General features: G+C 47.4%; 1 protein-coding gene across 1 annotated transcript; it reads right to left on the reverse strand.

The window, feature by feature from the left end:
- Positions 1-828: 828 nt before the first annotated feature.
- On the reverse strand, positions 829-111507 carry TMEM151B (transmembrane protein 151B). Its single transcript, XM_063918811.1, has 2 exons — positions 110815-111507; positions 829-8994 (listed from the first exon to the last, which is right to left on the reverse strand). Exons 1-2 carry the CDS (start codon positions 110893-110895, stop codon positions 7561-7563), a joined length of 1515 nt encoding a protein of 504 aa, XP_063774881.1. The 5' UTR covers positions 110896-111507; the 3' UTR covers positions 829-7560.
- Positions 111508-144179: the final 32672 nt, after the last annotated feature.

The raw sequence follows: 144179 nt of genomic DNA on the forward strand, positions 1-144179 counted from the left end.
AATAAATTCACATGATGTCTTATATTGGAATGAATGTAATTGGATGTCTTTGATTAGGAAAATGTGTGAACAGGTTTCTGCATTCCTTCCCTGAACGGTGCCAGCCACCTACAAACAATCAGTCCGTCTGGCACTACTCCTGTCTTCTACACTTGGCCTGTCAGCTTCAGTCTCTCATGGGTCCACTACGTGATGCCGGCGCTTAGGATCCCAGCGCCCAGCATACCGGCGCCGGGATCCCAACCGTCCGCATGCCAGCAGCGGGGTGATAACAAAAGAGCCCCTTGCAGGCTCGCTGAGCTAGCCACACAGCAGGTAGGGTGGTGCGTTACGCGCGCCGCGCTATTTATTCTCCCTCAAGGGGTGTCGTGGACCCCCGAAAAGGGAGAATAGTTGTCGGTATATATCACCTGTCCACCTGTGACTACTCCTGCCTCCCATACACCGCCCGTCAGCTTCTGTCTCTAATAGAGTATATTACCTGTCCACCTGTTACTACTCCTGCCTCCCATACACCGCCCGTCAGCTTCTGTCTCTAAGAGTATATTACCTGTCCACCTGTTACTACTCCTGCCTCCCATACACCGCCTGTCAGCTTCTGTCTCTAATAGAGTATATCACCTGTCCACCTGTGACTACTCCTGCCTCCCATACACCGCCCGTCAGCTTCTGTCTCTAATAGAGTATATTACCTGTCCACCTGTTACTACTCCTGCCTCCCATACACCGCCCGTCAGCTTCTGTCTCTAATAGAGTATATTACCTGTCCACCTGTTACTACTCCTGCCTCCCATACAGCGCCTGTCAGTTTCTGTCTCTAATAGAGTATATTACCTGTCCACCTGTTACTACTCCTGCCTCCCATACACCGCCCATCAGCTTCTGTCTCTAATAGAGTATATCACCTGTCCACCTGTTACTACTCCTGCCTCCCATACACCGCCTGTCAGCTTCTGTCTCTCATATATCACCTGTCCACCTGTGACTACTCCTGCCTCCCATACACCGCCTGTCAGCTTCTGTCTCTAATAGAGTATATCACCTGTCCACCTGTGACTACTCCTGCCTCCCATATACCGCCTGTCAGCTTCTGTCTCTAATAGAGTATATCACCTGTCCACCTGTTACTACTCCTGCCTCCCATACACCGCCCATCAGCTTCTGTCTCTAATAGAGTATATCACCTGTCCACCTGTTACTACTCCTGCCTCCCATACACCGCCTGTCAGCTTCTGTCTCTCATATATCACCTGTCCACCTGTGACTACTCCTGCCTCCCATACACCGCCTGTCAGCTTCTGTCTCTAATAGAGTATATCACCTGTCCACCTGTGACTACTCCTGCCTCCCATATACCGCCTGTCAGCTTCTGTCTCTAATAGAGTATATCACCTGTCCACCTGTGACTTCTCCTGCCTCCCATACACCGCCTGTCAGCTTCTGTCTCTAATAGAGTATATTACCTGTCCACCTGTGACTACTCCTGCCTCCCATACACCGCCCGTCAGCTTCTGTTTGTCATATCACCTTTCCGCCTGTGACAACTCCTGCCTCCCATACACCGCCTGTCAGCTTCTGTCTCTCATATATCACCTGTCCACCTGTTACTACTCCTGCCTCCCATACACCGCCTGTCACCTTCTGTCTTTAATAGAGTATATTACCTGTCCACCTGTGACTACTCCTGCCTCCCATACACCGCCCGTCAGCTTCTGTTTGTCATATCACCTTTCCGCCTGTGACAACTCCTGCCTCCCATACACCGCCTGTCAGCTTCTGTCTCTCATATATCACCTGTCCATCTGTTACTACTCCTGCCTCCCATACACCGCCCGTCAGCTTCTGTTTGTCATATCACCTGTCCACCTGTGACTACTGCCTCCCATACAGCACCAGTGAGCTTCTGTCTCTCATATGCCACCGCCTGTAACAACTCATCGCTCACATACAGCACATGTGACAACTGCTGCCTCCCATGCACTGCCTGTCGGCTTCTGTCTCATATATCACCTGTCTGCCTGTGACAACTCCTGCCTTCTATACAGCACCTGTGACAACTCCTGCCTCCCATACAGCACATGTGACAACTCCTGCCTCCCATACAGCACCTGTGACAACTCCTGCCTCCCATGCAACACATGTGACAACTCCTGCCTCCCATGCATCGCCTGTCAGCTTCTGTCTCTCATAATAGCACCTGTTTGTCTGTGACAACTCCTGCCTCCCATGCATCGCCTGTCAGCTTCTGTCTCTCATAATAGCACCTGTTTGTCTGTGACAACTCCTGCCTCCCATACATCGCGTGTCAGCTTCTGTCTTTTATGTGCTACCTGTCCTGTGGTCTCCGATTAACCGCCTATCTACCTGTAATAACCTTCTGTCTCCCATACAACAAAAGCTCCAGTTTCCTATACACTACTTATCTGCCTGTGATGTCTTCAGTCTCCCATGTAGCACCTGTGACAGCTTCTTTCTTAAATAGACACTGTGTCTGCCTATGATAGCTCCTCTCTCATAAATACGAATTGTCCACCTGTGACTCAACCCCAAGTGGAAGGGACATTTTCAATGAAAGTTGGTTTAAAGGTTTTCCTTCCTTTTAGATCATTGTTCTCCTTTCCCATTGTGTTCCCCCTAGAGGGCTGCACTGCACCCACATGCAGAGCTATATCGCCCCTAATCATTATATATAACAGTCATGTTCCAGCATGTTCCTGGAAGGAAAATCTGGCAATTATTTGTTTGCCTGTGAGCCTTGTGCCAGCTGCAGAGAGATCAACTCTACCCCGGAACTGTCTCCTGGCTGGACACCCTGGCATGAGACCTGGCACTAATAAGCCTCACATGTTCATTACACATCTGCTACATCCTGCTGTGTAGCGCCAGGGCCTCTGTTTTATGTACATGGGCACAGACTGCAGACAGAGCAGGGATAATGGTCAGTGCAGGCAGGGGTGTAGCGAGGATGGCTCCGGTGGAGCACAAGCTCCAGGCGCCGGAAAAGTTAGAGGGCGCGCCGTAGACCAGGAGGAGGAGGAGCAGAGGAGGCGCACACTGACTCGGACTCAGAGACTAGGTAGGGAACAGGGCAGGCAGAGGCGATAGCAGGAGGCACAGACAGCCAGCACATGCTGGAGCTCTCCCTGCCCCTCAAGCTGCTGCAGAGCGGCTATTTCTGCCCCTCAGGCAATTCTGGGACATTATTTTCATGGAGAAATTGGGGGAGAAATTGGGAGATTATCAGATCTGGGGAGGGGAGCAGTTTTGGGGCATTATTTGCATTAAGGGATTGAGGGGTTGAGAGATCAGGTCAGTCGGGGCATACATAGTGTTTTTCATTTATTTGAATTAAAAATGTAAATAATTGAATACAGTTACTTCCATAGTGGCTCTACTGTGGTGTAACGTGTATGAGGGGATCTACCATGGCATAACATGTATAAGGGGCTTTACCATGGTGTAATGTGTATAAGGGGCTCTACTGTGGCATAATATGTATAAGGAGCTCTACTGTGGCATAATGTGTTTAAGCAGCTCTTCTGTGTGGTATAACGTGTATAAGCAGCTCTTCTCTGTGGTGTAATGTGAATAAGCAGCTCTACTGTGGCGTAACGTGTATAAGCAGCCCTACTGTGTGTTGTAATGTGAGTAACGGACACTCCTGTGCAGTGTAATATGAATTGGTACTATTATGTGGCCACGCCCCAATATAACTTCGGCACACACTGTCCTTATTTTATACAATGAGCTATACCAGGTCTAGAACTGACCCTGTCACCAATCTAAATATTGTTTCTTTTCAAATGTAACATGCTATCACATGTTGGCCAGGCCCCCAATTCAGTACAGGGGAGAGGGGCGCCAAAACAGACCCTTGCTCCGGGCACCATGGCACCAAGCTACACCTCTGAGTGCAGGATACTAGATATTGCGCATATTGAAGGAGTTAATGAGACTCGGCCACTAAGGACCTACATGGTATCAGGTGATCTGCAGAAATATATCAGGTGTCGCTCTTGTGATTTGAGGTGTGCAGTGGCGACGTCTTCTTTGTTGCCTCAATGGGTTTATCCTTCCTCCCCCAACTATGGCGTCTATTCAGGAAGCAGTGAAAAGTGTGGAGAGGTGAGCCAGTGGAAACGTTGCCCACGGCAGCCAATCAGTGTTGAAGTAACATTTATAAAGTACATTCTATAAAATTATAGGTAGCAGCTGATTGGTTGCCATGGGCAACTTCTCCATTGGCTCACAACTCCACACTTTTCACTGCTTCATGAATAGACCCCTATATATCTGTGATATACTGCGTGATATCTGAGGAGATCTGAGGGCTATGTCAGTCCTACTATCGCTGCTGTAACATTATGACACAGTGACAAAGCTGGGAGATGCTGTAGATGTCTCTCTCCATACTACTATGTAAATGTAGGATATGATACATTATAACACGCAAGTAGTTCTGCGTCAATATACAGTACACTCAACACTGATTATGTTGCTTCCCCAGCACTCTCTGGTCATTCCGTGTGATGTTTATCCAGGGCTTGTGCATTACTACAGATAATATATGCAATTTCTAAATGTAATAGTGGCCAGTTACCTCAGAGTTCTATATAAAAGCGCTTATACTGCACTGTAGTAATGACTCCTGGTACCCCTGTATCTTACATTCGGCTAGTGCATGCTTCATCAGAATAAACTACCAGCAAAGTCACATACTGAACACATTACTCTGGGTATGAGTCTGAATGTCCCTATGTACTATAGTAACTTGTACCCTGTACAGCTAAAGGAGCCATTACCCACAATCCCCTGCAGCTTGTCATATTAGTGATGGTAAGAGAACCTTATATACTGCAAGTATAGGTAGGACAGGAAGGCATAGTACACTAGTGTGATACTGGTATATAGTCAGTGGCCTAACTCAGACATCATAGGACAGGTTCATTACCGCCAGTCACTTCTGGTAGGAGGGCATCCATCCATCACAGACAAAAAGAGGTCATTCTAAGTCAGACTTAATGCCAGTGTTAGCAATTTTTTGCAACTGCGCTTGTGTTAAAATCCCCAAAACATACAGAGCATGCGCTCCATCCGGTTTGCGCCCAGAGTCGCAGGACTGATTGAGCCGCGCTGACTGGGAGGTGGCTATGCAGATGCACAAAGCTCTTCCCCCGATGGGCGAGTTGTGTGCGTGTCGTAGGAGTGGTAAGGCCTCCAGTCGTGTTCATTGGTGCCATACTCTGGCGGAGATACTGCACCTAACATGGGGCTGGTGCCTGTCCAGATGGTGCTTCTGATGGTTGTGACAGCAGCCACACAGAGTGGGCGCCCCAGTCATTCCGCATTCAGGTGTACGGCTGTACGCTGGCATTAGGGCTGATACTGGCATTAGCATAAAGTCATAGATAACAGTGTGTTGCAGAACTATTCACACCCCCGTGCATGCAGAAAAAAATGGTGTGCATGGGGATGCGTTTTGCTGATTGCCTCTATTTGACCTTTATATGACTGATTCCTCTCACGTTATAGACTTTTCCATTTTATATAAAGCCTGCATAGACTATGGGCCTGATTCAGAGATGGACACAATGTCGATGTACGCAGTGGAGCGTTTTGTGCCACTGTGTGGGCGCCTAAGTCGCACTGTGCGTGTGCCGCAATGGTCTTGGAACAGAGGTCGCAGTGAGGATTTATTGGCAAAGTGATTGACAGTCAGAGAGCATTCGTGGGAGTGGTGAATAAAACATAGGCATGTCATGACCATTTTAGGGGCGTGTCAGCATGTGACTGCGATGCCATACGTAGTTACAATGTCTCCGGCGTTTTACTTCTGACAGCTACGCTGTGCGACCATAGGTCATCAATCAATTTGCATCAGATGTCTGCATCTTCTTACACAAGTGGCGGCTCTCAGACGCTTCCAGTGAGCATTGAATTTAAATCCTGGTGGCTACGACATTTTTGTATTTTCCTACAGCATACGGGATCGCAGCTGCGAAGTCATTTGTGTACATCTGTGAATTAGGCCCATAGCCAAGCAATATATGAACGTAATGTCTCCAAAATGTGCGTAGTCCTTTGCATGTGATGTAAACACCCCCTGCTACATCAGTTCGGTACTGGAAGTAACTTGCTCCATTTCTTTTTTTGTGCTATTATTGTATTGTTTCTCCTGCTTTATTCCTGTTTAAATATAAATAAATAAATAAATAAATAAATAACACATTTTATTACCAGAAATTCTGTGGAGACTTATGTGAGATTCTAAGAACGTAACGTTCTTTTATCCATGACAGCACCAGGGGGCACTACCTACTTAAAACCCTGGAGAAGGGCTACTGTCTCACAGCCAGTGACTATACCAGTATCACACTAGTCACACACCTATCTCATACTCTCTACCTGTAACTGTACCTCTCTAAATATTCCCCCTATACCCTCACTCTGACACCTGGGGCTGCAGGACAGGACTTTGCCAATTATTACAGCCCCATTTGCGAGTGCAAGGGATAAGGCAACAGATTTTGTTAGCAAAGATATCTGAATGTACTGCTGCTTCCGGGATCAGGGAACACACATGTACATTTGTGCCCATCTCGGGTGTTACATAAACAACTGTAGAGAAATGTGACATGCAATAAAAAGCTCATTTTAAGATGTTTGAAAAGGTGAGAAGTAATCTTCAGCTTCTGTGTATATACAACCTGAAAATCTCCATGCTGGATATACGTAGAGTTGATGCTTTTCCTTGAGGAGTGAGGATAAATAAGAAATGCGTTGTGTCTAACGATAATGAAACGCAAGAGAGCAGTGAGAGTGAGGAGGTCCATAGTGTGGACAGGAATCTCACTGGGACTTGGTTGCAGGTCATTCAGTGATCAATTGAACACTTCCTTCAGTGTGGTCCCTCACAGTCCCTGACCCCAATACCAGCAGTGCCAAATACTGTTCTTATATACTGTCCACCATTGACCACTGTGGGTGGACTTGTCCCGAGAACAAAACACTGTGAGAGATGAGCTATGAAGGGGTGGACAGTGCTGATCAATGTATGAACTATTGCCTAATTATATGCGCCAGTCCTGCAGTGGTCCACTTGGTACCTCACATGTAATCCCTGATTAAGGTTGTATTAAAGATCAGGATGAAATATTACTGGAGTTCAGAGATGCAGGAACTGTCCAGGATTTTGGTCACATCTGTCCTGTTCCATGTAGCCCTTACCTATTGTTCATCTCCGTGGACATTGCACAGATCTGTTATGGCTCAATCCATCCAAGTCTCTTAATGTCCTCAAGGCTCCATGGGTCTCAGCGTTCCTATGTTATACCATTGTTGGATCCATGTGTTTTAGCTTATTGTACATCGTCTAGGGATCCATTTGTTTGTGGTTTTTAACACATGTGCTTCAAGGATGGCATCGATGGTGGCCCACTTATACATTAATCTTGCTTGTTACTGCACGGACCACGACCATCACATCAATCTCATCTTCTGGACTTGTGATGTGTTGAAAACAAAGGGACATTCTAGATGTTTACAAAGTTCCAGGAGGTATCACAGTGACGTTTCTACACAAGACCCATTGCGGTGGAGACGCCGGTGGTCATGGTTTGTGCAGCCTTCGTTGCGATGGACGATGAGGATGGGGAAATAGAGAGCATCCTGGTATGGAGGGGGTTCCTCCTCTTCCACTGTGACCTGACTGGACAGCCGTGTCTGCTCTGTAGGGCCCCCCTGCTCATTGAGGCTTTCACTGCGACTCTGCCACAGGCAGCTGCGCCGAGATCCGTACAGACGTGACAGGGAGAAGCGGCTGCTGCTGAAAGGAATTCTGGGACTGCCATTACAGATACTGAGGGCACTACGGGAGAAGATGGATGAGCTGCTGATAGTATGGTGGCATCTATCACAGTTCTGACGATAACCCCTGGTATACCGGCAGGTTGTGTAACCCGTGGAGATGCCCACCAGATCCATCAGGACGGCTTCAGAGTAACTTGGTACCAGCTGCTGGTTAGACCGTATATGCCACTCCAGCTCTGTGCTGTCAATGGTGTTAACCCGTGGCATTCTCCGGCACAAGGTCCGGTCATCGGCTGGTGTCACGGGTGTAAAGTCAAAGCCAAAGAGCTTCTCCACATGGTAGTGGACACATGAAGTGCGGTACTCATTCAGAACCCTTAGGGGCCAGGACAGTGTTAGGAGACCAGCTACCCAAAAAATATAGTGGGACACATACCAGGGAAGGTTGTCTGGGTCAGAAAATGCTACCATGTATTCTTTGAAGTCCACATTTTTCAGGTGCATTCCCTCTCGAGCTTCCATGTAGTCATCCAGGCCCTCATTCTCTGTGAAGAACCGTGCCCTCTGTGTAAGGTACGAGTTCTCAGACTCCACATTGGCAAAACTGAAGCACTTGGTGAACCTTAGCCGCGTAACGGGATAGCTATCAAGGTCAGTCAGGTCTTTAGAGACGTCCTTAACGCCACAGTTGGTGTAGTCAAATTCAGATTCTGCAACATGAGTATTGACGCGCTCGTGATATACCTGGGTCGTTGTGTAGGCATCCCCATTTCGGTAACGCGTCACCTGTCGAGTCCTACGTACATAGTGATAGCTGATGGCCTTCCACCAGATGCATGGCGTGGCCTGTTGCATCCTCTGTACCCGTTCCTGCACACTCTCCAGGTCCACTTTATACTGCAGCTCATTCCGCGTGTAGCAATGCCAGCACTCCACCAGGTACACCACATACAGCATGAGGAGAAAGGCCAGGGGGATGTAGATATAGCCGTTGGAGCAAGGGCTGTCATGGTACATCATGGAGTTTCCTTTATAGGCGCTGTCAAAGGTCAGTCGGGTGACTTTGGTAACGTGGCACCAGGTCATAGCACCCATGCAGCCATAGATGAGGAGAGACAGCAGGAGACATTTCCAGTGAGACTCACGGCACAGTGACTTGCTGAACGACTGCTTCACTGGTCTTTGCTGGGTAGACAACAAAAGAGAGAAGCAGAGAGTTAGATATTAGTATTACAAAATGCATCAAACATGGAATTCCGTTATATGCTGAATCCAGTCTCTTAGAGCAAGGAATCGTGTCGATGCTCATGGTACATTGTGCACTTTATTTATTAATTAATAAAATGTATGTATATAGAGCCAACATATCACACTGAACTTTACAATTGAGAATGAAACAGTAATAAAATGAGACAGGATAATACAGAAAGAGGTATCCAGCCTCTGCTCACAAGCTTACAATCTACTATTATCTGCAGTATATGCAAAAGCTAATCTCCTGTGTCTGCTGAATTCTCTAGTCTAGTACATACCTTCCAACCAGAGGCGGATTGGCCATAGGGTTCACAGGGAAGATTCCCGGTGGGCCGACGCACCCGTGGGGCCTGTTTTGTTTGAGGACAATTGGTCCTTTTTATAGACATAATGAATAAGATGCTAAATAATTTGCATATATGTATGATATACATATATAGATGATCTAGTGTATGCTCTGTCTGCCTGCTTGGCTGACATATAAGATTGAGTGAATAGTGATTGGGATAAGGTTGGTGTAATAAGCCAGAAAATATATCTTTCTAAAGAATTATATAGTTTCCTAAATTCTGAAGGTGTATCATATAATGTGCTCATAATATTTAATTTTATTTCTTTTTAACTTCCCCCTTGATGCTGGACATGCCCACTATCTGGAAAGTCTTGGGGGGAGGGTGCTGCTGCCATGGCCCATGGCTAGACTTTACACCTCTGGTGCTGCCCATGTGGGGCCACCAGTACAAATTTTTCCAGGGCCACTTTTTGTTCCCAATCCGCCCCTGCTTCCAACTGTACCGTTTTAGCCAGTAGTGCAGTGGTTTCCACACTTTTTTGAATCACGGCGCCCGAGAGTATCAGAATTTTTTGCACGGCACCCCTAAGCCAATAGTTTCTTATTGAAAAATGTAGAAAGAAATGTTAAATTATGTAAATTGTCTTTATAGGTCATCCTTAGGGTAACTTATGTGGTGAGGGACAAGCTTTGCTTCTGATTGTCAATATATTTTAGGATTGGCAGCCATTAACACTGGTTTTGCTTTTTACATTGACCATGCAGAATTTGAATTGGTTCTGGACCACCAACCCGAGGCACCCCTGCAAGTGTCCCAAGGCACCCCAGGGTGCCACGGCACACAGTTTGGGAACCACTGCAGTAGTGTACCGTTTTTTTATGCTCTGTACAAGCCAAAACAGGAGCTGTACCAGGTGCAGTGTCTCCTGATTGCTATAGCTTTGTATAGTAGCGCTGCAGGTACATGCCCCCTTTTCTCATGTCCACGCCCCCCTTTCTAGTGTCCACGCCCCCTTTTCTCATCTGTACCGGTTTTCGGGGGTAATTCAAAGTTGATCGCAGCAGCAAATTTGTTAGCAGTTGGGCAAAACCATGTGCACAATAGGTGGGACAGATAAAACATTTGCAGAGAGAGTTAGATCTGGGTAGGTTATTTTGTTTCTTTGCAGGGTAAATACTGGCTGCTTTATTTTTATACTGCAATTTAGATTTCAGTTTGAACACACCCCACCCAAATCTAAGTCTCTCTGCACATGTTCTATCTGCCCCCCCTGCAGTGCACATGGGCCCTCATTCCGAGTTGATCGGTCGCAAGGCGAATTTAGCAGAGTTACACACGCTAAGCCGCCGCCTACTGGGAGTGAATCTTAGCTTCTTAAAATTGCGACCGATGTATGCGCAATATTGCGATTACTAACTACTTAGCAGTTTCAGAGTAGCTCCAGACTTACTCTGCCTGTGCGATCAGTTCAGTGCTTGTCGTTCCTGGTTGACGTCACAAACACACCCAGCGTTCGCCCAGGCACTCCCACCGTTTCTCCAGCCACTCCTGCGTTTTTTCCGGAAACGGTAGCGTTTTCAGCCACACGCCCCTAAAACGCTGTGTTTCCGCCCAGTAACACCCATTTCCTGTCAATCACATTACGATCGCCGGAGCGAAGAAAAAGCCGTGAGTAAAAATACTTTCTTCATAGTAAAGTTACTTGGCGCAGTCGCAGTGCGAACTTTGCGCATGCGTACTAAGCGGATTTTCACTGCGATGCGATGAAAAAGAACGAGCGAACAACTCGGAATGAGGGCCCTGGTTTTGCCCAACTGCTAACATATTTGCTGCTGCGATCAACTCTAAATTACCCCCTTCATCTCAGAGATGTTGGAGGGTATGCTAGTACAGACAGAGCAGAGTACAGCAATACTGAGAGTACCGCTGTTACAGCAACTATAGAAGAACCAGTATATCTGATGGCCTAATTCAGAGATAGACACTATTGACAAAGCAGCCACATCTTTGGGCACCTCTTGCCAGCTTCGCTGATCCGCTGCTGCATCGGATGACCTGCATGAGCATCTGTCATCTAAGTAACCTTTAGGTCACTCTGGATCACCGGGGATCACGCTGCTGAAGCCAGTGAAGCTGCATCCAAGGACGCAGTCACTGGCTTCAGCACGCCCAGAAAACCGGGCAGATACCCCCCTTCATTTTCTGTAACGCTAGCTGTCGCCGCCTTCACTCCCCATTCAAACATTGGGTCTCTGAATTAGGCACATAGGGGGTAATTCCAAGTTGATCGCAGCAGGAATTTTGTTAGCAGTTGGGCAAAACCATGTGCACTGCAGGGGAGGCAGATATAACATTTGCAGAGAGAGTTATAGGCCCTACACACTGGCCGATTTGTTTGAAAGATATGAACGATCTCGTTCATAAATGAACGAGAACTCGTTCATATCTTTCAGTGTGGAGGCTCCAGCGATGAACGATGCGCGGCCCTGCGCTCGTTCATCGCTGGTCCCCCGTCGGCTGTACATGCAGGCCAATATGGACGATCTCATCCATATTTGCCTGCACTTCAATGGAGCCGCGTGACGGAGGGAGTGAAGAAACGTCACTCCCCCCGTCACTGCCCCCTCGCCGCCGGGTCGCCCGTATCCGCCGTCGGGCAGCTCGGCGGCGGATCGGCATGTCTGTAGGGCCCTTTAGATTTGGGTGGGTTATTTTATTTCTGTGCAGGGTAAATACTGGCTGCTTTATTTTTACACTGCAAATTAGATTGCAGATTGAACACACCACACCCAAATCTAACTCTCTCTGCACATGTTAAATCTGCCTCCCCTGCAGTGCACATAGGCCCTCATTCCGAGTTGTTCGCTCGCTAGCTGCTTTTAGCAGCATTGCACACGCTAAGCCGCCGCCTACTGGGAGTGAATCTTAGCTTAGCAAAATTGCGAACGAAAGATTCTCAAAATTGCGACTAGAAATTTCTAAGCAGTTTCTGAGTAGCTCGGGACTTACTCTGCCACTGCGATCAGTTCAGTCAGTTTCGTTCCTGGTTTGACGTCACAAACACACCCAGCGTTCGCCCAGGCACTCCCCCGTTTCTCCAGCCACTTCCACGTTTTTCCCAGAAACGGCAGCGTTTTTTCACACACTCCCATAAAACGGCCAGTTTCCGCCCAGAAACACCCACTTCCTGTCAATCACATTACGATCACCAGAACGAAGAAAAAACCTCGTAATGCCGTGAGTAAAATACCAAACTTCTTAGCAAATTTACTTGGCGCAGTCGCAGTGCGAACATTGCGCATGCGCAATTAGCGGAAAATCGCTGCTATGCGAAGAAAATTACCGAGCGAACAACTCGGAATGACCACCATAGTTTTGCCCAACTGCTAACAAAATTCCTGCTGTGATCAACTTGGAATTACCCCCATAGTTGTATCAAGTATACCACAGAATATTAGAGAATAGTAGTTATAAGAAGGTAGTGCGTGGCCAGTGATAGGGAAAGGTCTAAACATTAGAGGAACGGTTATTATCAGGTTATCTTCTCTGGTGTGTTGGGAGGAAATAGCAGGAGCCTGGTATTGCATAGATTAGATCCATAGTAAAAACACAAGAAAACAAGAAAGAATTCAAACTTGGGGACCGTGTGGTACAGACATTGGATGATAAGAAAATGGCCGGAAACATTGGGTTTACTAGTGCCATGGGCTGGCTGCACACGGAGATTGGCCTTTGTATGTTATGTCATAACCACATGATTGTGTCTTGGTATTCCGGTCTAAATAAAAGAATCCACAGCTAAATTCTAACCACTGGGTGCTGCTACTTATTATAAGGACAGTAGGGGTCATTCTGAGTTGATCGCTCGCTAGCTACTTTTTGCAGCGCTGCGATCAGATAATGGCCGCCTATGGGGGAGTGTATTTTCGCTTTGCAATTGTGCGAACGCTTGTGCAGCCGAGCTCTGCAAAAACATTTTGTGCAGTTTCTGAGTAGCCCAGGACTTACTCAGCCCTTGCGATCACTTCAGCCTGTCTGGTCCCGAAATTGACGTCAGTCACCTACCCTGCAAACGCTTGGACATGCCTGCGTTTTCCCAAACACTCCCAGAAAATGGTCATTTGACACCCATAAACGCCCTCTTCCTGTCAATCTTCTTGCGATGTTAGGGTGGTGTTTGCGCTGATTTATGGTGACCGAATCCTGCAGTCTATAATCTCAATGATGCTCAGGTTCCTATATCAACCACATATAGCACCTGGACTACCTATAGGACGGATCCGCAACAGAACGAGAAATGCAGAACTGGTCACTCTATGTAAAACGCCTTAATTGCTCTGCTTAACGTGGCCTCTAATCCAGAATGTAATCCCCCAAAAAAGATTTAGGATTAACCAGTAAAGTGGTTTGATGTGTTTAACACCCAGATGTACTTCTGTTATCTGACATATATCTTCCATTCATATGTATGGCTCTCACATTCATTTTATGAACAATCAAAATTAATTTTAATAATGCATCCAGCAATCTCCTCTTCTCCCATCATATAAAGACCTTAAACCTTCTTCTCTCATATTGTACTTCATTACTTAAACAGTATGTGAAAAAAAGGAGCAAATTCCATTATTTACAAAGACTGCAGCAGTTCTAGAAATTCTGCGTAATTTATATACAGGTTATACAGGTACTGAATTCCATATAGGCAGCAATAAGGAATGTTCATTTTCAGGGCTCCATGGTGACCTGTCAAATGTCCTGTGCTTTTCTCACTTCCATCTTGGACCTTTGCTCCTGACCGCCTATAGGCCCTCATTCCGAGTTGTTCGCTCGCTAGCTGCTTTTAGCAGCCGTGCAAACGCTAAGCCGCCGCCCTCTGGGAGTGTATCTAAGCTTAGCAGAAATGCGAACGAAAGGATCGCACAGCGGCTACAAAATAATTTTGTGCAGCTTCAGAGTAGCTCCAGACCTACTCCTAGCTTGCGATCACTGCAGACTATTTAGTTCCTGCTTTGACGTCACGAACACGCCCTGCGTTCAGCCAGCCATGCCTGCGTTACCCTAGGCACGCCTGCGTTTGTATCTGACACGCCTGCGTTTTTACTCACACTCCCCGAAAACGGTCAGTTGACACCCAGAAACACCCACTTCCTGTCAATCACTCTGCGGTCACAGTGCGACTGAAATGCTTCGCTAGACCTTGTGTGAAACTACATCGTTAGTTGTAAGAGTACGACACGCATGCGCATTGCGTCGCATACGCATGCGCAGAATTGCCATTTTTTTGCCTGATCGCTGTGCTGCGAACGAAAGCAGCTAGCGATCAACTCTGAATGACCACCATAGTCCTGTGGCACTACTGACAGCTGAGGTAGCATAGGAGCAGAGTAGGTGGGTGTCCCTAGTGCCTAATGTGCCCCTGTGCAGAGCGTTATCTGGTGGCAGGGACTGATTAGACGAGATCCTTCTATCCCTGAAGTTTTCGGCTAAAACAATAATTTTTCTTCATATAACGCCATTCTGAGATGGCATTATTTAAAGTAGGATTTTACTCATTTTCTTTAACGGTTTCCTGCTACCTGAATAGCAATGGCTTGCTCTCTACCCGGGTCCTGCAAAAACGGACGCAGAACAGTGACTGACAGTCTGATGACATTTGGGGGCAGGGGCAGCCTCTATTTCTTCGTGTCGCCGCTGTTGCAGGGAAGAGACGAGGCCAGAATCTTGTGCTTGTGCAACTCTATGGGTCACCTAGCCTGCCGATGGAGACAGGGAAGATCCGAAACTGCATCCTAGGACGCAGTTTGGATCAGTAATGCAGCAGGAGGCGTCATTATTTATTTATTAACAGTTTCTTATTGTTAGGGTCTCCTGCTCTGTGCTGCCACGTCGTCATGGCAACCGGAAGACAAGTGCTAGCGGAGTAACCTGAGCGTAGCTGATACTCCGGTTCGGGTCTTTTGCTGTGCAGTGGTTACAGGCTCTGTGCACGGAAGGGGATCCGTGCTGGTTTTTGTGCTCACAGTCTGTGAGGTCTGAGTGGGGCGTGGCCAGCACCTGCTATATAAACCCTCTTCTCAGGTTAGGCAGATGCTGCTGAATCTTTGTTGGTTAGTCAGTTCCTGAAAGCTAGCTAGTACTGTGTAAACTTTGTATTTGTTTGTTGCTTACTGCAAATAGGCCTTGGGATTTGGTATGACACTCTGCCAATCCAGACCTAGCAGTAAGACTGGAGTCAGTCATTTAACCTGCTGGGGTTCTTTTGCTACTCTGTGAACCTAGCAAGTTTGCGGCTGTATTCTCAGACTTGCCTGCCAAAATCCTTTCTCACTGTGCAAGGTGTTCAGGTGTCAGTTTAGTGGCAGTAAGCTGAACCAGTGCACTGCAAGTGAGGACTAGGATTGTGGAGACTCTCCTTGTGTCTATTATTCCATCTCTGACCAAGGAGTTTACTGCCACACCCGTTGGTAACCCTTTAGGGTTTTGCTGTTGCCCTTAGCAACAGCATTTCGGGTTCTCTACGTATTAAATCACTACATCTCGCTTCTTTCCATCCGAGCATTCCTAATACTAGGGAGACACCCAGTTTCTTAGCCTTTGGGCTTCTCTGTTCACTTTGTGTTTATTTTGTTACCCTATCACCTTCTGTGTATGTAATGTCATATTCCCCAGTCTGTCTGTGAGTTCATTTGTTTTGCATCCCTCACTGTTCAGACACCAGGACATTCCTGCTGGCACTGGTGTGCATAACATATTCAGCAGCCTAATACTCCTGTTGAAATTTTGTGGGAATATGGAGCATACCCCTCAAAATACTTTGCAACAGGTGGTCGATCAGGTGCAGGTCCTGACTCGACAATTTAATGATTTGTCCATTAAAATGCACACCTCGCAGGCCGCTGGCGGAGCTCCCGCAGCAGCAGTACCTTCAGGGGTTAAGGAGCCGAAAGTAAATCTCCCGGATCGTTTTTCTGGAGATCGTTCGCAGTTCTTTTGTTTCAAGGAGAGCTGCAAGATATATTTCCAGCTTAGGCCTCAGTCTTCTGGGTCGGAGATTCAGCGGGTGGGCATAGTGATTTCCTTGCTACAAGGAGACCCACAGGTCTGGGCATATGGGTTGCAGCCTGACTGTCCGTCGCTTAAAAGTGTTGATGCTTTTTTTACGGCACTGGGCATGTTGTATGATGACCCTGACAAGACGGCCTCAGCCGAGGCTCAGATTTCGATCCTTAAGCAAGGGCGAAGGCCAGTTGAGGTTTATTGTACGGAGTTTCGGAGGTTGGCCCATGATACCCAGTGGAATGACCCAGCCCTGAGACATCAGTACCGAAGAGGTCTTTCTAACCAGTTAAAAGACCAACTGGTACAATATCCCTTGCCTGATAGCTTGGATCAGCTCATGCAGTTATCCATTCGGGTGGATAGACGGCTGAGAGAGCGCAGGCTTGAAAGGGAGACCGAGGTTTCCTTCTTTCCCAAGGGAACCTCAGACTCTGAGGAATTTTCCGAGGAGCCTATGCAGATTGGGGCTACCCGCCTCTCCTCGCGTGAGAAGACGCGGAAGAGACAGCAGGGGTTATGTTTGTACTGTGGGAATAAAGGTCATGTGGTAGTATCATGCCCAGAAAAGCCGGAAAACTTCAGGGCCTGAGGGTGATGGGAAATATCCTGTCAGGCCAGAAGTCAGAATTTCCCAAGAAGACTTTTATCATTCCGGTGACCTTGAAGATCCTCGGTCAAACTGTCAAGACTGAGGCCTTTGTGGACAGTGGGGCCGACGGGGTTTTTATGGACCGCCATATCGCACTGAAACACTCTGTTCCCTTAGTACCCTTGGCATCGGAAATTTAGATTTGTGGGTTAAACGGGGAACCATTATCCCAGGGTAAAATTACCTCTTGCACTAGCCAGATTTCTTTGTTTATTGGAGCCACACACTCTGAAAAATTGTCCTTTTATGTGACTGTCTGTACTTTTGCCCCATTGGTGTTGGGGTTACCCTGGTTAAGGGCCCACAATCCTCAATTTGACTGGGTCTCTGGGGAGATTCTTAGTTGGGGTACTGATTGTTTCAGGAGTTGCTTGAGCCTTCCAGTCAGGCTTTCGCAGCTAAGTTTGCCAGGATTGCCAGGATGTTATGCAGATTTTGCGGACGTGTTCTCCAAAAGAGTTGCAGAGGTATTACCTCCCCATCGCCCCTATGACTGTGCCATTGATTTGTTGCCGAATGCTAAGCTTCCCAAGAGCAGGTTGTACTCCCTGTCATGTCCTGAGACTCAGGCTGTGGCAGAGTACATTCAGGAGAACTTGGCTAAGGGATTTATCAGACCTTCACAGTCTCCAGTTGGGTCGGGGTTCTTCTTCGTGGGTAAAAAGGACGGTTCGTTGCGACCCTGCATCGACTTCAGGGAATTGAACCGTATCACGATTAAAAACTCATACCCACTGCCTCTCATTTCGGTCTTGTTTGACCAGCTTCGTACTGCCACCATTTTTTCTAAGATTGACCTACGCGGTGCGTACAATCTAATCCGAATAAGAAAGGGGGCTGAATGGAAGACTGCCTTTAATACCCACTCAGGGCATTATGAATATTTGGTGATGCCTTTTGGGCTCTGTAATGCCCCGGCAGTCTTCCAGGACTTCATGAACGATGTGCTCAGGGAATATTTGGATAGATTCTTAGTTGTATACTTAGATGACATCCTAATCTTCTCCCATTCCCTGGAGGAACATCGGAAGCATGTACGCTTAGTCCTCCAGAAACTCAGAGACCACCGGCTTGGGGCGAAGCTGGAGAAGTGCGAATTTGAAGTTCAGCAAATCGCATTTCTAGGATATATTATCTCCCCAGAGGTTTTCCAAATGGAGGGTTCCAAGGTACAGGCAGTCCTGGATTGGGTGCAGCCCACTAGTTTGAAGGCGCTTCAGCATTTTCTGGGCTTTGCAAATTTTTATAGACGATTTATCGCTGGATTTTCGTCTATAGTGGCGCCCTTGGTGGCACTCACTAAGAAAGGGGCGGATGTTGCTCACTGGTCTTGTGAGGCCAAAGCGGCTTTTGCCCGTCTCAAAAGGGCATTTGTCTCGGCCAAGGTGCTGCGACACCCAGATCCAGAGCGTCGTTTTGTGGTGGAGGTGGATGCCTCTGAGATGGGTATTGGGGCAGCGCTCTCTCAGATGGGGGTGTCTGATAATCGCCTTCATCCCTGTGCTTACTTTTCCCGTAAATTTTCGCCTGCCGAGATGAATTATGACGTGGGTAACCGGGAATTGTTGGCTATTAAGGATGCACTCGAGGAGTGGAGACACTGGCTTGAGGGGGCTAAGTTTGTGGTCTCAATTCTCACCGCCCATAAGAATTTGGCATATTTAGAGTCAGCGAAGCGCCTCAATGCCAGGCAGGCACGATGGGCTTTGTTTTTTGCTCGCTTTAATTTTTTGATAACATATCGCCCTGGGTCAAAAAACATCAAGGCTGATGCGCTCTCGCAGAGTTTTGCTCCAATCCAGGAGACCACCGAGGAGCCATTGCCCATTGTGTCCCCATCATGTATTAAAGTGGGCATTACCCAGGACCTCTTGTCATTAGTCCTTAGAGCACAGGAGCAGGCTCCTCCAGACCTTCCGGTAGGTCTTTTGTTTGTGCCTCCTAGGTTAAGACAGCGAGTGTTCCTGGAATTCCATGCCAAGAAGTCGGCAGGTCACCCGGGTATTGCCAGAACTCGGGAGTTGCTATCTAGGGCGGTGTGGTGGCCCTCGGTGGCTAGGGATGTGGATCAGTGGGTTCGGGCATGTGACATCTGTGCCCGAAATAAGACTCCTAGAGGGGTTCCTGTTGGCCCATTACATCCACTCTCTATTCCATCTAAGCCATGGACCCACATTTCAATGGATTTTGTGGTGGACTTGCCCAAATCCTCGGGGATGACAGCCATCTGGGTTGTCGTTGACAGGTTTTCAAAGATGGCGCACTTCGTTCCATTGGTTGGGCTGCCATCGGCCAGACGCCTGTCTGAATTATTTATGCTGCATGTTGTGCGCCTCCACGGGTTGCCACTTGATGTGGTCTCTGACCGCGGATCCCAGTTTGTGGCCAAATTCTGGAGGGCATTTTGTTCTGATCTCCAGATTTCTGTCAGCTTGTCGTCAGGCTACCATTCGCAGTCTAATGGGCAGACTGAAAGGGTGAACCAGTCCTTGGAGCAGTTCCTCAGGTGTTATGTCTCCAAGTGTCAGACTGACTGGGTTGCTCATCTGTCCATGGCGGAGTTTGCCTATAACAACGCGGCTCACTCTGCTACAGGGATCTCTCCCTTCCTTTGTGTGTATGGGCATCATCCTAAGGCCAATTCTTTTGACCCCCTGGACTCCACGCCTGGTGGTTCCTCTGTGGTTTCGGTCCTTAGAGGTATTTGGAGGAAAGTGAAGAAAGCCCTTGTGTCTGTGTCATTAGTGACCAAAAGGGTTTTTGATAAGCGGAAAAGACCCTGCAGCTTCAAATTAGGAGACTTCGTCTGGTTGTCTACCAAGAATTTGAAGTTGAGACAGCCATCTCATAAGTTAGGCCCCCGGTTCATCGGTCCTTATAAGATCACTAGGGTTATCAATCCGGTGGCATTTCAGTTAGATCTACCCCGTTCTTTGGGTATCAATAAAACATTTCATTGTTCCCTTTTAAAACGGGCGATTAGTAATCCTTCTTCCAGTGGAAGACCTTCCCCTCTTCTGATACGTGGCCAGAGGGAGTTTGTTGTTGAAAGGATTCTTGACTCCAAGATGGTTCGGGGTCGGCTGTCATTTTTGGTGCACTGGAAGGGGTATGGCCCGGAGGAGCGGTCGTGGGTGCGCAGTTGTGATCTTCATGCCCCCAGACTGTTATGCTCTTTCTTCTCGCAGTTCCCCGATAAACCCGGTGGTAGGGGTTCTTTGACCCCTCGTCAGAGGGGGGGTACTGTTAGGGTCTCCTGCTCTGTGCTGCCACGTCGTCATGGCAACCGGGAGACAAGTGCTAGCGGAGTAACCTGAGCGTAGCTGATACTCCGGTTCGGGTCTTTTGCTGTGCAGTGGTTACAGGCTCTGTGCACGGCAGGGGATCCGGTGCTGGTTTTTGTGCTCACAGTCTGTGAGGTCTGAGTGGGGCGTGGCCAGCACCTGCTATATAAACCCTCTTCTCAGGTTAGGCAGATGCTGCTGAATCTTTGTTGGTTAGTCAGTTCCTGAAAGCTAGCTAGTACTGTGTAAACTTTGTATTTGTTTGTTGCTTACTGCAAATAGGCCTTGGGATTTGGTATTACACTCTGCCAATCCAGACCTAGCAGTAAGACTGGAATCAGTCGTTTAACCTGCTGGGGTTCTTTTGCTACTTTGTGAACCTAGCAAGTTTGCGGCTGTATTCTCAGACTTGCCTGACAAAATCCTTTCTCACTGTGCAAGGTGTTCAGGTGTCAGTTTAGTGGCAGTAAGCTGAACCAGTGCACTGCAAGTGAGGACTAGGATTGTGGAGACTCTCCTTGTGTCTATTATTCCATCTCTGACCAAGGAGTTTACTGCCACACCCGTTGGTAACCCTTTAGGGTTTTGCTGTTGCCCCAGCATTTCGAGTTCTCTACGTATTAAATCACTACATCTCGCTTCTTTCCATCTGAGCATTCCTAATACTAGGGAGACACCCAGTTTCTTAGCCTTTGGACTTCTCTGTTCACTTTGTGTTTATTTTGTTACCCTATCACCTTCTGTGTATGTAATGTCATATTCCCCAGTCTGTCTGTGAGTTCATTTGTTTTGCATCCCTCACCGTTCAGACACCAGTACATTCCTGCTGGCACTGGTGTGCATAACACTTATATAGCGCAGCAAATTCCGTTGCGCTTTACAATTGGACACAATGATAAAACAAAACTGGGTAATAAACAAACAGTCATAGAGGTAGGAAGGCCCTGCTCGCAAGCTTACAATCTATAGGGAAATAGGCATTGTTACACAAGGATAGGTGCTATCTATTGCATATTTGTCCACCGGATTGCAAAGGTTGTAGGTGGGTTGCATGATATCACATCACAGCAATGATGAACCCTGGTCAGAAAGAAGGGAAAGTAAAGAAAGAGAAAATATGTGGAGGATATGTGCGGACTGTACAGTGGGGATATAATCAGATAGGAAAGCTTATGAAGGTTGAGTGAGCGATTCTGGAATGTGATAAGCTTGCCTGAAGAGGTGAGTTTTCAGGGAACGTTTGAAGGTTTGGAGACTAGGGGAGAGTCTTATTGTGCGTGGTAGGGCATTCTACAGAGTGGGTGCAGCCCAAAGAAAGTCCTGCAATCATGCATGGAAGCAAGTAACGAGTCTGGTTGAGAGACGTAGATCTTGTGAAGAGCGGAGAGGTCGGGTTGGGAGATATTTTGAGCTGAACGAAGAGATGTACATTGGTGTAGTTGGATTAATGGCCTTATGTGTGAGTAAAAGTATTTTATATTGAATACGGTAGAATACAGGTAACAAATGGAGGACTGACAGAGTGGATCTGCAGACGATGAACGTCTGGCAAGGAAGAATAGCCTCGCAGCTGCATTCAGAATGGAGGCATCATGCCTCTTGCTGCATTACCAGATTAGTGCTATAGCTGCTGCTTCTGTGTAAGCAGCAATGATAGCGCCTCCGTCCACATCTGAATGAGGGCCAAGTTGCTTCTGATCAGAAGCATATGCACCTGGTTATCAACAACTGACTATCAGTGTGTGTATATGCACCTGCCCTGTTGCAGCTTCAGAAGATACAATTCCTAACAGGCGTATATGCATGTTACTGCAGGTCTGCATGAGCTGCCTAAATGCAACTATACTGTAGTTACACCGCCCTTCCCTACCCCATCCCACCTCTCTAGCTGCATGCACCCGCACAAGCCCACGCTTTCTGAGCCTACACAACGCAGTTTCACACAAGATACACTACACAAACTGGCGTTAAATCCGACCCTGCATAAAGCCCAGAGTGACCGGGATTTGGGGGGGTCTAGGCGGATATCTGTAACACAGAAGCTGCAGTTACACCAAAGGAAACTGGAAGTCAGTTCTGTTGTGCAGGACTTCTGGCAGGAGAGGTCAGGGAATATTTGAAAAGCTTTAAAGAAAATTGTATCCTGGACATTAAAAAATCCAATTTAGTGAATATACAATGGATGAAAATCCTCTTCTAGAAATGACACAGTCAAACCACGAGATGCTGAAAGCTCCACTTTACAATCTTTATTCTCTATATTATATCATCACCACGAGGAAAGCAGACGCTGGTGGCACCTAATTACTCCGGAATTATATATTCAACACCGCAAAAATCCTCAGAAGTCTGGAATCAGATTCCTCTTCAGTAGAATACATAATAATCTGCACAGTTCAGACAGAGAGATTATAAACTCAATTCTTTCATATTAGAGAGGGATAGAAAGGATTATGTGAACAAAACCAGATGAAACAATGCAATAAGCCTAACATTCCCTCTCCAATTAACACCCACACTATAAGCACTCTGATATACGCAAGACCATACATTAACATCACAATACTTGTACTTAGGGCCTGAATCCGATTTGTACGCAATAGCCTATGCTCAAGGGCGTAGCTACCGCAGGTGCAGGGAGTGCAGCTGCTATGGGGCCCAGAGCTGAGAGGGGCCCACCTTCCCTGTCACAGTTGCATGTGTTATGTAAATTTTTTGCCATTTTGCGGTACGTAGGGGTCCTTTCAAACTTTTTCCTTGGGGCCTGCAATATATCTAGGTATGACCCTGGACTTGGTCATTGTAGTGTGGTATAAAATTAATTGGAGGGCATTTTTATATAGTATATAATATGAACCGGGGTAACTGTAATGCAGCACAATATGAACTGGGAGCACTATATATCATAATGTGAATTGGGGGTACTGTGCGGCACAATGTGTACTGCCAGCTCTGAAATGTGACATAGGGTGAACTTAAGCACTACTACGATTCATAAAAGAAACTAGGGCACTACTATGGGGCAAAACATTAAATAAGGCTCTAATATGGTTCAGAAAATGAACTAGGGCATTATTATAGTGCATACAATTATCAACTGCTGCAGAGAAGTGTCTCTCTAGAAGCATTGGGATGGGGCCCCTTCAAAATGTTGCTATGGGGCCCACAAAGTTCTGGCTACGCCCCTGCCTATACTGCCGAGATGTTTCAGACTACGGACTTGCGAAACAACGCAAGTGAATCAGCTGCCCAGAAATTAATAAAACTAGGCTGTGGGAGATGGTTAGGCTCCAGGAAAGGGAAGGTTAGGCAGCGGGGAGGGGGGGTTAGGTTTGGGCACCCCAGGGGAGGGATAGGGTTAGGCTGCGGGGAGAAAAGGGTAGGTTTAGACTGTAGAAAGGGAGAGTTAGGGGTATATAATGGAAGAAGGTAAATATACTTACCTAGCCCCTGTCAGGATTCCCACCATCAGGATGCAGCAGTTGGTCTTCAGCCCGACCACCGGCATATCATACTCAACCCGGGGGTGACAGCAGCCTTGGTGAGAGTGCCAAGCCTAGGATCTCCGTCTTCCTACTGAGATTTCCTGGCCTTTTGAAAGGAGCGGTGGCAGCCGGCTTGTGTGACCTCATTAGTCACTCAGTCTGCCGATGGTGTCGCAAGTGACACGATGATCAGTCCTCGACCCCAGCACTGGAACACACATGCATGCAGGAGGCTTCTACTGATATCAGATGCCTCCTGCTCAGGGGTGGATTGGGAACTTAAAGTGGCTCTGGAAAAATTTGTAGAAGTGACCTCACATGGGCAGCACCAGAGGTATACCACGTAACCATGGGGCTAATTCAGACCTGATCGTAGCCGTGCAAAATTTTGCACGGCTACGATCAGCCAACCCTGACATGCGGGGTTACGCCCAGCACAGGGCTACTCCGCCCCGCATGTCTGGCTCTCCCCCCGCCGCACGGGTGCGATAGCATCACACGGCGGCGATGCTATTGCACCTGGCGAGTAAGGGGGTCATTCGGACCTGAACGCTCACTGCAGTTCTTTGCAGCGCATCGTTCAGGTCAGAACTGCGCATGCGCCGGTGCCGCAGCGTGCTGGCGCATGTCTGACAGCCGACGGCTGTCGTTGCCTAGCGATCGCCTCTGCCTGATTGACAGGCAGAGGCGGTCGCTTGGCGAGGGGGCGGCACGGCAGCATTTGGCTGCCATTTTGTGGGCACAGTCCGGCCAATGCAGGCGTGGCCGGACCGTGCGGGGGGCAGGCCACATTGACATCACACGCAGCCTCTGCGACCCAGAACAGCGACGAGTAACTCACCGCCAGCCGCAGGAGCTGCGCTGGCTGGGAGTTACTCTGCAAGTACAAAAGCATCGCCGCTGTGCGGTGCTTTTGTACTTGTGCGGGGGGGGGGGGGGGGGGGGTCGGAATGACCTCCTAAGTCCCTACCTGCACATCATTGATGCGCTGGTAGGCGACTTTTCGCCACGTCCTGGGTCGCAGCGGCTGCGCGTGACATCACACAGCCGCTGCTGCCCGCCCCTTCCTGCCCAGTGAACACTTCTGCCAGTCAGTCAGGCAGAAGCGATCGCTGGGCTGAGATGCCGATCGCATCTCTGCCATGCACATGCGCACTGCGGCGCATGTGCAGTTCAGACCTGATCGCCCGCTGTGCAAAAACGCGCAGCAGCAATCAGGTCTGAATTAGTCCCTATGGCGGCAGCACCAACCCTCACATGTCAACAAAACAGGGCCCACATTTACATCAGCCCACCGGGGATCTTCCTGGGAGCCCTATGTCCGATCCGCCACTGCTCCTGCTGCATTACCATATGCTAGCATCCATGTCGCTTCCAAATAAGCAGCAGCGCTACTAAATCCAACCAGATCTGACTCAGGCCCAAGAAGTTAGGAAGTGATGGGCACTGTACTCCGCTGAGCAGTTATATATACATAGTGGCCTATCCTCCCGCATCCTGTTGTATAGAAATATCTCACAACAGCATGCATGTAGGCAAAGACACGCCCATTTGTGGAACGAGACACGCCCTTTGAGCAGAGTATGACACGCCCCTCGGCAGCATTACGTGCTTCGCACGGCACATCTAACTATAATCTCCCTGATTCTGGTTTTCAAAGTAGGCAAATATGTATATATATATATATATATATATATATATATCGACACAATTGAAGACCGGCACTCACTTAACAGACATTATGGCGCCCGGTGCCCTCAGCAACAAAGTTTAGACACATGTAGCAAGGAGAAGCGGCACTCACGGCTGGATGTAAATAAATACAGAGACCACAGCAGTACGTATCAACGTTTCAATTCCAAAGAATTTTCGTCAGGATACAGATAACATGTAAAAAATAGCTCACCTTATATCCCTATATATATATATCATTTAAATACAAATGGTGAATATACGGGTATTTATCATTGTTGCCCTGTAATTATCATTCTTATTCACACATTAAGCATGTGCCGTATTCTCAGCTTGTAGTCCATAATCTGGTGTTTTATATTATACTGTAAAATATACAGTATAGCATAATAACAGACATTTCATGATACTGACGAAGCAGTCAGTCATTCATATATCTATCTATCTAGGCCAGTACTATTAATGATATAAATATTGTTGTTTAATGAACGTAAGAGCTTAACCTGTCATCCTAGTACTGAAAGGAATGAAACAACACACATTATAGACCCCTACTCATCCTGCTAAATACTGTTTTGATGTAGTATAATCAGGATAATCCTCGGATTGAAAAAATAGAAAGTATTTATCAAAAAACCCCGTAATGAATCCCAACTTCCTGAAATATCCAAATATCTCTAATAAAGCAAATGACCTAAAGACGGTTACTATCTGTGCTAATCCCCGACTGTCCATCTACCGCTCCGAAGGGAACCTGCCACTGTTCTCAAAGTCACACAAAGAAAAGATACCTTCCTATTAAGGGGACCTGGAGAATAATAAGAATTTACTTACCGATAATTCTATTTCTCGTAGTCCGTAGTGGATGCTGGGGACTCCGTCAGGACCATGGGGAATAGCGGCTCCGCAGGAGACAGGGCACAAAAATAAAGCTTTAGGATTAGGTGGTGTGTACTGGCTCCTCCCCCTATGACCCTCCTCCAAGCCTCAGTTAGGATACTGTGCCCGGACGAGCGTACACAATAAGGAAGGATATTGAATCCCGGGTAAGACTCATACCAGCCACACCAATCACACCGTACAACTTGTGATCTGAACCCAGTTAACAGTATGACAAACGTAGGAGCCTCTGAACAGACGGCTCACAACAATAACAACCCGAATTTGTTTGTAACAATAACTATGTACAAGTATTGCAGACAATCCGCACTTGGGATGGGCGCCCAGCATCCACTACGGACTACGAGAAATAGAATTATCGGTAAGTAAATTCTTATTTTCTCTAACGTCCTAAGTGGATGCTGGAGACTCCGTCAGGACCATGGGGATTATACCAAAGCTCCCAAACGGGCGGGAGAGTGCGGATGACTCTGCAGCACCGAATGAGAGAACTCAAGGTCCTCCTCAGCCAGGGTATCAAATTTGTAGAATTTTGCAAACGTGTTTGCCCCTGACCAAGTAGCAGCTCGGCAGAGTTGTAATGCCGAGACCCCCCGGGCAGCCGCCCAGGATGAGCCCACTTTCCTTGTGGAATGGGCCTTGACAGATTTAGGTTGTGGCAAGCCTGCCACAGAATGTGCAAGTTGAATTGTGCTACAAATCCAACGAGCAATCGTCTGCTTAGAAGCAGGAGCACCCATCTTGTTGGGTGCATACAATATAAACAGTGAGTCAGACTTTCTGACTCCCGCCGTTCTTGAAATATATATTTTCAATGCCCGGACCACGTCCAACAACTTGGAATCCTCCAAATCGTTAGTAGCCGCAGGCACCACCATAGGCTGGTTCAGGTGAAACGCTGACACCACCTTAGGCAGAAAATGAGGACGCGTCCGCAGTTCTGCCCTGTCCGTATGGAAAATCAGATATGGGCTCTTATATGATAAAGCCGCCAATTCTGATACTCTCCTGGCTGAAGCCAGGGCCAGTAGCATGGTTACTTTCCATGTAAGATACTTCAACTCCACCGATTTGAGCGGCTCAAACCAATGGGATTTGAGAAAATCCAAGACTACATTAAGATCCCACGGTGCCACTGGGGGCACAACCGGGGGCTGTATATGTAGTACTCCTTTTACAAAAGTCTGGACTTCAGGAACTGAAGCCAATTCTTTCTGGAAGAAAATCGACAGGGCCGAAATTTGAACCTTAATGGACCCCAATTTGAGGCCCATAGACAATCCTGTTTGCAGGAAATGTAGGAATCGACCCAGTTGAAATTCCTCCGTGGGGGCCTTCCTGGCCTCACACCACGCAACATATTTCCTCCAAATGCGGTGATAATGTTGTGCAGTCACCTCCTTCCTGGCTTTTACCAGTGTAGGAATGACCTCTTCCGGAATGCCTTTTTCCCTTAGAATTCGGCGTTCAACCGCCATGCCGTCAAACGCAGCCGCGGTAAGTCTTGGAATAGACACGGTCCCTGCTGAAGCAGGTCCCGTCTTAGAGGTAGAGGCCACGGATCCTCCGTGAGCATCTCTTGAAGTTCCGGGTACCAAGTTCTTCTTGGCCAATCCGGAGCCACTAGTATCGTTCTTACTCCCTTTTGCCGTATAATTCTCAGTACTTTTGGTATGAGAGGCAGAGGAGGGAACACATACACTGACTGGAACACCCACGGTGTTACCAGAGCGTCCACAGCTATTGCCTGAGGGTCTCTTGACCTGGCGCAATACCTGTCCAGTTTTTTTGTTGAGGCGGGACGCCATCATATCCACCATTGGTTTTTCCCAACGGTTCACAATCATGTGGAAGACTTCTGGATGAAGTCCCCACTCTCCCGGGTGTAGATCGTGTCTGCTGAGGAAGTCTGCTTCCCAGTTGTCCACTCCCGGAATGAATACTGCTGACAGTGCTATCACATGATCTTCCGCCCAGCGAAGAATCCTTGCAGGTTCTGCCATTGCTGTCCTGCTTCTTGTGCCGCCCTGTCTGTTTACGTGGGCGACTGCCGTGATGTTGTCCGACTGGATCAACACCGGCTGACCCTGAAGCAGGGGTTTTGCCAGACTTAGAGCATTGTAAATCGCTCTTAGCTCCAGTATATTTATGTGAAGAGACATCTCCAGGCTTGACCATACTCCCTGGAAGTTTCTTCCCTGTGTGACCGCTCCCCAGCCTCTCAGACTGGCATCCGTGGTCACCAGGACCCAGTCCTGTATGCCGAATCTGCGGCCCTCTAACAGATGAGCACTCTGCAACCACCACAGAAGAGACACCCTTGTCCGTGGCGATAAGGTTATCCGCTGATGCATCTGCAGATGTGATCCGGACCATTTGTCCAGCAGATCCCACTGAAAAGTTCGTGCGTGGAATCTGCCGAATGGAATCGCTTCGTAAGAAGCCACCATCTTTCCCAGGACTCTTGTGCATTGATGCACAGACACTTTCCCTGGTTTTAGGAGGTTCCTGACAAGTTCGGATAACTCCATGGCTTTCTCCTCCGGAAGAAACACCTTTTTCTGAACCGTGTCCAGAATCATTCCCAGGAACAGCAGACGTGTCGTCGGGGTCAACTGAGATTTTGGAAAATTCAGAATCCACCTGTGTTGTTGCAGCACTAGTCGGGTTAGTGCTACTCCGTCCTCCAGCTGTTCTCTGGACCTTGCCCTTATCAGGAGATCGTCCAAGTAAGGGATAATTAATACGCCTCTTCTTCGCAGAAGAATCATCATTTCGGCCATTACCTTGGTAAAGACCCGAGGTGCCGTGGACAATCCAAACGGCAGCGTCTGAAACTGATAATGACAGTTTTGCACCACGAACCTGAGGTACCCTTGATGTGAAGGGCAAATTGGGACATGCAGGTAAGCATCCTTTATGTCCAGGGACACCATAAAGTCCCCTTCTTCCAGATTCGCTATCACTGCTCTGAGTGACTCCATCTTGAACTTGAATTTTTGTATGTACAGGTTCAAAGATTTCAGATTTAGAATAGGTCTTACCGAGCCGTCCGGCTTCGGTACCACAAATAGCGTGGAGTAATACCCCTTTCCCTGTTGTAGGAGGGGTACCTTGACTATCACCTGCTGAGAAAACAGCTTGTGAATGGCTTCCAATACCGTCGCCCTGTCTGAGGGAGACGTTGGCAAAGCAGACTTTAGGAACCTGCGAGGGGGAGACTTCTCGAATTCCAACCTGTAACCCTGAGATACTACCTGCAAGATCCAGGGGTCCACCTGTGAGCAAGCCCACTGTGCGCTGAAATTCTTGAGTCGACCCCCCACCGCTCCTGAGTCCGCTTGTAAGGCCCCAGCGTCATGCTGAGGGCTTTGCAGAACCCTGAGAGGGCTTCTGTTCCTGGGCAGGGGCTGCTTGCTGCCCTCTCTTACCCCTTCCTCTGCCCCGAGGCAGATATGACTGTCCTTTTGTCCGCTTGTTCTTATAGGACCGAAAGGACTGCGGCTGAAAAGACGGTGTCTTTTTCTGTTGGGAGGGGGTCTGAGGTAAAAAGGTGGATTTTCCGGCAGTTGCCGTGGCCACCAGATCCGATAGACCGACGCCAAATAATTCCTCCCCTTTATACGGCAATACTTCCATATGTCGTTTGGAATCCGCATCACCTGACCACTGTCGCGTCCATAAACTCCTTCTGGCAGATATGGACATCGCATTTACTCTCGATGCCAGAGTGCAAAAATCTCTCTGAGCATCTCGCATATAAAGGAAAGCATCCTTTAATTGCTCTATAGTCAATAAAATACTGTCCCTATCCAGGGTATCAATATTTTCAGTCAGGGAATCCAACCAGACGACCCCAGCACTGCACATCCAGGCTGAGGCGATGGCTGGTCGCAGTATAACACCAGTATGTGTGTATATACTTTTTAGGGTAGTTTCCAGTCTCCTATCAGCTGGATCCCTGAGGGCGGCCGTATCAGGAGACGGTAACGCCACTTGTTTTGATAAGCGTGTGAGCGCCTTATCCACCCTAGGGGGTGTTTCCCAGCGCGCCCTAACCTCTGGCGGGAAAGGGTATAATGCTAATAACTTTTTTGAAATTAGCACTTTTCTATCTGGGTTAACCCACGCTTCATCACATACATCATTTAATTCCTCTGATTCAGGAAAAACTACAGGTAGTTTTTTCACCCCCCACATAATACCCCTTTTTGTGGTACTTGCAGTATCAGAGATATGCAAAGCCTCCTTCATCGCCGTGATCATATAACGTGTGGCCCTACTTGAAAATACGTTTGTTTCATCACCGTCGACACTAGATTCAGTGTCTGTGTCTGGGTCTGTGTCGACCGACTGAGGTAAAGGGCGCTTTACAGCCCCTGACGGTGTCTGAGACGCCTGGGCAGGTACTAACTGGTTTGCCGGCCGTCTCATGTCGTCAACTGATTTTTGTAATGTGCTGACATTATCACGTAATTCCATAAACAAAGCCATCCATTCCGGTGTCGACTCCCTGGGGGGTGACATCACCATTATCGGCAATTGCTCTGCCTCCACACCAACATCGTCCTCATACATGTCGACACACACGTACCGACACACAGCAGACACACAGGGAATGCTCTTATCGAAGACAGGACCCCACTAGCCCTTTGGGGAGACAGAGGGAGAGTTTGCCAGCACACACCCAAGCGCTATAATATATATATGGGAACAACCTTATATAAGTGTTGCTCCTTATAGCAGCTTAAATATATCAAAATATCGCCAAAAAATGCCCCTACTCTCTGTTTTACCCTGTTTCTGTAGTGCAGTGCAGGGGAGAGTCCTGGGAGCCTTCCTCACAGCGGAGCTGAGCAGGAAAATGGCGCTGTGTGCTGAGGAGAATAAGCCCCGCCCCCTATTTCGGCGGGCTTTTCTCCCGGAGTTTTAGATATCTGGCATGGGTTAAATACATACATATAGCCTCAATGGCTATATGTGATGTATTCTTTTGCCATAAAGGTATTAAATATTGCTGCCCAGGGCGCCCCCAGCAGCGCCCTGCACCCTCCGTGACCGCTTGGTGTGAAGTGTGTGACAACAATGGCGCACAGCTGCAGTGCTGTGCGCTACCTTCATGAAGACTGAAGAGCCTTCTGCCGCCTGTTTCCGGACCTTCAATCTTCAGCATCTGTAAGGGGGGTCGGCGGCGCGGCTCCGGGACGAACCCCAGGGTGAGACCTGTGTTCCGACTCCCTCTGGAGCTAATGGTGTCCAGTAGCCTAAGAATCCAATCCATCCTGCACGCAAGTGAGTTGAAATTCTCTCCCCTAAGTCCCTCGATGCAGTGAGCCTGTTGCCAGCAGGACTCACTGAAAATAAAAAACCTAAAAACTTTTTCTAAGCAGCTCTTTAGGAGAGCCACCTAGATTGCACCCTGCTCGGACGGGCACAAAAACCTAACTGAGGCTTGGAGGAGGGTCATAGGGGGAGGAGCCAGTACACACCACCTAATCCTAAAGCTTTATTTTTGTGCCCTGTCTCCTGCGGAGCCGCTATTCCCCATGGTCCTGACGGAGTCCCCAGCATCCACTTAGGACGTTAGAGAAAGAGGCTTTGCATCTGATTCAGAGGTGAAAGGCTAAGTGGTCACTGGCCTAAATCAGACCTGATCGCTAGCAGGCGATTTTTGCACTGCTGCGATCAGATAGTCACCGCCTACAGGGGGAGTGTATTTTATCTGTGCAAGTGTGTGAATGCATGTGTAGCAGAGCTGTACAAACAGATCTTGTGCAGTCTCTGCGCAGCCCAGGACTTACTCAGCCGCTGCGATCACTTCAGCCTGTCCGGGACCGGAATTGACGTCAGGAACCCTCCCTGCAAACGCATGGACATGTCTGCGTTTTTCCAACCACTCCCTAAAAATGGTCAGTTGACACCCACAAATGCCCACAATCTCCTTGCGAAAGCCCGTGCGAATGGATTCTTCGCACAAACCCATTGCTGAGCCGCGATCCGCTTTGTACCCGTGCGATGCGCCTGCGCATTGCGGTGCTTACGCATGCGCAGTTTAGACCTGATCGCCGGCTGTGCGAAAACGCAGCCTAGCGATCAGGTCTGAATTACCCCCACAGTGAGGATTTGGACGCAGAGTGACCGACAGTTGGTTGTTTGTGGGCAGTACAGAGGGGGCGTGGCAAATGCAAGCGTGTCACAACCATATCAAGGGCGTGTCTGTGTAGGCAGTTACAATGGCTATAGCGGCTTACTCCTGACGGACATTCTGAGCAATCATACCGCTACATACGGAATCGCAGTCGCAGCGGGAATTGCTTTTATTATTACCTGCACCCACATACGGCTGATGTATTTTATCGAGTGCTGCTGTAAGATATAGGACTGAAAACAGGGGAACTACCAGGATTAAGGGGCACGTACGGAACACCAGGACTGGATCTGAATTACACAGCGTTTCTTATTAATTTCTGAGCACGGATAACAGGGATCCATTAAGAAAATAATACTAACACAGGAGGAGATGTAACGTGTTATGGAAGAGAGAATTACTCTGGATCCTGACAACTTTACAGCCTCTAGGGCTCAATATTGATCTCAGCCCTTCTTACATGTAGCCTAATGAAATGGAATCATCAGCAGGATGCAAGATCTGGGCCACTCATCCGTGTTTTATATTTCACAATCTGCTTTATCTATAGAATAAAACATAACGGGAAAACGGGAAAATGATGAAGGAGAGAGAAATTAAGGTAAGCAGGAAGTTTCCGACTGCAGTATCCAGACGGTCAGAATCCCAATGGATCCCAGTGGTAAGTATGGAGGGTTAGGCCCTAGGGCAGTGATGGCTAACCTTGACACTCCAGCTGTTGTTGAACTACACATCCCAGCATGCCCTGCTGCAGTTTTGCTATTTGGCCTTGCTAAAACTGATGCAGGGCATGCTGGGATGTGTAGTTCAACAACAGCTGGAGTGTCAAGGTTAGCCATCACTGCCCTAGGGGGGTGTTAGGGTTAGGCTGCGAGAGGGGTGGGTTTGAGTTAGAGAGGAGCGTGTTTGGTTCTCCGAGATCAGAACCCCCCCCCCCTTCCCCGAACGTCACCTATTTTACACGGTTCCGAGGCAGCCTCGGATCTTCCCGCCTTGCTCGGTTAACCCGAACGTCATCATCCCGCTGTCGGATTCTCGCGAGATTCGTATTCTATATAAAGAGCCGCGCATCGCCGCCATTTTTACTCGTGCATTGGAGATTGAACGGAGAGGACGTGGCTGTGTTCTCTCCCTGAAAAGCTCCGTAATCTGTGCTCAGTGTGCTGCAAATATCTGTGCTCAGTGTGCTGCAAATATCTGTGCTCAGTGTGCTGAAAATATGTACGTTCTCTGCCTGAAAACGCTCCATATCTGTGCTCAGTGTGCTGCAAATATCTGTGCTCAGTGTGCTTTATTGTAGGGACTGGGGACCATCAGTATATAATTATAGTAGTACAGTACAGTAGGCCATTGCTGTATCTTGCAGCTCTGTGTCACTGCAACTATCCATTCCATATCTGTGCTGCATTTTTGTGAGCAGTATATATAGTATTACAGTGCAGCATTTTGGTGACCAACAGTATATAGTTGTACAGTAGGCCATTGCTGTATCTTGCAGCTCTGTGTCACTGCAAGTATCCATTCCATATCTGTACTGCATTTTTGTGAGCAGTATATATAGTATTACAGTGCAGCATTTTGGTGACCAACAGTATATAGTTGTACAGTAGGCCATTGCTGTATCTTGCAGCTCTGTGTCACTGCAAGTATCCATTCCATATCTGTGCTGCATTTTTGTGAGCAGTATATATAGTATTACAGTGCAGCATTTTGGTGACCAACAGTATATAGCTGTACAATAGGCCGTTGCTGTATCTTGCAGCTCTGTGCCTCTGCAAGTATCCATTCCATATCTGTGCTGCATTTTTGTGAGCAGTATAGTATATATAGTATTACAGTGTAGCATTTTGGTGACCAACAGTATATAGTTGTACAGTAGGCCATTGCTGTATCTTGCAGCTCTGTGTCACTTCTAGTATCCTGATTAGTGCTCAATATCTGCTGCATTGTTGTGACCAGTATGTATACTGTACTGTGCGACGTGTGTAATACACCTGGTGATTACTGATTATACATCCTCTTTAATCTCTTTTACACAATTTTTCACCTATTTGTTTGTATGTGTCATATTTTAACCTCTATATTTTGCTGTATGTGTCCTACTTAAAGGGACCTTCTCTATATTAAAGTAAGCAATAAAAGCTATGTTTTATTACATTAATTAACTCATCAAATTTATTTTGTGCACCCAACTTAACAACCGTCTTCTAGTTCTTTTTTTTTTTTTGTGCTGTTTCATAGTTTGGTTACACTAGGGTCGCACCCCAAGAGAGGAAAAAGGTCTACTCTAGACACACGAATATTGGGGATGTTATAGGTTTTCCTATATATAAGAATTTGTCATATTCTTACAAGTGTGCAGATGTACTTCTCCCAATTTGTTTGATTATACATCCTGTAATCTGTACTGAGCGATGTGTGAGATACACCTGGGGATTACACACCCTATATACTGTACTGTGCGATGTGTGTTATACACCTGGTGATTATACATCCTGTAATCTGTACTAAGCAATGTGTGAGATACACCTGGGGATTATACACCCTGTATACTGTATTGAGCGATGTGTGAGATACACCTGGTGATTATACACTCTATATTATTATTATCCTTTATTTATATGGCGCCACAAGGGTTCAGCAGCGCCCAATTACAGAGTACATAAATAATCAAACAGGAAAACAGCAACTTACAGTTGATGACAGTATAGGACAAGTACAGGGTAAATAAACATAGTTACATCAGCAGATGACACTGGAATAAGTATCAGGTGGCAGAAGACTGCTGGATGTGGTATAGTTGAAGATTATTAAAGTAAGACAAAGGATAAGCACATGAGGGAAGAGGGCCCTGCTCGTGAGAGCTTACAATCTAAAGGGGAGGGGTAGACAGACATGGGTGACACAGATGGGGTTCATAGAGAACGTGGAACAGAGGGTTAGGATGAGAATTGGCTAGGTTTGGTGAAGAAGTGGACCCCCAGAAGGCACAAGTCAATACTTAACATTGCAACATTTTTCTGGGCTATGCAGGAGAAAATTAAAAATAGAGGAAAATAGAAATAATAAAAAAAAGAATCGATAACTTCTACCGCTTTCAAAAAGGTAAATGGAAGCTGAAATAATGGACAACTACCTCATGGAAGCCAGATACAGTATACCAAACAGTACTTAGCAGAGTTAGGAATGAGTGCTTATGAAATACAGTAACATTTTGTCATAATATTTCAGAAACTGCATGGCTGGTGTCAAAGTCGAAAAATATTGAAGAACACACAGCACGTATAAACTGCACACACATGCCCACTGCGCGTGCACTTGTTCTGCCGTGCGTGCACATATCCGCAATTTGCGTATGGTCGCTCCCGCGGACCTGCGCATCGGCGCGTGGTATGGGTATTTACGGCAGAGTTTGTGTATGCATGGAGAGCCATCAAAACACATTACATATTTAATCCAAATAGTGCACAATGTACACATAGTCTCCTTGCACCACATCAGAAAGTTATAGCTGTTTAAATGGTTGCAGAACAAAGGGATTCACCTTTACAGGATAAGAGGGGACAGACTAAGGTTATAAGGTGGCATTTGGCATCCAGCTGTAGGGTATTTTAAGGGTAACATTCCGGTGTTGGTCTGCGGAAGATCACATGTTCCTGCGGATAATTATGTGCAGAAGCAGAATATAGATATAAACTGTATTTACTGTACATTATGTATGCGGCGGGAATCCAGAGGAGACCACCCACAAGAGCAGTTGGGAAAGACATTGCCTACCTTTTCAAATCAACCTATGACCTCTCCTGTACTGTAAAAGTGCATCCCTGTGTCCAATGGACAAAGGGATTACAGTATCCATTGTATTGCTTTTGGAAGACTTGTATAAATAAAGCCTGCTGCAGCCCGGGCAGACACAAGACTCACAACGTTATCTATTTGATGACAGAGGACCGGACCGGGAAGCGCACGCGAATATACTCACGTATGTACATTGACTGTAGCCATTATTCTGTTATATATATTGTCTTGTATTGTAGTGTATAATTTGTATTGTAAACCCCCTTTCAGAAATAATCCACTGTGGTGTCGGAACCCAGCGGTTAATCACAATTAGTGTCGTGTGCTCATTGCCCTGCTAAGGTTTAAAGTTTATTATTATTATTATTGCATTGCATTGCTGTAGAAGGTTTTAAGTGTATCTCTGGGTGTGTACACGCTGTGAGTACTTTGTACTGTCAGCGCGGCGTGTGTACGCAAAGTCCGTACACTGTACGGGACTCTGTACGCTAATAGCGTAAAAGGTGCATACAGTGTGAATTAAGTATAGCGGCCGCAGCGGCTAAAGGTTTAAAGTGTATTTACGGTGTGTTTAAGGTACAGCTTTTATTCCTGTAAAGATAATCAGCATTATCAATTGGGGGCATCGTCCGATTTTCCACATTTTTACTGCTTAACAGGTCACAAGCAGACATAATCTATCAGCATAAGGGTGGACAGAAGGTATCCTACGTATCCTTTTCTTGGCCGGTGGATACACTGAAAACCCTACTTAATTGCTGATTAGATGGTGTCTGCTCTGTATGGTTTGTAGGGATGCTGGTAAGAACTCGTAAGGTAAGCAGGAAAAAAGCTATTTAAAATCTGTGAATTTATTTTTGGCGCCAAATGCGTACACAACAAAAGCGTACACCCATACCCTGTGCATACTCTCCCACATTGTTGCCATAACACTCAGATTACTAGATTTATAATATAAATATTAAGGAAGTAAGTGTAAAACACAAACGCAGTCTGGCCTAGTTATAAAGGTTTATACAGAAAAGAAACTGTGTGGCGTGTTAAGTGAGCAATTATAGTTAATATTGCTCACATTTATAGAAATTGTGTGATTTGTGCTATTGCGGACGTACGGTTTTGTACACGTGTCTCGGACAAAGTACGGAACTGCACACGCGTCGTAAGCACGGTCGCGTGTTTACGCAAATTGCGTAAGAATACGGTCGCTGAGTACAAATTACACAATAGTTCGTTTAGTTTAAAGGTGGGACAGTAGCCACGCTACAATAACACAAGATTGCCCAGCTTCCAAAGTTTAGTATAAAACCCTTATTTACTGTATTGCCTCTGGGAGTAAAGCTGCTTGTCTGAATGAATGATAATTTTCTGTACAGAAAAAACCCAAAGTGTAATTGAGTGAGCGAACGCAGGAGCGGGTGGAAATTTGAACCACGGAATTTGGAATCTCGGTGTGTGGTACATCAAGTGAGTGGAGACTTGGTGGCGTGAGGCGGCTGACTCACATAATATAAGGTTTAATACGTAAGTAGTGAGAAGACTTATAGGAGCGTGGTAGGGAATTCTGAAGTGTTGTGACCCATATAGTTTTTATATACGCTCCGGCTGAGGTTTCGCAGCCTGAAAATCGATTCCAGTGGTTGTACGGCAGATAAGTAACAAGTACCTATACGCTGTGCGATTGGACCGCGTGTTTGTGGGTGCGATATATAGCGCAACGTGATATCCTTTTTACAAGCTTTTGCGTAAAATCGCGGTATCATCAGCGCTATATAGAACATACGCAAGCGTGATTTGTGTATAATAAAGTGCATAGGGAGTTTTCGCTGGTCTCTCTCAGGAACATCTCCAACGGCCGATACTTTACTGGAAAGGGTGAGTTATTCCTAAAAACTTCCAGTAAATATAGGTCACATAGGGCCCTAAGTTGGGTACATTGCCTTTGCTATCGACAGTGTATGGTAGTACTGGCCAATGTGGGCGGTGAGCGGGTGAAGAGCGCTCGGAGAACTTTCACCGTTACCTTATATTGAGTATTTTGGTGTTTGTGGGAAAAGGCCCACAATTATGGGAGCCAGTTGCTCAAGTAAGGGACGTTTAACCAGGTTTCAGGTTGTAGAGCCGCGGCCCATGGGGTCAGCGGAATTTAAAGGAAAAAGTATTGAAGACTTTTTGTCTGAATGGGAACGTGTGACTGACAAAGATAGGGAACCATTCCCTAAGGTGGGCAGCTTTGAACCAGAGGTACTGCAGAATGTTAGCTGTAAAATATGTCTTCAAAAATCCAGAAAACAAAGGATTAGACATAATGATTGTTTAAAATTATGGCAACAGGAGGGGGATATGCAAAGAGAACAAATTCGCAAAACAGGTTCAAAACCTAGCGGGAATGAGAACACAAACACACCAGTGTCGACACAGGTCGAAGGGGAAGAGATGGTTACAGTCAATGATATATCCGTAAACAATAGTAGTATGCAAAAACAATGTATTAATCCTAATTTTTGCAAGATGTATCCTGTTTTGAAGTCTTTTCCAGGTTATAGGTCACAGGAAGATGAAGGATCCAGCCAAATCGCAGCTCTCCTCCAAGCAGTCACTTTGCAGGACAATCAGGTGGGGCCTGTCCAACCAGGTAGTGCAGTAACAATATTCCCCAATGAAAGAACTGGTGAGGTCACAGCTACCGGTAAGTGTGAGACAGCTCATTGCACAGAGACAACAACACCTCACAGTAAACAAATCAGGAACGGAATGGTAGAATTACACCCTGTCTTGGGAACAGTAACTCCCAATGGGGGAACCGATAGTCAGGGAGTAGTCCTCACCAGAGATGAGCTGCGATCAATCATTTCAGAATTCCCCGACCCTTGGAAGGATTTAGCTAGATGTCAGAAATTTATCAGAGATCTGGGTAATGCGTATGAACCGACAAACAAACACTGGCGGATACTTTTGAAGCGTGCCTATCCCCTAATATTGACACCCAAAAATTTATCACTGATTGTAGATTAGAGTCGGATAGTCTTATGACTGACAAACACAATCAGGAGAACTTAGAGCAAATTAACAGGCAACTAGAGTTGTATTTCCCCACAACTGTTAAGTGGAGAAGAATTTTCTCCATAAAGCAGAGGGAAAATGAAATGACATCTGAATATTTCCATCGGGCCCTGCAAATAATGGATAGATACATGGGGGTATTGGATACAGGAAACGATACGAATTACAGGGAGGTGGCTGTCTCTGTGCTAATGGACGGACTCGATAAGACAGTAAGGGACAGAGTACAAACATCTTTGCCTAATTGGAGAGGAGTCACAGTAGCTTGCCTTAGAGAGTGCACAATTGTACACCACAAGAATATTGTTGGGCGTAGAAAAAAACAGGAGGAGAGGCTGAGGATTGAAAGTATACAGGCTCTTACACCAAAGTCTCATTAGCCTAAACCCCAGACCCCTGCTGTTTGGAAAAGACCGAGAACATGCTACATTTGTAGGAAGGAAGGGCATTTTGCCAGAGATTGTAGGTATAGTAGAACACATAGCCAATATAGACCCCTAGACAGAGAAAACAAGCCACGTTATTAAACACATAGACGGGATCAAGGGACATATAGTAAGGAATCACGATACATATAGAAAACACAGATTCGGTTAATGGGAAGAACAGAATAAATGCAACTTTACCCTTTTGACAGAACTTACTGGGGTTAGGAGGAGGCCTCTAAACTTCTGCTTCTCTCTCTAGCAGAAGTGACCTCTAAGTAACTTAACAGGAGTTTTGTTAGAGATGGTATACATATAGAGTGCTCCCACCCAGGAAGCACAAAATATGTTAGATACCCACGAAGACTAATGTTGCATTTCACTGTTTTAGATGCATGTCCATCACAGGTAGAGGAAATTATCTCAAAGATACCGGGTTCCCTATGAACTTAGAATGGACAAGACACTGGATTGATGGCTGGGATAGTCCCAGTAGAGATATAACACATAGAATTTTTTTTAGGGGAACAGACCGATTAGGGAATCATTCCCCGTAGTGCCCAATCCAGATGTCAAACTTTGTAAAATCTTCTTTGCCTCTACAAACTTAGCTGTTACTAAACTCTGTGATTTGTCTTCAAAGTTTCCTCTTCATCTCTTAAATTGACCGACAGGATTACAGTTCAAACGTCACATGCCTACTCGGTCTTTTCAGAGTTCTGCCCAAACCCAGTATATCTCACCAGCATAGGGACACCAGTATCATTGTTCCTGGTCATGCACAAAGGGTGGAGAATGGGAATTCTGGTGAAGGGAGACTGTGCATAGATACCGATATAAATGATGGTGTGACAGCCTGATGGTGAACGCAAATCTGACAAATTTTCTTTTTATTATTTCCCCTCTCTTTTCACTTTCCACAGATGGTTCACTTCACACAACTAATAATACACAACAGTTAAACAAATTGAAATGCAAGATTTAGGTTCCCTACAGAAAGGTCGCTGACCCAGAGAGAACCCGTGACAAAGAGCAGAGTGTAGAGAACATCGTATCACTGGAGTGTCTGTTCCAGGAAGGTTGAGAGGCAGTACTGTTGAGACGGGACCTGAGCGCGGAGAACAACAAGACCAGAGGCGGTTGTCGCACCAGTTTTTTTATTTTCTCCATTCCCCACTGCCCTCCTTCTCTTTCTCCCCCCCTTCTTGTTTCCCTTCTCTTCCCTTAATGAGATGGACTTACCCCAAGAGACTGCGTTCCGGGTTTTCCTGTTAATCCTGATGTTGACCAGGACAGTCTGTTTCGGTGAGGGTCCCAGAGGGGTCGAGAAGGGACCTGGAATGGGTTCTGATGGCGAGGATGGATTCGTAGAATCTCAAGAGCAACACATCACTCGAGCAAAGGCGAGTATCAGAAAGCGATCTGGTAGTCAGGGAGCTCGGAGGCACTGTGAAGGGTTATTGTCTGAGGAAAATTGCATTTGTAGGAATTGTGAGAACATAGTCAAGGATGGGTGCATCCAGAGATGTCAGTCCAGCCTTAATATCGACATGGACCGTCATCCATTGAGTGATTACCACTCACTAGTGGGTAAGGTCTTAAACCAGACAGACAGTACCTCAAGGTCAGAGCAAGTCAGGATTAGTACCGTACCCTTTAGCAATAGATGAGGTACTCGAATTACGGGGTGGGAGAACGGTGGACAAGAAATTCAATATTTCTAGGCCCCCTAGTTTGAAGCTCCACCAGTATCATGTAGATAGATCCTTATTATGTTTCAATATTTCCAATTACCGAAAACCGGGAAATTGGGAAGTGACGTGGAATAACCAGACAATGGCCTTTTTGCACAGAGCTGATAGGATACCCATAGACTCTGAACTTGTACGCCAAATAGCCAACAGTGGAAGGTATTTTCGGTATAGGTATACTCGAGGAAGCAAGACCATGTGGGTTGGAGAAGTATCACCAGGGTACTGTGCTCATATCATCCAGCCTGATACTTGTACTGAGCAGATGGGAGAACTAGGGATTGGGTTTTTCACTTGGAAAGTTTGTAATATGGTAATGTCATATTCTGTCCCCTATGTTCTCCCCGATGATGCCTATTTCATATGTGGGAGGAAGGCGTACAAGTGGCTTGCCCCGAACTCAGAGGGATTGTGTTATGTTGGAAGAGTGTTGCCAGAGGTCATGACCATAACCCATGATAAGATGAAAGATGTTCACCGCAGTGCTCAGGCTCCTTATACTCATACTCACTATGAACACATCGTCAAGAGACACCACATAGATAGGACAGAGCACGTAGCCTCTGATTTGATCCACGAATCCACCGGGATTCAATTCCTTCTCGCATTAGACATCACCCGTACTGCCAGAGGAATTATAAATTATAGGTATATCCATGCGCTAGCGAACTTGATAGATAATATCACTGAGATGTATGACGACACCTTCAGGTATACGGGAAGGGAGTTACAAGCTTACAAGAAGGAACTGATCCAGCACAGGATGGTCCTTAATTATATCACAGCCGTGACGGGTGGGTACTGTGTCACTTTGGCAACTAAGTATGGTGTGAAGTGCTGTACGTATATTACAAACAGCACTGACAACCCCACAGAGATTATCGATCAAAAGATGGATGATATATTGCAGTTGAAGTGGGAGGTCCGGAGGAGACACAACCTTACCCTGACCGCTGTGGGTAATGAGCTGACCGGCTGGGTCTCATGGTTGAACCCACGAAATTGGTTCTCAGAATTAGGAGAGTGGGCTCAAAAGGTTATTATGAGTGTAGGAAAGTTTCTCCCTTGTATCCTGGGAGTCGTCATAATTATTGGTTTGATATTTAGGTGTGTTCGAATTCTGACGCGGCACAAGCACGGCACAAATTTGATGAGTTTAAGGAGCGAGGGCATTGTTATAGCAGCAGATTTAATTTACGACCCATCCATAGAGACAGTGTTATGATAAGGATTGCAAATGAATTCCAAGGCCTGTTTCTTTCACCCATTTTTCCTTTGTCTCCACCTCTGCCCAGATACACCCATCCGGAAAAGACATCAGCCCTACCCAAGAATGTTTATGTAAACGTTATGTGAATGTATTTTTAGATATGTGTCTTATCTTCATCTCTACAACCTTCAGTTAATGACACACATAGTCGACAGGTGATATCCACATATATTAGCACTCCCATATGTTCCCCCTCCATGTATCATCAACTAAATGTGCACCCCATTTGTTGGAACAAGAAGCCGAAAAGAGCTCGGTAGTGTTTGTCGGCCCACTTACAGACCCTTAATACGGGATAAGAAGGATTTAATGTATACTTCGCAATACCTCGAAGCTTATCTAAAACATATACGGCACGATGATACATGCCTCTCAGACATGGATTCATACATACATGCTTTTTACTATCCCACTAGGTCATACATTTCCCACCTACAACTCTCCTCCGACCATCCAATCGTCTGTAGATATTGTATTGATATTTTTCTGTTTAGTGATTAGATAGTGGCAGTTATTGGTGACGGCCAAAGGGTGGACTGTCAAAGTCGAAAAAATATTGAAGAACACACAGCACGTATAAACTGCACATACATGCCCACTGCGCGTGCACTTGTTCTGCCGTGCGTGCACATATCCGCGATTTGCGTATGGTCGCTCCCGCGGACCTGCGCATCGGCGTGTGGTATGGGTATTTACGGCAGAGTTTGTGTACGCATGGAGAGCCATCAAAACACATTACATATTTAATCCAAATAGTGCACAATGTACACATAGTCTCCTTGCACCACATCAGAAAGTTATAGCTGTTTAAATGGTTGCAGAACACAGGGATTCACCTTTACAGGATAAGAGGGGACAGACTAAGGTTATAAGGTGGTATTTGGTATCCAGCTGTAGGGTATTTTAAGGGTAACATTCCGGTGTTGGTCTGCGGAAGATCGCATGTTCCTGCGGATAGTTATGTGCAGAAGCAGAATATAGATATAAACTGTATTTACTGTACATTATGTATGCGGCGGGGATCCAGAGGAGACCACCCACAAGAGCAGTTGGGAAAGACATCGCCTACCTTTTCAAATCAACCTATGACCTCTCCTGTACTGTAAAAGTGCATCCCTGTGTCCAATGGACAAAGGGATTACAGTATCCATTATATTGCTTTTGGAGACTTGTATAAATAAAGCCTGCTGCAGCCCGGCCAGACACAAGACTCACAATGTTATCTATTTGATGACGGAGGACCGGACCGGGAAGCGCACGCGAATATACTCACGTATGTACATTGACTGCAGCCATTATTCTGTTATATATATTGTCTTGTATTGTAGCGTATAATTTGTATTGTAAACCCCCTTTCAGAAATAATCCACTGTGGTGTCGGAACCCAGCGGTTAATCACAATTGGTGTCGTGTGCTCATTGCCCTGCTAAGGTTTAAAGTGTATTATTATTATTATTGCATTGCATTGCTGTAGAAGGTTTTAAGTGTATCTCTGGGTGTGTACGCGCTGTGAGTACTTTGTACCATCAGCGCGGCGTGTGTACACAAAGTGCGTACACTGTACGGGACTCTGTACGCTAATAGCGTAAAAGGTGCGTAGAGTGTGAATTAAGTATAGTGGCCGCAGCGGCTAAAGGTTTAAAGTGTATTATTATTATTATTGCATTGCATTGCTGTAGGTTTTAAGTGTATCTCTGGGTGTGTACGCGCTGTGAGTACTTTGTACCATCAGCGCGGCGTGTGTACGCAAAGTCCGTACACTGTACGGGACTCTGTACGCTAATAGCGTAAAAGGTGCGTAGAGTGTGAATTAAGTATAGCGGCCGCAGCGGCTAAAGGTTTAAAGTGTATTTACGGTGTGTTTAAGGTATAGCTTTTATTCCTGTAAAGATAATCAGCATTATCACTGGTCTCTTGCACTCTTTTGCTCTAATACACCACCTGCTTTAGGATTTATATTCAAAAACATTATGTCTCCATATTCCCAAAAACGTCAATCTTCTTGGAAAGTGGTTTGTTCCTTTGTAAGGGAAAGAGAACAAACATTCTCAAACAGCGGTTTCTCAATTTCTTTTTCCTCTGGGAAGGGATTGTGGATTTTCAGGAATATCTGAGCATTTCTGTAATCAGAAAGCAGCGACTTTCTACAAATGTTTACGAATAATTCCAGTGATTTTGTAATTTTCTTCCAGTGATTTGGACCAATAATACCATTGATTAGAACAGATAATTCCAGTGATTTTGTCATTTTCTTCCAGTGATTTGGACCAATAATACCATTGATTAGAACGAATAATTCCAGTGATTTTGTCATTTTCTTCCAGTGATTTGGACCAATACTACCATTGATTAGATCAAATAATTCCAGTGATATTGAGGTGTTTGTGTTGCTTATATTAGCCGTCCAGCAACCACAGTGCACCTCTTATTCTCTTTTCTTTGCATCATGTGCTGTTTGGGGCCAATTTTTTTAAGTGCAATCCTGTCTGACAGTGCAGTGCCACTCCTAGATGGGCCAGGTGTTTGTGCCGCCCTCTTGGGTCGCTTAGCTTAGTCATCCAGCGACCTCGGTGCAAATTTTAGGACTAAAAATAGTATTGTGAGGTGTGAGGTGTTCAGAATAGACTGGAAATGAGTGGAAATTGTGGTTATTGAGGTTAATAATACTATAGGATCAAAATTACCCCCAAATTCTATGATTTAAGCTGTTTTTTAGGGGTTTTTGAAAAAAAACACCCGAATCCAAAACACACCAGAATCAGACAAAAACATTTCAGGGAGGTTTTGACAAAACACGTCCGAATCCAAAACACGGCCGCGGAACCGAATCCAAAACCAAAACACAAAACCCGAAAAATTTCCGGTGCACATCTCTAGTTTGAGTTAGAAATTAACTGATCTATGTGAAATCTGTGATTTATACACAGTAGGTGCACTGGGATATTTATCATGGGGGGCCGTCCCACACTGCACACCCTGCACCCATTCACTTATCTCCTCACGGCATCCATTTTCCCAGCATTTTGTGCATCTTTTCCAGAGATCTGTACATGCATATTATAGTCTGAGCCCCTAGTGCTCAGACACTACAGCACTCCCGGCTAGAGAGGAGGGGACCCAGACAGAGGAGGCTGTACAAGGCCTCATCCACTCTTAAAACGCCCCTGAATAGGTGTGAGGATGAGCGGGCCTTCCCAAATGGCAGGTGTGAAACAAGTTCACTAATACAAAATTAGCAATTGTGAGGACAGGCACAGCTACAAGATACGGGTCACATACACTTCCGTCCATGTTTTTAACCAGTTATTATCCTCATGAAATCTGCTCTTTAACACATCAGATACAACTCTCCATCTTGTGTACAGAAAGGGTGAAATGTAACTTTTGCTATAATACGGCCACAAAGACATAATGGGCTGTATTCAAATGATATATCACGTCCAATCTCCTTTCTAAAGTGATCCCCGTTATCGCGCATATCGCGCCCATAGTAATCAGATTTAGCTGCGTAAAGGGTTGTGCGCCATCATTTCAGCTCGCTACCCCAGGGGTAGCGAGCTGAAATGATTATACCACGCCTGTTAGCAGAAACGGGTGTGGAAGGGGGTGAAAATAATTGAATTCCACCCAATAAATGCATAAGCCGCAGAGAAAGCACCATCAGCGTTGCATCTGTATCAGCCAATCACAAGCAGTTTGTATATTTGCTGCAGCCCTCGGTAAGTGCATTTTTAGGGCTATAGGGCCTCCCTCTACTGTGCAGCATGCCCCCCTATAACCGATCCCAGCGGCGCCATTTTCCCGGTGATGAGTCTTCTGTTCCTGTGTGGAGCCATCTTTCCGTATATATCACCAGAAAGATGGCGCCACCAAATGAGTACAGGGAAGGGGGTTCACCAAGACAGTTTCCCCACTTCCTGGTTGCCATAAAATCACTTAGTGAACAACATCAGTATTATCGCAGTTTTGCCATAGGTGGAGATGAGGATGTGACAGAACTAGTGCTGGAAATTATTTGCTGCCACTGATTGTACAGGGTCACCTCCTGCAAGGGCTGATTTATTAATCCCATGGCCTCCAATTTATCTGTGACCATTAACCTGTCTACTGAGTGGCCAGTTCTCCTGCCGACATATCCAGTCATCTGTCCTGTTCTTCCTCATCATGGAAATCTTCCATTTGAAAGTTCCTGATATCCAGTCCTATAAATACGGATGTGCGCAAAGTAACTGCTAATGGTAATGGAGGGGTCCCAGGTAAATATTATAATAACGGGTGGTTTTATTAAGTCCCACAGTTAGCCGCTGCCACTCAGTCCTCACCGAGAGACGGAAGGGATCAATTATATTGCATGGGACACACACACAACCACTGATGGCGTTCCAGTAATATTCCCATGACCTCTATACTATCCATAACAAGATTGCTCAACACAGAGGACCAGAAGCCCAAATTGGATGTGCTACAGATGTCAGCTAAGGGTATATTAGGATCAAGTGAAAGACTGAAAAGAAGCCGAGCAGTATTACAGTATATTAAGTGTTTTAGAAGATAATGGAAAAGTGGAAAATGAGCAAGCACCAGGGTGAAGAAGAAGGCGGGCGGCCCCGTGCATGTCAGAGTAAATGATCGTGGATGTGCTAAATTTAGCATATCTATATCTACGATCAACTCTGAATTACCCCCTAAATCAGGCCCCAAGAGTCCAAATAACTGGGAAGTGACTGAACTAAAGGACAATATGATGATCACGTAAATCCTGGTCTGCATTGCATGAACACCCCCTATAACTACAGATAGTGAGAACTGTTAGACAGTAGAGCACTCTGCGTCTGTCTCCGTTCCCAGCGCTAGATGCTGCTTACCTGCTCTAGCGTTCACTCCCTAGTGTTAGCTCAGTGCGGGAGGAGGTGCTCTGTGTACTGTGTCCAGCGGGACTGGGCGCTTCTTCAGCATGTTCTTCCTGGGAGAGAAACTGCATGGACGTGCAACTTCTGCTCTCCTGAGTGTGCCACCTTGTCTACCCCGCAGCCGCACCCTGTGTATTCAGTCGCTGTGCCACCGCTGTACTGCATTACATGTATACTGGGAGTTCCTGCTGCTGCAGAACATCTTCTGTATATTACAAGCTGTTTTCTCTGTTACATGAATAAACCAATCACCTTGTTAAGTGCCGCTGTGTGGACTAACATTCCTACCGACACCGCAACACTCTGCCAACAAGAACGCCCTTTCCCTCCGTCGTTCCTCCTCTCTAGCAGGAAGGTGTAATGTGCGCATAACGTATGCAGGTCCACATAGCCACATATGCATGCCTTAAAAATCAGCTCTTGGACTCAGGAAATCAACTTGACTGTACAGACTAGTACTGCTGACGGTATACTAGTGTTATCTAAGGGGGTCATTCTGACCCGAATCGCTTGCTGCAGTTTATTGCAGCGCAGCGATCGGGTAGGAATTGCGCATGTGCCTGCGCCACAGTGCGCCAACACATGCCGGATGGCCGAAGGCCGTCGTTTGGTAACGATCTCCACTGCCTGATTGACAGACAGAGGCGGTTGCAGGGCGGGAGGGGGCTGGACGGCGGCATAAAGCCACCGTTTAGGGGGTGCGGTCCGGCCAACTCAGGGGTGGCCGGACCATTGGGGGGGTGGACCGCGGCGGCTGCGTGACGTCTCACGCAGCCGCGGCGGCCAGTGGCAGCGACGAACAACTCCCGGCCAGCCGCAGGAGCTGCGATGGCCGGGAGTTACTCCACAAATACAAAAGCAGGGGGCAGGGAAGGGGGCAGGGACTGACATGCGGGGCAGACTAACCCTGTGCTGGGCGTCCCCCCGCATGTCAGGGAAGATGATCGTAGCTGTGCTAAATTTAGCACAGCTACCATCATCTCGGAATGACCCCCTAAGAGAGGGAGAAGAGAGGGGTATTCCCTTGGAAAGAAGATTCCCCATGAAGACTTATTATCATTTCACAGCCTTCATCCAATTATGGTACAAGCGCTCACGTTTTAAACTCTATATTGGGAAAATGACCGTCAGGCTCAGACAGAGAGTTGCTTTACACAAGTCACGCACTAAGGAAGCATTTGTGCCCTATCAACGGCAAGTGATCTGTCTGCATTATCTCTTCTATGAAATTCTGCTGAATACAAACATACATTGGCCAATTCCTGCCCATCGATCACATACCGCTTGAGAAAAGAGGAGGAGATGACAGTAAAATTATCATTGCAACATGAGATTCGGTCACTTGACACTCTGGACTTAATGGAATTTATGAAGATTTTGCTTTTTTTATGCTCTTAAATGCTAAATACCATTGATTTCATATGTTGGTTTCAGATATATATTTGTAATGTCCAGTGCCGTAACTAGGTATTTTAGCGCTATGTGCAAGAAACAGCATTGGCGCCCCCCACCTCCTTCCCCATATACATAGCAGGGTCAGTGAAAAAGTCCCCTTTTTACATGTTACAGCAAGAGAGACATCCTTTTTTTACACATTACGGCAGCACAGTTCCATTTTTGCAAATTACGACAACAAAGTAACACATTTTCACACATACAGCAACAGAGCCCTCGTTTTTTACACATTATGGCAGCAGAGTTCCCTGTTTTTACACATTACGGCAGGCAGTCCCCCCTTTTTACACATTACGGCAGGCAGTCCCCCCTTTTTACACATTACGGCAGGCAGTCCCCCCTTTTTACACATTACGGCAGGCAGTCCCCCTTTTTTACACATTATGCTAGGCCAGGCATGTCCAAACTGCGGCCCCCCAGCTGTTGAGAAACTACACATCCCAGCATGCCCTGACACAGCTTTAGCATTCTCTGACAGCAAAACTGTGTCAGGGCATGCTGGGATATGTAGTTTCACAACAGCTGGAGGGCCGCAGTTTAGACATGCATGCGCAAGGCAGTCCCCCTTTTTACACATTACGGCAGGCATTCCCCTTTTTTACGCTTTACGACAGGCAGTCCCTCTTTTTCATGCATTACAGCAGGCATTCCCCCTTTTTTACGCATTACAGCAGGCAGTCCCCCTTTTTTACGCGTTACTGCAGGCAGTCCCCATTTTTTACACATTTTGGAAAGCTATCCCCTTTTTTACGCATTACAGCAGGCAGTCCCCCTTTTTTACGCATTATGGCAGGCAGTCCCCCTTTTTTACGCATTACGGCAGGCAGTCCCCCTTTTTTACACATTACGACAGGCAGTCCCCCTTTTTTATGCATTACGGCAGGCAGTCCCCCTTTTTTTTTTACGTATTATGGCAGGCAGTCCCCCTTTTTTACGCATTACGGCAGGCAGTCCCCCTTTTTTACACATTACGGCAGGCAGTCCCCCTTTCTTACACATTATGGAAAGCTATCCGCGTTTTTACGCTTTACAGCAGGCAGTCCCCCTTTTTTATGCATTATGGCAGGCAGTCCCCCTTTTTTACGCATTACGGCAGACAGTCCCCCTTTTTTACGCATTACGGCAGGAAGTCTCCCTTTTTTACGCATTACTGCAGGCAGTCCCCCTTTTTTACATATTACTGCAGGCAGTCCCCCTTTTTACACATTATGGGTGGGGAGGGAAAGGAAAGAGAGAGAGAGAGAGAGAGAAAGAGAAAGAGAGAGTTAGTTAGTTATACTCACCACCTGTGCCGGCGCCTCTCCTCTCCACACCTCTTCCGTCTCTTGGCAGCGCAGGGCATTGTGAATGGGCTGGGAGAGATGTCATCTCTCCCAGCACACGGGTCACGGGGGGAGCGGTAGCGCTGCCCAGCTACCTGTGTGAGTGGTAGCCGAACAATGCAGCTGGGGGCCGGCCGGTGACAGGTAGGGAGACGCGGCCAGGACACCTCAGTGCGGCAGCGGAGTGGCCCGGCGGGAGTTGCTAGTGGTCCTGCGCCTCCAGCGCATCTGCGCTGTGTGCAAGGCACCACTAGCACACACCAAGTTACGGCGCTGGTAATGTCTCCTACAGCTACTGGCAGGGTATTAGCACAGATAGAATATACCAGGAGTGCATTATGAGAGGTGGGGGCCCGTGTGCAGTCTCCGTCTGGGCCCCCTCCTCTCTAGCCGGCAGCCAGTAGACTGTGAGCACTGTGGTCACTAGTAGACACCAGTGCTGTACAAAAGTCTAGTGTGCATGTGCAGGTCTCCGGGGAAATGGCGTGGTGGCCAATTTCCTGGTGATTTTCCTACTGTGTATGTGTGAAACACCAGGAAAATGGCCACCACGCCATTTTCCCAGTGATTCATGCAGTGCTGCTGCCGCTGACGAGGGACTCTGAAGGGGTTAGTATTGAAGGAATGGGTGCAGTGTGGGCCGCACACCCTGTACCCAATATAGATACGCCACTGGTATATACCCCTTACTTACTGGCTACATACACGCAGGTGGATTCATGCTACCCACACATTGGGCCTATTTCAGATGTGGACGGAGGTGCTATCGCTGCTGCTTACTTGGGTGCACTAGTACAGTAATGCAGCAGGAGGCAACTGATATAAGTAGACACCTTCTGCTTGTATTACTGATCCGTGCAGTGTCCTAGGATGTAGCATCGGATCACCTGCAGCACCATCGGCCAGCTGAGTGAACCATGGGGTCATGCACGCCGCTAACCACAGCTCCGAACAAGAGGCCAAGAAATCTTCTGACGGAGATCATGGCCTCATCACTTCCCCTAAACGGCGGCGACATGCCTCCGTTTTAGGAAACAGGGCCATCGTCGCCCCTTCCTGCCCCCAGACAGCTGGAGATTGGCAATCTCTTGATAACTGTAGCTGTAGTGCACCCAACGACGCAGGGCCAGTACTGCACATCTGCAGTATGGGTCCAATGCATGCGCCAAGGACCGAACATCGGTACTTTGCGTCATGCAACTCCGATCCTTCAGGAACTGAATTAGTCCCATTGTTCTATAAGCCTATCAGGGCCTGATTTACTGCAATGTAACCTAGTCGCCTGCTTAGGGCCCACTGGGTCCCGTGGCTGGACCCCACGAAATCTGTCCCATCCATTACGACGGCTGGCTTCTATATTGCACTTGTAGATGTTTTACAGAGGCTCAGTAACGTTACTCAGACCAGTAATATCACTAATACTGGCACTGGGCTCCGTTACTGTGCCTCTGCAAAACGTTCCCAGAGGAGCACTGCGCCCAGCACGACCACTGCGCCCAGCACGACCACTGCATCATGACAGGACCTGCCCCACACTCCCAGAGTCCCACTGCAGTCCAGCAGTGCTCAGACCAGAGTATTAGGTGTCGGATATTAGGATTGGTGTATGGGTTAGGAGTTAGGGTATTAGGGTTAGTTTAGAGGGGTATAATTCAGATGATAGATAGACAGTGTCTAGGTAGACAGACACCATATGTTAGACAGACATTAGGTCAACAGGGTCCAAAGGGCCACAGGGTCAAAAGGTCGACATGAAAATGGTTGACATAAAACACGTAGACAGTTTTTTTAATTTGAACTTTTTTTGGGGACTATTTCATACCTTCTCTATCCATGTCGGCACAGAGTTGGGTATAAACCTTGTGGCAAGCGCAGTGAGCCACCGAGCCCGAAGCATGGTGAGTGAAGCGAGCCCTGTGAGGGGATGCCATTCTACAATTGGGGGTCCCAGATGACAAAACTATCCACACAAACCACAAAAATGCAAGAAAATGGTGTCTACCTTTTGTGTGTCGACCATTTTCATGTCAACATTTTGACTCTGTCGACCTTTTGTACTGTCTACCTTTTCATGTCGACCTTTTGTCTCTGTCGACCTTTTGACCCCGTCGACCTAATGTCTGTCTAACATATGCTGTCTATCAATTCAAGGGCGTAGCTACCATAGGTGCAGGCAGTGCAGCTGCTATGGGGCCCAGAGCTGAGAGGGGCCACCTATCCTTTCAAAGTTACATGTGTTATGTACATTTTTCACCATTGGGTGGTACGTAGGGGTCCTTTCAAAATTTTTCCTTGGGGCCTGCAATATATCTAGGTATACCCCTGGACCTGCTCATTGTGGTGTGGTATAAAATTAACTGGAGGGCATTTTAATGTTATATAATATGGACCGGGGCACTGTAATGAGGCACAATATGAACGGGGAGCACTATATATCATAATGTGAATTGGGGGTACTGTTTGGCATAATGTGTACTGGCAGCTCTGAAATGTGACATAGGGTGAACTTAAGCACTACTGCGATTCATAAAAGAAACTAGGGCACTACTATGGGGCGTAACATTATGTAAGGCTCTACTATGGTTCAGAAAATGAACTAGGGCCCTATGATAGGGCATAAAATTAACTGCTGCAGAGAAGTATTGGGACGGGGCCCCTTCAAATGTTGCTATGGGGCCCACAAAGTTCTGCCCCTGTATCTATTGACTCTCTAACTAGACACTATCTATCACCCCACACCCGTTTAGAGGTTTGGGTTTTGGTGGGCCCCAAACTGGTATCTTGCCTAGGGCCCCATGAGGTATAAATTTGGCTCTGGGCCCAAATCAGATTGGGATGCATACATGGCTGCAGTAGCGACTCTTTGCATGGGCAAGCAGGACTTTTGGTTAGGGAAAGGTCCTCTCCGCGAAGGGAATCTAGACGCACAGTGGGGTAGCATCTAGTTTCCCTTCGTGGAGAGGACCTTTCTGTGCGGCGATATGGGAGAGACATCATAACGTCTCTCCCATAGATCAGAGGAGCGGCGGCGGAGACGAAGTGCAGTGGTCGGGAAGCAGGAACGGGACTGGTAAGTATTTTTAATTTTTTTTACTAGGGGCACAGCTACTGGTGGGCACACTAAGGGGGGCACAACTACTGGGGCCACAACTAATGGGGGCACAACAGCTGCAGGGACACAACTACTGGGGGCACAACTACTGCAGGTGGCACAACTACTGGGGGCACAACTACTGCAGGGGGCACAACTACTGGGGGCACAACAGCTGCAGGGGGCACAACTACTGCAGGTGGCACAACAGCTGCAGGGAGCACAACTACTGCAGGGGGCACAACAGCTGCAGGGGGCACAACAGCTGCAGGGAGCACAACTATTGCAGGGGGCATAACTTCTGCAGGGGGCACAACAGCTGCAGGGGGCACAACTTCTGCAGGGGGCACAGCTCTACAGGGGGCAAAACTACAAGGAGCAAGACTGACCACACCCCTTTCCTATGAAGCCACGCCCCCATTTTTTACACTACACCTGTTTCACCGTTGGGGGTGGAGGGTGGTTAGAGGGGGTGGGGGCAGTGGCGTAACTAGAAATTTTTCTCCCCCAAGCCAAAAAATTCTTTGGCGCCCCCCCCCCCCCCCCGCCGCATAATCGGGAGCAAGAAAGGGATAAATATGCGCGCGCCTTCGGCGCGCGCTGCAAAAAAGGGGCGTGGTTTTGTTGGAATGGGCGTGGTTTCTCATAAAGGGGCGTGGTATTGCAGGAAAAGACTACCTTATACCCCAGTTTTGCAACCTGCACGCCCAGACGTTAGCCACCACAGGAAAGAAAAATAATCCTGATTCATGCCCCTTACATTATTTGTCATTTTTCCTCCTTATAGTAATGCCCAGTATACATTATGCCACATACTGCAATGGCCCTTAGACATTATGCCGCACACAACAATGCACATGACACAATATGCACACACTGTAATGCCCCCGACACATTATGCCACACACCGTAATGCCTGTGACACATTATGCCACACACCGTAATGCCCCCGACACATTATGACAGGAATCGCAATGCCCGTTATACATTATGCTACACACTGCAATGCCCCTGATACATTATAGCACATACAATGCCTGTGACACATTATGACACACACCGCAATGACCTTGAGACATTATACCACAATGCCCGTGATATAGTATACCATACACCGTAATGCCTGTGACACATACCGCAATGCCCTGCCCGTTATACCCTATGCCACACACCGCAATGCCCGTTATGTATTATGCCACACTGCAATGACCCTGAGACATTATACCACATACCACAATGCCCGTGATATAGTATACCACACACCGTAATGCCTGACACATTATGACACACACCGCAATGTCCGTGATACACTATGCCACACACTGCAATGACCCTGAGACATTATACCACATATCACAATGCCCGCGATATAGTATACCATACACCGTAATGCCTGTGACACATTATGACACACACCGCAATGTCCGTGATACATTATGCCACACACCGTAATGCCCATTACACATTAAGTCCTACAGTTAGGCTTCTAATTACTTTTCAATTACCTTCTCGTTGTCAGGGGTTTCATGCACTGGGTGTCATGCTCGTTGCCAGGTGTTTCATGCACTGGGTGTCATGCTCGTTGTCAGGTGTTTCATGCACTGGGTGTCATGCTCGTTGCTAGGAGGTAGTCCTTGTTGCTAGGGCTGTGCTCCCAGTGCCACATATGTCCCCAGTGCCAGATATTCCCCCACGGTGCCAGGTACTCACATGCCCCCGGTGCCAAATATAGCCCCCCCCCCATGTGCCAGGTACACATATACCCCCCCCCCCAGTGCCACATATGCCCCCAGTGCCAGATATTCCCCCCAGTGCCAGATATGCCCCCAGTGCCAGATATTCCCCCCCAGTGCCACATATGCCCCCAGTGCCAGATATTCCCCCCATGCCAGATATGCCGCCAGTGCCATATATTTCCCCCCAGTGCCACATATGCCCCCAGTGCCAGATATTCCCCCAGTGCCAGATATGCCGCCAGTGCCATATATTCCCCCCCAGTGCCAGATATTCCCCCCCAGTGCCATATATTCCCCCCCAGTGCCATATATGCCCCCAGTGCCAGATATTCCCCCCGAGTGCCATATATGCCCCCAGTGCCAGATATGCCCCCCGTGCCATATATGCCCCCAGTGCCAGATATTCCACCCCAGTGCCATATATCCCCCCCCCCCAGTGACAGATATTCCCCCCCCCCCCGTGCCATATATGCCCCCAGTGCCAGATATTCCACCCCAGTGCCATATATTCCCCCCCCCCCAGTGACAGATATTCCCCCCCAGTGCCATATATGCCCCAGGGCCAGATATTCCCTCCCAGTGCCAGATATCTCCCCCCCAGTGCCAGACATCCCCCCAGTGCCATATATCCACCCCCGTGCCAGATATCCCCCCCCAGTGCCATATATGCCCCAGTGCCAGATATCCCCCAAGTGCCAGACATCCCCCCCCAGTGCCAGATATGCCCTAGTGCCAGATATCCCCCCCCCCCCAGTGCCATATATGCCCCAGTGCCAGATATCCCCCCTAGTGCCATATATGCCCCAGTGCCAGACATCCCCCCCCCCCAGTGCCATATATGCCCCAGTGCCAGACATCCCCCCCCAGTGCCATATATGCCCCAGTGCCAGACATCCCCCCCCCCCAGTGCCAGATATGCCCCAGTGCCAGATATTCCCCCCAGTGCCGCCGCCGCCGCTTGTTGGAGGGACACGGAGGGCGCAGCGTGTGCCTCTCCTGTGTCCCTCCTGCTGCATCATCTCCGGCGGCCGCGGGTCTGATAGGGGGAAGTGCCGGTTTGTGAGCCAATTAGAGCTCACGAACGGCACTTCCCCCTATTAGACCCGCGGGCCGCCGGAGATGATGCAGCAGGAGGGACACAGGAGAGGCACACGCTGCGCCCTCCGTGTCCCTCCAATAAAAGGCGGAGGGAAGGAGAAAGCAGACTGACATGCGGACGCTCGTCCGCATGTCAGTCTGCTGTAATCAGTGGCGCCCCCGCAGCCCCTCGCCCCCAAGCCACCGCGAGGACTGCGGGGGCAGTAGTTACGCCACTGGGTGGGGGTATGCGGCGCCGTAGGAAACTTTCGCCCTGCGCGCCACAAGGTCTAGAACTGGCCCTGCATGGCTGCATGTTTTGCATCAGTCGTGTCTGCGTCTTTATGCTAACACCACTACAAAGCCCATCCCTGGTGTAAATTGCTGCATCCGAATGTGCAAGGACTAATTTGCCCACTTGCAGTGACTATAGACGATGCAGAACCGTCCGATGCGTCGTTAGACCCACCATTGGTTGCACCATAAAAGCTTGTACCTATCCTATGGCATTCACAGTTTCTCGGAGTATATATCCCTATGAAAGAGGTTCAGCATCTTTGTACGCAACCGTGTTTTTTCAGCGACACTCCCATAAGACATATTTGCGTGCATCTTTTTAGCCACCTCTTGGTCACCGTCCAGGAACAGCCATTATGTTTCTGATACCAAATCTGTACTGCGGCTTTGTGCATACACAATCGTGATGCATGTCCGGTGCATGTTAGACAACATAGGCCCTCATTCCGAGTTGTTCTCTCGTTATTTTTCTTCGCATCGCAGCGATTTTCCGCAAACTGCGCATGCGCAATGTTCGCACTGCGGCTGCGCCAAGTAAATTTGCTAAGAAGTTTGGTATTTTACTCACGGCATTACGAGGATTTTTCTTCGTTCTGGTGATCGGAGTGTGATTGACAGGAAGTGGGTGTTTCTGGGCGGAAACTGACCGTTTTATGGGAAAAACGCGGGAGTGGCTGGAGAAACGGGGGAGTGTCTGGGCGAACGCTGGGTGTGTTTGTGACGTCAAACCAGGAACGCAACTGACTGAACTGATCGCAGTGTAGGAGTAAGTCTGGAGCTACTCAGAAACTGCAAAGAAATTTCTATTCGCAATTTTGAGAATCTTTCGTTCACAATTCTGCTATGCTAAGATTCACTCCCAGTAGGCGGCGGCTTAGCGTGTGCAATGCTGCTAAAAGCAGCTAGCGAGCGAACAACTCGGAATGAGGGCCATTGCCTCTGCGGCCAACTTGTATTTGAAGTCTGTTTTGCTGCTATTTAATTGTGTTATTTTTTTATTTTTTTTATTTTATATTTCATTTACATTTAGTTTTTGGTATATTGGTTTTATGTGTAGAGTGTAAGCTTGCAGTGAGGTCCTACTTACCTCTCAGTCTGCTAATACTTAGTGTATTATTTCCTAAGTGGCGGCGGATTGTAGGGATGCTGTAGATTGTTGTAAATAATTACCCAAGTCTCATTTTATTACTGTGATCCCAACTGTCAAGAGCAATTAAATATACTGGTGCTATTTAAATAAATGTTAAGTTATTGGGAGTACGGATGGTGTAGTGGTTTGATTCCCACCATAGCCCTAACTGTGTGGAGTTTGTATATTCTCTCTGTACTTGCGTTGGTTTCCTACGGGTACTCCAGTTTCTTCCCACACTCCAAAAATATACTGGTAGGTTCATTGGCTCCCAACAAAAATTAACCGTAGTGTGTGTTTGGCACCCCGGAAAGTGGTGTGTGTGCCCCTTCAAAAGTTTTTTTAACAGTGTCTGCAGCAGTGAAGGTGAAGTGCTGGCGCAGCAGGGGTTAAGGACGGACCCTAGTCCGATCAGATGGTCCAGATACTGATTGAGGATTCGACAAGGCAGTCTAGGAGCAAAGGAGCCTTGGAAGAAGAAGGATTGGGGGTGCTGGACACGCTGAGTGAGGAGCGGAGCGGGAGCTGAGTAATGGATGCCAAATGCATGGTCACCCTGGGTGGTGAGAGCAGTGCTGCAGAGCAGAAAGCAGCGGGGTGCTGCCGGGAAGCAGAGAGCCGGTTGAGTGAGTGTGAGACGTCGCAGCTGGAGACCGGACACCGCCAGGCCTAGTGAAAGGTGCGGATGCCGCGGCCATCTTGTGCCGTGAGGAACCGCTGAAACAAGTCAAGCTAGTGAACACCTCTATTACAGAAAAGGTACAATCTCACTTTTTGCGCTCCAATTGTCCCTTCACTTGAGTTGTCCTCACACCGATATCAGGGTTTACATGGAACAAAGAATTAAACATATCATAGTGTAATACTGTGTATAACCAAAGTTCTTTCCACTGTGTTGACGAGGAATAAAGTGATGGAGAACAGTCCCAGAAGAGATCAGACGTCCACCTTCTTATAGGGTCACCAGAGTGATGTGATGGGGACTTGACAGATTTCTTACATGTATGCTTACTTGTATCAATGTAGTAGAATACCCATAAAGGTTTCTTTAATGAAGATGATGTTCTTCAAAAACCATATGATGCAGATGGATACCACTCATGCAGTATTATGTGAAAATTAAAAAAGGGAGGCCAATTAGGGCAAACCAAACCCTTTTTATTTCTTAAAAAATACAAACAGACAAACAGTCATACCCACATTGGGAAACAGAGATGGTCTTCAGCTGACAAAGTAAAATCCGGAAATTACAATGCCATATGTTCCCCTCAGTGGATATGCTGGTGTTTTTCCATTTAAAGATACGGAAGAGTACAAAACACTTGAAAATAGGATTACAATAAAGATACAAAAAAGTGATAGAGAACTTATCAATAAAAAAAAGAAAAAATTCTTGAGGGATAAAAACGGAAACAAAGAAAGGAAGAAAATAGTGTAACCCCCATGCCACCAACAAGGAGGGATTACAATCCACTCCCTCAAAGAATTAGACCTCGGTTTCAAAGAAGGTATCAGAGATCAGATCAAGTCTCCCATTATAAACCGGAGTATACATCTTACAGGTCTCCTCTAACGAATCAAAAAGATGAATCTAATAGGTTCCCTGTTACCAATCAAAGGGGTAGATCATTTGGGAGAAAGTATGGACAAAAAAAGAGAACGTCAGTGGCCACATTATCGTGGAAATGAGACCACAACGAGGAAGTTTCATTCTGAAAATGTGGGTCATAACACATGGGTAACCAATACACCAAAGGGGAGATTTAGAACACAATCCAACTATGATGATGAACAACATTTTTTGGGGAAGACACACTTCCTAAAGAGATACCATTAAAGGAGACTAAATTAAGTGTCACTAATAATATACATCCCAAGGGCAGAAAGAGAGGCAAAAGAGGAGGAAAATGCTCTAAAATTTTGAAAAGGAAAAATAAGAAATCTGGTGATAGTCCGGAAATATTAGGGGAACAGGACACTGATGTTGGTGTTACTAGTGATACAGTGGATAAAATTGAGGGGATCAAAATTTTTAACCTTAGTAAATATGTGCTGAATGAGATAGAATCCCATGTCCTAAAAAAAGGACTTCAATTCTGCCCTACCAATGATATTAATCATTTCAATTTATATGTAGACTTACAAAAGTTCATCCGAAAATTATCTTTGAAAAGGTTTTTCAAGGATGGCACAGAACAGGAGATAGAGAAACAATTTACCCCTTTTAAGAAAAAATCTGTTTTTTTCCCATCCATAGCAAAGGATGTTTCGTAGACACGTTTTACAAAAGTGTTTTGGAGGAATTTAATCAGCTTAAAGAAGCAGCCCCCAATAAGATTAACAATTTGAATAAGAAAGAACGGGAATGCCTAAAAAATCTACAAGAGAACCATGAGATTATCCTGAAACCAGCGGATAAAGGGGGGGGGGGGGGGGATTGTCATTTTGGACAGGGAAAATTACATTAAAGAAGGTTTACGACAACTTGAGGATGGGGTCACATATGTAAAACTTAAAGGGGATCCATCAAGTAACATTTTCAAATCATTTGATCAAATGGTAAGTCAGTATGTGAATTTTGGAACCATTGATGAAGGGGTCGTACAATATTTGATAAATGAAAATTTTTCGATACCAGTGTTGTACCTTCTTCCCAAAGTTCACAAGAGTACCACTAATCCCCCTGGGAGGCCAATAGTGGCAGGGACTAATTCCATTACGTCGAATTTATCGGCATATATAGATTATCATCTGCAGCCCCTTGTGACATAGGGAAAGTCACACCTTAAGGATACTAGGGATATATTAAATCATCTTTCAGATATACAATGGGAAGATGATTATATTCTTACAACTGCTGATGTGTCTTCCCTGTACACTATCATCTCTCATACAGATGGTTTAGAAGCCGTTAAGGCCACATTGGATAAAGCAAACTTTGACAACACACTGTCCAATTTCATCCTTGATGGCATATCATTTATTCTCAAAAACAATTATTTTAATTGTGATGGTTCTTTTTACAAACAGTTAGTCGGTACCGCCATGGGCACCAGGTTCGTGCCCAGCTATGCCAATCTATTTATGTCCAGATGGGAGGAGTCTCATGTGTGGACTGGTCATGGCTGGGGCGCGAACCTGGTGCGGTGGTGGCGGTACATTGACGATATTATTTTCATTTGGAGGGGCGATGAATCTACCCTTCATGAATTTTGTCAATATTTGAATAATAACAATTTAAATATACAGTTATCATTTGATAGTAGCCGAGTGTCTGTTCACTTTTTGGATTTAAATATTGGAAGGAAGTGGTAAGAAGGAGTTCTTACCACTAGCAATTATGTAAAACCCACTGACTGCAATACATATATACCCCTGGATAGCAACCACTTACCCATTTGGCTAGAGAATGTACCTAGAGGCCAACTGCTGAGATTACGCAGGAATTGTTCGAATAATGTTAAATATAAAGAACAAGCTTCCGCTATGGTTAAAAATTTTGCAGATAAGGGGTATGAGGCAGCTAAACTCTTCCAAACATCAGAAGAAGTTGGTAGGATAGATAAACTTAAAGAGCAAGGATAAGATCTTAAAGAAAGTATTACCTGAGAAACCCAAATTCACCTATAGGAGGGCACCAAACATTAAAAACAATCTTGTATCTAGTGCACTACATATGGATGGGAAACGTTTCCTTCCCAGAAATAAAGTTTTTTATCGATGTGGGGATTGTAAAATGTGCAAAGCCTGCCCAAGCCGTGAGTCGAAAGTGACCAATTTTTGTTGGGATAAGAAAACTATTAAAATAGAGGAATTTATCACATGCCATACAGACTACGTGATATATGGTATAATATGCAAATGCAATTTACTATATATAGGAAAAACAAAACGCCAGGTGAAGATTCGATGGGCTGAACATGCTCGGAACATTACTAATGGATATATAAACCATCCTTTTTCATTACATTTTAAAGAGAAACATGAGATGTCAGTAAAAGGGATAAAAAGTTTTTGTGCCATAAAATGGATAAAAAACAATTGGCGAACAAGGGATAGAGACAACAGGTTAGCAAAGGCAGAAATGAGAAATATCTATGAATTTAACAGTCTCAAACCCCATGGTCTTAATCATGATTTCGAAATTAGATGGTTTTTGTGACATATTCTATATTTTCTTGCATCAATATTATTTCATATATTGTTTATTATTATTTGGGTATATGACACTGCTAAATGGATTGTTTTGCCCATACTATGCAGGGCTGGTTTAATTATGGCGGCCATTTTTGAAAATGGCTAAGGACATTTTTTCATATAGTGCATTTCTTAGTTATATCAGTGCATCTTTTTCTTCATAATCAAATTCGAAATCATGGTTAATATATGAAGATTGTGGTTTAGTGTTTGTTTTAATGTTATATTCCATTATGTAATTTTTAATGTTTAATACTGTGTAATCCCGGTGGCCATCTTTGAAATGGGTAAAATTTAGCCCATAGTGAGTATAAATGTGTCCGCCCCTAGGATCTATTATTAATCTTAAATCATATGTATGTTGGTTGACATTATACATGTAGAATGAGAGGAAGGATGCGAGCCATGTTATCCCATGCGCGTAGATACGACGGGTTACTATGGAAACGCGATAGGTTGAAGTAATCTGGGACACGTGACTACATACGGCTGTTTGTTTAGCTTGCAGCCATGGAGATGGTGATGGGGCCGTCGGGTGTGGCGCACGCTAGATTGGGGGAGGTAGCGTGTGTCACGTGATCCCGACTCTGGAAGTTCCGGCCAGGTTGCTATGACAGCGGGACGCGCTGTCGGACAGTGCACGGAGGAAATGTGACTTGGTTTAATCAGTAGTCCGGATATGTTACCATGGCGATAGGCAGCAGGTGTATAGTGTTAGGAGAATTTAAGCACGTAGTTGGCGCCAATTATGTAAATAAACCCTAAATGGTTTACATCTTATTGGTGCATTCAAATGTCCATCAAGTGAGATTCTAACCCATTGGTTAAAAACACATTAGTTCTCTGCTACTTAAGGGAGGTCAGTTTGGGATTAATTTCATCCAGCTGACCCTATGTGAGAGGCTGCACGCTAGTGGTATGTTCTATGTCATGTTTATATGGGAATTTTATAATATATGGAAAAGTTTCTTATTGATGTTTTTTGTATTATAGTTAAACACACTGTCTAATCTTGATAAATACGCCGCCGTGCGTTGAAACACGTTGATACAGTGTTACATTGTTGTTTTAACACCAGCATATCCACTGAGGGGAACATATGGCATTGTAATTTCCGGATTTTACTTTGTCAGCTGAAGACCATCTCTGTTTCCCAATGTGGGTATGACTGTTTGTCTGTTTGTATTTTTTAAGAAATAAAAAGGGTTTGGTTTGCCCTAATTGGCCTCCCTTTTTTAATTTTCACATAATACTGCATGAGTGGTATCCATCTGCATCATATGGTTTTTGAAGAACATCATCTTCATTAAAGAAACCTTTATGGGTATTCTACTACATTGATACAAGTAAGCATACATGTAAGAAATCTGTCAAGTCCCCATCACATCACTCTGGTGACCCTATAAGAAGGTGGACGTCTGATCTCTTCTGGGACTGTTCTCCATCACTTTATTCCTCGTCAACACAGTGGAAAGAACTTTGGTTATACACAGTATTACACTATGATATGTTTAATTCTTTGTTCCATGTAAACCCTGATATCGGTGTGAGGACAACTCAAGTGAAGGGACAATTGGAGCGCAAAAAGTGAGATTGTACCTTTTCTTTGCTACATATTGTATTTATAGGTTGGTGTCCTATTTAGTACTGTCTATTTGCTGCTCTTTTGCAGAGCCTTAGGAAGGATCTCTTTTTCTTTTGTCACCTCTATTACAGAGTTCTGAGTGAGTACACAGATTGTTATTGTCACGAACCACGGGCAAACCAAGTACCCAGACTAAGTATCCAATTTGTCACACGCATTGCAGTGTAAAAGGAACAGGCAGCGTAATACAGTCTTACAGCGCAACATCTTACAAATCAGCCCCTGTTTAGAGAATAGCTAAGACAACCAGCCCATGCTTTAACACTGTTGGGAGATATATTAATGAGTGTGGAAGAGACTGAGGGGCATAGTTATTAACATTATTTTTACTAAAATACTGTTCAAAAGGCTGTTTTCACACCCGTTTCACATTATTTAAGTATCACTCAAATGTATTAAAGGGCATTTCTAGCGGTTTTCATGAAAAACTGCTCCAAACCCTTTAATTGTCATTTTTTTTTTTTTAGTAAGCCACATCGTATTCCCCATGCTTATAATGGGAAATGCGATGTGGCCGAATTTAATAAAACATTTTTTTTTTAAACTCTGCAGTGTGCCCTGTGATATTAACGCCAGCTCAAGCTGGCAAGATCACAGGGCAGCACTGTGATAGGGAGGCATTTGCCCAGCTTTCTCTGCCCCTGACCAGGCTCCAGTGATCAGCTATGTGCGTCCGATGGACACACAAGCTGATCAATGTGTAAAAATAAAGAGTAGAACGTAAAAACCCCCCCAAAAACATACCAGTTCAGAGAGCCAGTGTCCGCTGCTCCTATGCGGGCTGCCGGGCGCCGGTTCTTCCATACGCTGCGCTGTGACCCCCGATGTAGTGAAGTGATGCTGCAAAGCGGCACCTCACTTTACAGCATCGAGGGTCACAGCACAGAATAAGGAACTGGTGCTCGGAAGCATCCTGGAGCAGCGGTAAGTATAAACCCAGGGATGGGGGGGGGGGGGGGGGGGAGTGTTGGCTCTTTTGCGGTGCGGGGGTAGTACCGATGGCCTGGGGATCCTGGCAGTAATGATGGAAAGCAACGCTTGCGCATACCCAGATGATGCTGCGGAGAGGCATCGCAGGGACAGAGCTTTCTGGCAAGCTCTGTCCCTGTATGCGATAATTGATACATCCCTGCAGTGTACTCAATTATCGCAGTGCGAGTTTATCACCTGTCGTCCGCATCATCAGATGTGGGTGGTGATAAATAGACCCCTGAGTCACTTATGCAAGTACAAGTGAGTTACTTTGGATGGTCTTCAGGTTTGCGACTGTCGGGATCCCGGCGCACAGTATACCGGCGCCGGAATCCCGACAGCCGGCATACCGGCACTTTTTCTCCCTCGTGGGGGTCCACGGCCCCCCTGGAGGGAGAATAGATAGCGTGGCGCGCGTAGCTGGTCGCCGGGAGCCTGGCCGCTGGCATACCATACTACACCCAGTTACTTTATCTGGAGACAGAGACTGAGTTTATTTGCCCAAGGAACCCTTACTACTAAGTAAGCTGCATTTGTCAGGATACATCAGTGTCAGACTGGGGCATGAAGGGCCCACCAGGGAATTCAATGGTAGGGGCCCATGCATAGGGGTGTGGCCAGCCTCCAGAGGGTGTGGCTATCCAACAGAGGTTTGGATAACCATTAGAGAGTGTTGGATCTGGACCCTCTTATAGATATATTCCATGCATGATAATTTACCAGATTAATCCACTGTAGAAAATACACCAAAGTCCTATGCAGTATAATGTAACAGGATCGGTATAAAAATCCGGCGCCCGGGATCCCAGCCGTCAGTATACCGACAGCGGGATCCCGGCCACCGGTGTGCCAGCAGTGGGGCGAGCTCGCCACGCATGCTACAGGTTATATTCTCCCTTTATGGGTGTCATGGACAACCATAGAGAAATAAAAGCCTGTGGCGCCGGAATTCCGGCGGCGGTATTTCACCGCTAGTTGGGATTCCAGCATCGGTATTGTGACGTCCGGGATCCCGACTGGCGGTATTTGTAACCGCATTCCAATGTAACATATGTATAATGTAGAATTTAAGTGCACAGTCTGGAACCTGATCCCTAGAGGAGCGGGCTGGCCCCCAGGCAGCGGAGCCCACCAGGGGTTTTCCCTGTACCCCTGTGGGCCAGACTGCCTCTGGCAGACACGGCAATCCCGTTGCTAGCTAGTGCTACATCCTTTTTTTTTTTTTTTTTAAACAATTTTATTAGCTTGAAAGGTAACAAACCGTGTAGAAAAGTCCGCAATAACAGAATCAACAATAGGATGACATTGTCATACAGATCATTTTGAGATGTGACAAGGGGAATAGGATGTGATCCGTATAATCATACAATAAAGGGTAGGACAGATATTGCGATCATTGTGAAGAGACAAATCATACACAGAGATACATGAACAATATCTTATATGTTGCTGCAACAAGTAAGATATGTTGAGACAACAAATTAAACAGCAAAGACAAGTAAAAAGGGTGGGCTGGGGTAGAAAAATAAATAAAGAAGAAATAAATCACAGGTCGATCTTGGGTGGAAGTCAACATCCAGGTGTATGGAAAAGTAGGGGTGAAGGGTGAGTAAATGCTTACGGGTAGAAGAGCTGTTTTCTAAAACATCAGTGCGTACATGAGCAATGGCTCATATAAAAATACAATAAAATAAATAAAATATAATAAAAATAAAATACAAAATAAATAAAATAAAATAATAAGTCCAACTATATCGAGGTAGAGAAGATTGCTACGGGTAAGGACACTGAATGTGAATGGGGATTATAATTTTTGGAAAAATTATGCTTTTTATAACTGCTATTCGGCCTAAAAGTGAGAAGGGAAGATCTTGCCAGTTATGTAATAGGGTTGAAGTCTTAGTCAGTGTAGGGATATACTGTAGTTGGCTTTGTAGCTATGAGAGATAGAGGGAGTAATATATATGCCTAGGTATTTGAGTTTCTCCCCGGCCGTCCTAAACATACACAAAGCGGGGAAAGAGTTGGTAATATCAGGAGGGCCGGCGATAGGCAGAATCTCAGACTTGGAAACATTGATCTTAAGACCAGCAACTGAACCGAAAAAGGAGATGAGATTTATAACCGATGGATCAGGGTTCGATAGGAATAGGAGCATGTCGACCGCAAACATGGATATCTTCAATTCTACTGGGCCTATCATTACTCCTGAAATAGTTGAGGCGGTGTGTACAGCAACTCCTTGGGGCTCAATGGCGAGGACAAATAGGAGTCGGGAAAGGGGGCAACCTTGCCTCGTACCCAGGGCCGGATTAACAATGGGGCGGATGGAGCTGCAGCTCCAGGCCCTCCATTGAAAATAGGCCCACAGCCTGCCACAGTGAAGGGGCACATAAACGCTGGCATTACAATGAGTCACACTGACTCATTGTATACCGCTGCCAGCACTACAATCACGGCGACACAGTGCCCCTGCCCCAGGCCAGTCCGTGCATTCAAGTCCCGGCCGGTCAGATGAGGAGGGTCCGCTTTACACTCTCCTCTCGGGCACCTCCCCTCCTCCCCCCGGACTACTAATTGTGCTGATGACTGTGCTCAGTGACATGCAGGGGGGAGGAGCGATTGTCCCCTCTACGCTCAGCTCCTTCCCCCAGTGCTAGTGATGAGGACATCCCAGCTGGAGGAGGAGGAGGAGGTGCAGCTCCTCCCCTTTCCTGGTGCCGCTAGCTGGTAGCCGCACAGTGCACAGCGTGGCTTCGGCGGGGGTTGGTGGAGGGCAGGCTAACCAGCTGTATCCGCTAATATCCCCCACGATGGTACAGCATAGCAACAATGTGGACCTCTGACCAATAGTAAGCCCATTTAGACTTGCCTGGAGGCCCCCTGTATTTTGCCAGAGTACACCGCAAACTGAAGTGTTTCTCCCGGATTCCCACTGCACGTGGGTGGCCCCCAGACCCCTTCCTCCCTCACCATGCTTTTAGCAGCCCTCCGGCACCTGTCAGATTCCTGCCCTGCAGTTTGGAGGGGTTTCTGTGCGATCTCCTCTAGTCACCACTGGTGACCAGTCTCCGGCATCCACTCAGAGCTACCAGCCCAGCACCACAGTCATTGACAGGAACCAGAACCAAAGTGGACCAATCATCCAACAGGTTGGAAGTCCCGCGAATCGCGGCATTTTGGGGGCGGAGCCTAATAGAATGGTGCCTTATCCTGTACACAGCTGATCACCCCTGCTTGGTGAGTGGGGAGGTGGGTGTGGGTATATGTAGGTGTGTATGCATGGATATATATATTTCTCTAACGTCCTAGTGGATGCTGGGGACTCCGAAAGGACCATGGGGAATAGCGGCTCCGCAGGAGACTGGGCACAAAGTAAAAGCTTTAGGACTAGCTGGTGTGCACTGGCTCCTCCCCCTATGACCCTCCTCCAAGCCTCAGTTAGATTTTGTGCCCGAACGAGAAGGGTGCAATCTAGGTGGCTCTCCTGAGCTGCTTAGAGTAAAAGTTTAAATAGGTTTTTTATTTTCAGTGAGACCTGCTGGCAACAGGCTCACTGCATCGAGGGACTTAGGGGAGAGAAACGAACTCCCCTGCGTGCAGAGTGGATTGGGTTTCTTAGGCTACTGGACATTAGCTCCAGAGGGACGATCACACAGGCCCAGCCATGGATGGGTCCCGGAGCCGCGCCGCCGGCCCCCTTACAGATGCTGAAGCAAGAAGAGGTCCATAAATCGGCGGCAGAAGACTTTCCTGTCTTCATAAGGTAGCACACAGCACTGCAGCTGTGCGCCATTGCTCTCAGCACACTTCACACTCCGGTCACTGAGGGTGCAGGACGCTGGGGGGGGGCGTCCTGGGAAGCAATGAATTTACCTTAGTTGGCGAAAAATACATGTAGCACCCAGCGCTTATGACAGGCAGCAAATGTGAAATTGGACACCGGCCATTTTGTGTTTAAAGACTACATCTCCCAGACAGCCTTGGGTTTCAGAGGATATACAGAGAGACACGCAGAGGCTGTCAGGGGGTGGAGAAACAGGGCATGGGGAGGGGGGAGTGGAGAATGGAATGCTTTTGTCCAGAGGAGTGGAGGAGGAGATGGCCGAGGAGGAAGAAGGAACCATGTCTGGGATATTGCTAAGATGCAGCTGACAATGACTGGAGAATACTGGGGAAGAAGTCCACGTGACTGTACAGAAAGAGCCCTACGGAGAGGGAGAACCCCAGTCTGATGAAGTTAAGTGGCCTACAGAGGATAATGCATTTCAAACCTTCCTTTTTGATCCCTGGAGAGGACAGTTTGCAGAGGGACACACTTTGGAGGAATGTGAGATAAGTAACAGTTTACAGTGTTATGTTTCTTGGTAAAGACTGATAAGTAGGAGCTAACAAAGTGTGTGATTTCACCAAGAATCAGTTTGTGGAACTACAAGTACCAGCGTTGCTGAAAGTGCCAATTGGAACCTGTTAAAGTACCTTTTCAGTCAAGCTATAGCATGCAGAAGATATGGAACTCTGAAATAACAGTGCACTATAGTGGGGGATGTATTGTCTAATGCTGTGTGTGGTATGTGTGAAAATCCTTGTGATAGTGATGTTTTAAGTTGCCATTACCCAGTTAGTGATTGCAAAGGCCAGGGTGTTATCTGCATACAAAAGGGAAGTGCAGGAAGGGACAGACAGACAGGAGAAAGCAGATCCATGTGTTATGTTCATTTTTCTTATTACTGCATTATACACCCTTTAGATATGTGTGTGCATTACTGACCAACATGTTCCTATGCCTTTAGTATATGTCCTCTTTTATTGATCTACTATAGTCCCTTGTATATAAATGCATAAAAGCAATTGCTATTCCAGACCATTTAATAAATGTGCCAGGGTGGCTTCTGCAACATATCCGTGTGATATATTCCTGTAGTGGGGTCGGTCTAAGCACGTGGTGGGCAGAGGGTTTCCCGAGTCTCCCTCTGGTGTTTCCAAAATTGAGCACTTCCCAGAAGAGCACGTCACGTCAAGATTCGGGTGGAGGCACTAATACCAAAAGAAGTATAAGGTGAGAAGCATTGCAAAGCGGGAAGAGTTTAAATACACACCATTACCCAGAAAGCCCAGGTAAAGGGGTGTTACAGTGGAGTGCACTGCTGAGATTCGTATAGCTAACTCAGAATTTGCTTACCAGGTGGGCGCCATGGCTAGTTTGAAGCCAGAAGAAGTATATGGTTGGTGTGAACAACTATCCAAAGATTCAGAATGCTGTTTTGTTTTGTGCGGTGAACTGCAGGAAGTTCCAGATGAGGAGGTTACCAAGATGATTGCAGATCGGACAGGGATGCAGAGGCCAAATGTACTGGGCAGGCGGGATGATGCTGTGCTGCTAGAGAGCAATGCTGTGTTGGAGAGAGGATTGATCCCTGCTGTCTTTTCCTATGAGGGAAGCAAACGTTGGAGCGTAGTGTTGCCTCTTAAGCCAAGTGAGGGGATGAGAGTTGGCCAAGAATCCAGTCCTACTGAAGAGAGGGCAAGGAGCCCTATTGTACAGTCCCCTGACATTCGAAGACAAGATGATTCACCTCTGGGCCTAGATGGAGCCTCTAACACACAGAGTCAATTATTTTTGGTCGCTATGAATAAACTCGTGGAGCAACTGGGAAGAAACCAGTATGATGGTGGATATAGGAGATTGAGACCTTTCTCAGGTGTCCAACCTGTTCCAACTGGAGAAGATGCCTATGAGGTGTGGAAAGACACTGCAATCCAGTACATGGAAGAGTGGCACTGTCCTGAGGCTGCAAAGAGACAACGGATAGTGGAGAGTTTACGTGGTCCAGCGATGGAGATTGTGCAGGCCACTCGTCGGAGTGACCCTAATGCTACTGCACGGAACTATCTAGCGGCTCTGGAAAGAGAGTTTGGAACATCAGAAGATGCCACTGACCTCCTTTACAAGTTAAGAAACACCTGTCAAGAGCCGGGGGAGAGATTGTCCAAATATCTATACCGCCTGGACAAGCTAATTTACCGCATTGTGGAAAAAGGGGGAATGACCCTCAGTGAAGTAGATGGGAGTCGCATGCAACAGTTACTAAGAGGAGCACTGTCTTTAGACCCAGTTGCATTGAAGCTCCGGGGAGACTCTACTAGAAACCCAGCTCCTTCTTTCAACCAGCTAATCGATGAAGTCAAACAAGAGGAAGCTATAATCGAAGCTAGAGATGGTGTGGCAAAAAAGATAAAGACTGTTAGCCTAAAGCAGGAAACCAGTGCAAAAGAGGTGGAGTTGCTAAAGATCCTTCAAGTGCAGAAGGAACAGATAGACCGTCTGTTAGCCCTTCAGACAGCTAGGGAGGCCCCAAGGCCTTCGCATCCATCATCTCCAATACAACTAGAGAGTCGAGGTGACCCCAGAAGATGTTTTGAGTGCGGTCGGCCTGGACATATAGCTAGACAGTGTCCAGCCAGATGGAATCAGAGGTCATCATATAAGCAATCCCCACAACCTGAACAGCCTTCGGGAAACGAGAAAGGGGGACCAGAAGACCCCACCCTGGCCCCCTAAAGAAAGTTAGTACCAATGCTGTGGGGAACTCACCTGCTACCTGGAATATATTGCCACCTGGCCTAGTCGGTCCAGCGCCTCATGTGACTGCCTTATTGAATGGACAGAAGTGTACGGCTCTACTGGATAGTGGTTCCCAGGTGTCCATTGTGTTTGAGAAGTGGTTTCGTGAGAATCTGTCGGATGTCAAGGTACATCCATTGTCTGGGCTGACCATCTGGGGCCTCAGTGAACAGAGCTATCCATATCTCGGATACATCACAGTGGACCTCAAGTTCCCAAAAGAAGTAGCTGGGATTGAAAAAGAAGTGCAAGTAGTCGCCCTTGTGTGTCCCGATCCAGAAGAAGAGGATAGAGATGTGCAAGTTATCATAGGAACCAATGCCCATTTGTTCAATACACTAGCCCAATGGTGCAGAGAGGAGGGTGGAAAGGAATACTACCAGACGCTCACCATCCATCCTGTATGCCTGGCTGCCTATCGAAAAAAGGAGGCAGAAGAAGCTCAGAAAAAGAGTGTGTTGGTTGCAGACAGTTTCCAACCATGCTTTGAAGGTACAGATGCCATGAAAGCCGATCTAGACAGATTAATCAAAGAAATGTTAGAGAGGAGAGATGTTTTCTCCCTAGGAGATTGGGACCTAGGTCTGGCTAAAGGGGTCCAACATAAGATTCGTCTTACTGATGAAAAACCCTTTCGAGAAAGGTCACGAAGATTGGCCCCTGCGGATTTGTATGATGTAAGAAGTCATCTGAAAGGTCTACTGGAGAATGATGTCATTGAAAAATCAGAAAGTCCCTATGCCTCTCCAATAGTGGTGGCTCGTAAGAAGAATGGTGATATCCGGATGTGTGTGGACTATAGAACTCTTAATAAGCGAACAGTGCCTGACCAGTACACAGTGCCTAAAGTTGATGAGGCACTTGACTGTCTGCAAGGAAGCAAATGGTTCTCTGTGTTAGATCTCAGGAGTGGGTACTACCAGATTCTGATGAGTCCGGAAGATGCTGAGAAGACAGCCTTCATCTGCCCTGAAGGGTTCTTTCAGTTCAAGAGAATGCCACAGGGGGTAAAAGGTGCCCCAGCCACCTTTCAGAGGTGCATGGATGAGACAGTGGGAGACATGAATTTTCGTGAAGTAATCGTGTATCTGGATGACTTGATCGTTTTTGGGAGGAGTCTACAAGAACATAACGAGAGATTGCTCAAAGTACTTGACCGACTGAAGAGTAAAGGGCTAAAGCTATCTTTAGAAAAGTGTCGACTATGCCAGAAGCAAGTCAAGTATGTTGGGCACATTGTCAGCAGGGAAGGGATCTCCACTGACCCAGCCAAAGTAGAAGCTGTGGCAGAGTGGCCACAGCCCACACAATTAAAGGAACTGAGGTCTTTTCTGGGGTTCTGTGGGTATTACAGAAGATTTGTTCCAGGATATTCTAAATTAGCCAAGCCTTTGACAGAATTAACCAAAGGGTACCCACCAGTGAAGGGGCGGATGACCCAGCAAGAAAATAAACACTTTCTCCGTGTTAATGACCTATTTGGGGAAAGATGGACAGAAGAGTGTGAAACTGCATTCAAGAAGTTGAAGGAGGGCCTTACCCAGTCTCCAGTGCTCGCCTATGCAAACCCTGACCTTCCATACATTCTTCATGTAGATGCATCTTTTGATGGACTCGGAGGAGTACTTTACCAAGAACAAGAAGGCCAGATGAGGCCTGTGCACTATGTAAGCCGAGGCCTATCACCCAGTGAAAAGAATTACCCTGTGCACAAGCTGGAATTCTTGGCATTAAAATGGGCCATTGTCGACCGTCTGCATGATTATTTGTATGGTGCTACATTTGAAGTCCATACTGACAACAATCCATTGACATACATCCAGACTACAGCAAAGTTGGATGCCACAGGACATCGATGGCTGGCAGCTTTGGCTGTGTATGACTTCACCCTGAAGTACCGACCTGGCAAAGGAAACATTGATGCTGATGCTTTGTCCAGGTTGGCTGGAAGACATGCTGAATCACCTGAAGAAGAGTGGGTTGAAGTGCCTGCTCCAGAAGTAAGAGGTATGTGCCATGAAGGAAGAGTGGTGGTGCCGCCTGTGAGAGAATGTGTCACTGCATTGGGAGTTTCAGAAGCGGCACTGCCCAAACATTATTGCTGGCTGAGTCAGTTTGAACTGGGTGATCTGCAGAGGATCAGTAGGAAACAGCTGAAAGGTGATCAGCTAGAAGATCTGTCCCTAGGAGCGGTCTATTGGATGATAAAGAACAATGAGAGGTTGGGGTCAAAGGCCCTTAAAACAGAAGAAGCCATCTTACTGCACAGGCAAAGAGAATTTCTGATGGTCAGAGGAGGCCTCCTTTATAGGGAATCTACCCGCAGAGATGGTAGAGTAAGAAGACAGTTGGTTCTGCCAAAGAAACATCGTGATTCTGTACTGAATGCCCTACATGACCAACATGGGCACTTAGGTGTTGAGAAAACAAGCGGGTTGATTGCTGATCGGTTCTATTGGCCAAGGATGGAGGCTGATATTGAAAAATATTGCAGAAATTGTGGGACTTGCATTCTGCGTAAAACACTGCCCGAAAGAGCTGCACCATTGAAAAACATTTCGAGTGATGGGCCACTAGAGCTGGTGTGTATTGATTTCCTTTCTGTAGAGCCAGATGAAAGCAACACAGCACATATTCTGGTCGTGACAGATCATTTCACTCGGTATGCCCAGGCCTACCCAGCCAAAGATCAAAGAGCCACAACTGTTGCCAAGATTCTATGGGAGAAATTCTTTGTGCACTATGGACTTCCTGCCCGGATCCATTCTGATCAAGGAAGAGATTTTGAGAGTCGGCTGATAAAAGAGATCTGTGAATTGTGCGGGATACAGAAGTCGAGGACGACACCATTCCATCCACAAGGGGACCCACAGCCAGAGAGATTCAATCGAACCCTTCTCAACATGATGGGCACTTTGGGCACTGCCAGGAAGGCACACTGGAGTAGGCACATCAGTCAGTTAGTACATGCATATAACTGCACAAAAAATGAGTCAACTGGATACTCACCATACCTGCTTATGTTTGGAAGAGAAGCCCGACTGCCTGTAGACATTTGTTTTGGAATAATGGAGGTTTCCCACTCGGGGGAGACACATTTACAGTATGTGCAGAGACTGCGAGAAGAACTGAGACATGCTCACAAGTTGGCTCAAGAAGCTTCTACTAAGTCTGGTTTGAGAAACAAGACTCGATATGACAGTCGAGTGAAAGAGAATGTACTGGGGATAGGAGACAGAGTACTGCTCCGTTACCTGGGAATACCTGGAAAGCATAAATTGGCAAATCGATGGAGAGAAGAACCCTATGAAGTGGTGGACAAAATGTCTGGGGCACCTGTTTACCGTGTAAGGCCTGAAGGACAAACAGGGCCCATAAAGACTTATCACCGTCAACACCTATTACCGATTGGCAGAGATGTGAGGTTCAAGACCAAGCAAGCTGTTGAGACCACCGAGAGGGTGCCCTGGAGGAAGCCAGGAAGACTGAGGTCTACAAGGAGAGAGGAAACTCGAGATTATAAAGAGACAGACTGCAGTGAGGATGAATGGGGGTATGATCCTCCCACTATGGAAAATGAGACTGTCATTCAAAGTCATGAAGTCACTAGACCCCACAGGTCTACTGAGAGAGCTACAGGAGAGCCAAGAGAAGAACAGGTGTGCAGGTTGGAAGAGGTCGTACCTGAAGTAACGGTGGAAGTTAGAGAACCTGAGGGACAGGCTCAGGACCAACCAGAAGAGAGAGATGTTGGGGGAGAGGCTGAGCAACCAGAAAGGGTGTCAGAGGGAGATGAGGGAGCCCTTCCAGCTATTAGCCGACCCAGACGCACCACTAGGGCCCCTATGTTATTTACTTATGATGAGTTAGGAAGGGCCACTGAAGTACCCAGGGTGGTTCACCCTCACTGGGTCTACCCTTGGCCTTATTTGGGGCCCACCCCTGTCATCGTAGGAGCTTGTCAGGGTATGTGTGGATGTGTAAACAGACAGAATGGTTTAACACATATTCCTTTTCAGGGTGTGGAACAGGCTCATCACTTTGTCAGCGGATCGCCAGTCCCACAGGGGGAGTATGTAGCACCCAGCGCTTATGACAGGCAGCAAATGTGAAATTGGACACCGGCCATTTTGTGTTTAAAGACTACATCTCCCAGACAGCCTTGGGTTTCAGAGGATATACAGAGAGACACGCAGAGGCTGTCAGGGGGTGGAGAAACAGGGCATGGGGAGGGGGGAGTGGAGAATGGAATGCTTTTGTCCAGAGGAGTGGAGGAGGAGATGGCCGAGGAGGAAGAAGGAACCATGTCTGGGATATTGCTAAGATGCAGCTGACAATGACTGGAGAATACTGGGGAAGAAGTCCACGTGACTGTACAGAAAGAGCCCTACGGAGAGGGAGAACCCCAGTCTGATGAAGTTAAGTGGCCTACAGAGGATAATGCATTTCAAACCTTCCTTTTTGATCCCTGGAGAGGACAGTTTGCAGAGGGACACACTTTGGAGGAATGTGAGATAAGTAACAGTTTACAGTGTTATGTTTCTTGGTAAAGACTGATAAGTAGGAGCTAACAAAGTGTGTGATTTCACCAAGAATCAGTTTGTGGAACTACAAGTACCAGCGTTGCTGAAAGTGCCAATTGGAACCTGTTAAAGTACCTTTTCAGTCAAGCTATAGCATGCAGAAGATATGGAACTCTGAAATAACAGTGCACTATAGTGGGGGATGTATTGTCTAATGCTGTGTGTGGTATGTGTGAAAATCCTTGTGATAGTGATGTTTTAAGTTGCCATTACCCAGTTAGTGATTGCAAAGGCCAGGGTGTTATCTGCATACAAAAGGGAAGTGCAGGAAGGGACAGACAGACAGGAGAAAGCAGATCCATGTGTTATGTTCATTTTTCTTATTACTGCATTATACACCCTTTAGATATGTGTGTGCATTACTGACCAACATGTTCCTATGCCTTTAGTATATGTCCTCTTTTATTGATCTACTATAGTCCCTTGTATATAAATGCATAAAAGCAATTGCTATTCCAGACCATTTAATAAATGTGCCAGGGTGGCTTCTGCAACATATCCGTGTGATATATTCCTGTAGTGGGGTCGGTCTAAGCACGTGGTGGGCAGAGGGTTTCCCGAGTCTCCCTCTGGTGTTTCCAAAATTGAGCACTTCCCAGAAGAGCACGTCACGTCAAGATTCGGGTGGAGGCACTAATACCAAAAGAAGTATAAGGTGAGAAGCATTGCAAAGCGGGAAGAGTTTAAATACACACCATTACCCAGAAAGCCCAGGTAAAGGGGTGTTACATACATCACATATAGCTCCTGGGCTATATGGATGTATTTAACCCCTGCCAGTTTTCCAGTAAAAAGCGGGAGAAGAGCCCGCCGTGAAGGGGGCGGGGCCTATCTCCTCAGCACACAGCGCCATTTTTCCCACACAGCTCCGCTGGTAGGAAGGCTCCCAGAATCTCCCCTGCATCCTGCAACTACAGAAACAGGGTAAAAAAGAGAGGGGGGCACTTATTTGGCAAAATAACAGATATAAGCAGCTATAAGGGATAGACACTTATTGTAAGGTTGTCCCTATACATCTATAGCGCTCTGGTGTGTGCTGGCAAACTCTCCCTCTGTCTCCCCAAAGGGCTAAGTGGGTCCTGTCCTCTATCAGAGCATTCCCTGTGTGTGTGCTGGGTGTCGGTACGTGTGTGTCGACATGTATGAGGAGGAAAATGATGTGGAGGCGGAGCAGAGTGTCTGTAACAGTGATGTCACCCCCTAGGGGGTCGACACCTGAGTGGATGTACTGTTGAAAATTACGTGACAGTGTCAGCTCTATATAAAAAAACAGTGGTTGACATGAGACAGCCGGCTACTCAGCTTGTGCCTGTCCAGACGTCTCATAGGCCGTCAGGCAGATGGCAGATACAGACGCCCACACGGATACTGACTCCTGTGTCGACGGTGAAGAGACAACCGTGATTTCCAGTAGGGCCACACGTTACATGATTGAGACAATGGAAAATGTTTTATACATTTCTGATAATACGAGTACCACCAAAAAAAGGGGTATTATGTTCGGTGAGGGAAAAACTACCTGTAGTTTTCCTGAATCTGAGAAATAAAATGTGTGATGATGCGTGGGTTTCCCCCCGATAACAATTAATAATTTCTTAAAAAGTATTGGCTGCATACCCTTTCCCGCCAGAGGTTAGGATGCATTGGGAAACACCCCCTAGGGGGGATAAGGCGCTCACACGCTTGTAAGAACAAGGGCTCTACCTTCTCATGAGATGGCCGCCCTTAAGGATCCTGCTGATAGAAAGCAGGAGGGTATCCAAAAAAAGGTATTTACACACATACTGGTGTTATACTGCGACCAGCTATCGCCTCAGCCTGGAGGTGCAGTGCTGGGTTGGCATGGTCGGATTCCCTGACTGGAAATATTGATATCCTAGATAAGGATAGTATATTATTGCCTATAGAGCATTTAAAAGATGCATTTCTATATATGCATGATACACAGCGGAATAATTGCCGACTGGCATCAAGTATAAGTGCGTTGTCCAATTCTACCAGTAAAATGGTCAGGTGATGCGGATTCCAAACGTCATTTGGAAGTATTGCCTTTGAAAGGGGACATTTGGGGTCGGTCTTTTAGACCTGGTGGCCACGGCAACAGCTGGGAAATCCACGTTTGTACCCCAGGTCGCCTCTCAAAATAAGACGCCGTATTATCAGGCGCAGTCCTTTGTTGGCAAGTGGACAAAAGGTTCCTCTTTTCTGCTCGTGACAGAGGGAGAGGAAAAAGGCTGCAGAGATCAGCCAGTTCCCAGGAACAGAAACCCTTTCCAGCCTCTGCCAAGCCCTCAGTATGACGCTAGGGCTTTACAAGCTCAGGCACGGTGGGGGCCCGTTCTCAATGAATTTCAGTGCGCAGTGGGCTCACTCGCAAGTAGACCCCTGGATCCTTCAGGTAATATCTCAGGGGTACATATTGGAATTCGAGACGTCTCCCCCTCGCCGTTTCCAAAAGTCGACTTTACCGACGTCTCCCTCTGACAGGGAGGCAGTTTTGGAAGCCATTCACAAGCTGTATTCCCAGCAGGTGATAATCAAGGTACCCCTCCTGCAACAGGGAACGGGGTATTATTCCACACTATTGTGGTACCGAAGCCAGACGGCTCGGTGAGACCGATTCTAAAATCTAAAATCTTTGAACACTTACATACAGAGGTTCAAATTCAAGATTGAGTCACTCAGAGCAGTGATTGCGAACCTGGAAGAAGGGGACTACATGATGTCTCGGGACATCAAGGATGCTTACCTTCATGTCAAAATTTACCCTTCTCACCAAGGGTACCTCAGGTTTATGGTACAGAACTGTCACTATCAGTTCAGACGCTGCCGTAGGGATGGTCCACGGCACCCCGGGTCTTTACCAAGGTAATGGCCGAAATGATGATGTTCCTTCGAAGGAAGGGAATTTTAGTTATCCCTTACTTGGACGATTCCCTGATAAGGGTAAGATCCAGGGAACAGTTGGAGGTCGGTGTAGCACTATCTCAGATAGTGTTGCGGCAGCACGATTGGATTCTCAATATTCCAAAATCGCAGCTGGTTCCGTCGACGTGTCTTCTGTTCCTAGGGATGATCCTGGACACAGTCCAGAAAAAGGTGTTTCTCCCGGAGGAGAAAGCCAGGGAGTTATCCGAGCTAGTCAGGAACCTCCTCAAACCGAGCCAAGTCTCAGTGCATCAATGCACAAGGGTTCTGGGTAAAATGGGGGCTTCCTACGAAGCAATCCCATTTGGCAGATTCCACGCAAGAACTTTCCAGTGGGACCTGCTGGACAAATGGTCCGGGTCGCATCTTCAGATGCATCAGCGGATAACCCTGTCACCAAGGACAAGGGTGTCCCTCCTGTGGTGGTTGCAGAGTGCTCATCTTCTAGAGGGCCGCAGATTCGGCATTCAGGACTGGGTCCTGGTAACCACGGATGCCAGCCTGCGAGGCTGGGGAGCAGTCACACAGGGAAGGAATATCCAGGACTTATGGTCAAGCCTGGAGACATCACTTCACATAAATATCCTGAAGCTAAGGGACATTTACAATGCTCTAAGCTTAGCAAGACCTTTGCTTCAAGGACAGCCGGTGTTGATCCAGTCGGACAACATCACGGCAGTCACCCACGTAAACAGACAGGGTGGCACAAGAAGCAGAAGGGCAATGACAGAAGCTGCAAGGATTCTTCGCTGGGCGGAAAATCATGGGATAGCACTGTCAGCAGTATTCATTCCGGGAGTGGACAACTGGGAAGCAGACTTCCTCAGCACGACCTCCACCCGGGGAGAGTGGGGACTTCACCCAGAAGTCTTCCACAGGATTATAAACCGTTGGGAAAAACTCGACAGGTATTGCGCCAGGTCCAGGGACTCTCAGGCAATAGCTGTAGACGCTCTGGTAACACCGTGGGTGTACCAGTCAGGGTATGTGTTTCCTCCTCTGCCTCTCATACCCAAGGTACTGAGATTGATAAGATGGTGAGGAGTAAGCACTATATTCGTGGCTCCGGATTGGCCAAGAAGGACTTGGTAACCGGAACTTCAAGAGATGCTCACGGAGGATCCGTGGCCTCTACCTCTAAGAAGGGACCTGCTCCAGCAAGGACCCTGTCTGTTCCAAGACTTACCGCGGCTGCGTTTGACGGCATGGCGGTTGAACGCCGGATCCTGAAGGAAAAAGGGCATTCCGGATGAAGTCATCCCTATCCTGATCAAAGCCAGGAAGGATGTAACCGCAAAAACATTATCACCGCAATTGGCGAAAATATGTTGCGTGGTGCGAGGCCAGTAAGGCCCGACGGTGGAAATTCGACTGGGTCGATTCCTACATTTCCTGCAAACAGGAGTGTCTATGGGCCTGAAATTGGGGTCCATTAAGGTTCAAATTTCGGCCCTGTCAATTTTCTTCCAAAAAGAACTAGCTTCAGTCCCTGAAGTTCAGACGTTTGTAAAAGGGGTACTGCATATACAGCCTCCTTTTGTGCCTCCAGTGGCACTTGGGATCTCAATGTAGTTTTTTTTTTGGATTCCAAAAGTCACATTGGTTTGAACCACTTAAATCTGTGGAGTTAAAATATCTCACATGGAAAGTGGTCATGCTGTTGGCCCTGGCCTGGGCCAGGCGCGTGTCAGAATTGGCGGCTTTATCCTGTAAAAGCCCTTATCTGATTTTCCATTCGGACAGGGCGGAATTGAGGACTCGTCCTCAATTTCTCCCTAAGGTGTTTTCAGCATTTCACTTAAACCAACCTATTGTGGTGCCTGCGGCTACTAGGGACTTGGAGGATTCCAAGTTGCTGGACGTAGTCAGGGCCCTGAAAATATATGTTTCCAGGACGGCTGGAGTCAGAAAATCTGACTCGCTGTTTATCCTGTATGCACCCAACAAGCTGGGTGCTCCTGCTTCTAAGCAGACGATTGCTCGTTGGATTTGCAGTACAATTCAGCTTGCACATTCTGTGGCAGGCCTGCCACAGCCAAAATCTGTAAAAGCCCATTCCACACGGAAAGTGGGCTCATCTTGGGCGGCTGCCCGAGGGGTCTCGGCTTTACAACTTTGCCGAGCAGCTACTTGGTCAGGGGCAAACACGTTTGCTAAATTCTACAAATTTGATACCCTGACTGAGGAGGACCTGGAGTTCTCTCAATCGGTGCTGCAGAGTCATCCGCACTCTCCCGCCCGTTTGGGAGCTTTGGTATAATCCCCATGGTCCTTTCGGAGTCCCCAGCATCCACTAGGACGTTAGAGAAAATAAGAATTTACTTACCGATAATTCTATTTCTCATAGTCCGTAGTGGATGCTGGGCGCCCATCCCAAGTGCGGATTGTCTGCATTACTTGTACATAGTTATTGTTACAAAAATCGGGTTATTGTTGTTGTGAGCCATCTTTTCAGAGGCTCCTTCTGTTATCATGCTGTTAACTGGGTTCAGATCACAAGTTGTACGGTGTGATTGGTGTGGCTGGTAATGAGTCTTACCCGGGATTCAAAATCCTTCCTTATTGTGTACGCTCGTCCGGGCACAGTATCCTAACTGAGGCTTGGAGGAGGGTCATAGGGGGAGGAGCCAGTGCACACCAGCTAGTCCTAAAGCTTTTACTTTGTGCCCAGTCTCCTGCGGAGCCGCTATTCCCCATGGTCCTTTCGGAGTCCCCAGCATCCACTACGGACTATGAGAAATAGAATTATCGGTAAGTAAATTCTTCTTATATATATATATATATATATATATATATATATATATTAGGGGTACCCATGAGAAAATCTGTATTACTGCCCCTATTACAAGTTGCTCCCATGTCAGTGAGTAGCTTTTTTCCTTAAGCTCACTCTTTGTCCCCTCACAGCTCCAACCCCCCCTTCCCCATCTGCAGCACCCCCAGTATCCCACACAGATTCCCCTCTCTTGCTTACTCTATCCCCTCACAGCTCCAACTCCCCCCCCCCCCCACCACCATTCACCATCCCCATCCACTTCAAAACAATGTAAGAACATTAAAGTTTAAACTTTAAAGTAGTAGTTACCCACCAAAGCTGGATTAATGTCTGTCTCATTTGTATGTATGTAACATATACTGCATGTGTATAATTATGTAGGTGCGATGTCGGCGTGTAGCCCTGCTGTGTAGAGGGCCCTACAGACATGGCGATCCGCCGCCGAGCTGCCCAACCGCCGATACGGCAGACGGGCGACCCGGTGGCGGGGGGCAGTGACGGGTGGAGTGAAGTTTCTTCACTCCCTTCGAGTACAGGCAAGTACAGGCAAATATGGACAGGATCGTCCATATTGGCCTGCATGCACAGCCGACGGAGCACGAGCAATGAATGAGCGCGGGGCCGCGCATCGTTCATCGCTGGTGCCTCCACGCTCAAAGATATGAACATTATCTCGTTCAGTAATGTCAGCGTGTAGCCCTGCTGTGTAACGTAGGTGCGATGTCAGCGTGTAGCCCTGCTGTGTAACGTAGGTGCGATGTCAGCGTGTAGCCCTGCTGTGTAACGTAGGTGTGATGTCAGCGTGTAGCCCTGCTGTGTAACGTAGGTGTGATGTCAGCGTGTAGCCCTGCTGTGTAACGTAGGTGTGATGTCAGCGTGTAGCCCTGCTGTGTAACGTAGGTGTGATGTCAGCGTGTAGCCCTGCTGTGTAACGTAGGTGTGAGGTTGGTGTGTAGCCCTGCTGTGTAACGTAGGTGTGATGTCGGCGTGTAGCCCTGCTGTGTAACGTAGGTGTGATGTCAGCGTGTAGCCCTGCTGTGTAACGTAGGTGTGAGGTTGGTGTGTAGCCCTGCTGTGTAACGTAGGTGTGAGGTTGGTGTGTAGCCCTGCTGTGTAACGTAGGTGTGATGTCAGTATTATGCTCTGCTGTGTAACGTAGGTGTGATGTCAGCGTGTAGCCCTGCTGTGTAACGTAGGTGTGATGTCAGCGTATAGCCCTGCTGTGTAACGTAGGTGTGATGTCAGCGTGTAGCCCTGCTGTGTAACGTAGGTGTGATGTCAGCGTGTAGCCCTGCTGTGTAACGTAGGTGTGATGTCAGCGTATAGCCCTGCTGTGTAATGTAGGTGTGATGTCAGCGTGTAGCCCTGCTGTGTAACGTAGGTGTGATGTCAGTATTATGCTCTGCTGTGTAACGTAGGTGTGATGTCAGCGTGTAGCCCTGCTGTGTAACGTAGGTGTGATGTCAGCGTGTAGCCCTGCTGTGTAACGTAGGTGTGATGTCAGCGTGTAGCCCTGCTGTGTAACGTAGGTGTGATGTCAGCGTGTAGCCCTGCTGTGTAACGTAGGTGTGATGTCAGCGTGTAGCCCTGCTGTGTAACGTAGGTGTGATGTCAGTATTATGCTCTGCTGTGTAACGTAGGTGTGATGTCAGCGTGTAGCCCTGCTGTGTAACGTAGGTGTGATGTCAGCGTGTAGCCCTGCTGTGTAACGTAGGTGTGATGTCAGCGTGTAGCCCTGCTGTGTAACGTAGGTGTGAGGTCGGCGTGTAGCCCTGCTGTGTAATGTAGGTGTGAGGTCGGCGTGTAGCCCTGCTGTGTAATGTAGGTGTGAGGTCGGCGTGTAGCCCTGCTGTGTAATGTAGGTGTGATGTCAGCGTGTAGCCCTGCTGTGTAACGTAGGTGTGATGTCAGCGTGTAGCCCTGCTGTGTAACGTAGGTGTGAGGTTGGTGTGTAGCCCTGCTGTGTAACGTAGGTGTGAGGTTGGTGTGTAGCCCTGCTGTGTAACGTAGGTGTGATGTCGGCGTGTAGCCCTGCTGTGTAATGTAGGTGTGAGGTCGGCATGTAGCCCTGCTGTGTAATGTAGGTGTGATGTCAGCGTGTAGCCCTGCTGTGTAACGTAGGTGTGATGTCAGCGTGTAGCCCTGCTGTGTAACGTAGGTGTGAGGTTGGTGTGTAGCCCTGCTGTGTAACGTAGGTGTGAGGTTGGTGTGTAGCCCTGCTGTGTAACGTAGGTGTGATGTCGGCGTGTAGCCCTGCTGTGTAATGTAGGTGTGAGGTCGGCATGTAGCCCTGCTGTGTAATGTAGGTGTGATGTCAGCGTGTAGCCCTGCTGTTAAACGTAGGTGTGAGGTCGGCGTGTAGCCCTGCTGTGTAATGTAGGTGTGAGGTCGGCGTGTAGCCCTGCTGTGTAATGTAGGTGTGAGGTCGGCGTGTAGCCCTGCTGTGTAATGTTCATGTGTTGTCAGTTTGTAGACCTGCTGTGTGATGTGTGACCCAAGTGGAGAATCCACCCGAAGGTCGTAACTCTGACCGTCGGTATTTGAGCGTCGGTATCTTGAATGCTGGGATCCCGACTGGCGGTCAATTGACTGCCTCCCCATAAACAGACTAGGAGGGGAGGGAGGGGGCACACTGACATATATACAGACAAGTAGGGGACACACTAATACAAAATATAGACTAGGAGGGGGGCACACTAAAACATACACACAGTAAGAGGGGTTGGAGGGCAAACTAATACATATACAGACTAGGCGGGGAGGAAGGCACACTGACGCATGCAAACTGACACTTATACAGACTAGGACGTGAGGGGGAGCACTGACACACATACAGGCTAAGAGAGGAGGGGAGGGGGGCACACACTAATAGGTAGCGCCTAGATCCCCTTTGCCGAGAGGACCTTTCCTATAATGCACTGGGTCATTGTCACCATCTATTGGGAACAGTAACCTGTGGCGAGCAAAGTGAGACTTCGGGCACGAAGTATGGCAAGCGAAGCAAGGCCGCGAGGGTACAATTAAGCCAAACAAGAACAGAAAATAACTTATAACAAATCCAGATTGGAAAAAATAAAAATGCTTTAATGGCATAAGGCAACCTCCGCCCTCATCTGATATCACATCCGGGTCCTTAAGGCGATGGGTATATTGATTCTACCCACACTAATACATATACAGGCAAGGAGAGGAGGGGACACAATGATGCTCATACAAAACAGGAGGGGAGGGGGCACACTAATGCATATACTTTTAAGGACACACATCTTTTCAGTGGCCATGCCCCCTTTTTTGGCGCACGCAACAATACTCCTGTTTCATTTCCCATACACGCACTTCAAAATCCACACTTTAACGACCACTGTATGTATGTGTATGTATGGGTCAGTTGCTCTGTTCCTCTATTAAGTGGTTGAAGGTAGGCACTAGTTATGACCTCCATGGAGAAGCCACACCCATGGCACAGGCCACATCCCCTATTTAGACCACTCTCACCACAGCGCCTGCCACACCTCCTGCCAAGGCACACAATAGGCCCTTCATAAATTTCAGCTCCAGGCCCATGTGGACCTTAATCTGGCACTGCTCGTACCTCTGACAATGCTGAAAGGGGAAGAAAGGAGGCCGTCACATGAGATTTGGGAGGTGGAACCAGAGTATAACAAACTTATCAGAGAGACAAAAGATGGAGGAAATCCAAATTTCTAAAGTGGGGCATACAGGTGGGGCCATAAGACCATGTTAAAGGCCTTCTTGGCATCCAAGGCCAGAATCCACTGTACATCCTTTTTACATAAAACAGATACAGTGACATTCTTGCAACCAAGGATTATTCGTATACAGGTTTTCCATTCCCCCACTGCAACACTGTAGACACTGTGGACCACACAGGATTTAAAGAGAGCTCCAACGTTACTTGCCTGTGAAGATTATAACAACTTGGTCAGGGAAAGCTAGAAATTTAACATCTTTTATTGTAAAAGTGTGTTTTTCATTACTCTTCTCATCCCCACATTATAGCTTGTGAAGGTAATATACCAATGTCTATGATTTAATTGTCTTTAAATGATCCATTGTGGTGTGAACTGTAGCCAATTGTCATTTCTTTATCTTCTTTTATTGCCCTATTCTTTTTGTGATTATCTGCCAATTAACCAATCATCATCATCATCCTCAATCCAGAGTTCATTGCGACTCAATAAAAAGACATCCTGTTGGAATTGCTGACTCACTCCTATTTTGTATCAATCTATCCTACCTCAATGAGCAGGGTACTACAAAACAAATAACGTGGAAGAACATTTCAAGGGAAAGGTCTGTCACAAAGCCACCCAACACCTGTGATACCTCTCTCAACTACTTAGGCAGATGGGCCAAGTGATTCTTATCTGCCATTAAATTCTGTGTTATATGTTTTGCTTTTCTTACATTGGGGGAGATGTATTAAAGCTTGGAGAGAGATAAAGTACCAACCAATCAGCTCCTAACTTCTTTTTTCCTTTCTTTCAAACATAGCCTGTAACATGGCAGTTAGGAGCTGAGTGGTTAGTGCTTTATCTTTCTCCACTTTATCTCTCTCCAAACTTTTATAAATCTCCTCCATTATGTTTTCCAGTGGCTGGCAGAGTGTTTGTTTTGCAGCCCTATGGTTAGGGTCTCTTGGAAACCTTAATGCATGAAGGTTGACTAGGGCTACATTTCCATTTAATATTATTAGTTGCCAGTGTTGCTCCTTTGTTTATCATGATTGCTGTAATAAATGTTATTGCGCTTTGCCTTATGAGTGACTGTTACATATTCTGATGTCTGATATCATTGAGCCTCATTCTGATTTGTATATTACTGTACACAGGTTCGGATTATGGGGCTGATTCAGGTTGTATCGCAATAAGCACTCCAACGGAGAAAATTACAGAAAGGATGCGGGCGCATGCGCAGCGCCCATCCGTCGCATGCGTCCGCCTTTTCTGCAGGCACATGCGGAAAAAGCGAACTCCTCTGCCTGTCAATCAGGCAGAGGCGTTCGTGGGGCGGTAGAGACGCAGTGTTGTGGGGGCGGAGCTGTCAAAACGGGGCGGCGACCTCAAAATGGGGGGCGTGGCATGGGCATGATCGCAGCAGCTGCGTGACATCACACGCAGCTGCCACAATTGGAAAGATGGCGGGAGGCATCCTGTGCTGGCAGGAGGCAACCCTAATTTCTGCTGTCAAGCAGAAGTTGCGATACAATCACAATTTCTGCTTGATCGAGGAGGGGGGAGGAGTGGGGGTCAGCTCGCTGGGCGGCCTTGGCCTGCGATGGGCGGCCCCCAGCATGTAATCTCATGGATTGCAAATTCTGCTACTTAGCAGAATTTGCAATCCAACCTGAATCAGGCCCTCTGTCTGGTGGGGGCCCAGGGCAATGAAAGTGTGGGGGCTTCCACTATTGAAGTTGCTGCACAAGCAACCGCCCCCGACACACATACACAAACACTACACACACAAATGGGTGGTCTTCAGTATGCCGAATGTCGGGATCCCGGCGCACAGTATACTGGCGCCGGAATCCGACACCCGGCATACCGACAGATATTCTCCCTCGTGGGGGTCCTTGACCCCCCTGGAGGGAGAATAAATGGCGTGGCACGCATAGCGCGCCACCGTGCCCGCATAGCGCGCCACCGTGCCCGCAAGGGGCTCCTTTGCGCTCGCCACGCTGTCGGTATGCTGGCGGTCGGACTCCCGGCGCCGGTATGCTGGTCGCCGGGAGCCCGGCCGCCAGCATACCATACTACACCCACACAAACACTGCACAATACACAGTACATGGCCGTCACAGAACAGCGTCTAAGAGGGTAGTGTAGGGGGTAGGGTACAGAGGGTAGTGTAGGGGGTAGGGTACAGAGGCTAGTGTAGGGGGTAGGGTACAGAGGCTAGTGTAGGGGGTAGGGTACAGAGGCTAGTGTAGGGGGTAGGGTACAGAGGGTAGTGTAGGGGGTAGGGTACAGAGGCTAGTGTAGGGGGTAGGGTACAGAGGGTAGTGTAGGGGGTAGGGTACAGAGGGTAGTGTAGGGGGTAGGGTACAGAGGGTTGTGTAGGGGGTAGGGTACAGAGGGTAGTGTAGGGGTAGGGTACAGAGGGTAGTGTAGGGGGTAGGGTACAGAGGCTAGTGTAGGGGGTAGGGTACAGAGGGTAGTGTAGGGGGTAGGGTACAGAGGGTAGTGTAAGGGGTAGGGTACAGAGGGTAGTGTAGGGGTAGGGTACAGAGGGTAGTGTAGGGGGTAGGGTACAGAGGGTAGTGTAGGGGTAGGGTACAGAGGGTAGTGTAGGGGTAGGGTACAGAGGGTAGTGTAAGGGGTAGGGTACAGAGGGTAGTGTAGGGGTAGGGTACAGAGGGTAGTGTAGGGGGTAGGGTACAGAGGGTAGTGTAGGGGGTAGGGTACAGAGGGTAGTGTAGGGGTAGGGTACAGAGGGTAGTGTAGGGGGTAGGGTACAGAGGGTAGTGTAGGGGGTAGGGTACAGAGGGTAGTGTAGGGGGTAGGGTACAGAGGGTAGTGTAGGGGGTAGGGTACAGAGGGTAGTGTAGGGGGTAGGGTACAGAGGGTAGTGTAGGGGGTAGGGTACAGAGGGTAGTGTAGGGGTAGGGTACAGAGGGTAGTGTAGGGGTAGGGTACAGAGGGTAGTGTAAGGGGTAGGGTACAGAGGGTAGTGTAAGGGGTAGGGTACAGAGGGTAGTGTAGGGGGGTAGGGTACAGAGGGTAGTGTAGGGGGTAGGGTACAGAGGGTAGTGTAGGGGGTAGGGTACAGAGGGTAGTGTAGGGGGTAGGGTACAGAGGGTAGTGTAGGGGTAGGGTACAGAGGGTAGTGTAGGGGGTAGGGTACAGAGGGTAGTGTAGGGGGTAGGGTACAGAGGGTAGTGTAGGGGGTAGGGTACAGAGGGTAGTGTAGGGGGTAGGGTACAGAGGGTAGTGTAGGGGTAGGGTACAGAGGGTAGTGAGGACTGCAGAAAAGATAGTTGGAGCCGTCCTCCCATCTGTCCAGGACCTTTACCTGTCCAGATTTAAGAAACGTGCAGGGAAAATCGTGCCGGATGAGCTGCACCCTGGCCACGACCTGTTTGAAATGCTTCCATCAGGCCGGCGTTACGGGTCCAATCTCGCCAAGTTGACCAGAACCATAAAAAGTTTCTTTCCGCTAGCTGCTCATTTACTAAATTATGTCTAACATGTCTGGCGCAATGATCTGAGATGCAGCTGTATTCTTGTAGTCATGTATGTCATGTATGTCATGTGTGCTATTTTATGTGTTATGTGATGTATTTCCCTTCTTTGTTGTTATTTGTCAAAGCATTGTACACCGCAAACAATTCCTAGTATACGTGAGTATACCTGGCCAATAAAGTCTCTGATCTAAGCAGCAGACGGCTCACGGTCACTGTCTCGTGAGATTACCCGTCACTATTCCACTGACACGGAGGAGCTCCTTGGCGGCCGCTGTTAATAAACAGTTGAGCTGGTTAAGAACGCACTCTGTGGGGGCCCCAGGACGGTTGCCCCTGTCGCCTCTGCCTTAAGCCGGCCCTGATTGTACAGCGGTAGGGAAGTGGCTGTGCAGTACCGTACAAATAAAATGCAAATGCAGCAGGAGGCGCCTGTAGTAAATAGTCGCCTCCTGCCGCATCTATAAGATCCGAGTGCTGTGTCCACAGATGCAGAATCGGATCACCATCATGACCATGGGTCACGATGGCCGCAAACCCTCGGCCAGTCTGCGTAAGCCAAAGCTAACTCAGACTGGCCGTAGGAACCAGTCAACCGAGTTCAGGAAATCTGCATCCGATGACGCAGGAGCTGGGCTCGGCAGAACGGAATCTATCTCCGCCCCCCCATAAGCTGCAGCATGCCAGTCATGCTGCCTTAAGGCCCCATGGGTGATCTCGCAGGACCCGTTCTGCACATGTGCAGAGTTGATCCTGTAAACATTGGATTTGTACATAAATTATCGGGTTTGAGCACACATCCAACTCTGGCCCATTGTCGCGAGTCATTATTCACAGTGACTGTATGTTTTTATTTCAGTGACGCTTCAGTTTCTAAAGGCCCATACACACTAGACGAGAAAGTGAAAGATCTCGCTCAGAAGGGCCGATCTGAGCGAGATCTTTCACAATCTCGTCCAGTGTGTACACTAAATGCCGTTAACGATGCGCATCGTTAATGACTCCCTCCCTCGCCTGAACATGTACAAATGAGGGAGGTCCTCGTTAACGACAGCCGCCGTCGTTCCCCCCGCCACCCCCCACCAGCTGTCGCTGCCTGTTCCGGCCGCATTGGCAAGTGTGTATGCCGGCACCCCTCGGTTCTCAAAACTACATCTTATTGGCTCACGGATGTCACGTGTTTTGGATAGCCAATAAGATTCGGTTTTGAGAACCGAGTAAAACCGAGTAAAACCGAATCCGCTCATCTCTACGTGCCTGGTCCCCGCCACCGCCAATATGGGTAGTGTGCATGGGGCTTTAGAATGTGATTTGTTGCAATTATTCCATAAACTATTCTTATTAAGAGTTTTGTTTACATGTGTGATTTTGTTTGTATTTTCTTTTGGTATTGTATTTAATCTAATTAGCTGTCAGCTGTGGGCCGGATTATTTTTCACTGAATTATTTTAGTTGTTTTTATTGTATTATTTATATTTTCATTATTTTTTTATTAGGTTTTTCTATTTTGTTGTTCACTACCTCTTATATGGGGTGGTCTTCAGTATGCCGACTGACGGGATCCCGGCGCACAGTATACCGGCGCCGGGATCCCGACAGCCGGCATACCGACACTTATTCTCCCTCGTGGGGGTCCACGACCCCCCTGGAGGGAGAATAAAATAGTGTGGTGCGCGTAGCACGCCACCGTGCCCGTAGCGTGGCGAGCGCAGCGAGCGCGCAAGGGGCTAATTTGCGCTCGCCACACTGTCGGTAAGCCGGCGGTCGGGCTCCCGGCGCCGTTATGCTGGTCGCCGGGAGCCCGACCGCCGGCATATCGTAGTGAACCCCTTATATGTGTTTTCGTTGTAATAATGTGTAATGGGCAATTTTCTACTGGTTGCTACGGGCAACTTCTCCCCTTTATCTTTCTAAGGTTTAAGACGTCCATACTGATACATCTATAAGAGCACAAGCATGATTACATACAGCCATTAGAGTGCCAGCATGATTATATACAGCCATTAGAGTGCCAGCATGATTATATACAGTCATTAGAGTGCCAATATGATTATATACAGCCATAAGAGTACAGATACGATTATATACAGTCACTAGAGTGCCAATATGATTATATACAGCCACCAGAGTACAGACACGATTATGTACAGTCGTAAGAATGCCCTTAGCATCAATTTATAAAATCATGAGTGCACATATGATTATATACAGCCGTAAAAGTGCCCACATGATTATACACAGCCATAAGAGTGCCAGCATGATTATATACAGCCATAGGAGTGCCAGCATGATTATATACAGCCATAGGAGTGCCCGCATGATTATATACAGCCATAGGAGTGCCAGCATGATTATATACAGCCATAGGAGTGCCAGCATGATTATATACAGCCATAGGAGTGCCAGCATGATTATATACAGCCATAAGAGAGTGCCAGCATGATTATATACAGCCATAGGAGTGCCAGCATGATTATATACAGCCATAGGAGTGCCAGCATGATTATATACAGCCATAGGAGTGCCAGCATGATTATATACAGCCATAGGAGTGCCAGCATGATTATATACAGCTGTAGAAGTGCCAGCATGATTATATACAGCTGTAGAAGTGCCAGCATGATTATATACAGCCATAAGAGTGCCAGCATGATTATATACAGCCATAGGAGTGCCAGCATGATTATATACAGCCATAGGAGTGCCAGCATGATAATATACAGCCATAGGAGTGCCAGCATGATTATATACAGCTGTAGAAGTGCCAGCATGATTATATACAGCCATAAGAGTGCCAGCATGATTATATATAGCCATAAGAGGGCCAGCATGATTATATACAGCCATAGGAGTGCCAGCATGATTATATACAGCCATAGGAGTGCCAGCATGATTATATACAGCTGTAGAAGTGCCAGCATGATTATATACAACTGTAGAAGTGCCAGCATGATTATATACAGCCATAAGAGTGCCAGCATGATTATATACAGCTGTAGAAGTGCCAGCATGATTATATACAGCCATAGGAGTGCCAGCATGATTATATACAGCCATAAGAGTGCCAGCATGATTATATACAGCTGTAGAAGTGCCAGCATGATTATATACAGCCATAAGAGGGCCAGCATGATTATATACAGCCATAGGAGTGCCAGCATGATTATATACAGCCATAGGAGTGCCAGCATGATTATATACAGCTGTAGAAGTGCCAGCATGATTATATACAGCCATAGGAGTGCCAGCATGATTATATACAGCCATAAGAGTGCCAGCATGATTATATACAGCCATAAGAGAGTGCCAGCATGATTATATACAGCTGTAGAAGTGCCAGCATGATTATATACAGCCATAAGAGTGCCAGCATGATTATATATGTGGTATCCCCCAGAACTTACAGGACTCATGCTCCCTTCAACTGACATGTACATTGCCTTATTGTACCAGGTGCTCCATGTAGGACCCTATGAGAACCTGTGTAGCCCAGACTTTTTGCCAAAAAGGACAGCTGTATACTCTGGGCTGCCATATAAACAGACATAACCTGCAGCTTTACCCTTTCCCCCCTTTTTCTTGGAGCCTAGCAACAGTGGATGGTGTGATGGAGGACACAGCCCACACCTCTCATCTGATTGGCCAATCCCTAGAGAGAACCCAGAGGAAGGGTGGAGTGATGGAGAGATTGGTGTGAGGACTGGGGGGTGCTGTAAGCTGGGACAGCAGAGAGGACAGCAGACCAAGCAGTGGGATCCTGAGTGAGTTGCAGAGGCTGAGTTCCTGTGTGTCAGTTCCAGAGTATCCTGTCAGCACTAGTATCATTGTGCAAGTCCCAGCAGCAACAGCAAGGAACTCCTCTGGAGAGAGAGGGAGTGAGATCAGTGAGGTTTCATCAGTAACAGCTCACTGCCCATATAAGAACAGAGGAAGTAGCAGCTACAGAGAATGCCCTATCCATGCAGAGACAGTGCTGTGAATACAGCAGCCAGAGACAGCACTGAGAGGTAACTCCATCCTCAGGGAGGATTCTGTACAAGTAAACAGGGTCCCTGCTCACACACTGTCTACAAACATTGCAGCTGGCACTACTCCAGGAGTATAGAACCACTTTTGTCTGTGGCACAGCATAACTTGTTGCCAGCAATAGCACAAACTGCCTCCTCTTACATTAAATGCCCTAAGTCTTAGTAGAAAGGACAGCACACACAGTGCTGGTGCCACCGATGCTTATCTGCCAGGCCTTACAGACCAGTGACATTGTACATCAGATGAACTGTGACAGCCAGGTTACAGTGCAAAGGAGGCCTGAACAGAACTACCCAGAGTGAATGGGAAAGGCAGTGGATCAGTTTTCCCTCAGTGTGGCCACAGAGAGGACAGGCCTTTATTTACACTACAGGGACATGTCTAAGAAAGACTAAATATATATATGCATATATATCCACGTGTGGACACACTCTAAAGGGGGTTACAGACCTGTGCACAGGCGGAAGAACATAAGTTGTACTAATACTTCTGAATACATGGGATACTCAGTAAGGGTAATCAGATAATTGTAACTGGTAACAAACTGTTTTTCTTATGCATGCATATTTTGATGGTAACAGCTTGAATATTTGAGTTAAGGTTTGAATAGTATAATAAGTCAATATAACCAATTCAGGTAAACGTGCATAACTGCTGAGAAGGACGGTGATGGGATATGCAACACCTGAATAATTAAACAGTCTATGACAGTATTGGCATAATCTACGGTGTGAAGACCAACTGTTTATTATCTGTACTTGATGATTTACTGTAACGTATTACTATTATTCAAGTTGTTTGATTTTCCCACTGCCTTTAATAAACCGAAGTTGAGTTGACTGCTCCCTGAACAACCCACTTGTGCAGACGTATATCCCTTACATCTCCGAAGTATCGTGAACGAACTTCCATCTTAAGTTGGTATCCCGGTACACAGATAGTGTAAAGCGGACATAATCACCAGGTAAAAGATCATCTACTCACCCAATAACATTGTCCTTTATTTGCCCGGGTATCACATATACAGCTGTAGAAGTGCCAGCATGATTATATACAGCCATAGGAGTGCCAGCATGATTATATACAGCCATAGGAGTGCCAGCATGATTATATACAGCTGTAGAAGTGCCAGCATGATTATATACAGCCATAAGAGTGCCAGCATGATTATATACAGCTGTAGAAGTGCCAGCATGATTATATACAGCTGTAGAAGTGCCAGCATGATTATATACAGCTGTAGAAGTGCCAGCATGATTATATACAGCCATAAGAGTGCCAGCATGATTATATACAGCCATAGGAGTGCCAGCATGATTATATACAGCCATAGGAGTGCCAGCATGATTATATACAGCTGTAGAAGTGCCAGCATGATTATATACAGCTGTAGAAGTGCCAGCATGATTATATACAGCCATAAGAGTGCCAGCATGATTATATACAGCCATAGGAGTGCCAGCATGATAATATACAGCCATAGGAGTGCCAGCATGATTATATACAGCCATAAGAGTGCCAGCATGATTATATACAGCCATAAGAGTGCCAGCATGATTATATATAGCCATAAGAGGGCCAGCATGATTATATACAGCCATAGGAGTGCCAGCATGATTATATACAGCCATAAGAGTGCCAGCATGATTATATACAGCCATAGGAGTGCCAGCATGATTATATACAGCCATAGGAGTGCCAGCATGATTATATACAGCCATAGGAGTGCCAGCATGATTATATACAGCTGTAGAAGTGCCAGCATGATTATATACAGCTGTAGAAGTGCCAGCATGATTATATACAGCCATAAGAGTGCCAGCATGATTATATACAGCCATAGGAGTGCCAGCATGATTATATACAGCCATAGGAGTGCCAGCATGATTATATACAGCCATAGGAGTGCCAGCATGATTATATACAGCTGTAGAAGTGCCAGCATGATTATATACAGCTGTAGAAGTGCCAGCATGATTATATACAGCCATAAGAGTGCCAGCATGATTATATACAGCCATAGGAGTGCCAGCATGATTATATACAGCCATAGGAGTGCCAGCATGATTATATACAGCTGTAGGAGTGCCAGCATGATTATATACAGCCATAAGAGTGCCAGCATGATTATATACAGCCATAGGAGTGCCAGCATGATTATATACAGCCATAGGAGTGCCAGCATGATTATATACAGCCATAGGAGTGCCAGCATGATTATATACAGCCATAAGAGTGCCAGCATGATTATATACAGCCATAAGAGTGCCAGCATGATTATATACAGCCATAGGAGTGCCAGCATGATTATATACAGCCATAAGAGTGCCAGCATGATTATATACAGCCATAGGAGTGCCAGCATGATAATATACAGCCATAGGAGTGCCAGCATGATTATATACAGCTGTAGAAGTGCCAGCATGATTATATACAGCCATAAGAGTGACAGCATGATTATATACAGCCATAAGAGGGCCAGCATGATTATATACAGCCATAGGAGTGCCAGCATGATTATATACAGCCATAGGAGTGCCAGCATGATTATATACAGCTGTAGAAGTGCCAGCATGATTATATACAGCTGTAGAAGTGCCAGCATGATTATATACAGCCATAAGAGTGCCAGCATGATTATATACAGCCATAGGAGTGCCAGCATGATTATATACAGCTGTAGAAGTGCCAGCATGATTATATACAGCTGTAGGAGTGCCAGCATGATTATATACAGCCATAAGAGTGCCAGCATGATTATATACAGCCATAGGAGTGCCAGCATGATTAAATACAGCCATAGGAGTGCCAGCATGATTATATACAGCCATAAGAGTGCCAGCATGATTATATACAGCCATAGGAGTGCCAGCATGATTATATACAGCCATAAGAGTGCCAGCATGATTATATACAGCCATAGGAGTGCCCGCATGATTATATACAGCCATAAGAGGGGGGGGGGGGGGCGGGCCACGGCGGCTGCGTGACGTCACACACAGCCGCTGTGGGCCAGGGAGCGACGAGTAGCTGGTCGGGAACTACTGCGGGCCGGGGAGAGTGACGAGTAACTGCGCTGGTCGGGAGCTACTCTTGAAGTGCAAAGACATCGCCGCTGTGCGATGCCTTTGCTCTTCTGGTGGGGTGGGGGTGGGGGGGCAGCACTGACATGCGGGGCGGACTAGCCGTGTGCTGGGCGTCCCCCCCCGCATGTCAGTGTGAATGATCGTAGCTGTGCTAAATTTAGCACAGCTACGATCAACTCGGAATGACCCCCTATATATAGCCATAAGAGTGTCCACATCATAAATCCGTGATTTAACCAATGTGTCTGAATGACAGGTTTTGTCCACTTTCCAGTGTTTGGAAGCAAATGGTCAATTGTCATTTGCTCTCATCCATTGCCTGATTTTCATTCCATCCAGCCAGATCTGACAGATGATCTGCCATATAATTGTATAGTGTATACCCAGCTTACATGGCAACATTTTACCTGGAGGTCACAGAGGGATACTGGAAGATCAAGATGGCTGAGGAGGAGAAACACAAAGCCAGATACACTAATAGGAAATGTTCCCCTTCAGACAGTCTGCTTCCTTCCAACAACATGGATCAGACATTGCATTTCATGAAAATGATGTGGCAGCATACCCTACATGAGCGCTCAAAATCCGTGTTGCTGTGTGGTCTGAAAGGGGCCAGAGTTTCAACCCTGGTCGTTGTGTGGTGTGAACGGGAAAGCCGGGTCATGTGATCAAAGCGCCACCCGCTGCCCTTGTCACTAATATGGCATGGGGGTAATTCCAAGTTGATCACAGCAGGAATTTTTTTAGCAGTTGGGCAAAACCATGTGCACTGCAGGGGGGGCAGATATAACATTTGCAGAGAGAGTTAGATTTGGGTGGGTTATTTTATTTCTGTGCAGGGTAAATACTGGCTGCTTTATTTTTACACTGCAAATTAGATTGCAGATTGAACTCACCCCACCCAAATCTAACTCTCTCTGCACATGTTATATCTGCCTCCCCTGCAGTGCACATGGTTTTGCCCAGTTGCTAACAGAATTCCTGCTGCGATCAACTTGGAATTACCCCCATTATGCGGGGTTGGGAATGTCAGTGGAAACGGGACTGAGCGGGTCGCACCCAGGAAGCACCCGTGTACGACTCCAGGGTGCGACCTAGGGTCTGAATGACCAGTGCGTGTGCGCAGACCAACTGGATGCGGCAAATGTGAACGACCACGCGGCTGTGTTCGGGTCTGAATCGGGACTACAGACCATCTACAGGCTATCCCAATGTCAGATTGTCCGGCAATGGCCAGTACCAGGAATCTAAATGCTGCAGGCCAGGAGTCAGGCATTGGAGGCTCAGGAACTCCTGAATATCCAGAGCATCTGTGGGGAACCTGAGACTGTCAGACCTTCAGGTTGTGAGTAACAATAGGCTCCACTCAGCTCTAGGTCCAGCAGCAGCTCTACGGCCCGTAGAGCTCTACCCCAGTGTTACCTTATACCTACCAACGGGATGTGACCGGCGCTCGGAATCCCCGCGGTCACCATGCTGACGCCGGGGTCCCGACCACCACTACCACCCCAGCCGGCATTATGGGAAGAGAGAATGCCTTTACATGGCCGAAAGTCACATCGTCATTTCCACCACTCCGAGGGAGCTGTCCTGTGCTCGTTGTCCAGGGCTTTACACAGACTCTCCCTTGCTGTGCAGAGCAGCGGTAAGTGAGTCCTTCCTGAACTCCTCCACCTCCATCCCTCCTCACTGACCTGCTGCCGCATGGGAGACATCATTCTGCTTGTCTATCATTTTCTATAAGCCTGTCCCCCCGACTCCTGAGAGCCAATAGGAGTCAGTGGCCGGGTTTATAGAAAATGATAGACATGCAGAATGATGTCTTCCGTGCAGCGACAGCAGGTTAGTTACAGACACAGTGGCGGCTGCTGATCCCTGCGTAAGACCGCCAGAACAAATATTACATGCAACATCACATGTATGTTTATATATGCTGACCGGCTCCCCCTGCAATGTGTGTTCAGAGCTGCAGCCCAGGGTCAGCCGCCGCCACTGCGCCTCTCAGTATACTGCAGCCTGTGGATGGCACGGCAGGACAGTGAGAGTACCCACCTAAAGCAGGATGGTTTGGGGTAGGTTACCTGGCTACAACTTGGGAAAAGTTATAAAGGAATTATTTACATCAGAGGTTCTCAAACTCGGTCCTCAGGACCCCACACAGTGCATGTTTTGCAGGTAACCCAGCAGGTGCACAGGTGTATTAATTACTCACTGACACATTTTAAAAGGTCCACAGGTGGAGCTAATTATTTCACTTGCAATTCTGTGAGGAGACCTGCAAAACATGCACTGTGTGCCCCCGAGGACCGAGTTTGAGAACCTCTGATTTACATATTGCATCAATTGATGTAGCAACAGTAGGATGGCCGCACACGCTGTCTCGTCACAAATAATCTATCATTATAAGTATGAGATTACATTTATTGTTTCCAATTAATTATAGTAACAGAAGCACTAGGATTAATTACACGTATTTAGTGATTAGTGTTATGATAATTATGATTCCATACTGTTTACCGCTACAGAGCTTTGTCTTTCCCTGGCCTGACTCCCTAGCTTCTTTCTAACCGTTCCTATTATATTCCCCTATATCAGGAGTTTCATCTCCAATCCTCAAGTATACCCAACATGTCATGTTTTCAGGATTTCTATCTGTGGAATTGGAATAATTACCAAACAAGCAAAATAAATGATCTCACATGTGCATGATTCAAGAACTGCACAAAACATGACCTGTTGGGGGTACTTTAGGACTGGAGTCAAGAACCATTGTTGTATATCAGTGTTTCCCGTCCAGTCATCAAGGACGCCTAACAATGCATGTTTTCCAGGTCTCCCTACAGAATCACACCTGCATTAATTAGTCCCATTGGTAAGTCTTGTATCAGTCAGTAATTAATATACCTAAATTTGTTGATGTGTTTCATCGATACTCATACCTATCCTCAATGCTGCTGCCCGTCTCATCTTCCTCACCAAACGTACTACATCCACCTCCCCTCTCTTGCATGACCTCCAATGGCTACCCTTCCCATTCAGAATCCAGTGCAAGAATCTCACACTCACCTACAAAGCCCTTACCCTCACTTCTCCCTCTTACATCTCTGACCTTATCTCTCTTTACGTTCCCACTCTCTTTGCTCTGCTAATGCACGCCGTCTCTCCTACCAACTGAATACCTCCTCCAACTTTTACCTACAAGATTTTGCACATCTCCGGAATTCTCTACCTCTCCCCATCCGACTCTCCACCTCTCTACAAACCTTCAAACGGGCTCTCAAGACCCAATTCTTCACCAAACCCAGCCAACTGTCCTCCTAACCCTCCTGTCTATGCTAGGGTTGCCAGCTCATCCCTTTAATTCTGGACACATATTAATTACACAGGATCTGTGGCTGGCTGACTTCTAGACTCAATTTCACCTGGTTTTAATCAGCTACAGAACCTGTGTAATTAATATGTGTCCAGAATTAAAGGGATGAGGTGGTAACCCTAGTCTATGCTCACTGTCTAACCCTTCTGAGCAACCCCGGTCTGTCAGCCCTTGACCTTTTAAATTGTAAGCTCACAAGAGCAGGGCCTTCTTTCCTCATGTGCCTTTACTTTTCTTACTTACACTATTTTATACTCCATAATCCCTTTGATGGCACCTAACCCCTGGTTTTCCATACCTGTCCTATATTGTTCTGAACTGTAAGTGCTGTTTTATTGTTTGCTCATTTGATGTACTGTGTAATGGGTGCTGTGGTTCCCTTGTAGACCTTGTGGTGCCATATAAATAAAGGATAATAATAATAATACCTCCCAACATGACCCGCTCCAGGAGGGACAGAACGCTGTACTCCTGGACTTCCCTCTTGGACTTCCCTCTTAATTTATGATTGCCATCACCTTTCTTAGCTATGAACCTGTTCAAAACAGGTTTCGGCAATCATACATTAAGAGGGAAATCCAGGAGCAGAGCATTGTGTCCCTCCTGGAGAGGGTCATGATGGGAGGTATGGATACTATAGGTTTCTTATACCCCTTTCACATCGCAAAAATATCCCGGTATCAACCCGGCATATTGCTGGGTCCACATGGGTCAGCATGCAATGTGAAAGGACCCATGGAGAATTCCCCCGGTCGCCTGACCCGGTAATTCAACCTGGGTAATAAGAAGGGTTATTCCCGGGTTGAATACCGGGTCAGTGGCAGCGTAAACGGATTCCTGCGTCGATGCGACCCGGGACCCGTTTACTACATAGGGAGAGGTGGTGCGGCTGCCGGCTCTGACTCACACCGCTATGGCAACCCACCCGGCATATTGCCGGGTCGGGAAGCCAGCAGAGAGGCTCCAATGCTGGATGCCACCCGGGAAAAACCCGTTTCCTATTCCCGGGTGGGATCCAGAATTGGAGATGTGAGAGGTGTATTATGGATTCAGCTGGTGCACAGTCACTTGTCACCACTAAACGCAGGGCCGGTTCTACCATTAGGCAGCTTTAGGCGGCCGCCTAGGGGCGCCGGCTCCTGGAGGGCGCCACTAAATTCATCTAGCAAAAAACTGAAGGATGACTCTGTGTGCCGCCTCCTCCTTACACTGCGCTGGCTGCTGCTTTGGGTCTAATCAGGTGCAGCCGGCGCTATCAGGCTGTACCACAGAGTGCCTCAGCACTTCCTACGCGCTACCAAGTGTAACATCATGTCATATGAAGGCACATAGGAGGAGGATGTAACTTTGGCTCCCCAAGTGGCGCCCCCACGGCCGCTCCGCATAGTCCTGATTCCGACTCTCTAGCAGCAAGCAGCACCTGACTACATGTCTGTCTGCACCTGCAGCGTCGCTTTAATGCTGCTGCCAGCTATAAGAGGAGCCATACCAATTATGAGGGAAAACAAGGAAAAAACTATTACGTAAGTAACCCTTGGGGATTTCTACAGGACCACAGATAGTACACATCTTACAGCCTGGTGGGTGGTTTGCACTTGTAAACAGCATAATAGGAAAACATAGGCACAGGGGTACAATACAGTACAAATGGAGGAGGGGGGCAGTAATTAACTTACAGATGGGGGGATGGAACACAATAAGGACCATACAAATATATGTATATAATACTGTATGTATGTATACAGATACAATTAAATATCCCACCAGACCCCATATACAAATGCAGTGTATACAGCAGAGCTGGCCAAACCAGTCCTCGAGATCTACCAACAGTTCACATTTTCCAGACCATCAAGTTTATGCACAGGTGTAGTCATTACTAATTAAGATGTGCTGCATTCATTCCTAACTGACAATTCTACACATCTCCAGGAGGCCTGGAAAACATGAACTGTTGGTAGATCTCGAGGACCGGATACAGGATAGATAGATAGATAGCACTCAGCAAAAAATGTATATTGGCCTCAGTGTCCTATACAATTGCCAACATGCCAGCTAGCATGTATACATAGGCAGAAAGAATGGTCATCATTCAAGGATTTAAAGGTAAAAGTACTGTATATTGTGAACAAAGTCCCGAAAATATACTTTTTCACTTTAAAAGTTCATGAGTGTTGTTTCTTCTTTCTGCATATGTATAATAATGCAATATACCCTAGTCCACCTAGTGGCCACCTGCATCTCCCCGCCGAAAGGTGGTGGTGGGTGGGTGGGGGGGGGGGGGGGGTTGCAGGTTAGGGGGTGCTAGGTTGGAGATTTGCCTAGGGTGCATAGAGACCTTGCACTGGTCCTGACTGAACGTATCATTATTATTATTATTATTATTAGCATATATTTATATAGTGCCAGCATATTCCTTTGTTCTGTACAGTTGTTAACACAGTAATAAAACAACATTGGGTAATAACATACAGTGAGATAAGAGGGCCCTGCTCACAAACCTACAATCTATAGGAGAATAGGAATTTAATGCATAAGGCAGAGGTTCTCAAACATGGTCCTCAAGGCACCCCAACGGTCCAGGTTTTAAGTTTAACCATGCTTGGCCACAGGTGACTTAATTAGCAACTCAGTCAATTTGATTTAACCGTCTGTGCTGAGTCATGGATATACCTAAATCCTGGACTATTGGGGGGCCTTGAGGACCGTTGGGGTGCCTAGAGGACCGGGTTTGAGAACCTTTGGCATAAGGTTAAGTACTACATATAGAAATTCCGATAGCGGGAGGACAGAGCGTGTGCAGAACATGTCCTGCGTCAACGCACGCAGGGCCCCCTAAGCCGCAGCCTGATTGACAGACTGTAGCTGTGTGGGGGTGAGAAGGGGGCAGCACCAGGCAGTGCACCATGTTGCTCCCATATTCTGGGAGTGCCGAGGCCAGTGTTGGGTTTTCAACCCTTGACAGTTTGGAGACTCTAGCTGCTTCTAGAAGATAATAGATATAATCTAATTGGTTGCTATGGGCAACATCACTAGCAGGGCAGTTGTGAGCCACTCCAGGCCCCGGTAAAGTCATGGGAGCGTGGCTAATTAAGTGAACGTGACTATGGGTCCTTTAGTCTAAAAATATGTGAATAATAAAATAATTGTGGGGCTGCGCCATTTTAACATGGGGGGGCGCCATTTTAATATAGGGGAGCAGGGGGGAGGGCACCCACTTCCTACCTTTACTTGATCTGGAAGCGGATCCCTCCTCCCTGGCCACCGATACCAGTGATATTTGGGAAGATGACGCTGGCCACTAGAGAGCAAAGACTCTGGCACAGTGCTTTCTATGTGCGGCATCATCTGCCCAAAGTTATCACTGGGAAGGCCACAGTGCAAGTATCATCACCCTGGGCTGCAGCTCAGGTGTCCGGGGATCGCCAGTGCTGCGTCTCTTACAGCCGCCACTAAACCCGGGATGCTGCATTCTGCTCCACTCTCCTTCAAAGCCAACCCCTACTCCCCAGACTCATGTGAAAACTAGCCAATGGGGGCAGGCTTAGCAGGCGAGTGGAGGTGTTATATTGAATGCTGAGCCCCGGGTTCACCAGCAGCTGTAAGATGACATGCAGCGCTGACGATCCCCACGGAGCTACAGCCAGCACATATGTTACATACATCCCTGCATGTATGTTCATATGTGCAAACCTGCTCCCCCCTGCATGATGTGGTATGAGCCAGAGGCGTCACCGGGTGCGCACTCTATATTATCACACACACACACCCCCGACCCCCCCCCCCCCCGCGGGAGCAGCGGGCATTCGACAAGGGACGTGGCCTACTCAAAAGGGGCGTGGCCTCACATGGGTGTTTTTTTCCCTTCGCTCTGGGGGCATGTCCAGCTTCCCTGAAGATGCTGGCTGCCCCCGGAGACTGCTCAGCGTGCAGTGCCGGATCTTCTCTATGACAGGAGCCGAGTGCTGCAGGAGTTTATCTCACTGCAGCACTCGGCTCCTGTCACTACAGAGAAGCTGGTACTTTGGTGTCACCCCTTCCGAGGGGGACGCCCGGGTGCAGGCCGCATCCCCCACACCCGCCTTCTGACGCCACTGGTGTGAGCAGCAGCCGCCACTGATCCTACCAGATCTAAATTGGTCAAAGCTGTGCAGCATGTGTGAGCTACAAAGAAAAGCAGTCAGTATTTACCCTGCAAACAAAATAATAATAATAATAATAATAACCAGCTGATGTGCCCGGTTTCAACTGGGCAAAGGTTTCCTGGGTGGACCATTTTACCCCTTTTCACCCCCTAAGGAGTAACATTTAAAAAAATTCCTGCTTAGTGGGTGGCTGCAAATAACTGTCACAGTTCCAAGGCCACTCAGCAAGTCACATGTTCCAGGTCACCCAGCAGATGCGCAGGGAGAGTTCACCAACCGTCACATTTTCCAGAGCACAATGGTGATGCATTGTGAATGGCAGGCTGACATTTTGCCACATAACTCCGAAATAAAGCAACCAATTACAATGGCAACATTTTTCAGCAAATTTATGGACCAGGGGCCCGATTCAGACCCGATCGCTGCTGTGCGTTTTCGCACAGGGGACGAATATCGATTGACTGCGCATGCACGTCACCAAACAACAACAGGCATCGCCAAACAGCGACAATCTGGTGCGAAAAATTCAATCGCACAGCCATTCGCAAGCTGATTGACAGGAAGAGGCCGTTTGTGGGTGGTAACTGACCGTTTTCTGGGAGTGTCAGGGAATACGCAGGCGATCCCAAGCATTTTCAAGGAGCGTATGTGATGTACGCTCCAGACCCGATCAGCCCGTTCTCATTGCACTGTAGGAGTTAGTCCTGGGCTGCGCACACACTGCACACAGTGGTAAAAAGATTTGATGGTGAGTGAGGTGCGAATGGATTTACAGCTGTCCGCTGACTGAGGGACATTTGTAGCACGGCGTACACATGCGATCGCACACTTGCACGGCGAATTTACACTCCCCTTGGGCAGCGACTATCTGATCGCAGTGCAGCAAAATTACCTGCCCAGCGGTCAGGTCTGAATTATCTCCCCAGACCTTTAATTTGGCATATGAGTTGCCCTGCTCAGACAATGGCATCATAGAAATATGTCACTCATAAGTCACCCTTCTGCTATCAATAATAATAATAATAATGATGATAATAATAATAATAATGATGATAATAATAATAATAATAATAATAATAATGATAATAATAATAATAATGATAATAATACGCTGCCCGGCATTTAAAAAAAAAAACATTGGCCAATTTTAGGCCAAAATCTCGGAATCCTGCTGATCCAGATCTTGGGATTGGACACCCTAGTTACATACAACTTCACATGTATGTTCACGTGTGCTGGCCAGCTCCCCCTCTGCACACTTTGGGCCTTATTCAGACCCTGTTGCAGACGGGAAAAAATAGCAAGCGCACGATTTTTGGATATCTGGGCATATGCCGCAGTGCGCATGCGTGGGTTAGTATGATTCTATCGCATTCCGGAAGGATGCGTTCACATCATGATTGACAGGCAACGGGCGCCTGGAGGCAGTGACACAGCGTTGGGAGGGAGTGTTGTGGGAAACGCAGGCATCTCATGGCCATTTTCGAGGCGGCCTGATGACGTTGCTTGCGTTTCCTACGCCATGCTGCGTAGGCAAGGGTCAACCTCTATTTGAGGTTTTTGCAATGCGATCACCATCGTTGGGTGGCACCACACATTCCGGGGCGGCCTTGCCCTGTGCAGGTCGGCTCCCAGCATGTGATTTTAGTGATCAGAGATTTTGCTAAGATTGCAAAATCCGCAACCAACTCTGAATAACCCCCTCTGGTCGGCACTGAAGCCCAGGGGCAGCAGACACCAATCATAATAGTATTTGCCCCCAAGCATGGCAACAGCTTACGGTCATTAGGTCGACCACTATTGGTCGATGCGCACTAGGTCAACATGGTCATTAGGTTGACATGAACAAGATTGACATGGAAAAGGTCGACATGAGTTTTTCACATTTCTTTTTACATTTTTTTTTACTTTTTCATACTTTACGATCCACGTGAACTACGATTGTGAATAGTAACCAGTGCGGAGTGCAGCGGTAGTGGAGCGAGGCACCTTGCCTGAAGCATGGCGAGTGAAGCGAGCCATTCGAGGGGACACGGTGCACTAATTGGGATTCCCCGTCACTTTACAAAGAAAACTAAACCAAAAAAAGTAAAACAACTCATGTCGACCTTTTTCCATGTTGACCTAATGACCATGTCGACCCAACCACCCTGTTGACCTAATGCATGTCGACAAATAGTGGTCGACATAATGACTGTCGACCTAAATCTTGTCGACCTAATGACCCATACCCCATTGCAACATGGTTTGTTCCAGATGAAAAAAGTTACTTGCTTTTAACTTTGCTTCCATTCGGAATGATCTCCTTTGTTAGGAAAATAATACCCCTTTTCCACTTGCTAGCACGGGTCAGGCTCCCGCCTGCGACCCGTGTTAGAGCGCCATTCTACACTGAGTTCACCAACCCGGCATATTGCCGGGTTGGTGACGCTACTGCTGACGCTGCAGGGGCGGCGCTGGGAGATCACATGATCTCCCAGCGCCGCCCTTCCATACACTGTGAACGGGAGCCGTGTCGCATCGACACGGCTTCCGTTTACACTACACAGCTTACCAGGTTGAACACATGTTCAACCCGGCAAGCTACCGGGGTAGGATTCCTGGATCACTTGATCCGGGAATTTGCAGGGGGAGCCGTTTCCACTAGAAAAAAACACGGGTAAATGTGCGCCCCCTCTCATTTACCCGTGTGTTTACAGCTAGTGGAAAAGGGGTATTAGTCTATCTCCTGCATTCAAAATAGAAAGTAGGGGTGACAGTCTTCTTGGGGAAGAACGGCTATTGTATAATCAATACAGGATATAAAGGGTGAAAGAATTAAAGTTTTTGCAGTGTCTTGTGTGAGATACAGGTGTATTCTGGGGGATCCGGTCTCTAGGTCCGACAGCAACTAGGTCGACACTATCTAGGTCGACCACTATTGGTCGACAGTAACTAGGTCGACAGGGTTCCTAGGTCGTCAGGGTCTCTAGGTCGACAGGTCAAAAGGTCGACATGAGTTTTTCACATTTTTTTTTTTAACCTTTTCATACTTCGATCCACGTGGACTACAATTGGGAACGGTAACCTGTGCCTTGCCCGAAGCATGCGCGGGGACGCGGTGCACTAATTGGGGTTCCCGGTCACTGTATGAAGAAAACAACACCAAAAAAACATTAAAAACCTTATGTTGACCTTTTGACCTGTCGACCTAGACCCTGTCGACCTAAAGACCCTGTCGACCTAGTTGCTGTCAACCAATAGTGGTCGACCTAGACACTGTCGACCTAGTTACTATCTACCTTCCATACCACACCCGTATTCTGGATATGTTTCTTAGATGACTGTAATAGGATTTTATAACAGATCTATCTCCATACTGCACAATGACACACATATTCCTCTTCTATCTTTCTGATCTAACATTTGACAAACGAGTGTATAGTAACATGACCACCAGTCACAGGTATTACTGTATCTTACTTGTGTGACACATAGTGACAGCTGGGTTTGAGATTCAGAGTGACAGACAGCTGTGTGAGTTATGCAGAGTAAATGTGGGTACACACTAGGCGATGTGCTCAGTTAGTGACATCGCCTACTGTTTACCCTTGTGGGCCCGGGCCACCCGAGGCGGGCATACACACTGCGATATCGCTAGCGATATCACACAGTGGCGTCAGCCGCGGCCGGCCGGAGCATGCAGATCATGGATGATAGTCCAAATTGAGCTGCATGTACAGCCGAGGGACGGTGAGTGCATTGTTCATCGTCCGCAGTATACACACTGGGAGATATAGTAAACAACGTCGCTCAGGAAGCCTAAGTGTACCTTAACAGACAGCTGTGTGTGTAATACAGAGTGACAGACAGCTGTGTGTGAGATACAGTGTCAGACAGCTGTATGTGAGATACAGAGTGACAGCTGTGTGTGTAATACATAGTGACAGACAGTAGTGTGTGAGATACAGAGTGACAACTGTGTGTGAGATACAGAGTGACAACTGTGTGTGAGATACAGAGTGACAGCTGTGTGTGTAATACAGAGTGACAGACAGCTGTGTGTGAGATACAGTGTCAGGCAGCTGTGTGTGAGATACAGAGTGACAGCTGTATGTGTGATACAGAGTGACAGCTGTGTGTGTATGTGTAATACAGAGTGACAGCTGTGTGTGTAATACATAGTGACAGACAGCTGTGTGTGTATTACATAGTGTCAGCTGTGTATGTGAGATACAGTGTCGGGCAGGTGTGTGTGAGATACAGTGTCAGGCAGGTGTGTGTGTGATACAGAGTGACAGCTGTGTGTGAGATACATGTCAGGCAGCTGTGTATGAGACAGTGGCAGACAGCTGTGTGTATGATACAATGTGACAGCTATGTGTGAGATACATAGTGACAGCTGTGTGTAAGATACAGTGTCAGGCAGGTGTGTGTGTGATACAGAGTGACAGCTGTGTGTGTGATACAGTGTCAGGCAGGTGTGTGTGAGATACAGAGTGACAGCTGTGTGTGTAATACATAGTGACAGACAGTAGTGTGTGAGATACAGAGTGACAGCTGTGTGTGAGATACAGAGTGACAGCTGTGTGTGTAAAACAAAGTGACAGACAGCTGTGTGTGAGATACAGTGTGCCAGGCAGCTGTGTGTGAGATACAGTGTCAGGTAGATGTGTGTGTGATACAGAGTGACAGCTGTATGTGTGATACAGAGTGACAGCTGTGTGTGAGTTACAGAGTGACAGCTGTGCGTGTAATACAGAGTGACAGACAGCTGTGTGTGAGATACAGTGTCAGGCAGCTGTGTGTGAGATACAGAGTGACAGCTGTATGTGTGATACAGAGTGACAGCTGTGTGTGTAATACATAGTGACAGACAGCTGTGTGTGAGTTACAGAGTGACAGCCGTGCGTGTAATACAGAGTGACAGACAGCTGTGTGTGAGATAGTGTCAGGCAGCTGTGTGTGAGATACAGAGTGACAGCTGTATGTGTGATACAGAGTGACAGCTGTGTGTGTATGTGTGATACAGAGTGACAGCTGTGTGTGTAATACATAGTGACAGACAGCTGTGTGTGAGTTACAGAGTGACAGCCGTGCGTGTAATACAGAGTGACAGACAGCTGTGTGTGAGATAGTGTCAGGCAGCTGTGTGTGAGATACAGAGTGACAGCTGTATGTGAGATACAGTGTCAGGCAGGTGTGTGTGAGATACAGAGTGACAGCTGTGTGTGAGATACAGTGTCAGGCAGGTGTGTGTGTGTGATACAGAGTGACAGCTGTGTGTGATATACAGTGTCAGGCAGCTGTGTGTGTGATACAGAGTGACAGCTGTGTGTGAGATACAGTGTCAGGCAGCTGTGTGTGTGATACAGAGTGACAGCTGTGTGTGAGATACAGTGTCAGGCAGGTGTGTGTGAGATACAGAGTGACAGCTGTGTGTGAGATACAGTGTCAGGCAGGTGTGTGTGTGTGATACAGAGTGACAGCTGTGTGTGAGATACAGTGTCAGGCAGCTGTGTGTGTGATACAGAGTGACAGCTGTGTGTGAGATACAGTGTCAGGCAGGTGTGTGTGTGATACAGAGTGACAGCTGTGTGTGAGATACAGTGTCAGGCAGCTGTGTGTGTGATACAGAGTGACAGCTGTGTGTGAGATACAGTGTCAGGCAGGTGTGTGTGTGATACAGAGTGACAGCTGTGTGTGAGATACAGTGTCAGGCAGCTGTGTGTGTGATACAGAGTGACAGCTGTGTGTGAGATACAGTGTCAGGCAGGTGTGTGTGAGATACAGAGTGACAGCTGTGTGTGAGATACAGTGTCAGGCAGCTGTGTATGAGACAGTGGCAGACAGCTGTGTGTATGATACAATGTGACAGCTATGTGTGAGATACATAGTGACAGCTGTGTGTGAGATACAGTGTCAGGCAGCTGTGTGTGTGATACAGAGTGACAGCTGTGTGTAAGATACAGTGTCAGGCAGGTGTGTGTGAGATACAGAGTGACAGCTGTGTGTGAGATACAGTGTCAGGCAGGTGTGTGTGTGATACAGAGTGACATACAGTTGTGTGTGAGATACAGAGTAACAGCTGTGTGTGTATGTGTGATACAGAGTGACAGCTGTGTGTGTATGTGTGATACAGAGTGACAGACAGCTGTGTGTATGTGTGATACAGAGTGACAGACAGCATTCATTGTGTGTGTGTGTGTGTGTGTGTGTGTGTGTGTGTGTGTGTGTGTGATACAGAGTGACAGCTGTGTGTGTGTGTGTTATACAGAGTGACAGACAGCTGTGTGTGAGATACAGTGTCAGGCAGCTGTGTGTGAGATACAGTGGCAGACAGCTGTGTGTATGACACAAAGCGACAGCTGTGTATGTGATACATAGTGACAGACAGTTGTGTGTGAGATACAGAGTAACAGCTGTGTGTGTGTATGTGTGATACAAGTGACAGCTGTGTGTGTATGTGTGATACAAAGTGACAGACAGCTGTGTGTATGTGTGATACAGAGTGACAGACAGCATTCATTGTGTGTGATATAGAGTGACAGATAGCTGTGTGTGTGTGTGTGTGTGTGTGTGTGTGTGTGTGTGTGTGTGTGTGAGATACAGAATGACAGCTGTGTGTGTGTCTGTGTGTGTGTTATACAGAGTGACAGACAGCTGTGTGTGAGATATAGAGTGACAGCTGTGTGTGAGATACAGTGGCAGACAGGTGTGTGTGTGTGTGTGTGTGTGTGTGTGTGTTATACAGAGTGACAGCTGTCTGTGTGTGTATGTGATACATAGTGACAGCCAGTTGTGTGTGAGATACAGCGTAACAGCTGTGTGTGTATGTGTGATACAAAGTGACAGCTGTGTGTGTATGTGTGATACAGAGTGACAGACAGCTGTGTGTATGTGTGATACAGTGACAGCTGTGTGTGTATGTGTGATACAGAGTGACAGACAGCATTGTGTGTGATAAAGAGTGACAGATAGCTGTGTGTGTGTTATATAAAGTGACAGACAGCCGTGTGTGATACAGAGTGACAGCCCTATGTGTGTGTGTGATACAAAGTGACAGACAGCTGTGTGTGATAGTGACAGACAGCCGTGTGTGATTCACAGTGACAGCCTGTTGTTTGTGTGATATGAGACAGCTGTGTGTGATACAGAGTGACAGATATCTGTGTGTGTGATACAGGGTGACAGTCTGCTGTTTGTGTGATGCAGAAATACAGATAGGTGTGTGTGTGTGTGTGTGTGTGTGTGTGTGTGTGTGTGTGTGTGTGTATGTATATATATATATATATATATATATATATATATATATATAGTATTATAGCTGTCAGATGGTATATACAGACAGGGACATAAACAAAAGTGTCCAGCTACTCACCAGCTCCCGCACAGCATCTGTCTCCTCCTGAGGTACTGACCCTGTGCTGCTTTCACTGGCACCCGATGCAGGGGGGGACATGGCCAATCAGGCAGGCAAAGTACCCTGTCCAGGGGCAGAACAGTGAGGGGAGAGGTACCAGAATGAGAGTCATTACCCCCCACCCACAGCAAGAAGCCCCCACACTCTCAGGGCCTCTCACATCTGTATCCTCCGGACATTACATGTATACACTACACACATGTGCACAAGCCAGGAGCCCTCTGCACATACCTGGCACACGCACACACACACACACACACACACACGCACACACACAAACAGACACACACACACATACACACACACACACACACAATGGTACAATGCAGTGTTACCCAATGGTAAATGTTACATGACACGTACACACTATGACACACACATTACACATACACACACAGGACACAGATGGAGCGGTGCAGGGACAGGAGGGAAGGGGACAGGGACAGGAGGGATCAGAGGGAAGGATGCTGCAGGAGCCGGAGGATGGGAGAGATTCCCAGGGAAGATGGAAGGGAGACGGGAGGAGGGAGGAAGAGGAGGAGATACAGGAGGAGGTGAGAGCAACACACACAGTCACAGCTGGAGTAATCAGACCTGACCTTGGGAGAGCTCTCTCCATCACTGCATGTCTCATTCTGTCTCTCCATCACTGCATGTCTCATTCTGGAGACTGTCTCTCCATCACTGCATGTCTCATACTCTCTCTCCATCACTGCATGTCTCATACTGTCTCTCCATCACTGCATGTCTCATTCTGTCTCTCCATCACTGCATGTCTCATTCTGTCTCTCCATCGCTGCATGTCTCATTCTGTCTCTCCATCGCTGCATGTCTCATTCTGTCTCTCCATCGCTGCATGTCTCATTCTGTCTCTCCATCGCTGCATGTCTCATTCTGTCTCTCCATCGCTGCATGTCTCATTCTGTCTCTCCATCGCTGCATGTCTCATTCTGTCTCTCCATCGCTGCATGTCTCATTCTGTCTCTCCATCGCTGCATGTCTCATTCTGTCTCTCCATCGCTGCATGTCTCATTCTGTCTCTCCATCGCTGCATGTCTCATTCTGTCTCTCCATCGCTGCATGTCTCATTCTGTCTCTCCATCGCTGCATGTCTCATTCTGTCTCTCCATCACTGCATGTCTCATTCTGTCTCTCCATCACTGCATGTCTCATTCTGTCTCTCCATCACTGCATGTCTCATTCTGTCTCTCCATCAATGCATTTCTCATTCTGTCTCTCCATCACTGCATGCCTCATTCTGTCTCTCCATCACTGTATGCCTCATACTGTTTCTCCATCACTGCATGCCTCATACTATCTCTCCATCACTGCATGTCTCATTCTGTCTCTCCATCACTGCATGCCTCATACTATCTCTCCATCACTGCATGTCTCATTCTGTCTCTCCATCACTGCATGTCTCATTCTGTCTCTCCATCACTGCATGTCTCATTCTGTCTCTCCATCACTGCATGTCTCATACTGTCTCTCCATCACTGCATGTCTCATACTCTCTCTCCATCACTGCATGTCTCATACTGTCTCTCCATCACTGCATGTCTCATTCTGTCTCTTCTTCACTAACTAACTCTGTCCTACCATCCCTGCATGTCTCATACTGTCTCTCCATCGTTGTATGCCTCACACTGTCTCTCCATCATTGTATGCCTCATACTGTCTCTCCATCACTGCATGCCTCATTCTGTTTCTCCATCACTGCATGTCTTATACTGTCTCTCCATCACTGCATGTCTCATTCTGTCTCTCCATCACTGCATGTCTTATACTGTCTCTCCATCACTGCATGTCTCATTCTGTCTCTCCATCACTGCATGTCTCATTCTGTCTCTCCATCACTGCATGTCTCATTCTGTCTCTCCATCACTGCATGTCTCATTCTGTCTCTCCATCGCTGCATGCCTCATACTGTCTCTCCATCACTGCATACCTCATTCTGTCTCTCCATCACTGCATGCCTCATTCTGTCTCTCCATCACTGTATGCCTCATACTGTTTCTCCATCACTGCATGCCTCATACTATCTCTCCATCACTGCATGTCTCATTCTGTCTCTCCATCACTGCATGCCTCATTCTGTCTCTCCATCACTGCATGTCTCATTCTGTCTCTCCATCACTGCATGTCTCATACTGTCTCTCCATTACTGCATGTCTCATTCTGTCTCTTCATCACTGCATGTCTCATACTGTCTCTCCATCACTGACTCAATTTGTCTCTCCATCTGTGCATGTCTCATACTCTCTCTCCATCACTGCATGTCTCATACTGTCTCCCCATCACTGCATGTCTCATACTGTCTCTCCATCACTGCATGTCTCATTCTGTCTCTTCATCACTGTATGTCTCATACTGTCTCTCCATCACTGACTCAATTTGACTCTCCATCTGTGCATGTCTCATACTCTCTCTCCATCACAGCATGTCTCATACTGTCTCCCCATCACTGCATGTCTCATACTGTCTCTCCATCACTGCATGGCTCATTCTGTCTCTTCATCACTGCATGTCTCATACTGTCTCTCCATCACTGACTCAATTTATCTCTCCATCCGTGCATGTCTCATACTGTCTCTCCAACACTGCATGTCTTATACTGTCTCTCCATCACTGCATGTCTCATTCTGTCTCTCCATTACTGCATGTCTTATACTGTCTCTCCATCACTGCATGTCTCATACTCTCTCTCCATCACTGCATGTCTCATACTGTCTCTCCATCACTGCATGTCTCATGTTGTCTCTCCATCCCTGCATGTCCCATTCTGTCTCTCCATCGCTGCATGCCTCATACTGTCTCTCCATCACTGCATGCCTCATACTGTCTCTCCATCACTGACTCAATTTGTCTCTCCATCCGTGCATGTCTCATACTGTCTCTCCATCACTGCATGTATCATACTCGCTCTCCATCACTGCATGTCCCATTCTGTCTCTCCATCACTGCATGTCTCATTCTGTCTCTCCATCACTGCATGTCTCATTCTGTCTCTCCATCACTGCATGTCTCATTCTGTCTCTCCATCACTGCATGCCTCATTCTGTCTCTCCATCACTGTATGCCTCATACTGTTTCTCCATCACTGCATGCCTCATACTATCTCTCCATCACTGCATGTCTCATTCTGTCTCTCCATCACTGCATGCCTCATACTATCTCTCCATCACTGCATGTCTCATTCTGTCTCTCCATCACTGCATGTCTCATTCTGTCTCTCCATCACTGCATGTCTCATTCTGTCTCTCCATCACTGCATGCCTCATTCTGTCTCTCCATCACTGTATGCCTCATACTGTTTCTCCATCACTGCATGCCTCATACTATCTCTCCATCACTGCATGTCTCATTCTGTCTCTCCATCACTGCATGCCTCATACTATCTCTCCATCACTGCATGTCTCATACTGTCTCTCCATCACTGCATGTCTCATACTCTCTCTCCATTACTGCATGTCTCATACTCTCTCTCCATCACTGCATGTCTCATACTGTCTCTCCATCACTGCATGTCTCATTCTGTCTCTTCTTCACTAACTAACTCTGTCCTACCATCCCTGCATGTCTCATACTGTCTCTCCATCGTTGTATGCCTCACACTGTCTCTCCATCATTGTATGCCTCATACTGTCTCTCCATCACTGCATGCCTCATTCTGTTTCTCCATCACTGCATGTCTTATACTGTCTCTCCATCACTGCATGTCTCTCCATCACTGCATGTCTCATTCTGTCTCTCCATCACTGCATGTCTCATTCTGTCTCTCCATCACTGCATGTCTCATTCTGTCTCTCCATCACTGCATGCCTCATACTATCTCTCCATCACTGCATGTCTCATTCTGTCTCTCCATCACTGCATGTCTCATTCTGTCTCTCCATCGCTGCATGCCTCATTCTGTCTCTCCATCGCTGCATGCCTCATACTGTCTCTCCATCACTGCATACCTCATTCTGTCTCTCCATCACTGCATGCCTCATTCTGTCTCTCCATCACTGTATGCCTCATACTGTTTCTCCATCACTGTATGCCTCATACTATCTCTCCATCACTGCATGTCTCATTCTGTCTCTCCATCACTGCATGCCTCATTCTGTCTCTCCATCACTGCATGTCTCATTCTGTCTCTCCATCACTGCATGTCTCATACTGTCTCTCCATCACTGCATGTCTCATACTGTCTCTCCATCACTGCATGTCTCATTCTGTCTCTTCATCACTGCATGTCTCATACTGTCTCTCCATCACTGACTCAATTTGTCTCTCCATCTGTGCATGTCTCATACTCTCTCTCCATCACTGCATGTCTCATACTGTCTCCCCATCACTGCATGTCTCATACTGTCTCTCCATCACTGCATGTCTCATTCTGTCTCTTCATCACTGCATGTCTCATACTGTCTCTCCATCACTGACTCAATTTGACTCTCCATCTGTGCTTGTCTCATACTCTCTCTCCATCACTGCATGTCTCATACTGTCTCCCCATCACTGCATGTCTCATACTGTCTCTCTATCACTGCATGGCTCATTCTGTCTCCATCACTGCATGTCTCATACTGTCTCTCCATCACTGCATGTCTCATTCTGTCTCTTCATCACTGCATGTCTCATACTGTCTCTCCATCACTGACTCAATTTATCTCTCCATCCGTGCATGTCTTATACTGTCTCTCCAACACTGCATGTCTTATACTGTCTCTCCATCACTGCATGTCTCATACTCTCTCTCCATCACTGCATGTCTCATACTGTCTCTCCATCCCTGCATGTCTCATACTCTCTCTCCATCACTGCATGTCTCATACTGTCTCTCCATCACTGACTCAATTTGTCTCTCCATCTGTGCATGTCTCATACTCTCTCTCCATCACTGCATGTCTCATACTTTCTCCCCATCACTGCATGTCTCATACTGTCTCTCCATCACTGCATGGCTCAATCTGTCTCTTCATCACTGCATGTCTCATACTGTCTCTCGATCACTGACTCAATTTATCTCTCCATCCGTGCATGTCTCATACTGTCTCTCCAACACTGCATGTCTCATACTGTCTCTCCATCACTGCATGTCTCATTTTGTCTCTCCATTACTGCATGTCTTATACTGTCTCTCCATCACCTCATGTCTCATGTTGTCTCTCCATCACTGCATGTCTCATGTTGTCTCTCCATCCCTGCATGCCTCATACTGTCTCTCCATCGCTGCATGCCTCATACTGTCTCTCCATCACTGCATGCCTCATACTGTCTCTCCATCACTGATTCAATTTGTCTCTCCATCCGTGCATGTCTCATACTATCTCTCCATCACTGCATGTATCATACTCGCTCTCCATCACTGCATGTCCCATTCTGTCTCTCCATCACTGCATGCCTCATACTGTCTCTCCATCACCTCATGTCTCATGTTGTCTCTCCATCACTGCATGTATCATGTTGTCTCTCCATCCCTGCATGTCCCATTCTGTCTCTCCATCGCTGCATGCCTCATACTGTCTCTCCATCACTGCATGTCTCATTCTGTCTCTCCATCGCTGCATGCCTCATACTGTCTCTCCATCACTGTATGCCTCATACTGTCTCTCCATCACTGACTCAATTTGTCTCTCCATCCGTGCATGTCTCATACTGTCTCTCCATCACTGCATGTATCATACTCTCTCTCCATCACTGCATGTCTCATTCTGTCTCTTCATCACTGCATGTCTCATACTGTCTCTCCATCACTGACTCAATTTGTCTCTCCATCTGTGCATGTCTCATACTCTCTCTCCATCACTGCATGTCTCATACTGTCTCTCCATCACTGCATGTCTCATACTGTCTCTCCATCACTGCATGGCTCATTCTGTCTCTTCATCACTGCATGTCTCATACTGTCTCTCCATCACTGACTCAATTTGTCTCTCCATCTGTGCATGTCTCATACTCTCTCTCCATCACTGCATGTCTCATACTGTCTCCCCATCACTGCATGTCTCATACTGTCTCTCCATCACTGCATGGCTCATTCTGTCTCTTCATCACTGCATGTCTCATACTGTCTCTCCATCACTGACTCAATTTATCTCTCCATCCGTGCATGTCTCATACTGTCTCTCCAACACTGCATGTCTCATACTGTCTCTCCATCACTGCATGTCTCATTCTGTCTCTCCATTACTGCATGTCTTATACTGTCTCTCCATCACTGCATGTCTCATACTCTCTCTCCATCACTGCATGTCTCATGTTGTATCTCCATCCCTGCATGTCCCATTCTGTCTCTCCATCGCTGCATGCCTCATACTGTCTCTCCATCACTGTATGCCTCATACTGTCTCTCCATCACTGCATGCCTCATACTGTCTCTCCATCACTGACTCAATTTGTCTCTCCATCCGTGCATGTCTCATACTGTCTCTCCATCACTGCATGTATCATACTGTCTCTCCATCACCTCATGTCTCATGTTGTCTCTCCATCATTGCATGTCTCATGTTGTCTCTCCATCCCTGCATGTCCCATTCTGTCTCTCCATTACTGCATGCCTCATACTGTCTCTCCATCACTGTATGCCTCATACTGTCTCTCCATCACTGCATGCCTCATACTATCTCTCCATCACTGCATGTCTCATACTGTCTCTCCATCACTGCATGTCTCATACTGTCTCTCCATCACTGCATGCCTCATACTGTCTCTCCATCACTGACTCAATTTGTCTCTCCATCCGTGCATGTCTCATACTGTCTCTCCATCACTGACTCAATTTATCTCTCCATCCGTGCATGTCTTATACTGTCTCTCCAACACTGCATGTCTTATACTGTCTCTCCATCACTGCATGTCTCATACTCTCTCTCCATCACTGCATGTCTCATACTGTCTCTCCATCCCTGCATGTCTCATGTTGTCTCTCCATCCCTGCATGTCCCATTCTGTCTCTCCATCGCTGCATGCCTCATACTGTCTTTCTATCACTGCATGCCTCATACTGTCTCTCCATCACTGACTCAATTTGTCTCTCCATCCGTGCATGTCTCATACTGTCTCTCCATCACTGCATGTATCATACTCGCTCTCCATCACTGCATGTCCCATTCTGTCTCTCCATCACTGCATGCCTCATACTGTCTCTCCATCACCTCATGTCTCATGTTGTCTCTCCATCACTGCATGTCTCATGTTGTCTCTCCATCCCTGCATGTCCCATTCTGTCTCTCCATCGCTGCATGCCTCATACTGTCTCTCCATCACTGCATGTCTCATTCTGTCTCTCCATCGCTGCATGCCTCATACTGTCTCTCCATCACTGTATGCCTCATACAGTCTTTCCATCACTGACTCAATTTGTCTCTCCATCCGTGCATGTCTCATACTGTCTCTCCATCACTGCATGTATCATACTCTCTCTCCATCCCTGCATGTCTCATTCTGTCTCTTCATCACTGCATGTCTCATACTGTCTCTCCATCACTGACTCAATTTGTCTCTCCATCTGTGCATGTCTCATACTCTCTCTCCATCACTGCATGTCTCATACTGTCTCCCCATCACTGCATGTCTCATACTGTCTCTCCATCACTGCATGGCTCATTCTGTCTCTTCATCACTGCATGTCTCATACTGTCTCTCCATCACTGACTCAATTTATCTCTCCATCCGTGCATGTCTCATACTGTCTCTCCAACACTGCATGTCTCATACTGTCTCTCCATCACTGCATGTCTCATTCTGTCTCTCCATTACTGCATGTCTTATACTGTCTCTCCATCACTGTATGTCTTATACTGTCTCTCCATCACTGCATGTCTCATACTCTCTCTCCATCACTGCATGTCTCATGTTGTATCTCCATCCCTGCATGTCCCATTCTGTCTCTCCATCGCTGCATGCCTCATACTGTCTCTCCATCACTGTATGCCTCATACTGTCTCTCCATCACTGCATGCCTCATACTGTCTCTCCATCACTGACTCAATTTGTCTCTCCATCCGTGCATGTCTCATACTGTCTCTCCATCACTGCATGTATCATACTGTCTCTCCATCACCTCATGTCTCATGTTGTCTCTCCATCACTGCATGTCTCATGTTGTCTCTCCATCCCTGCATGTCCCATTCTGTCTCTCCATTACTGCATGCCTCATACTGTCTCTCCATCACTGTATGCCTCATACTGTCTCTCCATCACTGCATGCCTCATACTATCTCTCCATCACTGCATGTCTCATACTGTCTCTCCATCACTGCATGTCTCATACTGTCTCTCCATCACTGCATGCCTCATACTGTCTCTCCATCACTGACTCAATTTGTCTCTCCATCCGTGCATGTCTCATACTGTCTCTCCATCACTGCATGTCTCATTCTGTCTCTTCATCACTGCATGTATCATACTCTCTCTCCATCACTGCATGTCTCATTCTGTCTCTCCATCACTGCATGTCTCATTCTGTCTCTTCATCACTGCATGTCTCATACTGTCTCTCCATCACTGACTCAATTTGTCTCTCCATCCGTGCATGTCTCATACTGTCTCTCCAACACTGCATGTCTCATACTGTCTCTCCATCACTGCATGTCTCATTCTGTCTCTCCATTACTGCATGTCTTATACTGTCTCTCCATCACTGCATGTCTCATACTCTCTCTCCATCACTGCATATCTCATACTGTCTCTCCATCACTGCATGTCTCATGTTGTCTCTCCATCCCTGCATGTCCCATTCTGTCTCTCCATCGCTGCATGCCTCATACTGTCTCTCCATCACTGTATGCCTCATACTGTCTCTCCATCACTGCATGCCTCATACTGTCTCTCCATCACTGACTCAATTTGTCTCTCCATCACTGCATGTCTCATACTGTCTCTCCATCACTGCATGTTCCATTCTGTCTCTCCATCACTGCATGCCTCATACTATCTCTCCATCACTGCATGTCCCATTCTGTCTCTCCATCACTGCATGCCTCATACTGTCTCTCCATCACTGCATGTCCCATTCTGTCTCTCCATCACTGCATGTCCCATTCTGTCTCTCCATCACTGCATGCCTCATACTGTCTCTCCATCACTGCATGTCCCATTCTGTCTCTCCATCACTGCATGCCTCATACTATCTATCCATCACTGCATGTCTCATACTGTCTCTCCATCACTGCATGTCTCATACTGTCTCTCCATCACTGCATGTCCCATTCTGTCTCTCCATCACTGCATGTCTCATACTGTCTCTCCATCACTGCATGTCTCATACTGTCTCTCCATCACTGACTCAATTTGTCTCTCCATCCGTGCATGTCTCATACTGTCTCTTCAACACTGCACATCTCATACTGTCTCTCCATCACTGCAAGTCTCATTCTGGCTCTCCATCACTGCATGTCTCATACTGTCTCTCCGTCACTGCATGTCTCTCCATTACTGCATGTCTAATTCTGTCTCTTCTTCACTGACTAACTCTGTCCTACCATCCCTGCATGTCTCATTCTGTCTCTCCATCACTGCATGTCTTATACTGTTTCTCCATCACTGCATGTCTCATACTCTCTCTCCATCACTGCATGTCTCATACTGTCTCTCCGTCACTGCATGTCTCTCCATCACTGCATGTCTAATTCTGTCTCTTCTTCACTGACTAACTCTGTCCTACCATCCCTGCATGTCTCATTCTGTCACTCCATCACTGCATGTATCATACTCTCTCTCCATCTGCATGTCTCATACTGTCTCTCCATCACTGCATGCCTCATACTGTTTCTCCATCACTGCATGCCTCATACTGTCTCTCCATCACTGCATACCTCATACTGTCTCTCCATCACTGCATGCCTCATACTATCTCTCCATCACTGCATGTCTCATACTGTCTCTCCATCACTGCATGTCTCATACTGTCTCTCCATCACTGCATGCCTCATACTGTCTCTCCATCACTGCATACCTCATACTGTCTCTCCATCACTGCATGCCTCATACTGTCTCTCCATCACTGCATGCCTCATACTGTCTCTCCATCACTGCATGCCTCATACTGTCTCACCATCGCTGCATGTCTCATACTATCTCTTCATCACTGCATGTCTCATACTGTCTCTCCATCACTGCATGCCTCATACTGTCTCTCCATCACTGCATGCCTCATACTGTCTCTCCATCACTGCATGCCTCATACTGTCTCTCCATCACTGCATGCCTCATACTGTCTCTTTATCGTTGCATGTCTCATACTGTCCCTCCACCATTGCTGTTTCATACTGTCCATCCATCACTGCATGTCTCATACTGGCCCTCAATCACTGCATATCTCATACTTAAAGGTGATCAGCTCTGTGTGTCCATCGGACACAGAGCTGATCACACTGGCCGGGTCCTGCAGAGAAAGCTGGGCAGAGAAAGCTGGACAGAAGGCTGCAGATAGCAGTGCTGACCTGTGATTTCGCCAGCCTGAGCTGGCGTTAATATCACAGGGCACACTGTAGATTTTTTTCAAATTTTTTTTCCGTAAATTCAGCCACATCGCATTTCCCATTATAAGTATGGGGAATGCGATGTGGGTTACTAAAAAAAATGACAAAGGATTTGGAGCAGTTTTTCATGAAAACTGCACCAAAAGCCTTTTAATACATTTCAGTGATACTAAAATAATGTGAAAAGGGTGTGAAAACACCCTTTTTCACATTTTTTTTAGTAAAAATAATGTTAATAAATAGGCTTCTAAGTGACTGAAAGCACTGTCTGAAGTGAAACGCGTGAGCTACGCTGGGAATGTGCGCTGTGTCATGTTTTCCACCATCATGGTTACACTGACTGCACATGAGCCAGAACGCATGACTCTGGGGCATATTTATATCATTGGTGCCGTAAGGAATTATTTTGGGGGGCATTTTAACCAAACTCTCGCTGTGAGAGTTGCTTCTGCCTAACAGCAAATGATAAAGTGGTAACTTACACCATCTCTTTACTGCCATGTTGCATAGTTACTGATTGCGTATGAGCGCAAACCGTTTCACGCAGGCTGCTTTACATAACTGAACGCAGAAGACATCTCTTTTTTTTTTATATACTTTATTGGTTAGATCACAGTGAACAACAGGGACAACTAAACAAAGTCTTAATAACATAAATAATAACCAAAGTAGCCATCGAGTCCGTACAATAAGCAAGCTAAAACATTGGGCCTAATTCGGACCTGATCGTAGATCATGCTTACCTACTTCTTGGCAGCTCTCTCCGGGAGAGAGCAGCCAGGTCGGCTCAGCGGAGGGGCGGGGCAGAACAATGATGAGCAGAGGGGGGCGGAGGCAGAACGGGGCGTGGTGGGGCAGAGGTGGTACGAGGGCGGGGTACATCGGCACAACATTTAAGCCACACCCACTCTGTAATGCCGATAAAACCGGCATTATACAGCAGAATCGCATCATCAACTGTCCGGACCGCCCACTTCACTCTCAAAGTGGGCAGCCGGGAACAGAAAAATCAGGAGACTTGTCTGCTCTTCCGGGGAAACCGGGAGGGTCACCTGATTTTCGGGAGCCTCCCAGCCATTCCGGGAGAGTAGGCAAGTATGTTGTAGATGTGCTAAATTTAGCACATCTACGATCAGCTTCCCTGACACACGGGGGGACGCCCAGCACAGGGCTAGTCCGCCCCACATGTCAGGCCCGACCCCCCGCACAAGTAAAAAGCATCATGCAGCGGCAGTGATTTTGTGCTTGAAGAGAAGCTCCCTGGCAGCGCAGCTCCTGCACGCTGGCAGGGAGCTACCTGTCGCTGTGCTGGTCGCGGCGGCTGAGTGACATCACAAAGCACCGATCAGGTCTGAAATAGGCCCTTTATCTCTTTTTAGAGTATGACACTGTTCTGGCAGTGCAAAAGGGGAGGGGGAGCATCGAGTGGCTAACCGAGGCCTCCATATTTTGTCAAATGAATTAGAGGCATGATTAATAATGCCCGTTGTATAGCCCATTCAATAAATGTAACATATTCGGGAGAAAACAGACTTTATAGATGGAGAAGCGGGTTATTTCCAATCCACAGAAGACACCCCTTATGGGTGTAGTATGAGTGGCCGGGGGGCCAGCATACCGGCGCCAGGATCCCGACCGCCGGCATACCGACAGCTGGGTGAGCGCTAATGAGCCCCTTGCGGGCTCGCTGCGCTCGCCGCGCTATTTATTCTCACTCCAGGGGGGTCATGGACCCCCCTGGAGGGAGAATATGTGTTGGCAAGCCGGCGAACGGGATATTGGCGCCGGTATGCTGGTCACCGGGATCCCGGCCGGCGGCATACTGAAGATCACCCCCCTTTATACGTCCTGCATTCAGCCTTTGATAAATTACAGGGATACTTAAATCATGTGGATACTGCTATCTCTGCATGGTATGAGGGGGTAATACATTTAATAAACAGGCCCCGTATGAGAGAAAATGCTTTGTTTTACTCCCCGTCTCCTCGCACGCTGCCGCCCCCTCACACTTCTCTCACACACATGACAGGCACAAGACAGATGAGGAAAGCGCTATATATTCCCGCTCTGATGCTGAGGGGGAGGCAGAGGGTGTTAGTGCTGGGGGGAGAGCACTGGTGCGGAATTAACATACAGGATAAAGAATATTCTGCAACGTGTAACGCTCCGGAGCACAGTCCTCTCTCTGGCAATCTTCTGTCTTTCTCTTAAAATACTGTTTGGTTTTATGCTTTTTACAGTAAGTGAGACTGAGGGACATCTCGGGGGAAATGTAATAGGGTGTGAGAATCAGAAAGTGAGAGATTTTGTGAGATTTCTCCTGTTTTTTTAAAGTGACAGTCATTTACATGGCAAAATCTCTCGCTAATGGGCCCTACACACTGCACGATCCGCCGCCGAGCTGCCCGACGGCGGATACGGCCGACGGCTGAAGCTTCTTCACTTCCCACGTCACCTGGCTCCATAGCAGTGCAGGCAAATATGGACGAGATCGTCCATATTGGCCTGCATGCACAAGCGATGGGGAACCAGCGATGAACGAGCGCGGGGCCGTGCATCGTTCATCGCTGGTGCCTCCACACTGAAAGATATGAACGGTATCTCGTTCATTAATGAACAAGATCGTTCATAGCTTTCCATATTATCGCCCAGTGTGTAGGGCCCATTAGACAAGATTTCAATCACACAGACATAACATATTTTTGGGTAAAAGATGGTATAGTGAGACAGCGACTATGAACTGGTTTCTCTCGTTAAATTAGCAATACTCCAAAGATTCACAAGAATAATGGAGGAAAAAAATTGGATATAAAATTTTAACTAGCAATTTGTCGTAAAAGGAACCGTGTAGTGGTTTCGAAAATCTTTTGTACTATATCCTAGACTGGGTAGCGTTGTCTAGACTTGATATGAAAAAGTCCCATTTTTTGTAAAATTTTGGGGCTCCCTTCTCCGTATCAGGTAAAGTGGCTTGTCTTTCCAAAAACAAGGTTTTTAAAAGCAAGTTTTTCAACTCCATTATTATAGGGGAGTGTCTATAAATCCAATGAGTCAATGGGGGTCATTCAGACCTGATTGCTCGCTAGCAGTTTTCAGCAGCGCTGCGGTCAGATAGTCGCCGCCTACAGGGGAGTGTATTTTAACTGTGCAAGTGTGAGAACGCATGTGCATCTGAGCGGTACAACTAAACTTTGTGTAGTTTCTGAGTAGCCCAGAACTTACTCAGCCGCTGCGATCACTTTAGCCTGTCTGGGGCCGGAATTGACGTCAGACACCCTCCCTGCAAACGCTTGGACACGCCTGCGTTTTTCCAACCACTCCCAGAAAACGGTCAGTTGCCACCCACAAACGCCTTCTTCCTGTTTCCTGTCAATCTCCTTGTGATCGGCTGTGTGAATGGATTCTTCGTAAAACCCATAGCACAGCAACAATCCGCTTTGTACCCGTGCGACACGCCTGCACATTGCAGTACATACGCGTGCGCAGTTCTGACCTGATCGCAGCGCTGCAAAAAAGGCTAGCGTGCGATCAGGTCTGAATGACCCCCTTTATAAGCTTCTTTGCCATTACTAAATTAAGGGATAAAAGTGGTGTGATTAATTTTTTTTGCGGCCCTAAATACCAAACTTAAAAAAATAGAAATAGACAAGCAGTTGGATGCTTCTTCAATTTTAGGGAGAATAAAGAATTGATGTAATTAAGCAATCTATCCCAGAAGGTCCTAATTTTACCACATTCCCAGTAATTATGGTAAAAATTTGCATTGGACATTGTACACTTGGGACATTGACCAGATTCACCTGGTACGAAATGAGAACGTTGTTGTGGGGAGACGTAAGCTCTGTTTATAAACTTTAAATGGGTCTCTTGTAAAGCAGACGATTGTAGATATTTCATTGTAAAAGATACATTGTGCAGTAATGTGGGTAGGGGAGGGAGGTCAGGGATATCTCTTGAACATTTAGAACATAAATCTCGTCTTACAAAGGTGGTCATTCCGAGTTGAACGCACGTAGCAACTTTTTGCTGATCGTGCGATCAACTTGACGCCGCCTATGGGGGAGTGTATTTTAGCATAGCAAGGCTGCTATCGCTTGTGTAGCCCTGCTATGCTAAAAAAGTATCCTGCAAAACAAGACCAGGGTCAGACCTACTTACCCTGTGCGACGGATCTAGCAACAAAGGTCCCGGGATTGACGTCAGACATCCGCCCTCCAAACGCCTGGACACGCCTACGTTCGGATCTCCACTCCCGGAAAACGGTGAGTAGACGCCCTTAAACGCCTCCTCTCTGTCAATCTTCTTGCGATCGCGCTAGCGATCACTTTCTTCTTTGTTCTGGCCGCTGCCCGGTGAGCAACGAAGCGCGTGCGCAATGCAGCCACCGCGCATGCGCTGTTCCGACCCGTTCGCAGCGAAGAACCGCTGCGTGCAAACGGGGCGGAATGACCCCCAAAGTCTGTTCCTGATTTTGCAAAAAGTTATATTAATATTTCCACTGATAATACAAAAATGCTATAAATCAGCTTAAAAATAGGGAAACATTTGAACAAAATGTTTCAAAGCTATTGAAAATGTAAAAAAATAATAATAACGCTTTATTTTTATTTTTTTATTATTTTTCTAAAACCGTTTTTATTGTGACATTTCAAATAAAATATAAAATCACATCAAAACAAGAGTTGGGTGTTACCGAGTGATTATTCATTTTATTCAATTATAGATTTTTTTTTTCCCCATTTTTTTTTTTTTAGTTCACTCGTCTGTATATCTTCTAGTTATTTATTTGAGTAATACTTTTTATTTTAGCAATAAAATACCCTAAAAACAGATATCGTAACAAAAGTCTGAAAATGTTGTAACATGAAAATTCTTATAGATCGAATGGACTCATCCAACGCATAAGGAGTCTGCTCGCACAAGTGCCTGTGTGACCAGGAGCGATATGGACATAGACCTGGGTTGTCGCGCTTGCGCCCGATTCGTCTTTATCAGGTGCGTGGTGGTAGTGACAGACAAAATGCCATCATTCCCAAATGTAGACATGGTCAGTCGGCATGTTAATAATATCAACATTTTACATGTCAACATCAGAATGTCGACGTACCATTTTTTGCATAGTTTAGCCTAAAAATAACACTAAAATGTACAGTCGACATGTTGACATTTTGAACATGTCAACATTTTGTGAATTTTGACATCTTACGTATCGAACTAACATCCATGATGACATTCTGACTGTTGGTATTCAGAACTTGTCAACACTCTGACCAGTCACCGCCTCAATATACTGTACAGTAGCTACAGATATTGGGGGTCATTCCGAGTTGATCGCACGTAGCAACTTTTTGCTGCTCGTGCGATCAACTAGACGCAGCCTATGGGGGAGTGTATTTTAGCATAGCAGGGCTGCGAACGCTTGGGCAGCCCTGTTATGCTGAAAAAGTTTTGTGCAGAACAAGACCAGGGGTCAGACTTACTTACCCTGTGCGACAGATCCAGCGACGAAGGTCCCGGAATTGACGTCATACAACCGCCCTCCAAACGCCTGGACACGCCTGCGTTCGCATCTCCATGCCCGGAAAACGGTGAGTATCCGCCCCGGAACGCCTCACCTCTGTCAATCTACTTGCGATCGCGCTAGCGATCACTTTCTTCTTTCTTCTGGTTGCATTGCGGGAGCCGTGCATGCGCAGTTCCGACCTGTTCTCACCGCAGCGAAGAACCGCTGCGTGCGAATGGGTCGGAATGCCACCCATTGGGCGGGATTTACTAAAGGAAAAATGCGGTAAAATCCCCGTTTTCGGGGGTTTTACTGCATTTTCAAATGTACTAAGACCCATCCGGCCGCTTATCGCTACAGAGGGTATCGCCACCTTTTTATGTCGATACCCTATAGAAGCCAATGGGCTTCTTACCGCATTCCGTCGCCTAGCACCGCTCACTCTGACCCCGCATACATGACTGCAGGCTTGCCTCCCCGTCGCGGTCCTGGATCCCAGCCTCCTCCTGCCCCAGAAAGACAGCCGGCTGTACTTCCAGCTGCAGGGAGGAGGAGCCCAGGACTCACTACAGACGTACATATGCGATAAGTATCAATGCGGAATGTGGGGAAATGTTACCGCCGTCTTAGTACACCCCGCCCATTATCACATAGCCAGCATAGCAAGCATGCTTCCATATAGCTGCACATACCAGTACATAGCCAGTATATGTACCTCAGTATAGCCTAACACAAATAGAAAAGGAAAAAAAAAGCTAAGATAAATTAGATATGATATATGTATATAGTGAACAAGACGACAGAACTGTCCTTGCATATTATTGCTGCAGTCGCACCAAGCAGTCCTTCTAAACGCACCAGCTCCTGTGCAACTCTACTAGTGCCTGCCGTCTTTTCACGCCTTTACCTAAATATGCGCCTTAGTCGTGAGTGAAGCAACTATAACACACCAAGAGAATCTGCTGATTAATTTGATATGCAACACTTGTATATCTGTGTGTCTGCCTCTGTACTGTATACACAGCGCTACGATGCCGCCGCAGCTTTTTTCCACGCCAAGCTCCGTCGTGCTCCGTATACAGACAAAGGGGGACATGTACTAAGCGGTGATAAAAGTGGAGAAGTGAGCTAGTGGAGTAGTTGCCCATGGCAACCAATCAGCTACTCTGTATACTTTTATAGTATGCAAATTCTAAATGTTACATCAATGCTGATTGGTTGCCATGGGCAACTTCTCCACTGGCTCACTTTTCCACTATTATCACTGCTTAGTACATGTCCCCCTCAGTCATGTCTCATATCACATATCACATAGCGCATTGAGGCTAATTGTATGTGGAACCATCGGTATAATATCTTTGTAGAGTTTTTAATTATTCAAAAATATAGAAGAGATTCTACAACAAACAGCTTAATGAAGAAAATCACTTATAAAATAATATGAATTAATGTCAAATCCGATTAATAACAGTTACCAAAGCGACAATTATAACAGTATTATTAAAGAAAACAATTATTTAGACTACACAAGGCAATACCCGTGAAAACATCAAATACAATAATGAAAGTAGTTGTGTGATTCTAGTTCAGAGAGTTCAGTGTCTCTTAAGAACAATGTAAGTGTCCTGTATTTGTCTACAGGGCTAAGAAAAACCTGTATAAATGATATCTGTGTATACTCACATACTGTGGAGAAACGCGTTTTGTTTTTTAACTTTTAACCATGTGGATTCATTAGACATGTGACAGAGAAAACTTCCCCAGTTAAGGCAGGTGTGTCCTTAACTGGGTACTGTTTTGTTCATATGTTTGTAAATCCAGTCATCAGGACACAGACATGTGAGTTCACTGCTGTGCTGTTTATTCCCTCACCAACTCCAGGCAACTGCACACTGGACCACCCACTTCCCAGCATTTCCCTGGTCCCAGGTACCATCACTGAAGATTCAGGCTTACACAGATTAGTAAGGGAGTGTCTACAAATATTAAGCATTCTAATACACTAACATCACATCCTCTTTTCTTTAAAGATAAGCCCTATACGCTTCAATGCAACAATTAACAATGTCATATTAAGAACATCATCTAACACGTTTCAATGAGTCTCTCAGGTCTGCGTATTTCCCTTTTGGGTCTTTCATACACAGTCTGTGTTTCATCGACCATGTTGGACCTTTCTAGAATCGTGGTTTGTTCACCATTATCAGGATCATCATACATGTCAGATGAAGGGTATTCTTCAGTCATGTTGTCTTCATTATGGTTAGGTTGAGATCTTAAATCCACCCGATTTCTTCTTACTTCCGTTCCATGCTCTGTACGTATAGTATAAGATCTTGGTGCTACTTGTGCTTGCACAATACCTTTCTGCACCCAAATACCTTTCTCGTGATCTCTGAGACGGACTTGGTCACCCGATTTTAGATCAGGTAAGCGTTTTGTTCATCTGTCATGGAACAGTTTCTGTTTCGCCTGTTGACGTTCCTTACTCAGTCTGACCAACGCTGAGTTATGTGTATTAAGCAGTTCATCATGTATCGGGAGATTTACTCTAATCCTCCTTCCCATCAGCATTTGTGCAGGAGAAAGTCCATTCTGTAAAGGTGTACTGTGGTAGATTAAAAGACTTTTGTAGAAATCTTCTTTACCTTCTTGAGCTTTTTTCATGAGACTCTACAGTTTTTACTGAACTTTCCACCAACCCATTTGAGCGTGGATAGTGGGGACTTGACGTAGTATGGACAAATTCCCACTCATCAGCAAATTGTCTAAATTCAGCACTGGAAAACTGAGGACCATTGTCAGTGAACACTACCATAGGAACACCATGCCTTGCAAAGATTGACTTCATGCAATTGATTATGGCTTTACTAGTAGTTGAATGTAGTGTCTTCACCTCAGGGTAGTTAGAGTAATACTCAGTCACGACAATGTACATTTTCCCATTACAATCAAACAAATCTGCGCCAACTTTCTGGTACGGTCTCTCTGGCACTGCGTGAGTACTCAGTGGCTCGACCCGTTGTTTCGGTCTATACGTAAGACATAATTCACATGTAGCTGTAGTCTGTGCTATGTCTTGGTTCATTCTTGGTCAATACATAACTTCACGCGCTCTCCGCTTACATTTTTCTTCTCCTAAGTGGCCTTCATGTATCTTGCACAGCATAGTTTTTCTTAGTCGTGCAGGTATGACAAACCTATTGAAAAGGAATAAAATGGAACACCTCTCCAATGCGCGGGACTGGCCGCCTACACTGTCTAAACCAGAGTATGGACGTATCCCACTCCCAAGGTAACAGTATATTGGCAGAAGAAATATGGAGTAAACTGCGTTGGGCGCCAAATGACAATGTACAACAATATATATCAGAATAATCAAATACTGGGAAAATAAATTATGCGGACATCCCTTTACAATACTTTAGTTCAGGCGTGTAGAGGGTTCTCTGAATTCCTCATATGCGGAAGGGCAATCTCAGCAAGAACGGATAGTGGGAGGATAAATAATCCTCAGACTAGCGTGTTCTTTAACACCAGGTAGCCTCCCGGGAAATGGCGTCCTGGATTTTACGGCAAAAAACTCCTTCCACAGACAGCAAAGAAAGCACCCCCAGCTGCGCCTATTGCCTTTGTAAATAATACCATCGACAACTGTAAGGTCACTGCGGTACATCCAATAATCATGAATAGACAGCGGGCACGCATGTTTTTCTGCTGGCCAACCTTTCAGAATGATATCTTTCAACATTTTCATTGTGTCATCTGTCTCAGTTTCTTTCCTAATCTGTTCTTGTCTTGCAAGAGACACTGGTAGAGAATCTACGATCAAATTAACATAGGCTTCTATCTCTTCATCCATCAGACTTTTGGAAACTTCACTTTTGTCCACAGCACGAGAAAGTGTATCAGCAATGTACATGTATTTGCCGGGACAGTACAGCAAGTGTACATCATATTTCTGTAGTCTGATAAGCATTAATTTAATTCTCATGGGACAGTCATGTAATGATTTAGTCATGATAGCTACCAATGGCTTGTGGTCAGTTTCCACTGTAAATGTTTGACCATACACAAACTGATGAAATCGCTCACATGCATATGTGATCGCTAGAAGTTCTTTTTCTATCTGAGCATACCTTGTTTCAGCACTTGTCAGTGCTCTTGATGCATAGATTACTGGTTGCCATGTATCCTCATGTTCTTGTAACAGCACTGAGCCTAGGCCAAATTGCGAAGCATCTCCTGAAATTCTTATTCTTTTCGCAGGATCAAATAATTTTAGCACTGGTTGCTCTGTAATGATCTGTTTCAAGTTTTGCCAACTTTCTTCTTGTTCATGTGACCACATCCACTCGTTATCTTTGTCCAACAACCATCTAAGAGAGGCTGTTCATTCAGAGAGTGGAGAAATAAACTTTCCTAAGTAAGTAATCATTCCTAGGAATCTTCTGACGTCCTTCCATGTTCACTATGGTTGATATTTTCCTTGGGTCTGGTTTTACACCATGATCCGAGACCACGTCGCCCATTAAGCTTAGTAAGTGTATTCACGCCAAATTCACATTTGTCCTTATTTAGCTTTAGATTCACTTTCCTGACAAGTTCCATTACTTGTCTCAATCTAGAATCATGTTCTTCCTTTGTAGATCCCCAGACAATAATGTCATCCATCATTGTTCCAACACCTGGAATATGTTCAAAAATCATGTGTATCTTTTTGTGATATACTTCTGGAGCAGACAATATTCCATATGGTAGTCGAAGAAATCTGTATCGACCTACTGATGTATTAAATGTACAAAGCTTTGAGCTGGCCTCATCTAGCTTCATTTGCCAGAATCCTGAAGATGCGTCCAATTTACTGTACCATTTTGCTCCCGCAAATTGCGACATGATTTCATCTCTGTTTGGTAGTTTGAAATGTTCTCGTTTAATAGCTTTGTTTAAATCTCTGGGGTCTAGACATATTCTGAGTTGTCCATTTTTATTTTCAACAATTACTAAGAAGCTTACCCATTCAGTAGGCTCATCAACTTTCTGTATCACACCCAAGGCTTCCATGCGATTTAACTCTTGTTTCAGTTTTTCTCTCAGCGCAAACGGCACTTTTCTACAGGGGTGTATCACTGAAGAAACTTGCGTGTCTATATTTATTTTATGCTCTCCAGGCAAACAACCTAGACCTTCAAACAAGTCTCTGTATTCTGTAAACATCAATTTGCAGTCATCTTCTACTTGTGATGTCACCATAAAAACTTTCTTTAGCAAGCTTAGTTTCTCGCAGGAACTTAATCCTAGAATCGGTTGCACATTTTTATCCACAATCACTAGAGATTTTTTAAACTGTTGTCCCTTATATTTCAGTCTCACTAAGCATGTACCTTTCACAGGAATTTCCTCCCCAGTGTACCCTGTAACTTTCACTTTGGCTGGGTGAATTTTAGGTTTTACTCTAAAAGTCTTATAGTCTTGAAATGATATTAAATTCACCTGCGCACCAGTATCAAGCTTAAAGGGAATGACAATCTCGTTCACAGTTAAAGGGACAATCCATTCTTTCTTATCTGCACTGCAAAGTTCAATGCAATCCACAAAGAATTCATCTGTTTGTTTAACAGCATGCACTTTGGTTGTTTTACTTTTAATTTTACAGTATTTGGCAAAGTGATTAAGTCTACCACATGTCATGCAGGTTTTACCATAAGCAGGGCACATTTTAGGATTGTGAGCATTTCCACATCTACTACACATTTCCTTATTAGACTGTGGCTTAGACTGCTTCATTCTTGAGAATGGAGGTTTGCATGGCTGTTTTCTGCACTACATGCACATCAGCTTCCTTGTGTAACTTTTTGGCTTGAAATCTAGTTATTTCTGCAGATCTACACATAGTCACTGCCTTTTCTAGTGTTAGGTCTTGCTCTCTCAGCAATCTCTCTCTGAGTCCATTATCAGGTATTCCACAGACAATACGATCTCTAATCAGTGAATCCTTTAAATCACCAAACTCACAGGTTTTACTGAGTGATTGCAGCTCTGTAACATACTGATCAAATCCATCTACAGACACATGTGAAAAACTTATATCTTTCATATGTCACATTTTTCCTTGGCATAAAGTAATCTTCAAACTTTTGCATTATAGAAGATAGCACCATATTCTGCCCCTCATCAAACTGAAAACTATTATAAATGTCCAGCACATCCTCTCCTATCACATGGAGGAGGATTACCAGACATCAGCATGCCGGTTGGAGGAGCTAGTTTATCCATGGTTACTCACTGTTTGAAGATAGGAGCACACGGCAGGTTTTGCAGACAGAGTATCACAGCCACAGACTTCTGCAAGATTCTTTCACACTCTGAGAGCACTAGCAGTCCAAGTTAAACTTCTTCTGACACCATGTTTTGTTCATATGTTTGTAAATCCAGTCATTAGGACACAGAGACATGTGAGTTCACTGCTGTGCTGTTTATTCCCTCACCAACTCCAGGCAACTGCACACTGGACCACCCACTTCCCAGCATCCCCTTGGTCCCAGGGACCATCACTGAAGATTCAGGCTTATACAGATTAGTAAGGGAGTGTCTACAAATATTAAGCATTCTAATACACTAACATCACAGGTACTTGACCCCCGGTTCAATGATTTGTGCATTTGATTATTATATTGACTTACCGCCAAATAAAAAAAAAGGCCTTTCCTACTCCAGAGGGAAATAATAATCATTCGCTGGTCTAGTTACAGCTACGCTGAGAACATGTCCCCCCCCCCCCCACAAACCTGAAATGGTCATCGAGTAATAGGTTTACATGGGGCTCCAACCACCCTCTTTGCTGTCCGGTTGGTGGTTGGGGTAAAATGTAAAATAGTAATAAAATACTGTATATCATTTTAGTCCAGTGGTTCACATACTGGTTGCCGTGGCACCCTAGGGTGCCTTGGGGCACTTGGCAGGGGTGCCTTGGATTGGCGGTCCAGGACCAACCCAAATTATTTATGGTCTATATAATAGGCAAAACCAGTGCTTGTGGTGTCCAATCATAAACTATGTGGACAAACAGAATCGAATTGTGGGGCTAATTCAGGTTGGATCGCAGTGTGCGATCTAACCGGAATTTTTGCTGAAAAGATGCAGGCGCACGCGCAGCGTCCATCTTGTGCATGCACCCGCATTTTCTGCGGGAGGGGGGCGCAGAAAATGCGTTCACCTCTGCCTGTCAATCAGGCAGAGGCGGGGGCGGCAACGCTCCGTTTCCAGGGAGGAGACGGAGCATAGTGGGGGCGGAGCTATGTGAGCGGTGGACGGTGTGGTGCAAATGGGGACGTGTCGGGGGCATGATCTTTGTGGCTGCGTGATGTCGCACGCAGCCACCGCTATGGGTAAGATGGCGTCGGGTCTCCTGTGGCCGCAGCTAAGCTGCGCTGGCAGGAGGCATCAAGAATTTTTACGATGAAGCAGAAATTGTGAGGCGATCGCAATTTCTGCTTCATCCAGGAGGGGAAGGCGCCGGTCAGCATGCTGGGCGGGGTTACCCAGTGATGGGCGGACCCCAGCATGCGATCCAAAGGATAGCAGATTCTGCTGATTATCACAATTTGCTATTCTTACTGAATTATCCCCTGTGTCCGTCACCACATAGCTGAACCTATGGATGAGATACAAACACAGTTTTAATTTAAAAAAAAAAATTTCCCCTGAATTTCTCAATAAGAAATGTTTGGCTTAGGGGCGCAGTGATAACAATTCTAATACTCTAGGGCGCCGTGACTCAAAAAAGTTTGGGAACCACTGCTTTAGTGTGTGGCACTACTGATCCCAGATGGCTACCATTAATACCATTAGCTTGCTGCTTGTAGAAATACTCTTTAAGTGTTTCTTTATGCAGCCGCATTTTGAGCTCACATATTGTAGGATAATACTCGGGTAAGACTGTCATTTTGCAGCCCGTATTTTACATGCTTGTTTGGCTACAAAACTGCATTGAACTGCAGTGATTGCCGACTGTGTGCCATTTCTAAACGGGATGCGGTCAAGATCCCGCCGGACGGAATACCGACCCTGGGATCCCGCCCGGCACAATCGTGACATATTCTCCCACCAGGGCTGTTTCTAGACAATTTGGCTCCCAGTGCGAGATTTCAAAATGCGCCCCCCCCCCCCCCCCATTGCTATAAAAAAAAATTGCGTGCCCCTCCCACATAGCTATATAGCTATAAAAAGAAAAAGCGCTCCCGACAAGGGTGTGTGGCCTGATTAAAGTGGGCGTGGTCTCATTAAAGTGGGCGTGGCCTCATATGATATCATCACGCCCACCACAGGGGGGGGGGGGGGAATAAAAATAAAAAAAGTCCCCATTTTACACAGTACAGCAGGCAAGTGTCCCCATTTTACACAGCGCGGCAGGCAGGTGTCCCCATTTTACACAGTGCGGCAGGCAGGTATCCCCATTTTACACAGTACGGCAGGCAGATATCCCCATTTTACACATTACAGCAGGCAAGTGTCCCCATTTTACACAGTACGGCAGGCAGATATCCCCATTTTACACAGTACGCAGGCAGATATCCCCATTTTACACATTACAGCAGGCAAGTGTCCCCATTTTACACAGCGCGGCAGGCAGGTATCCCCATTTTACACAGTGCGGCAGGCAGGTATCCCCATTTTACACAGTACGGCAGGCAGGTATCCCCATTTTACACAGTACGGCAGGCAGTTATCCCCATTTTACACAGTGCGGCAGGCAGGTATCCCCATTTTACACAGTGCGGCAGGCAGGTATCCCCATTTTACACAGTACGCAGGCAGGTGCCCCCATTTTACACAGTACGCAGGCAGGTGCCCCCATTTTACACAGTGCGGCAGGCAGGTATCCCCATTTTACACAGTGCGGCAGGCAGATATCCCCATTTTACACAGTACGCAGGCAGGTATCCCCATTTTACACAGTGCGGCAGGCATCCCCATTTTACACAGTGCGGCAGGCAGATATCCCCATTTTACACAGTACGCAGGCAGGTATCCCCATTTTACACAGCGCGGCAGGCAGGTATCCCCATTTTACACAGCGCGGCAGGCAGGTATCCCCATTTTACACAGCGCGGCAGGCAGGTATCCCCATTTTACACAGCGCGGCAGGCAGGTATCCCCATTTTACACAGTGCGGCAGGCAGGTATCCCCATTTTACACAGTACGCAGGCAGGTATCCCCATTTTACACAGTGCGGCAGGCAGGTATCCCCATTTTACACAGTGCGGCAGGCAGATATCCCCATTTTACACAGTATGCAGGCAGGTATCCCCATTTTACACAGCGCGGCAGGCAGGTATCCCCATTTTACACAGCGCGGCAGGCAGGTATCCCCATTTTACACAGCGCGGCAGGCAGGTATCCCCATTTTACACAGTGCGGCAGGTAGGTGTCAAGTGGGGGGGGAAGGAAGGGGGAGAGAGAGATAGAGATACTACTTACATCTTCCCGCTCTTCGGGTCCGGCCGCCTCACGTCCCTCGTGCCGGCTGCCTCCTCCTTCCAGGCTTATCTCCTCTCCTCCCTCTTCCCGAGCGCTCCTGCTCGGGGGGGCGGGGTTTCACGGAATGACGCGTTTGCTTCGTGACGTCACGACGCAAACGCGTCATTCCGTGAAACTCCGCCCCCCGAGCAGGAGCGCTCGGGAAGAGGGAGGAGAGGAGATAAGGAAACACCCCCGCTAGAAACGGCACTGTCTCCCACTGTGGGTGTCCACGACACCCATAGAGGAAGAATACATTTGTGTGCCGAGCATAATGAGGCACCGTGCCCGCAAGGGGCTGCGTTGCGCTCGCCCCCTGTCGGGATTGTGCCGGTCGGGATCCTGGTGTCGGTATTCCGACCGCCGGGATTCCGTCCAGCAGTATCGCGTACTGATCCCTTCTAAACTACTAAAAATATATGTGCGCTTTTAGTGACCCACCCTCCACATGTCTAGTCTCCATCAGATACTTTATGTAACATTTGTCCTAGGTGGCGGATTAATAGAGGATTGGGCCTATGGGGGTAATTCCAAGTTGATCGCAGCAGGAAAAATTTTAGCAGTTGGGCAAAACCATGTGCACTGCAGGGGGGCCGATATAACATTTGCAGAGAGAGTCAGATTTGGGTGGGTTATTTTGTTTCTGTGCAGGGCAAATACTGGCTGCTTTATTTTTATACTGCAATTTAGATTGCAGATTGAACACACCACACCCAAATCTAACTCTCTCTGCACATGTTATATCTGCCTCCCCTGCAGTGCACATGGTTTTGCCCAACTGCTAAAAATGTCCTGCTGCGATCAACTTGGAATTACCCCCTATGTGCAGGCTCTGTGTGAGACCCTTCCTTTCTGGTAGTGGCCACAGTGGTGTAGACTTTGGCTTTGTGCCAGGGTCTACTGCGCATGTGCAGGTCTCCAGAAAAATGGCTCCAGCTTCTTGTTCCCAGGAACATATCTACTGCCATTGTACAAATGACCCGGAAAATGACCAGGTGCCATTTTACCAGTGATTTATGTCTGCAGCTTCGGCTGCCAAGGACCCCCAGAGGGGTAAGTAAAATTATATGGGTGCAGTGTGTGCGGTGTTGGCCCCCTGGACCACACACCCTGCAATCATTCTAGATCAGGCATGTCAAGCTCATGGTCATCCAGCTGTTGTGAAACTACAAGTACCAGCATGCTTTACCAGCTGATCAGTGGAAGGTATGCTGGCAAAGCATGATGGGACTTGTAGTTTCACAACAACTGGAGGGCCACGAGTTTGCCATGACTGTTCTAGATACTCCAATGATTTGTCCTGATTAGTGTCAATATAAAACATTAAGATGTGTAAAAGCTACAATCTCACCAGAGGATTCAAAAGAAATCTCAGCACAGCAAGAAGAGAAAATGTGCATGAAATCATGTTTCCCCTGCATACCTGATATCTCTGTCAGGAATACATACAATTCCCCGACAGCGGGATCCCGTCCGCCAAAATGCCAGCAGCGGGCCATATTCTCCCTCTATGGGGGATATTAATCAGCTGCTGAATGTTAATTGTGCTAGTGTAAGCGCAAAATCAGTGGTTCCCCTTTAAGAAAGGGGGATTACCAGCTAAACAATATAAGAAAAGAACACTCTGCGCTATTTAAGAACCTTCCAGACTCCAAATAAAGTGAATTCACATGTATACATAAAAACACCTTTTTATTCCGGATTAGATTAATCACATAAATCTCTAATTAGTAGATGGAACCACATAAAATTCTTAATCTAATAAAAAAAAGCTATCATATGCATATATAAATTTAACAACTCTAATTAATTCTTATTTTCAAAAGCCGGCTTTCTATATTCACCTAAAATAAAATATGGATCAGCTCTCATGCGTATATAATAACCACAATATGTGCAATAGGGGATATACTTATTAATTGATGTGCAAATCAGTATTCTCAGATTGTCCACTAACTGCTTGTAGAGAGTCGGAATGATCAGATGTAGTAATCACCGCTTGTTGTTACAAAGTCTCAAAACGGCTCCTTGTGTTATTACACTGAACGCTCGTTGTTACAAAGTCTCAAGCAATTCCTTTTGCATAGATAATAGTAAAAGTTCTCACCCTCCGTCTTACACGTAGACGGATCCAGCTGGAGATACACTGCACTGCCGGTCATAGAGCTCCAGTGACGAGCAAAACTAGTCAGAGGAAAGAAGGGACATCTGATGACAATACCATTCATTGCGGTTATCACCTAAGAATCACTGCACCACGCCGGACGCCAGCGAAATTACATCAGCGGCTTTACTTGGGACTGCAGCGGCATTTCATACGTTGGGGGCCGGAGACGTCCGGGGGGGGGGGGGGGGGACGGGACCGCAGATGAGGCAGGGAGTCTGTAGATGCGGGAGAGGGGGGGGGGGGTGGATGCAGAGGGGCGGTAGGGAGGGTATACAGAGACGCAGGGAGGGGATACAGAGATGCAGGGCGTTAGGGAGGGGATACAGAGAGGCTGGGCGGTAGGGAGGTTATACAGAGACGCGGGACAGTAGGGAGGGGATACAGAGACGCAGGGCGGGAATACAGAGACGCAGGGCAGTAGGGAGGGGATACAGAGATGCGGGGTGGTAGGGAGGGGATACAGAGACGCAGGGTGGGAGGGAGGGGATGCAGGGTGGGAGGGAGGGGATACAGAGATGCGGGGCGGTAGGGAGGGGATACAGAGATGCGGGCGGTAGGGAAGGGATACAGAGATGCGGGGCGGTAGGGAGGGGATACAGAGATGCGGGCGGTAGGGAGGGGATACAGAGATGCGGGGCGGTAGGGAGGGGATACAGAGATGCGGGGCGGTAGGGAGGGGATACAGAGACGCAGGGCGGGAATACAGAAACGCAGGGCGGTAGGGACGGGATACAGAGACGCGGGGTGGCAGGAAGGGGATACAGAGATGCAGGGAGGGGATACAGAGATGCGGGCGGTAGGGAGGGGATACAGAGATGCAGGGTGGTAGGGAGGGGATACAGAGAGGCTGGGCGGCAGGGAGGGGATACAGAGATGAGGGGCGGTAGGGAGGGGATACAGAGATGCGGGGCGGTAGGGAGGGGATACAGAGATGCAGGGTGGTAGGGAGGGGATACAGAGATGCGGGGCAGTAGGGAGGGGATACAGAGATGCGGGCGGCAGGGAGGGGATACAGAGATGAGGGGCGGTAGGGAGGGGATACAGAGATGCGGGGTGGTAGGGAGGGGATACAGAGATGAGGGGCGGTAGGGAGGGGATACAGAGATGCAGGGTGGTAGGGAGGGGATACAGAGAGGCTGGGCGGTAGGGAGGGGATACAGAGATGCGGGGTGGTAGGGAGGGGATACAGAGACGCAGGGTGGGAGGGAGGGGATACAGAGATGCGGGGCGGTAGGGAGGGGATACAGAGATGCGGGGCGGTAGGGAGGGGATACAGAGATGAGGGGTGGTAGGGAGGGGATACAGAGAGGCAGGGTGGTAGGGAGGGGACAGAGAGACGCAGGGCGGTAGGGAGGGGATACAGAGACGCAGGGCGGGAATACAGAAACGCAGGGCGGTAGGGACGGGATACAGAGACGCGGGGTGCAGGAAGGGGATACAGAGATGCGGGCGGTAGGGAGGGGATACAGAGATGCGGGGCGGTAGGGAGGGGATACAGAGATGCAGGGTGGCAGGAAGGGGATACAGAGATGCAGGGAGGGGATACAGAGATGCGGGCGGTAGGGAGGGGATACAGAGATGCGGGGCGGTAGGGAGGGGATACAGAGATGCGGGGCGGTAGGGAGGGGATACAGAGATGCAGGGTGGTAGGGAGGGGATACAGAGAGGCTGGGCGGCAGGGAGGGGATACAGAGACGCGGGGCGGTAGGAAGGGCATACAGAGACGCAGGGTGGCAGGGAGGGGATACGGAAACGCAGGGCAGTAGGTAGGGGAGTCCCCAGTGAGGAAGTTGATGAAGAGAACATGGAAAGTAGTGGAGGGGGTGGACACCAGAAGGGTAAACCGGGGTGGCATTGCTCTCTCCTGGCTCCCAGTTTGCCCCCGACACTCACAGCGGTGCACTCTCACCTGTGAAATTGGTGCAGCGTCCAGAGATATCTCCCTCCACAGTATCACGCACTCTGTCCGTTTAATCCCCCGTCTCTGGGCTGTCTGGCCGGCCGTGTGTTGTGGTTAGAGCCTCTGGGGATGGAGGGAGGCAGCGTTGGAATGTGGCGTGCGCAGGGGCGGCAACTGAATACTTGGGGCCCTGTACAGTGATAGCTTGGGGCCCTCCCCTCCAAACCACCCTAGCCCCCCTCCTCAACATACATACACATGCATTTATATATGCATCCCCCCCCCCACACACGTGCCGTGCGACGGATGAAAAGGGGGCATGGCTTAATTTGAAAGGGGCGTGGCCTCACGGGTATTTTCTCTCTTGCTCCGGGGGTGTGTCCAGCTTGCCTGTAGATGCTGGCAGCCCCCGGAGACTGGAGTGTGTGTGTGCCGGCTCTTCTCTGTGGCAGGAGCCGAGTGCTGCAGAGGATTATCTCACTCGGCTCCTGTCACAGCAGAAACGCTGGTACTTTGGTGTGTGTCCTCCCCTCCCTCTCCCCCCCCCCCCCCCCCCCCCCCGTGTTCGGCACCGGCGGGATGCTGCGGGTAGTGTGCACACCGCAGGGCTGTCATCTGTGGTAGTTCCGGTGGTGAAGGGCAGGGGCAGCGGCACGACCCGAACGAAGTGACAGGCTAAGGTGTGGCGGCGGACGGCAATTGTAATACTGTATACTTCATCACCAGGGCGCCTCTGACCCCCCTTTCGCCGTGTCTGGATGAGCGTGGAGGCGGCGGGTCTGTGTACGCGGCGCAGGGAGGGCTATGAAGCCTTCTACTGCGCCACCTGTCCCTCCTAACGTGAATGCCAGCGGCAGCAGCAGTTGTTCGCCTGGCGCCGCAGCCAGGGAGTCAGAGTTGCTGATGACGGAGGGGGTAGATGGACAGACAGCAGGAGCAGAGACTTGCTGCACATGTGGTGGGCGGGCTGTGTGACTCCGCCCACCGCTGTGACTCCACCCAGCGTTAGAGGGCCAGGCACCGAGTCACAGGGCTAATATATAGGAGACTAGGTGCTTCATCGCGCCCTACGGGCGCTCTTCACACCGTCGGAAGGGGCTGCGCCCCTTTAACCCCTGCAGAGACGCGCGGCGTCAAGGAGGGGACACAGACGCGGGGCGTCGGGGAGGGGACACAAAGACGCGGGGAGGAGACAGACGCGGGGAGGGGACGCAGGGCGGGGACACAGAGACGCAGGGCGGGGACACAGACGCAGGGTGACAGGGAGGGGACACAGAGGCGGGGAGGCAGGGAGGGGAGGCAGAGACGCGGGCGGCAGGGAGGGGAGGCAGAGACGGGACGCGAGGCGGCAGGGAGGGGAGGCAGAGACGCAGGGAGGGGACACAGATGCAGGATGGCAGGGAGGGGACACAGAGGCAGGGCTCCAGGGAGGGGACGCGGGGCGCCAGGGAGGGGACGCAGAGATGCGGGGCGCCAGGGAGGGGACGCAGAGACGCGGGGCGGTAGGGAGGGGGCCAAGAGACGCGGGGCAGCAGGGAGGGACGCAGAGGCGCGGGGGCGAAGCAGAGACGCGGGGCGGCGGGGGGGGGGGGAGCGCAGAGACGCGGGGCGCAGAGACGCGGGGCAGCGGGGGGGCGCAGAGACGCGGGGCGGCCTGTGCACTTTCTCTCACCTGTGAAGTTGGTGCAGCGGCCACAGTACCAGGCGTGCTGTCCCCCGTCTCTGGCCTGTGGAGAAGGCAGTCCGGGTCTCTGGGGATGGTGGGAGGCAGTGTGGTGTTCGGTGTGTGGAGGAGGCGGCGGGTGTCTGTACGCGGCGCAGGGAGAGCTATGAAGTCTTCTCCTGCGCCACCCGTCCCTCCTGATGTGTATGGCGGCGGCAGTTACAGGTGCGGGTAACCGCACTGTCTTCATCCGTTGTGCGTCTGGCGGGACAGTGGGTCCCAGGAACGGCTGCAGTGCGGGAGCTGGCGCTGGAGGTGTGTGCAGGGCGGGATGTGTGGTGCGGGCTGCGGCTGTCTGGTCGTCCGTGGTGCGGCCGGCGGGGCCCGGCCACCGTGTCCGTGCCGAGGATGGCTGCGGGAGGTGCTGGCTTGTGCGGCGGGTGGGATCGGTGGTGTGGGGTTAGGTGGGCAGTGTGTGCTGGTGAGGTATGCAGGCGTCAGGGTGGGGGGTGTCTGGGCCATCCATGGCTGGATGTGGGAGCTGGTGGAGGTGGGGTTGGGGTGTGTGGTGCGGGTGTCAGTGGGGTGTAGGTGGCAAGGTAGGGGTCTATGGTTACCTGGCACTGTGGGGCGTCCGTGCCTGGTGGTTTCTGGCTGGGGATGGTGGGGGGATTCTGTGGCTGCTGCTCCCGTTCTGCTAGTGGTGTGCTGGCACTGGGACAGAGCAGGAGCTGCTAACTCCGCCCACCACTGTGACTCCACCCAGTGTTAGAAATGCAGGCACAGAGTCACAGGGCTAATATATAGGAGATGATAGCTTTTTTATTAAATTAAGAATTTTATGTGGTTCCATCTACTAATTAGAGATTTATGTGATTAATCTAATCCGGAATAAAAAGGTGTTTTTATGTATACATGTGAATTCACTTTATTTGGAGTCTGGAAGGTTCTTAAATAGCGCAGAGTGTTCTTTTCTTATATCATTTTGACTATAAAGTTATAATGGTAAGGAAAGTTGTGCATATCGCACCGTGTGTACACAGCTTTAGACCATTATTCCTGGAAATTAGCGATAGTATTAGAACAGTAACTGACAGCTCAGGGTTTGTGCAGCAACAGCTAACGAGCAGGCGTGTCTAATTGCTCACCAATCTAGCTGATAACTGGAATTAATTACCCAATCAGAGTCTCCAGCAGCGGCTCGTGTAAACCTAGGAGAGAACCAGTCTTATTCAGTGTACAGGTCTGTTCCCAGACACTAACCAAGCACCATTCTGCTGTAATCATATGGGGGTAATTCTGAGTTGATCGCAGCAGCAAATTTATTAGCAGTTGGGCAAAACCATGTGCACCACAGGGGGGTCAGATATAACATGTGCAGAGAGAGTTAGATTTGGGTGGGTTGTATTCAAATTGAAATCTAAATTGCAGTGTAGAAATTAAGCAGCCAGTATTTACACTGCACAGAAACAGTATAACCCACCCAAATCTAACTATCTCTGCACATGTTATATCTGCCCACCCCCCACCCCCCTGCAGTGCAACATGGTTTTACCCAGTTGCTTCCTTTTTTGGTTTGCTAACAAACCTGAATAACCCCCTTACTCTGTGCTGCTGGGGACCCTGCACCTTCCCTATAGATCTTTGTGTCTTCTGTTCCAGCAGCCTCCGTTCCCCTCCTCGTATCCTATCACTGCCCCTGTGACATGCAGCCCTGTCCACATCACTTATCTCCTGATATACTCTGTGCTGCTGGCTAGGACCCTGCTCCTTCCCTATATAACTCGGTATGTGGCTTCTGTTCCAGCAGCCTCCGTTCCCCTCCTCGTATCCTATCACTGCCCCTGTGACATGCAGCCCTGTCCACATCACTCATCTCCTGATATACTCTGTGCTGCTGGCTAGGACCCGGCTCCTTCCCTATATAACTCGGTATGTGGCTTCTGTTCCTGTAGCCTCCGTACTCCTCATATCCTATCCCTGCCCGTTTACATGCAGCCCTGTCCACATCACTCATCTCCTGACATACTCTGTGCTGCAGGAGGATATTTAAAACAAGATGCCAAATGCTGGTGAAATGCTCCTTATAAATGTGAGA

This window comes from Pseudophryne corroboree, chromosome 4 (assembly GCF_028390025.1).
Source record: "Pseudophryne corroboree isolate aPseCor3 chromosome 4, aPseCor3.hap2, whole genome shotgun sequence".
Taxonomy (NCBI): domain Eukaryota; kingdom Metazoa; phylum Chordata; class Amphibia; order Anura; family Myobatrachidae; genus Pseudophryne; species Pseudophryne corroboree.

Excerpts from the sequence above, each read along its gene's own strand:
- TMEM151B (XM_063918811.1), bottom strand. The coding sequence starts at position 110,895 with ATGTCCCCCCCTGCATCGGGTGCCAGTGAAAGCAGCACAGGGTCAGTA. Across the intron at positions 8,995-110,814 it reads CAGATGCTGTGCGGGAGCTG|CAAAGACCAGTGAAGCAGTC; the intron begins GTGAGTAGCTGG and ends TTGTCTACCCAG.